At 49.6% G+C, this 140592-nt stretch overlaps 4 protein-coding genes and 1 long non-coding RNA gene across 10 annotated transcripts; 2 read left to right on the forward strand and 3 right to left on the reverse strand.

Moving 5' to 3' along the window:
* Positions 1–1482: 1482 nt before the first annotated feature.
* On the reverse strand, positions 1483–34830 carry NCAPH (non-SMC condensin I complex subunit H). Of its 2 annotated transcripts, none has more exons than XM_049652207.1 (18): positions 34750–34830; positions 30255–30474; positions 30004–30094; positions 29003–29095; positions 28542–28677; positions 27743–27867; positions 20941–21130; positions 19186–19277; positions 18268–18473; positions 14429–14577; positions 13971–14077; positions 12982–13104; positions 10058–10168; positions 8684–8860; positions 7906–8019; positions 5633–5724; positions 5220–5295; positions 1483–2009 (listed from the first exon to the last, which is right to left on the reverse strand). In XM_049652207.1, the coding sequence occupies exons 1-18, from the start codon at positions 34766–34768 to the stop codon at positions 1950–1952; spliced, it is 2181 nt and encodes a 726-aa protein (XP_049508164.1). In that variant the 5' UTR covers positions 34769–34830; the 3' UTR covers positions 1483–1949. The 2 variants fall into 2 exon arrangements, with proteins under 2 accessions (XP_049508164.1, XP_049508163.1); XM_049652206.1 differs by having other exon boundaries at positions 8678–8860.
* Positions 34831–38543: 3713 nt separating this feature from the next.
* ITPRIPL1 (ITPRIP like 1) lies at positions 38544–43148 on the reverse strand. Of its 4 annotated transcripts, XM_049652209.1 has the most exons (3): positions 42130–42264; positions 40330–41805; positions 38544–39166 (listed from the first exon to the last, which is right to left on the reverse strand). In XM_049652209.1, exons 2-3 carry the CDS (start codon positions 41789–41791, stop codon positions 39042–39044), a joined length of 1587 nt encoding a protein of 528 aa, XP_049508166.1. In that variant the 5' UTR covers positions 41792–41805; positions 42130–42264; the 3' UTR covers positions 38544–39041. The 4 variants fall into 4 exon arrangements, with proteins under 4 accessions (XP_049508166.1, XP_049508168.1, XP_049508167.1 ...); XM_049652211.1 differs by lacking the exons at positions 38544–39166; positions 42130–42264 and adding an exon at positions 42918–43148 and having other exon boundaries at positions 40109–41805; XM_049652210.1 differs by lacking the exons at positions 38544–39166; positions 42130–42264 and adding an exon at positions 42649–42738 and having other exon boundaries at positions 40109–41805.
* LOC125937490 (uncharacterized) lies at positions 42699–62095 on the forward strand. The gene is made up of 2 exons (XR_007462399.1): positions 42699–42778; positions 61840–62095. It is a non-coding gene; the product is annotated as an uncharacterized LOC125937490 (long non-coding RNA).
* Positions 62096–77006: 14911 nt separating this feature from the next.
* On the reverse strand, positions 77007–82957 carry NEURL3 (neuralized E3 ubiquitin protein ligase 3). The gene is made up of 4 exons (XM_049652226.1): positions 82818–82957; positions 79609–80094; positions 78608–78676; positions 77007–77959 (listed from the first exon to the last, which is right to left on the reverse strand). The coding sequence occupies exons 1-4, from the start codon at positions 82843–82845 to the stop codon at positions 77739–77741; spliced, it is 804 nt and encodes a 267-aa protein (XP_049508183.1). The 5' UTR covers positions 82846–82957; the 3' UTR covers positions 77007–77738.
* A 32676-nt stretch (positions 82958–115633) lies between these two features.
* ARID5A (AT-rich interaction domain 5A) lies at positions 115634–129491 on the forward strand. 2 transcript variants are annotated; one of them, XM_049652227.1, is made up of 7 exons: positions 115634–115739; positions 124294–124409; positions 125900–126038; positions 126382–126434; positions 126916–127013; positions 127309–127468; positions 127890–129491. In XM_049652227.1, the coding sequence occupies exons 1-7, from the start codon at positions 115736–115738 to the stop codon at positions 129126–129128; spliced, it is 1809 nt and encodes a 602-aa protein (XP_049508184.1). In that variant the 5' UTR covers positions 115634–115735; the 3' UTR covers positions 129129–129491. The 2 variants fall into 2 exon arrangements, with proteins under 2 accessions (XP_049508184.1, XP_049508185.1); XM_049652228.1 differs by lacking the exons at positions 115634–115739; positions 125900–126038 and having other exon boundaries at positions 124320–124409.
* Positions 129492–140592: the final 11101 nt, after the last annotated feature.

A 140592-nucleotide genomic window follows, 5' to 3' on the forward strand; every position in this document is an offset into this window, starting at 1 on the left:
CCGCAAGATCATGACCTGAGCCAAAGTAGGACGCTGAGCCACCCAGGCACCCCATGTCATAAATCATTTTTATTAAAAAAAAATTTTTTTTAACATTTATTTTTGAGACAGAGAGAGACAGAGCATGAATGGGGGAGGGGCAGAGAGAGAGGGAGACACAGAATCGGAAGCAGGCTCCAGGCTCTGAGCCATCAGCCCAGAGCCCGACACAGGGCTCGAACTCATGGACCGCGCGATCGTGACCTGAGCTGAAGTCGGACGCTCAACCAACTGAGCCACCCAGGCGCCCCTTTAAAAAATTTTTTTTTTTAACATTTATTTATTTTTGAGACAGAGAGAGACAGAGCATGAATGGGGGAGGGGCAGAGAGAGAGGGTAAATCATTTTTATCAAAAAGAATAAAATGTGATCAACTCAGCACTGTTGGAAGAATCCGAGGCAGCTTGGTGACTGGAGCCCAGAGGAGCACTTTGCTTCTCTAGTCAGCTATGAGCAGTGCATGTGGTACACCTGATGTGCAGATGAACAAACACAGGCTCTTCCTTGCTTTACTGAACAGAATCATCCCTGGGAAACAGGACTAGAGAGGAGTGTACGGGCTTGGCTGGTTGCGCTCCCAGGAGTAAGAGCAGAGCAGGAGAGGCAGCGCTCACCTGGCAGGGGAAAGGCGTGGGGGGCTTCAGCCCCAGCAGGACAGGGATCCTCACTCAGCATCACCGCCTTTTCCTCTAACGCACGTTCACAAGTCTACCCTCTCAATGTGGCAGAACAGGTAACATTCTTTGGACACGATCGGGGAAGCACGTTCTGGGGTGTGTTTTGTGTGGTTTTTGGCTTAGAAATAAGTTCTTTATTATCAAGAGCTATTGCCAGTCAAATACCTCACTGCTTCTGATCTAACATCCAAGATCTCTATTTACCCAGTGAGTGGTGACAGGGTGCTCTGATAGACGGAGGACCTGCCAAGGAGAGAATTACTTGGATCAATGTCTACAGGCAGAGCCTGTGATCTGAGCAGCATATAGTGCCAGTGGCTAAGAACAGACTCTTAAGAAGCACATTAGTTCAAGATCAGTCTCTGACAGCTGTCTGCCCTTAGGCAGGTTCCTTTACCTTCAAGTACCTATTTCTCCTCTGTAAGATGTGAGTGATGAAACTATGTTCCTCACAGAGGTGCTAAGAAGGCTGAGTGAAGTAATCCACAGGAGGTAGCCGCTTAAACAAAGGTTAGCAATTTTTACCACCATCACCCTCCAGCAGAATTCATAGGCCCAATGGACCCAATCTGGAAATCTGAACCTCCAGCCAGTGGTTTCTTTCTCCTCTACTGTTACAAGACCAATCAATCTTCTCAGCCCTTAAGTGTTTCCTGCCTTTACTGACACACAGGTACCTCATCAAGCTAACAAGACTGCAACCCTCTTAAGGGAAAGCACCAGCTCTAAAACTTATCCAGAAGATAGTCAAATATTTTGTCAAGCATATGATTCAGAATGATTTTATTTAAGCAGACATAACATATATACATTTGTAAGTGCACAGACGATGTATTTTATGTACATGGCTTAGACAGCTGTTTAAAGACAACCAGTGCCTACTGGGAAATAATTTTCTACAAAAGTGTGGAAAAAACCAAAGATCAACTGAGGAGGCAAAAACTAGACATGAATTCAAAACATGGATATAGGTTTTCATAATCAAGAGCAGTGCCCTCACCATCTCCTCCCTGTGGTCACCACAGGGCAGGAAACTTTAATCAAAGAGCTTCAGGGTGCTGGTTCCCAGACCGTGAGGAAGAGAAGGGAAGAGCAACAGATAAAAAACCCGGCACTTTGGTAGTGGGCTACAGCCTGGCCACAGGCCTGCCGCACTTGCAGCACCCAGAGTGGGGACGTCCTGGTCACCGAAGAAGCGATGAGCCCCTTTCTGCCAACTCTTCTCGGGCAAACTCAATCCCCTTGCCTCACAAGAATGTCGGAAAGGTCCTCAGTTCCTTCCAGCTTTAGATTCTGAAGGAAGATCAAACACATGAACAGATTCTAATCTAGGTACAAGGGTGGTGACTACAAAGAATGAACTTAGTCCCATGATTGTAAGAAAATTATGTTATAGCAAATATCATTTGCATAATAAAGCTAATTGCAAATCCTTGCCAACTGCAGGGGGAAAAAAGGCAAAAAGAAAGACTTCCTGGTGCTGGTTGCTGCAACAACCTCTCTCTGTAACGGGCCCAAGAGCTAAGCTATTTGCTCTGGAAGGAACGAAAAGTGGATGGGAAGCCACCAGGAGACACAACACATGCTTGTTAACCCTGTCCATGTGCGGCCTTGTCCAGGCCCTCCCCCTCCCTGCCCCATAACCTCATCCCTGAGGACGGCCGTGACAGCCCCCTCGCTCCATCTGCTCAGGCCTTTCCCTACCTCTCAGCTCTTCCCCCACCTAACACTCCCACTCTCCCACCCCATGAATTCCCCACCAATCCCAGGCACTTGTTTCCTTTAGGACCAAACAATTGCCAGAGGCCTGTCTTTCCTAAGCTCACCACAAGCATACCTCCCCTCACTTGGCACTGGAGGCAGGCACGATGTGCTGGCACTCAGCAACCACACCACCCTTTCTGGTACACCTTCCTGTACTGCTAACGATGGAAAGCTGAAATCATACCCCCCTGAAGTGTGACTTCTACGACTCAGGTTCCAGAAGCGGTTCAGGTTTGGCTAATCAGTCACACCATATTGGCACTCAGGCCCACAGAGGTAGAGGAGACCCTGCGTCCACCACTGCACCCCACGCCCCGTCGCACTTCTCAGGGGAGCTCATTCCCAGAGTGGCTGATGAAGAGTCCAGATGGGAGTGAAAGACGGGGAGAAAGAAGGCCACAAGAGAGTCATGTTCTGGTATTAAGCGTTGTGAAATTTCTCTTGGTGGTTCTAAACTGAGTTACCACACACCCCTGCAGACTATCATGGTAACTGACAGGGTCAATGTTACAGTCAAATCTTCTCAAACAGCCCAAAGCCAAGACCCAGCAATGGCCTCCCTCAGCGCTTAGCCCAAGGGTTTCTGGTCTGGTGCCATCTCCCCATCCTTTAAATGCTGAGCGCTCTGGGCCCCTAAAGACACACTGGATCACAGCACAACAACCCTGGCCCTGCTGTTGGGGGAAGCAGCGCAGTGCTGGAGCCAGAGCATTATGTGCCTCAGTGAGGCCACAGAATCACCGATGCTTTTTAGCAGGGTTTCCTCGGACCGGTCTATTTCGGAACCAGATGTAGACCATACAGCCGCTCTCTCACAGGGAAGAGGCAGGCTTCCGCAGAGACACACAGCCCAGGGCAACACCGATTCTCAGACTGGTGCAATTGAGTGAAATCAGTAACATTCTCAATTTGGACTCAAGATGAGGGTTTCTGAGCTTTGGGGGCACCCTGTGCTTTAGGAGCCTGTATGTGCTAGGAGAACACACCCAGAGGGAGAGTTCACCAGCACCTACGTCCGTAAAGATGGTGTGAGGTTCCAGGCCTCCCCCAGAACAGCTTTACAGTCACACTTCTGAATGTCAGACAGATGGATGGCTTGTGTGCCCTCCTCTTCAGATGGGGAATCCTCCTCAGAGCCATTTGTGGATTTCTTGTCAGGATGATAATATCTTTTTGTTTTTTTTTTTTCCTCCTAGTTATTCTTTCTTCATGTAGTTTGCTTCTGACATTGGATAAGTTGGAACATGTCAAGAATCACACGGAGCCATTCTCACTGCCATCTCCCACAACCACGGATGGGGCTGTGTGTCCCCTAGCCTTGTCTTCAGGACTTCTGAACAGGGCACATGATCTCTCCAGTCAGCCACTGCTGCTTACTACCTTTCACCCTGCAGCCATGTGAGTTCAATGTTCCTGGGTCAACAATCAACCACGGTGGCTCTAATGTATAAGCTCTTCCCGTCAGAAGCTAAGCTGGGTTGCTCTGTTCACGCCTCAGTAGTGAACGCCCGGGCCCAACAGTCAGCACCGTAGGTGCACACGCGCAACACCTGTCCTGGCTCACTGGCTCTTCCACATCTCTTCCCTGCCCAGCCTCAAAACCAGCTTCTGCCAAATGGACACTTTCTTCTTCTTCAGTGAGGTCATGAGCTTCGAAAGAGAAAAAGTGGTCCCTGACTCCCAGTGGGAGGTCCACGTGGATAGGCTGAAGGCTATCCTACACGGGTCATCCTGCAAGGGAACCTCTCGCCTTCGGGCCCAGCAGTCAGTCCAAGCAAGCCCAGAGCTGCGAAACAGCCGATCATTGCGTCATTTTAATTACGAGGCCAGAGGTCAGGCACTGGCACACAGGAAATCCTGGGTGCTTCTGCAACACCCCATTTTTGCTGGCATTCCAGTGCAATCTTATCGATCCTCTCAAACCACTCTTCAGTGTTCAGACAGGCGCCACACTCTCGGCTCTGGGGCAGGGTTCCGGTCTTGGAGGAGGTTAGAATCCACAGCTGTGGTGCACGATAGCAGCGAGACATGCCCAGCCCTAGTGATGCTCTACTTCAAGAGCCAAAGTCTACGTGAGGGACCGGCTGCCTAAGGACACAAAAGGATACAAAGGGTACAAAGCCTCACGCAGTGCCACTTGTTGGGGCTTGTTGCTGGCTGCCTCACCGGGCTGCCTCCTGGGTAGTTGCCACCACACTCTTGGGAAGATGGGTCCCTGCCCGCTCTTCTGGTGAATGTGCCACGACTGCTCAGTTCTGCTGGCTGGCGTGGCACACTGCGGAGCCTGGCATTGTTGGTGGTGCAGCCCTGCTGGCCATGGCCTCCATGTTCACTATCCTCTCCCTGCATCAATTTTCCTTTCATCCTCACCTGGCCCTCCATCCTCCACCACATCTCCATGTGTCTTGACTTTGGCACCAGCAGGATTTGCCCTTTAAAGCCTCCGACACCCAAAAATACAAAAGCACTTTATGCTTTAAAGTTGGGAACTGACAGATCACAATTCAGCACCTAAAAATTTCCCCAGTTGGGTCCTCCTCATTATTTTCATTGCTAATCACACCCAGTGGCCTTTTTCTAAGTCACTTCTAAGTGCATGGTTAATCCTCTGGGTTGAAAGTACTGCGTGAGTCACTGTATTTAAGATGTCCTATGAGGTTGCCCGTGAGAGATCTAATTAAGAGCTCAAACAGGTTGCGATGAACACAGAATACTCCCACGCTTACCAGATTTACCTACCTTTTCATTGGCTAAATGTAGGAGACAGGCAAAGGCCAGAGGTATAGAGAGGTTCTGAGCCATGAGGGGAGGCAAGCTATAAAACAAAGAGGCAAGTATTTAGCTGGGTCACTGCAGTTCTAGGAACAAAGGCTCTTTCATCAAGTATGAATACACATGTCCAGTGAACAAACTAAGCAGAAACAAAGAAATATTTCAGATGCATCTTATAAGCAGGTTCTTCTAGTTTCTCATTTGGAAATAAAATATCACTTGTCCCATTCCAGTCAATGGTGCAGAAAAATGCCTTTTTAAAAGTTGGTCTCTATTAACTCATTTCACAATGCAAAGAAGACATGGAAAAACTGCCCCAAGTATTAAAAGAGCAGAGCGTGTGCAGAGGGTCTGTCAGCCCTGCGGTCACTGGCACGCACCTCTTCTGCAGATCCTTTGTGAGCCTGCTGAGCATCTTCTCATCAGCCACCTTTCCCATGTCCCCTTCTTTTCCAGTTTCACTGTGGTTTGTCTAACAGAAGAAGGATATTGACAACTCCGATATGTAGGACCAGTTCACTTTCGAGAAAGCAACATAAACCTAAAGATTGTATCTCCAAAAAGTCTACATCTGAATGAAACCACATTTTCTAAGTTACATCTTAAAGAAAAGGGACCCATAAGGGGACTCCATTCCTTAGCCCTGCACCAGGACACTGACTACCAAGTGATGGTAAATGTTGATGTCAATGCCAGTGTAATCCCAGTAAAGGAAAAATTGCAAAAAGTCTTCTAGTTTTCTCTGAGGAAAAAAATACAAAACAACAAAAGCCATGATCATTTATAGTTTCAACTGGCCTAACGCAGCCAAGGGCAGCACAGAATCCATAATCCATACGGCAAGCAGTTATCAAAGGATGTCATGTCTCGTATTTGTGTTACAATAATTCAGAATGTGTACATGGTGGGTGGGATGGGGAGGCAGGACAGGATGGGTGACAGTATACATAAAACAGTGATAGTTATCAGAAGTAGGTGTTCACTATACTATTCTCTCTCTACTAATATGTTTGAGTATTTTCGTGATAAAAGACTTTTTAAAAAAGGATAAATTCTTAGTTAACCATAATCCCTGGAGTAGAGGGTATTCTAAGTTGTTTAAATTCAAAGTTTGGGGTGCCTGAGTGGCGCAGTCAGTTGAGTGTCCAACTCAATTTTGGCTCAGGTCATGATCCCAGGGTTGTGGGATCAAGCCCCACATCGGGCTCTGTGCTGAGCATGGAGCCTGCTTAAGATATTCCCTCCCTCCCTCCCTCTCTCTCTCCTTCTCCCTCCTACCCCCCACCCCCCCTCCCTGGTCGCGTGCTGTCTCTCTAAAAATAAAATAAATCTTTAGGGGTGTCTGGGTAGCTCAATCAGTTAAGCATCCGACTTTGGCTCAGGTCATGATCTCTGTGAGTTCCAGCCCCGCAGCAGGCTCTGTGCTGACAGTTCACAGCCTGGAGCCTGCTTCTGTGTGTGTCTCTCTCCCTGCCCCTTCCCAGCTTGTGCTCTGTCTTCCTCTTTCAAAAATAAATAAACGCTTAAAAACAAACAAACAAACCTTTAAAAAATAAATAAATCTTCAAAATAAATATATAAATAAATAAACTCAAAGTTTACGTAGAACCCCTTTCCTACTTTTTTTATTTTTAATTTTTTAAGATGTTTTATTATTTATTTTTGAGAGAGAGACAGAGACAGAGTGTGAGCGGACACACTCTGAGAGAGAAAGAGGGAGACACAGAATCTAAAGCAGGCTCTGGTCACTGAGCTGTCATCACAGAGCCTGACGCGGGGCTCAAACTCATAAGCTGTGAGATCATAACCTGAGCCAAAGTCGGACACTTAACTGACTGAGCTACCCAGGCACCCCACCCCTTTTCTACTTTGTAAAAAGCGCATTTCCCTTACATTTGCATCCTATTCAGTTTTAGGCATATGATTGGAGCCTTAGCTGATATGTAGGACTACACAACTCAGGGTCCTCAGTCAAAGCATGATTTTCACTTCTCAGCCAACAGGAGAAGGTATAGGAGAACGGGTTGGGTTTGGAAAGCTCAGAACATTGCCTGAGCATTAGCGGTCCAATAGAGAGGATGGAAGGATTCTGGTTAACTGAAAGTTCCATTTAGTTGGAAAGAGTCAGTCAAGGTTTCACCTTGTTCTGAAGGAGAAAGAGACAATTTGACAAAATTGTTTTTTACTATTTTCCTACTTTGATTATATTTCCCAAATCAAGAAGTATTAGATCAAAGGGCTTAAACATTTTATGGCACCTGAGATGTTAGAATTTGCTTTCCAAAAGGGTCATTTATCAACTTAAATTGCACCAGCAGTGAGTAAATGCTCCAAGCTTTTCCTCAACTCTGTACTGAAAAAATTGTTTAACTGCTAAAGTTGCTATTTTAAAGGAGCCTAAAATGCTTTCATCTGTATTTTTTGATTACCAGCAAGGCTGAATAATGTCACGTGCACTAGTTTACCATCTGCATCGCCTTTCGTGTGACTTGCGTGTTCATATACTTGGTTCATTTCTCTTTCGGAGGTGTGAAGTTTCTTTGTATTTCTGAATGAATGCTTTCTGAATTCACGCCACTGATCTTAGAGCCTTAACCATGAGCTATTCCCCTCCCACATGCCGGGCACCTAGAGAGTAAGCAGAACATGTTACCTCCGCGTCTGCATGCTTGGAGAACTCTGTCAGCAAACTCCACATGCTTTGCTTCAACTTCTTCATGTCCATCTTTTTGGCAGTCTTGGCATAATGGATTTCAACTTTATTTACCTGCAATAGATATATAACCAAGTAAAACTAAGTAAAATAAAAAAAAACATTTACCATCAACCCCTTGTAAAATCAAAAGTCTGGAGTTCAAATAAAGAATCTAGTTTGGTTTAATCCAAGGAGTTCTAGAACTTCCTTTGGATATACCAAAATAGAGTCCCTTCCTTTAATCTAATTTCTTGTTGATCAAGTATAATTTACATTAAGACTAACCTGGAATCCCAGTGTAAGAGACATAGGTCAATCAAATATATATGAAATCACCAAGCCTGTCACTTGGTACGGGACAGATGCTTAATGCATGATAATTTAATACAAATTGAATCTGGCCAAGATTTTCCAGAGACAAATAGCTAGCCTCACGCAATCAGCACAGAAACCGATTTTCCCTGCCTGTAGCCTTCATTCACATACTTTACCACTTTGCCCCTAGTTATATGGTTTATCACAATCTCTGGAGAGATGACTAATTCTACACATACTTAATTAGCATCAGCTCATTCCCAACACAGCCCTACTTAAGAGTCAGCCACTTAAAGAGCAACGACTTAAAATAGAGGGGGAAAAAAAAAAAAAATCAAGCCCAGACCAATATGACTCTCATATAGGAGGCAAATTAAATAGATCTCAGGCAAACAATATAATTCTCGGCTTTCACCTCTACCTTCTGAGGTTCAGCTACCAGATTCGACTCCCCATAAGTGGTGATGTCCAATCCTTGGACTTCAGGGATATCATCATCCTCTTGTGTTGTTTTAGGTGGATGGCAAGATGTAAGGTCAAAGGTCCCAACTGGTCCCACAAATAAATCATCCGACTCTTCATAATCACTGTCAGCAGCCTGGGAAAGAAAACAGTTCTTCAAGTTTGGCAGAAGCTGTCTGAGAGGCTTAGAAGTATCCTTGAAAAAGACTGTATTTACACATCAAGAGCAGAGCACCTGAGAATTCATTGTGTGAGTCAACCCTACGATGGACTTCTAGGTGCCTCTACTTATCTTCCTGTTATACATAAACCCTAAGAGGAAAGCTAGCTGTTAACTAAGACCTCTAGAGCAAGTTAAAAGGAATTCAATAATCACAACTGCCAGTATCACCTTTGGCTTCAGGCCAACTTAAGATTTCATTTTATAGAAAGCATTCTTGAAACACTGGAGATCTGACCCACATCCCTCACCCAATGTGAGCACAAGAGTCACCAGGGATCTCCAGCCGGCCACAGGATTCCTGTCCGGGAGCCATGAAAAATTCATTTTTGGACCAAGGCCAGCAGGGATGGATCAGATCTCTGGGCTGGGACCCAGGACTTGTTTTTAGCAGTGATTCTTTTTTAGGGTGATTCTTAAACACCCGGAAAGTTTGAGAAGCACTCAAGAGGTCTGGATTTTCACTAAAATGTAACAACGCAATTCTCCATGTAAGATGGTAAGGTGAACAAACTATTCTGCAGTTCTTGTCCCTCTCCCTACAGGGACACAGATGAGGCCTAATATTTTCCCCCTTTCTGTTATTTACATTTGCTATCTCATTAGTGGACTCACAGTAGGAATACTGAGATTATTTAGCCTAAACCTAGATCTAAATTTAGGGAGTAGCTTGTATAAGTTTGCAATGTAAGAACCAAAATCAGAGCTAGAAGCCTAGTCTCCTGAATCTTACCCCATAGACTTTTTGCCTATCAGATCACACCATCTTCACATGTCTATGTGCTCTGTCTCCCTAGCCGAAATACTAGCTCCTCAGAGCAGGAAGAGTATTTTCTTTTGAAATCTCAAAATAACCAAGATAAGTGCTTTGCACAGGCTAAAGATATTGACTGGTTTATTGGAGTATGATCATTCGCTTTCCACATGTAGGACTGGCGGCAAAGCAGGCCAAGGTTTTGGCTGTTTCCTCACCTTTGCTCATTCCCTGATGCCTGGGGCAGGGCAGGCAGCCACAAACTCCTCACCTGATTTAGAATTTCCTGCAGCTTTCCACCATATAGGAAAGAAGGCTCTTCCGCTTAGAAGAGAGGACAGAGCTCTTCTCTCCTTTACCTGTAATCCAGGGCAAAAGTTGGAGGTGTCGTTAGGGTTGTTGTAATCATAGTCTCCAATTTCTTCATAATGTTCAGTTCCTGCCCTTTGGCCTTGGGCCATCTTAAGTAACTAGAATGAAGGAAAGAATAACAGTAGAAAGCAATTTCTAGGAAAGCATCTCTAAACTAAGATGGACAATAACCTTAGTTCTTATGATCAATCTCCTAGAATTATAGAATTTTAGGGGTGTCTGGGTGGCTTAGCCGGTTAAGCGTCTGACTTCAGCTCAGGTCATGATCTCACGGTTCGTGAGTTTGAGCCCCACGTCGGGCTCTGTGCTGACAGCCCAGAGCCTGGATGGAACTTGCTTCAGGTTCTGTGTCTCCCTCTCTCTCTGCCCCTTCCCTGTTCACACTCTGTCTCTCTCTATCTCTCAACAATAAAAATGTTAAAAAAGGGGCTCCTGGGTGGTTCAGTCGGTTAAGTGGCCGACTTCGGCTCAGGTCATGATCTCGCGGTCCGTGAGTTCGAGCCCCGCGTCGGGCTCTGTGCTGACAGCTCAGAGCCTGGAGCCTGTTTCGGATTCTGTGTCTCCCTCTCTCTGCCCCTCCCCTGTTCATGCTCTGTCTCTGTCTCAAAAATAAATAAACGTTAAAAAAAAAAAATTAAAAAATATGTTAAAAAAAATAGAATTATAGAATTTTAGAGTTCTAAGGGCCCTGAAAAGTCATCTTAATTCTGACTTCAACTGCACAGCTCCGTTCTAGACCAAGCCCTGGGGTAGCAGGGCTTGGAGACTCCATCCAACCCAAATAAACCAGAGAGCTAGTGTGCAATTACGTCTGTGCACAACTTTATTGGAAAGGGTTTCTTCATTAAAAACAAAACTGCCTAAAGCTATATGAAACGAAGTCAACTTGGTTGCCGCTCGAGCAATTCTGAGAAAACCCATTCACAATTTTAATTCACAGGCAGCCTGTCTCATTTCTGGGACAATCATAAGAAGAAACATTCAGCTTTTTTCCTTGTTGTTACACACAGGGTCCTTGTTCTGTCTTCCAGAGCCTCAGAGAACAAGTCTGCCTCCTCCTTTGGGAATGCCTGTGACCACAGCCCTTCAGATATTTGCTGATCTTTAGACCAGTGATTTTTGCCTGAGGGGTTTCTTTGGGGAGAAGGACATGAGGCTGAAGGTATGTAGTTTACAAAGCATACTGAATATTTTAATACAACTCTATACCCAAAAGCAGCCAAAAAAAACCCTTCACAATGTTTTTATAATACAAATCCAAAAATAATATTCAACAATAGGTATTTATTGTCTACTTTCTTCCACTGTTCCTCCTATAACACTATTTCTAAATCCCTCTCCATTTAGGATACTCTCCTCGAGGCACACTCTAAATTGTCCATAGTCTACAAAAAGTGTTTCAGGAAGGGAACATGACAGCGGTTGCTATTAGAATCCCCTTGCAAGATATTAAACTGGATGGGTGGTTGATCTGTATAGTCTCTAACCAAATAGTGCTTATTAATCCAGCATCTAATTTCCAGGGTTTCCAGAGCTTAACAGTCATTTTCCCAGTGTAACTCTGCTGGGAAGGTCAGGGATCTCCAGCTCCTACTGCCTGGCTGCCATACCACACACAGTGAATTTGTTCCTATGGACAATCAGAAGCAAAAGTTCTTTCTCTATAAGAGACAATCATAAAACAAAAAACAAAAACAAAAAACCACCCCCTGGAATGCAATGTCTCAATGACTTTGTTCTACCACCTTAACATCTGAATACGTAAATTCCCACCGAAGGCCACAATCTTCAAATGTTCACAATAAGGGCTTGAGGGAAAAGGGGGTGGCTTGTGGCCACAGAGAGCAGCTCCAGGCTGGGCAAGGTTTGAGAAGTGTCCTACCATCCTGCTCTTCCGCCACAGGGTTCCATTTTCTGATCAGAACGAGGGTACTAGCATCTTACCAATACTGACCATAGCCATACTTTCTCGTACTGCGGTTTTGTATCTCTTTCTGCACTTTTAAGAGTATTTCTATTAAGTAAACAGTGTTGATTAAAAAGGAAAGTAAATTACTGTTGGTTTATAAAAACACAATGTGAGATATCAGTGATTTGGGGGAGCTGTATACATATCATTACAGTCTTGTACAGAAACAGGCAAAATAAGGAAGAGGAAACTGAAGACGGTTTGTGTATATGACGCCACAAGACTAGAACCACCAGGAATGCAAATGAACGGGGGTCTAGATAAATGAAAGCTAGCTTGAACCACTGACTGGTTACCCTGGCAACAGTGACATGCGCTTGCTACCAGCATCACCAGAAGAACCACAGGCAGATGAAGCAAGCGGCGACTAGGTACAGCACCAAGTGGTCTGGAGTGCTCATCTTAACAGAGGAGCCAGGAAGGTTGCGCAGCACTGGAGAACTCCCTGAGGACTGCACAGTCAGACACCGGCACCTACATCACCCCTCATGTCACAGTCTACACCCCGTCCACACCCTGACCATGAGGAAGGCCACTTGGGCGGGGAACAGCATCTGCCTAGTGAATCCACCACCTCAACGAGAAAGTAGAGAATCAAGCAATAACTAACATCTTGTAAGAACCTCAACAAAAGATTGTTTATCGCCCTAGCATTTCAGCGTGTAGGGCTCAGTGTCCATCCGGAGGTCTAACCAACTGATGTATTTCAAATCTTTGGTGTGCATCTATCCCATAAGCTTTCCCTTTAGCTCTGCTATACCCACTGTGTCTTCCAGTAACTGCCCTGGGCTAACACACATCTCTCCTCTCGCTCTCTCCTTTTCCTTAAAGGCACTGTCTGACAGTCACACTACCCATCATTCGATACCTCTGATGCTATCAGCAGGTTAGACAACAGCAGCAGCCTGAACGAACCAAGGAACAGTCTTATCCTGGTCTTACCCTGGTTCCTGGTTTGAGATGCAGCTGGACAAGATTATCAGTCTCATAGAGGAAATCCGTAGGAAGAGTGGTAGCTCTCCAATTCTGATTCTCCAAAGTGGATTTGGTCAGAATAGTAGCAGCCTATTAAAAAAAAAAAAGTTTTTAGGCATCTTTAATAAGAATGTTCTAAACATACATATATATATATATATATATGTATATATATATATATATATATTTTTTTTTTTTTTTTAAGGAGCTTGGAAAGGATTTGGGCAGCACTAGTCTACTGTCAGAATTCCCAGTTCCATGTGAAAGAGTGATTTTGCTAGACATTATTCCTATTCTAAACCTGATTCTATCTGCCACTGAGTTCGGGTTTTTTTCTCAATTCCTCTAGAGACTGAGGGAGAATGAAACCATCTATTTACTCTAAAACTTATATTTGTAATTAATTGTTTAAAAAATCACATCTGTGGGGCATCTGGGTGGCTGTTGGTTAAGCGTCCAACTCTTGATTTCGGCTCAAGTCAGGATGTCGCCATTTTGAGTTTGAGTCCTGCATTGGGCTTCATGATGACAGCACAGAGTCTGCTTGGGATTCTCTCTCTCCTTCTCTCTCTCTCTCTCTGCTCTTCTCTTGCTCACATACACTCGTGCTCTCTCCCTCTCTCAAAATAATAAATAAACTTAAAACAAAAATCACATCTAGGGGTGCCTGGGTGGCTCAGTTGGTTGAGTGTCTGACTTCAGCTCAGGCCATGATCTCACAGCCCATGAGTTCAAGCCCCACGTCGGGCTCTGTGCTGACAGCTCAGAGCTGGAGCCTGCTCTGGATTCTGTGTCTCCCTCTCTCTCTGCTCCTAACCCACTCGCATTCTGTTTCTGTCTCTCTCAAAATAAATAAATACTAAAAAAAAAAAAAAAAAAAAAATCACATCTGAAAAGAAAGAAGAGTAAAAAGAGTAATTTAAGAAAGCACATATGCTAATAAATCTAGCACAAACCTTTGTTTTTCGAAAATATATGTCAAAGTCAATATCATCATCAAAGTCAATTTCAAAATCTTTCTTTGTATTCTTCTTTTTGTTTTCTGATTTGGAGGCAGCATCATCTGCAGAAATGAACACAGACATCAATACCGTTCACCTCTGTGGACAATATTTACCCATTCTGCAGGATCCTTATCAATGGCAAAATACCATTTTTATCTGAACAACATAATGGCATTAGGAAAGGCAAACCACATACCTATTTCATCAACTGGTAATTTGTGGTCTTGCTAACAAAACACAATAAAAAATATGCTAATTAATCCCTTCCATTCAAAGATAGAATGCAAAACATAAAACGCTGGCAAGCCCTTCAGAGTTCTAGAGTCCTGCCTTGTAAGCTTGTGGTCATTCCCACACATGCTGGATGGTCACTGACACTACGTGTTCAAGTTCCATCTAGAAGTACATACGTTTGAGTCGGGGTCTAAAGCGCCAGTGATCCGGGCCAGCCCACATCGACATGGTACGGGGACTAAAATAGGAATATTCTCCAGGTTTCATGGACAGAAGGGGGCACATGGTCCTAATGTCTCCATCCCCAAGGGGAATCATTTCTTCCCTGTAACACACATGAAATCACATTTTTACATGTACAACCACATACATGTCAATATATATAACACAATCATGCATTTACACGTAAAGCAGCATGTGAGGCAACTGAAGACTACCTACTCAGCTTTCACAGATGGGCAGGATTTCTAAGAGTTAGTTCAATATAAATACTTCATCGTTAAAAATCCTTTAGTTCTTACTTAGTCAAAGCGCTTTTGCTTCTCTTAATTTTATAACAATATGATCATAGCTATACAAAGAGGTTTTAAAGTGCTTCATAAAATGCAAGTTTACCCACTTGAGAGACAAGAAAAGTGGCAGAGAGAAAGTTGGACTGCACAGTTAATAAAATGCCAGAGCTGGGAGTTGGACACAATTCTCTGAATCAGCTTCAAGATCTTTCCATATGGAAGATTTCCCACCACACAAGATGATAATCGCTCTCTCATTCTTTCTTCACCATCCTTCCAAAAGTGAGGGCTCCAATAACACTAGTGTAATGTCTACCAAAAGTGAAACAGATATTATTCTAATTTGTCCCCCAAATGATCGGGGTGGGGAGGGGCACTTGTAATCCGTTAAGCCATCTTAGCTTTGTTCTTTGCTGTGTGTGAAGTCTAACTGGCCAGTCCAGCATGGCAGTTTTCGGTTGATTTTTCAACCTTTCTACAAAGTACTAGTATGTGCGAGGTAGCTTTCTCCTAAAGGCCCCTGACACATCAGAAAGTATGTTAGTGCTGCTATACTGCCCTCTAAAGGTAAAGGTAACAAGGGAACTTCAGGCACCAAGGGGTTTTTCATCCATACTGTGCGATCCATACACACAAATCCTCTTTACATCAAACCTTATGGAATAAGGTTAAAAAGTTTTAACAGGGGACTTCACCTGTATCTACAGAATATTTATTTAAGAACTAGGAAACTGGATTTGTATAATTATTGTGCAATTAAAACTTAATTTTAAAAATAAGAATATGCTCAAAAAAATTCACATTTCCAGTCTGTAGAACGCCCATGTTACTGATAACAACTGTACTACACTGTGAGCTCCGGAGGGAGAAAGACGATGCCTTCAGTAGAATCTCTGCTCAATTCTCACAGATACTGTTCTGTTTTGGCAGTCATGCTGGGAATTTATTGGGAACTTATAGGCAAAGCTGTAAAGAGCTTGGCCCCCATCCCCTGAGAATCTGTGGGCCAGGGCAGGGCTAAGGCCCTTGAGGCTTGAACTCTAGCCATTTTATCTTACGATACACAATACTATGTGGCAGGCACCCTACTGGTCCTAAGTACCTGACTCAACAACCAACCTACTTCATGGTGTATCCAGTTTTCAAGGCCTACCCCCCACCCCCATCAAGCTTCTCTAATCCCCTCTGGGGGAACTATTTCTTTTACCTGCTCCCCCACCGCAGGGCTCCTCCTTCAATTCAGCACCAGTTCAGCACATCACACTTTAACCTGCAGGGTAAAGGTCTCCTCCCAGTTGGCTTCTAGCACATCACCCGGCACTTAGCAAAATGCTTCATTCTTACATGCATGGAGCAGGCTGTGGTGGGCCCTGGAGTATAGACTAGGTCTGTAACCACAGCAAGCACCTGTACACAGAGAGATTGGCTAGAGCACACGTGGCCCACTGCTGCAGGAAGAGGGAATGCGCCCAAGATGCTGCTGGACATACAACACTTCTGTCAGGCCCGGCCTCGTTAACAGATGATGTGCACAGTTGTCCAAGTGTTGCCATCCAGGGACCAATAACATGGGGCATCCTACAGAACACTGGAATTTATAATTCAGCACTGCCATAACCCACCTTGAGCTAGAGAAGCCCTTAAAGACCTTTTAGTCCAGTACAGTGTTGTCATCACGGGTGCACAGTACAATCACCCAGGAAAAGTTTGGGAAATGTGACGAAGAGCCTGGCTTCAGGGACTCTCAGTGAAATGCTCTGGGGGGGAGCCTACTATCCAAAGTTCATTACATGCAGCCAGAATTGGCCAAAGGTGCTGAGTGATACCCAGCTCCATCCCAGTATTTAACTTCTCTGAGCCTGTTCCCCCATCTGTGAAGTGGGGATAACAGGACTTAATGATAAGGTTGTTGTAAGGCTTAAGAAATGACCTTTTCTGCACTACGTAAATTATGGGAGGCAATGCAGGTAAGGCACCTGGCATGGGTCTGGCACAAAGCCAGAATAATATAGCACTCATGAGCTCAGACATTATTATCTAGTCCAAACCCTTCATTTTATGGATGAGAACACAAGACCCTAAAAGGTGATGCCACTTGCCTCTGCCCCACATCTCACATCTATCAATGACAGAGTCAAGTCTGTGCAGTTTAAATATTTACTGAGCTCTCGGGAAAGAACAGCACCAGGCCAAGGATAGGGATTTCAAGATGGACAAAACCTTAGGCTAGAACCTAAGCCCCCTGGCCCTAATGCACTCAGTAGGATGGACTCTACGATTTCATTCTGTTTGAAACTGGAGAGAAATGGAGACATTTATTCAAAATAACAAAATGGAAGTAACTAAAGCCCTTTGTTACCATCAATTCCTCAGATGCCAGGAAAAGTAACAGTTGTTCTCTGACATTTGAAAATGATATTAAAAGAGCTAATCCCACCAACCTGCCTACCATTTCTCACTTTGTAGAAGACAGGATGGGAACGGGGACAAGACTGCAAGTATACTAACAGTACAAACCAGGAGAAGAAAGGACGGTGCCAAAGGTCTTAGATAGTAGTTTTGCCTTGAGGTGCTAAATGTTTAGCCCATCACTATCTACTCCGATTTGAAGAGACATTATCAATCAAATCATTTTCCACATAAGCAGACAAATTATACGGGACAACTTCTAAGGTTTCACCCCATAGCACACCAGCTTAGCTGTCCCCAGTCACAGGCACACAAAACTGCTGTAGGCACAGGGACTGTTCGTTTGTAGTCTTATGGAATCTCCCACACCCAAGCCTATTCATGACCTTTAGAGGCCCTTGGTACTACGTGATTATGATGCTTCCAAGCCATATTCAAAATTAAAACAATACTAATCTCTTCAGTACGTATAAAAAGGCCCAGAAAGCTCTGATTTTCTTCTATGCCTACTAGAGTAATAAAAAATTTAAATTACTACAGGCTAATTCCTCCTGCCCAATATGCTCAGTTTTATTTGCTTATTTAGTTTCCCCTGCTTTGCTTATTCCTGGTCTGCCTATCTGGTAACTGAACACTGCCCAGCCCCCCTTCTTTGCTTGACCCTGAAGAGGCAGGGGCCACTGTTTCTGTAAGCAGCACATAAGCCTGTTTGTGTCTATAACTGACATGCAGTGATGTAGCCAAAAGCCAGACTATGCGTCATGTGTAGAAAGAAAGCACACTCTGTGCTACCAAAACACGTAACAAGAGCCACCACTGAAGTAGCTCCTGTATCCCGGGTACTTTTTTCCAGCACTTTACATATTTTAGTTCTATCCTTACAAACTCCCACAGTGTCAATTTTATAACCACTAAGTTGCTGAGCCAAATTCACAGGCAGGTGTGATTCCGTGAGTCAGAACGGCTCAGCCTGTGTGGACTACATGGCCAGCACGCCAGCCTAGCCAGTCTCAGAGATGAAATTCGACTGTCTCAACAGGGAAAGAACAAATGGAAAACTCCGCTGGGAACATCTGTGGCCCTAAGAGCCTTACGGGCAGCTATGAGTGTGGCAGGGTTCCTTCCAGCTCCTGAACTCAGCGTTGTCCCCAGCCATGCTGTGTTCAGGCTCATCGTTCGCATCAAAGTCGTCCTCCATGGGCCCATCAGGAAAATCCCCGAAGCCATCCTCCTCTACCTCGGCGTTGATGTCAAACACCTGTTCGTTTTTCTTGAACTTGTCTACCAGGGCAGACACGGACTGGAGAGGACAAAGAGAGGGTTCTCTAGTACTCCCCATTCCCACGGCCACCCCAGCCACCGCTGGAGGAACAGACTCCTTTCTCATCCCAAAATTCGAGTTTCCAGCCTCTCCTCCCACCTCCCCAGAGCCAACGTTCTCATGATAGTAAAGCGCTGAGGAAGTTTATATTGTGCAGCACAGGATGAAGCTGTATTGTCATCAGGCACATTTTGTAAAACATGAAACAGGAATCTGTATCCATTAACTACATGTTTAGAGAAAACTGTTTTCCATGGAGACCATTTATTCTGGAAGTGGTAGTATGTAGGCTAAAGGGGGCCATACTAAAAATATACAGAGGAAAGCTCTACACATGACAATTTCTCAGGAAACTCTGTGCCAAGGGACTCAACCCTGAAGAGCAGGAAATTCCTTGAGCCTGACAGCAGCCTGAGACCAGAGGACTGGAATTAACCATGTTAGAGGGTAAAGCTAATTAAAAAAATGCACACCCAGGAATGACAGGGCTGCCTCACCCTCCATTCCTAGCCCCCAGGTTTTAGTCCTTACAGAAGTGCCAAGGGAAATATTTTCTATACTCTTGGCCAAATAAAAATGATGCCACAGTTTTGGTTCTCACTGGGCAGGACTTGTCTTGGGCCATCTCACTGAAACCATGAGCAGTTGGACAAATGCCCAGAGCCCTTAGAAGTCTAAAAGTTGAACTCACCTCATTATGTGCCTCGCTGTCCCATTTAGTGAACTGGAACCCGGCCAGGGAAGGGCAGATCTGGCAATCTTCCACACACTGTTGCAAGGGCGCTGGAGAGAACAGAAGATGGCAAAGAGGGACGATGGCAAAGAATGTGGATGGAGCACACTCCTCCCTGCTCAGAACGACCAGAGCAGCACGATGGAGATGGGAGGCTCAGTTGCGTCTTGTTCTGTGGCAGAGGCTGGCTGGAGGCCAAGCTCCAGGTCACAGACTTCTGTCCAGTGAGAGGGTGGTACTCCAAAGACATACCCACACTGGAAGCAGGCTCCACATTGGCATTCCAAGAGTTACTGAAACATTAGGGCAGAAACCTGAAGCACAGACATTTGACTCTGAAATGGACTCTGTGCCCCTATGCTATAGCTGGGAAATCAAAAACCCTTCCAAAAAGTGTACCAACTGGGGGTACCTGGGTGGCTCAGTCAGTTGAGTGTCCGACTTCAGCACAGGCCATGACCTTGCAGCTCGGGAGTTTGAGCTCTACATTGGGCTCTTTGCTGTCAGCACAGAGTCCACTTCCGATCTTCTGTCTCCCTCGCTCGCTCTGCCCCACCCCTGCTTGTGCTCACTCTCTCTCTCTCTCTCTCTCAAAAAAAAAAAAAAAATAAACAAAAAAAAAAAGTGTACTAACTGTGCAACCAATCATGCAATGCTACTTATTTTAGTCCCAAACTAAACTAGTTACCTCACAAGATTAAAGTCCCAGTTGGGAGCATAAACTTGGAAATAGATCATGAGCACAAAACAGCTGTACTTAGAAAACTTTAGACGAGAATCGGGGCGCCTGGGTGGCTCAGTCGGTTAGGTGTCTGACTCTTGATTTTGGCTCAGGTCATGATCTCACAGTTCATGAGATCAAGCCCTGCATCAGGCTCCATGCTGGGCGTGCAGCCTGCTTAAGTTTCTCTCCCTCTGCCCCTCCCCTGCTCACACATGTGCACGTGTGCACTCTCTCTCAAAGCAAAAAACAAAAAAAAGAAAAAAAACTTTATACAAGAATAGAAAGGATGAAAATGGGCACCGTAACATCTGTGTGGCCCTGGGGGCAGGGGGGTGGGGGGGAGGACCAATTTCATGCAACACATAAAAAAGACTGCACACAAGTGTAGCTACTACATTCCCGCACCTGCCATCCCCCCCCCCCGCCCCCCCGGCTGTCACAATTTCTCAGATGATTCAGAGGGGTATGGACGGTAGGATGGGAGGGGGGATAAAACCCTTTCCAAGCCAGTATAAGGAGTTAACAAAAGGACAGGTCCATTCTCAGACCACCACAGTGGAGTCTGAAAATAATTCACAATGCCCTCTTCTCCTCAGGACCCCCTGAATTGGTAACAAAAGAACAAGGCCTCCCTGGCTCACCAAACGCCTATTTTAAAGCTCCTTTCCCAAGTCCAAACTGTGACAGGCCAGGCTTAGCCCAGGGCTCTAAAACGTGACTGTGCGAGCTGGCTGCTGACAGGGGCACACGAGGGATGCAACACATATAGACCAGGTGGGCATCAGCTACTTACTACTCTTATTAGACTCCATGCTGCAGAGAGGAAGAGAAGTTAGTTTCTCCCAAAAGGATGCCCAATTTGGCATTCCAGAGGCACCTTCTGGTAATTTAGCCAAGCAACATAATGACAGGCTTATTACACTCCAGGGCTGTACGGAAACTTTTCTGATGACTGAAATGCTCTGGTGAGACGCACTATGTGTACTCACCCTTTAAATCTGTCATTTCTACCCAACCTAAATCTGGCAACTCCAGGGGTTCTTCAGTGGAGAGAGTCTGGACATCGGAAGGAAACAGCAGCTCACTTCTGTAGTCATGGCAGTGGAGGGTCGAGAGAAATACCCCCGCTGTGCTGCACTCATCGAATGAGGCTGCTGTCTTCTGAAACATGGGATCGATCTGAACGTAAAAACAGAGGGAACCGAAGAATTATGGAATGCAGCCAAAGCAAATATAAAATCTCATTCACTGGACCCTGCTTATACACAACTGCATATGCTGGATTGAAGTATCTCTGCACATGATCCAAACAGGTCGAGGGCTTTCTGATAGGTAGAATCTCATCCTAGCAGATACCAATTGAAAAGGAAGCCTGTGTGTGGTCAGATGAATAAATGCATAGTGCTCAAGTACACGGTAAATGGGAACAAGCTTCTACTGTGTCAATCTGTTTATAATCTACACAGACAGTATCCCTCTGCTGGTCTCTTTCCATAAGTCACTGTTTTCAAATAGCTATCTCTAGTAGAATGCTATCACAACAAATTCTGTGGACTTAGAAAACCTGTATGAGGGATCTGTTCACAAGATCCCATTATTACTCTGAACAGAAATATTTTCACAGATTTGAAGGAACACACTAAGAGATTGAGGGGAAAGACAGGCAGAGTCAGCAGGACTAAATGGATGGGTAAAACATGGAATAGGCTGTAAAAAGGCTCTCAAGGTTGGGATAAGGAGTAGGAGTGGCACAGCCACATGACACCAATCCCAAAGGCAGAACAGGGCACAGAGCACGAGAACAAGGACAGAGCAAGGCACACGCACGTGTGGCAAGAGGGCAGAAGTCACCTGATTGTACAGGTGGCCCTGCGACAGGAAACAGGTTGGGTAATGGATTCACAGGTTTTATGTCTCCGGATGTAGCTACTACGGAGAGAAGAGGCCTCAGGTGGGATGACAGATGTGGCTCTCTGGCTCTTTCCTGGCCCCCTTACCTCTGAGCCTGGCCCCACCAGAACCAAGACTCTCCTCTCGCCTTCCCAATAAACCTGTCTCACCATCCTCCTAGCCCGAGTATCACATATATCACCTCCACGTTCTTCCTGCCTCCCTACCGCTCACCCAGTCACACAGCCTGGCAAGTTTTCCTCCCCGCACATCTCTACCATCTATCCCTTCCTTCTTCACCCCTATTGCCACCAATACAACCCACGCCTAAGTTAACCCTTGCCTCTGGTCTTTCTCATTTCCCATTCCAAAAATACTAGTGTTGCTATTCCCATTCCCTTCCTAAAATGCTACCCAGACCATTGGCTTCCCACCTGGAGCCCCACACCTTTTGAGGTCCTGTGTGGGTAGTTAATGAAACTCAGCATTTCAAAGAGTCAATGCAGAAACTGTAAATGCTAAAATAAAACTGAAAAACACTAGTGTTCCTCACTTTTGTCTAGAATTACATCATGCTAGTGTAGGAACAATGGTCTTGACTAACACCTTTGAGTAATTTGAGGGGAAAATGAATTATTGCTAACTGCATAGTTTGGGTAGATAAAGCTTTTGTCTTTTATTTATGTATTTATTTATTTTTTAAGTAATCCCTACATCCACCATGGGGCTGAAACTCACAGCCCCAAGATCAAGAGTCACATGCTCTAAAGACTGAGATAGCCAGGCACCTTGGGTAGATCAACCTTTTGAAACAAGGGTCCACAGCAAGGAAAAGAGAGAGTAAAAAGAGACCTTGGTAGACAACGAACTGCATGGTAAAGCCTAGGTGGTTTCAGCTGTGTGAGTAAATACTAGACAAACTCTAGTTTGGCTCTAGACAAACTTATAAACCACCCAGCTGCCTAGCTGCCTAGAATCACCTTCCTGGCAATCTCCATCTGAAAATACCTACCTTTCCTTTAAGGCCCAGTTTCAAATTTCACCTCTTCCATCAATTCTGACCTCCACCCACTCTGATTTCCTATACTATGTGCCTTGAACTTCCTTTCATTGTATCTATTTGTGCTCTCCTGGTTTAAAGAACTGGAGCATAATCAGGTTGGAATCTCTCATGACAGCAAACATTTTGCACACAGAGAGCTGTGTCCAAAACAGATCAGCTCATACACAAATAAGAGTTCTCAACTGGTCTAGACACACCCACAGAACATTTGCTTTCTCATCTCCATGCCATCTCCAAGAGAATGTGGGTTCAAGAAACAGTTGAAACTTCAAATTTTAGGTTTGTGACAATCTCTCCCTCTTGTTTATCTTCCAAATTGGGCTTTGGGCCATTACGGCAGATTACAGAGCAAAAAAATACTTTCTAGGATGGGGTACTTGGTGTTTCTTCAAGACCAATGATGGGGCTCCTGAGTGGCTCAGTCGGTTAGTCATCCAACTCAGCCTGGGTCATAATCGCACAGTTTGTGAGTTCGAGCCCCGCATTGGGCTCTCTCCTCACAGCACAGAACCAGCTTCACATTCTTTCTCTCTCCTCTCTTTGCCTGTCCCCACCCTCAAAATAAATAAACTTAAAAAACAACAACAACAACAAAAAACCCAACACCAAAAGACGAATGATTTCACTTGGCCTAGATGTAGCTGACCACCACAGGCTTAGAGGGAGCAGCACTGCTTGCTCTCTCATTCTCTCTTTAGAACAACGGGAAAGGGTAGTTAGTGCAAGCTTCCTCAGGCTCCCTGGAACTGGGTCTACCTGGTCAGAAAAAAGATGATTGGAAACAGAATTTTCTGTAAGAGCTGAAGTTGGATGTAAGAAAGGGGAAAATGGAGAACTGGGGAGGGGACGGGAAGGTGGGAAAGAATTATATGGCTTCTCTTCAGATGTATGCAACATACTACTATGGATAAAAAGCAGTTTGCTAGGAACAGATTCACTACCACAAAACCCGTATGTGGATGGGACTAATGTCACCTGTTCTTACAATTTAACAGAGTGAGATTCAGAGTCTTTTCCCAAACCACACAGCTAAGACAGTGGAACTAGGATCTGAACTTTACATCACCTGCCTAGAAATCTGGCACTACCCAAGGTCAACGCTGACACATCGATAAATACAACTCTCTCTCCCCAAAGCACCCGCCACCCTTGTTTTTCCCCCTCCCTCTTTGGCCTTGGCCTCAGTGGATCCACCTTCCTCAGGCCCCATCCTGCCAATTCACACACAGTCCTCACACTAGCACAGGCTAGAGCCTCCAGGCAAGTCCAGAGAAGAACTGCCCCACCACTCAGAATAAGACTGGCAAGGCTCCTCTCTCCTAGCCCCCGCATGCTCAGCCTCTACCACTACCATCTGCCATGAGGCCACCAGGACTAATTTCATTATTACCCTCTATTTAGTTTATTTATTAGTTACGTATAAAAGACCCAGGACCCCCCAGGATTCTACATTTCCCAGGCTCTAAACCCTATACAGCTCCGACATCCCCTTTTTGGGCCCCACCCCCCTCTCTTAACAATTGATAATTTCTGCCAGGGCCCTCTAGACTCGGTCAGTCATCACCGAAATTCCCTACATTCCCCCACTTCTTTCTTCACCTACCAGCTGTAACTCATTCATTTTCAATGGGGGTGATATCATTCTAAAGGAAGTGAAAACGGGTTCTGGGAGAGGGTGAAAAAAAATCTCAGAAGTTATAATAACTTGCGGTTCTAAGCCTCAAACTTACCTGACAAAATCTTATTCCTTTATAATTCATTTCAGGGCAGGGGTAGGAAGACAATATCTAAAAAGGCTCTGGAGGAGGAAGAGAATGACAAAACGCTAAGGGGCACTGCTCGAATGAAACCTGCTGTCTGCCCAAGGACACTGCTTCCCTGCAGGCTCACCAGTGCGGCTGCTTCCTCTTCCGCAGCTCTCCAACCGACCGCTGGCCTAGATGTGGGATAGGTGAAGTTCCTTGTTCCTCATCGCTGCTTCCAGATTACTCTCCTTCCCAAGTCCTAAAACCCTCAGCTTTGAACGTAATATAAGGTCAGACCTCACCACCCTCTGCCCATATGTTTTTCAGTCGCCTTCCAATCCCCAGGTCTACCCAATTCTTGGGAGACCTTAATATGCACTCTTGGCTCATTACTATTCTCCAATTTTACTGCTGTCATAGTTTTTGGTGGTTTCAATATCCATCTATCCATCCATCCAGCACTGTGGCCTCTCAGTTCCTTGATATCCTCTCCTTCAATGGTCTTGAGCTTCATCCTGAAAATCCCAGGACTTCCAGAGATCCCAGCATGAACCCCACACCTCCTGTCTTTTACTCCCTCTCTTCTTCTCTGAAGTGAATCCTGACCATGACTGCAGCCTCTCTGTTGCTCAACTCTAAGTGCCCCTGACAGTCACCTCACATCTTTCCAGCCAACACCTTCTTGTCTCTAACACCAAGAAGTCTTTGACCCACCAGGCCCTACAACCACTGATCATACGGCTTTATGCTTTCCCTCTTTTCCCCACCAAAGTTCCATAAACACTGATCGTAACCACCCCCTCACACACGATCTTCACTCCAGTGCTCCTTTCTAGCTGTGTCACACTGATTCAGCCGAACACAATCCTGTATTAAATCCAGCTTTCCGCCCACTTCACGCTCGCACCCACACAGCTAACCACTGTCGGAGAAACACACAAAGTCACGTTGACTGAACCTACTTTATATTCGTCTGCCACGGCCTTCAAGTCAACCATGAGTATTGTCTGGCAAGCAAACTCTACTTCCCCAGTCCACTTGCTCACCCACCCTCCTACCTTTTTCTCTCCTCAAACCTTTACCTTTCCTCTTCCACACAGTCAGTTGATGGTCTGGCTTCCTATTTTCAATGGGGGGGGGAGTGGGGGGGTGCTGGTGGGACACAACCAGAAGGGACTACCTGGAACGCTCCCACACGTGCACACTTGCATGCCATCTCTCACCAGCCATGGGTGCTCCTTAGCCAAATCCTGTCGACACTGTCCATTCCCTTCCCTTCTCACGAGCTCAAAGACTCTACTTGAGCAAGTCTCCTCCATTCTCCACTAGACTGTTCCCATCAACAAGTAAACATGCTGTTAATTCTCCCATTAAAAAAGCAAAAACCAGGAAAACCCTCCAGACCTTACTTTCTTCTCCACTTGCCACCCATTACTCTGTTCCAAATTATAGCAAAACTCTTCAAAAGAACAGCCTATAGTGTCTTCATTCCTCTCTTGCCATTTGTTTGCCCCCATTTATTAAGAAAAATTTCAAGCCTACAAGAATGTTGAAATAGTAACAAGAACCTCTGTGTAACTTTTATGTAGATTCCCCATTGGGTAACATTTTGCATATCTGCTTTCTCTCCTTGCCACCCCCACCGAACCTTTTCGGAAGTAGATATTGTGACACTTTACCTCTCTGCCAGTTATTAAGGTAGTGCTTCTCAGACCCAAACCAACTTCGTATTGTCCGCTCTGTGATGCTAGCTCTAGGACCACATTTAGGCTTTGCCAGCAGCTCCCTGTTCGGCTCCACCAGTAGGGGACACTAGAGGGAGCTTGCAAGGCTACAGGAAGGGACTTGCTTCTTTCTGTAGGCTTCCTGTTGCTGTCACCCAGCAGGACTTCTTCACCCCAGATGCACTAGCTGAGTTCAATTTGCACTTTTACTCACACTCACAGAACCAGCCTCACTGTGTGCCCCTCACAGACACCAGCACCAACCAGAATGCCTTCCTCAGAGGTCTGGGTCCTGGGTCCCACAAGCCCCTCTTCCAAACTCAGGGACACTGAGCCAAGCAGCACCCCTTCCTTGGTCTGAGTTTCAGCTCCATAGGCCCTTCCTTCTCCAAGAACACCAGTGGCCCCAGGTTGCCACTTTGGTAGAGCTGATCACTCCCTCCTCCCTGACACTTTCTCATTTGGGTGCCACACCCTCCTGGTCTTCCTCCTACCTACTGAATGTTTCTTCTTTGGCTCTTTGAATTCTTAAGATTGGGGTATCCCAGGGCTCAGTCCTTTTTCTACATATGCTCATTCTGGTGATCAATTCCAGTCTCTTGACCTTAACTGCCATTTACAAATGTCATGGAGGTAGGAGAATGTAATCTAGTCCACTGTTGGTGGCATAGTAGATTGGTACGACCCAATGGAAATTCTATGACTCAGAATTTTCTTACAGATACATCCTCAGAAGAGCACAAATATGTACAAGAATGTTCACTGAGATACTGTTTTTAATAGCAAAATTTTAAAAAAGCTTGTACCAACACCTTTGCTTTAAATTAACTATGCTAAAGATAAATGAAGCCTCTGGCTGCCTTTAAGCAGATTCCTTAGGATTTGCCAGATCGTAAGGCTGTTTACAGCAAGGACTCTGGAGCGAGGCCACTTAGTTTCAAATCCCAGCTTGCTTACTAGCTGTATCATTTTGGGCAAGTTACTTAACGCCCTGTACCTCAAGCGAGGTAACACAGCTCAGCTCACAGGCTTTGGGCAGGATAGGGTGCCCAGTAAATGCACAGTAAAAGTTAGCCATCATTATCTTTGCTGCATGTACTAGGAAAGAAAATTAATGGTATGATCGATTAGAGTCCTTGGTAATTTGCCATCTCTTTTGACTCAATCATTCTGAAATATTGTGGGGAAAGCAGGGACTTATACCTGTCAGTCTTCACTATAAAGCTAAGGGATGATAATGCAGATGCCAATTATATATTTTACTCCCTTGAGGCCTAAGCAAACGCATACCGGGCAGGCTTGGCTCTGCCGAGTTTCAGCCACTGAGGCTCCGAATTAGTCAGAGACCACACTGCACACAGTTCCTCACCTCACACTTCCGATCTGCTTCAGAGACATTGAGGTTGCTTATATTCTGTTCGATGGTTTTGTAGGAGTGCTTCTTCTTTGGCTTTTGAGCCTTTTTGGTTGTTCCTGTCTCAGTAGCACTTCCATCTGAAAGAAGAAATAAGACTAGTTACTGCAAGGATTGCTCTGGAGCACGTAACTAAACTAATTAACTCATGTTCTTCAAACCTCTAAAGAGCAATCATAATTGGAATGTGCCATTCTCTCAAAGCAAAAGGCTCATCTAATCCGCAGCTTCAGGGACGCCTGGGTGGTTCAGTCAGTTAAGCGTCTGACTTGGGCTCAGGTCATGATCTCGTGGCTCGTGAGTTTGAGTCCCATGTCAGGCTCCATGCTGACAGCTCAGAGCCTGGAGCCCGCTTCGAATTCTCTCTCCCTCTCTCTCTCTCTCTACCCCTCCCCTGCTCATGCTCTGCCTCTCTCTCAAAAACTAATCCACAGCTTCGGGAGAAACCTTAAGTATTTGGCTTCTAATACAAGCCAATTTCTAAAGCCCCCCCAAATCAGAAGCTCCCCCACTTGGTGATGTTTACTCAATCTTGCCTAAATAAAAGCCAAAAGTTTTAGTAAGGTTCTTCTCTTTTTTGAAGAAAAACAACTCTAGGGCTTAAGGATCTTCTCATACACAATTCTGAAAATGTTCATGTCTTCAGTCGAATGAGATTATTGATTTCCTACGACTTCATTCCAACATATTACTCAAATCACTACCTGCTACACCCTTAAGCCAGCCCCTTAAATCCAGATCTGAACCCACATACCTGCATCATGGTTCTCTACCTCTGGAGATGGCGCATCTTTGCCCAGCCCCCCGAGGACTCTGTATACATCGGCATGGACAGCGTCCACCCGCACAGCGTAGATCTTGGTGCTGGCATCCAGAGTGCCAGCGGCCACCTAGTCAAACAAGCAGAGCTATACTCACTGGAGGCATAAAAAGGAACTGCCGAACAAGCAAAAACACAGCAAGCTTTGTAAAATATTTACTTGCTCTTAAGAAAAAAATGACAAAGATTCCCCTAAGACTGACAGGGAATAAACAAAATATAACACAAAGAGATCTCTAGTTCATCAGTTTAGGAAAGAAAGTAAAGAAGCTAATAAAATGTCTTATACAAGGAAGGTTCTCATGTATTTGCAGAATTCAAGTACAGGGTTGTGCTAAATATCAGAAATAATCATCATTAATTCACATCCAAGAGAAGGTGAACATCCTTCTTACTTTAAAGTTGGTCGGTTCGGTGTCTTTCTGTTTAAGAATCTCTGACATGAAATCAATCAAGTGCAAACCAAAAGCATTCTTGGTAGTAATTTTCTGAAAACAGAAGAACGTAGAAAGGTTTGTTATTTATAGCCTAGGCTCATGTAAATAATGCTACCCTAATAGAGGAAGCTACGCTTTTACAAAGTAACAGCCCACATCTCACCACAGGTATCAATTCCCACAAACACTTGATGACAGGGCTAAATCCATACACGTATCTCCCCATTCTCAAGGCCCAGAGGGTGACAGCACACTTCCTGAGTTTTCACTGTACGCAGACCCTGTTCTAAGCACTGCACACAAAGGGACTCGGTCACCCTCAGAACAACTCTAGGAGGCAGGTACTAGTCACATTCTCATTTTACAGCGGACAATGCAGCAGAGTGCTTAGGCGACTTGCCGATACTATACAGCTCGTGAATGGCAGGGGCTGGATTCCAACAGAGGCTAGCTCTAGAACTCACACTATTAACCCCTAAGCAATGCTGCCTCTCTAGATACACTGCAGGTGGCGGGCGACCTTATCAAAAAGAGCATCGAAGGCCCATAAGAAACAGTAAAAGCATGCAGAAAAATATTAGCATTAAGAAGAGTCGCTGGACAATGAAAGCACATAATTATCATCAATTGCGCGTTCTCCACAGAATCAAGGATAGATTTCCCTTGTGATCAGGTTGCAGTATCTTCACTGATAATCCAGCAGATACTCACATTTTTCTTTTTTTTTAATAATTTTTTTAAAATTTATTTTGAGAAAGAGACAGCACGAGTGGGGGGAGGGGCAGAGAGAGAGAGAGAGAGAGAGAGAGAGAGAGGGAGAATCCCAAGCAGGCTCCGTGCTGCCAGAGCAGAGTTTGACATGGGGCTCAAACTCATGAACCAGCAAGATCATGACCTGAGCCGAAACCAAGAGCCGGACACTCGACCAACTAAGCCACCCAGGCGCCCCAGATACTCACATTTTCAGTGGATAGTTTGATACAGGTGGAGTAATGTTCTGTAATCTGTGTATTTGTAAATTTAGGAATCGTGGCTGAAACGTCAATATTCCTACACGAAAAACAAAAACAACAAACTCTGGCAAGGATCCATGATGCCCTAACCTTTCAAAATCCGGATCCAGAATCCCACATGGTATCGTGGAGATGCCAGACCCACGTGACCCGCGTCAGGACAGCCACCCAATGGAGGCAGCCCCGAATGCACTCACCTGCTCGATGGGGAGGCTAGCAAATGAGGCGAGTCTGCGCTGAACTGCAGGTCCAGGACTCGGGAGCGCCTCCGCTGCAGTCGCTCCTTTTCGTCGTCATTCTGAGGAAAGTCTTCAAGGACGGGGGTGCCAGGAGTATTGAGAGGGGCCTTCCGAGGCAGGGGCATCGAGAACACCCGTTCTGAAGGTGAGGAGGTACTGTGGGGGTGCCCACGGATTTCTGAAGAAAAAGGTATTCACTGTGGCTGACGGTGAAGGAGCCAAACACTTGCTCAACAAACCTTCCACGGAACATTTCCTATTCTAAAGTGGGCTTGGGGCCTCTCCTGGGGTGGAAGTTCACTGCACATTTGCCACCAAGATCTTTTCCAACTCGAATATTCCATGGCTAGAACCTCTATAGTTTACGTTTTTCTTGGTGTGACGGCCTTCTGATGCTTCCTTGACAAATTAATGAGGTCTGAAAGGAGGTCAAATTCGAGAAGGGCTGAGAATCAGTGGATTTAACCACCTGGAGGTTTTATTGGTGACCTCGACAATAGCCGTTTTCCTAGGGTAGCAGCGGGAGGAGAAAGTCAAACAGGCATAGATTCCAGGGAAGATAGGAGAAGAGAAACTGGGAGACAGTAAATGGAGACAGGTTTTCAAGGACTTACGTTGTAATAAGGAAGGACTAAAATGGGAGGGAAGCAGTTGAAAGGGAAGTGAGGTTGAGAAATTAATTTTAAGATGGGAAAACTCCAGCTTAGTAGAGAGAATGAAGCAAAGAAATTGTATTAGTTTCCTATTGCTGCTATTAACAAATTACTACAAACTTAGTGGTTTAAACCAACACAAACGTATTCTCTTGCGGTCCTGGAGTCAGAGTCTAAAATCAAGGTGTTAGCAGGGCTGTGTTCTTTCTGGACGCTTCAGGGAAGAATCTCCTTCCCTGTCTTTTTCAACTTTTAGAGGCTGCCTACATTCGTCCCATCACTCCAACCTCTTGTTTCTGTCATCACATTGCCTTCTGACTGTGAACCTCCTGCATCCCTCTTATGAGGACCACTGAGATTGCACTGGGCCCATCCAGATTATCTGGGATAATCTCCCCATCTCAAGACCCCTAACCTAATCATATCTGCAAAGTCCTTTTCAAATTATAATCTTGTATTAGTGTGTGTGTGTGTGTGTGTATATTTATTTATTTAGTAGCCTCTACAACCAACATGGGGCTCCAATTCACAGCCCCAAATTCAAGAGTTGTATGCTTTTCCAACTGAGCCAGGCAGGTGCCCCAGCAAAGTCCGTTTTACCACATAAGGATACCATATTCAAAGGTTCCAGGTATCTTTGTGGGGGGGGGGGGGCACTATTCACAGCGATCATGCAGAATAAAGGGTAAAAGTCACTGAACAATGCATTCAAGGAACAATGCATTCAAGGAAGTAAGAGCATTGCTTTTCTTACAGAAAGCCCATCCACAGCAAGAGAAAGGAAGCCAGACAACACAGAGATACAGGTAAGGGAGCAAGCACAACGGTGCATTTGTGGATGTTCCTTTTGGACTGTTTTAATTTTCTTAGTAAAATAAGAAGCACATAAAAACCAAAACGCAGTAGCTAAGGGTGAGGGCCAGGGAGGAGGTACTGGAGATTTCAGGAGAGAAAGGAAGGTATGGAATAGCCATCTAGGAGAAGGAGAGTGGATGAACAAGGGAATACAGCATGACTGCTGGGCAGCTTTAGGGTCCCCTTGAGACCATCACGTGAGCAGGGGCAAGGGGAGAGTAGGCAGAGTTGGAATTAATCAGGGTTGTGATTTTATGAAGAAAGTATACAGAGGCTGGAAGAGGGCAAAAGGCTAGAAGGGGTTAGAAGCATATGAAACAGAGTGATTATACTGATTGACCAGGGAATGTAAGCTAACGAAGGAGGGGAACAAGGACATGAGAGACATGAGGGACAGACAATGAAAAGTAATGAATATAGGGGCTCCTGGGTGACTCAGTCAATTAAGCGTCCAACTTCAGCTCAGGTCATGATCTCATGGTTCGTGGGTTTGAGCCCCGCATCGGGCTCTGTGCTGCCAGCTCGGAGCCTGGAGCCTGGAGCCTGCTTTCGATTCTGTGTCTCTCTCTCTCTCTCTCTCTCTCTCTCTCTCTGCCCCTCCCCTGCTCATGCTCTGTCTCTCTCTGTCTCAAAAAATAAAAAATAAAAAAAAAAAAAAGTGATACACAATTAACACTAAGTGTTGCCCATGTAAGGGGAAGGGAAAATAAGGGGCAAAGGGGGGGGGGGGGGGGGCGTGCTAGGTGGCTCAGTCAGTTAAGCGTCCCACTCTTTAAATTTTTTTTTTTCAACGTTTTTTATTTATTTTTGGGACAGAGAGAGACAGAGCACGAACGGGGGAGGGGCAGAGAGAGAGGGAGACACAGAATCGGAAACAGGCTCCAGGCTCCGAGCCATCAGCCCAGAGCCTGACGCGGGGCTCGAACTCACGGACCGCGAGAAAGCGTCCCACTCTTGATTTCAGCTCAGGTCATTATCTCACAGTTTCGTGAGTTACAGCCCTGAGTAAGGCTCTGTGCTGACAGCACAGAGACTGCTTGGGATTCTCCCTCTCTCTCTGCCCTTCCCCGGCTCACACTCTGTCTCTCCCAAAAGAAATAAACTTAAAAATAAAAACATTAATTGGGGCGCCTGGGTAGGCTCAGTTGGTTAAAGTGTCTGACTTCAGCTCAGGTCATGATCTCAACTGTTCGTGAGTTCAAGCCCCACATGGGGCTCTCTGCTGTCAGTGCGGAGCCCCTTCACATCCTCTCTCTCTCTCTCAAAAAAAAACATTAATTTTTTCAAAAGTGGTGCATAGGGATAAAAGGGAATAAATAAAATACAAGAACTTCACATGTTCCCCTGATAGCTTCCCACAGGCTGAAGAGTATGTTTGACATTAACTCTGAGGTGAGGTCAAAACAAACAAAAGGAACAGAAAGAAAAAATAGAAAAGGAAGGAGGCAAGAGACATATTTAGGGAATGAATCAAGAGGACTTGTTACTATCTGGATGAGGGCACTTCCAGAGAAGAAGGGGAGTTGGACCTTGAGACAAAAGACTTTAACAGAAATAGGAAGCACTGAAGGAGGAACCTAAGAGGGAAACTCAAGATGGGGATCAGAGGCACGCTTCAATTCTTGGAATACTCCTCAGATTTCTCTCGTTCAGATGATTACTGAGCTCAAAGACACTTTCTACATCTACTTCCTTACCTCCCATTCGTTTTTCAAACCTCTATGTCTGGCTACCACCCCCACCACTTTATGAAAACTATCTTGTTACCATCACCTACAACTTCTGGCTACTTTTCAGGCTTCATCTCTCTGTAGAGTTTCGGCAGCATGTGAAACAGATGAAAAGCCTTCAAGTGCTTCTTGAAACACTCCTGGTTTCTGTGTCACCGCTCTCTTCTGACGGTTTTTCAAGCTCCCCCTTCTCTATCTAGCTTCTAAATGCTGGTCCTGAGTGTCTTTTCTTACAGGGTCTTCCTAGCGTTCTCACCTGTTCCCATGGTTTTATGATCTATATGATGATGATGTCCAAATTTGTTCCTGAGTCTGCGGGCCACTTCCCTGAGTGGCCCATATCACTCCCCGGAGTGTCCAACTCTTATCCCAATGTTTACTGACCCATTCAACAGTCTCTCACATGAGTCATTTACCACGTCCAAAACGTAACTCTAAATTTCCAAACCTTTTACCAAGACCTGCAAAGGCCCTGCCTACCTCAAGGGCCTCACTCACTGTTCAGGCACAATGTTGCTAGTCCTAGCGGAAGCCAGGCTCTTTCCTCCTTGCCCTTTTATCGCACCTGCTTCTTCTCCCTAGAACCCGTTCCCCAGTCTCTGCTCTAAGACCTTCCTTGCATCCTCAAATGAAAGGGGCCCCTCCCCTTACTCTGCTATTCTCAATCACAGCACTCAGCCTCATGCGCAATTCTTTCGTTTGTTAACTGGCTCCCCAACTAGAATACAAGCTCCAAGAGGTTGGGATGTTATCTGTTTTGTTCTTTACTGTATCTCTGCACCTGACAGAGCGTTTGGCCCAAAGGGAGCGCTCAACGCTTACTGAATGAATGCAAAAATACATGCACGCGTGCGAAGCGTACGGCAGGCCCAGGAAAACCACCGTTTCAACGGAGACACACCGCGCACGGCATAGAAGCCTACAGGAAGGGTCGCCCCACACCCAGCGACCGTAAGGAGGAGTGGGGATCGGCCCAAGCGCTCCGGACGCCGACTGAAGCCGTGTCCTGATTGGCGGGGCACACCCCTCCCCCACTCTTCCTTCCCGCCTCTTCCTCTCGGCGCCTGCCTCTCCCTCCACCAGCAGAGCCCAAGACCAACAACTAGGCCGAGAATATCCGCACCTCCCGCTCAGTCCGCCCGCCGACCCTGCCCGCCCGGAGCACCGCTTCACGCCGACCCCTTCCAGCGGCACCCCGCACCCGCTCAACCTCACCTGGGCAGGGAGGCCCCATCTCGCTCTCCCTGTCTGGAGCTGGTTTTAAATCGCGCGCCGAGACGCTTTAACGGCGTAACGGCCGCGGTGACGTTTGCCGTGGGCGGGGCCAGAAGCGGGCCTGCGCAGGCCGCCTCATCCTCCGCCCGCAAAGGGGGTGTGCCGGGCTGTGCACTAGTGTGCTGCTTGGAATGGCTGGTTTCCTGCTCGGTTCCTGTGAGCGCACTGTAGAGGGTCCATGGACTCCCTGAAATAGCATGAAAACTCCCTCTTTTCGAGCTTAGGCGCGGAACTGGGCACTAGCCCACTAGCTGGGCTCCAGCGTGGAGCAGGACGGGCGAAGACACTGCTTTCACGCAATTCACTTTCTAACGATGGGGGCAGATTACTAGGAAACAAGGTTAATTTCTCATAGTGACCTGTATTATGAGGGCAGCAAAACACTAAGGAGGTAGAAAGCGATGGATGGGGTATGGGACAGAGGTGAGAAGGAGCCAACAACACGATGGACGGATCGGGCAGGCGGACAGGTGCGAAATGTTGTATATACAGTTTTGAATGAAGGCCATCATTTTTACTCACATTCTTGTGAAAAGCTTAATGGATATCTACACCTCCCCCTCCCCCCCCCCCCCCCCCCCCACACTCCTACCCCTGCCACACTAAAGAAAAGGTTAAGGTCAGAAATGAGATGGGTATAATTGGCACCTATCCATTCTTCATGTGATCCCAAGAATCGTATTATGGGAGGAAAGGCCAGGGCAATTTCCCCAAATATCTCTAGAATATCCTATAATTTCTTTTTTGTTTTTTATTTATTTTGAGAGAGAGAAGGAGAATCCCAAGCAGGATCTGCACTGTCAACACGGAGCCGGACCTGGGGCTTAATCCCATGAGCTCTGAGGTCATGACCTGAGCCAAAATCAAGAGCCTAACTGGCCGAGCCACTCAGGCACCACCCTGCCCCCATTATTTCTTACAACACACATCTGGCATTTTATGCAGTGTTTCCCCCTCAAGGGTGTTATTGGTATTCAGGGTGAAACAATTCTTGACACGTGGGACTCTGTAGGACTGTTCAGCAACCTCCACACCATTTGTCCGCTGAATGCCATCAGTGCCCCTCCGCCATTAAAAGTACTACCCTTTGTTGCAAACCTCTTCATAAGCCTATTTGCTTTTGCACAAATAGTGACCACCTTCAAATCTTTAGCGCAAGGCAGTGTGGAATAGAAGAATGCAGGTTTACAGTGTCTTTCAGCGAATGATTCTACCAGCCACCCAGGGACCCAAATCAGCACCCAGGAGCCATCCTGGATGCCTTACTCTCTATACACAATCTATTGTTGAACTCTTTTTACTTCCTAAAAAGCTCTTCAGCCCTGCGTCTCTTTTTCATCCATATTACCTTCTTGCTGGTCTGCAGCAGCCCCACACCTGCTCGGACACCCTCCTCATTGCACCCAGGGTGGTTGTTGCTAAGTACCTGTTGCTAAGTACCGACCTGTCACTTCCCAAAGTCTCAAACCATTCAAAAGTTCCATTGCTCTGGGAACTTCTAAAGTGGTCTAGAAGGCCCTACAGGGTCTGGTCCCTGCAGCCTCTCCAGCTTCATCTTGCACCTTGCCTCCGCTTACTTCCTGCCCTCCAGACACTTGGGCCTTCCATCAGACTCTCCCTCATCATGCCCATTCCCACAAGGCCTCTGCACATGCCATGTGCACATGTCCTCCACATAGGATCTCAACCCCATCTTCACCCAGTTGGCACCTGTCAAGTTTCAGCTCACATCACTTCCTCAGGGAAGCCTTCCTTGATACGCTCAAGTGTCCTTACCGGAAGTTTTAGTGGAATTTGTCACCTTTGAAATTTCACATCCGCTGGTGTGACTATTTCATGTCTGTCTCCTCCACAGGTTGTCAGTTCCATGAGGATGAAGCCATTGTTTTCCCAGGGCCCGGTGCTAGCCCCGGACACAGCAAGTGCTTGAATATGTATTGAATGTGTGAAGTTGGAAGACAGGCTTAAATCCTCGGTTGGGCATGTGAACCTCTCTGGGCCTCATTTTCTTCTCTGTTTATAAAACAGTGAAGATAATACCCCTTCACTGGACTGCTTGGGGCTCCCTGTGCTGGGAGGGAGAGCCAGCTCCGCCCCCTGCAGGCGGGTCATTCACCTCCAGATCTGAATGCCGTCTTTGTTTCTCGAGGGGTTAGTTGGGTGGAGGGTGCCAAAAGATTGAATGATTTATCAGTGGTATCAGTGGTATGCAAAACTCAATTGCTCTGCACACACCCCAAGTAGTGCCTCCCGCCCCCACTCCTGGTCTGCCAGAAAAGCAGTACTGGGGCCATTCCCCTTCCCCATTTCACTCCTTACCAAGATCTACTTCCCCGAAATGAATGGCAAAAACCTTTAGGTGAGGAACGATACCGTTATCGGTTGGCGACCTGAACAATCTTTCGGCTTCAAATTTGCCCTGACCTTCCATCCTGCAGCTGGCTTGTATCATAATATAGTTCATGATATAAACAAGTCACTGGGACTCAACAGGCATGTAGTGCAAATGGCTTTACGTTCATTTTGGCCTCTGAGCAAATGCCTTTAATTTTTGTACGTGATACGAAACTCCTGACCTAAAGACTGGGCTAAGGACCAACAATTTCTGTCTTCTAGAATTTCTAAACAACACACCACCCTTTATCTTAATGTAGTGCTTTTAGCTTTTCAAAGCATGTTAACTCCTACATCTTGATATTCCCAAGACCATGCTGGAAGGTTGCTAGGACATGCACTTTCCTCCGGGCTCTGCCTTTTACTAGCTATGTGACCTTGAGGAAGTTGTGTACCATTTCTTTTTCTTTTTTAAATTTATTTTGAGAGAGACAGAGACAGCGCGAGTTGGGGAGGGACAGAGAGAGAATCCCAAGCAAGCTCCCCACTCTCAGCACAGAGCCCAACGCAGAGTTCAAACCCAGGAACTGTGAGATCATGACCTGAACCGAAACCAAGAGTCGGACGCTTAACCGACTGAGCCACCCAGGCGCCCCAGTGTGTACCATTTCTGTGCCTCAGTTTCCTCATAGGTAAAATGGAAGGGATAAAGCCCTCACTTCATGGCGTTATAGTGTGAGAACTAAATGAGTTACCTCACTTAGAGGTAACTTAGCATTAAGAACAGTGCCTGGACCATTGGCAATGCTCAATGAACGTTAAGTATAACCATTACTAGAACTCCTGTTGTATCCTGGGTGCCGGCCAGGAATTGTTTTAGAATAAAGCTCAGCTTCCTAAATTATCTAGAGAAGTTTCCCCTTTCATTGTAAGAGTATTCCCAGAGCACAACAGCTCTGTTCTTTCCATTACTACTTGTTTTTTCTATACTCGTTCTTAACACCCTCTGCCCCACCCAAGCTTCGCTGACTGTTCCCTTTGTTGTCTTCTGTTCGCTCCTGTTTTCTTACCTCTTACTAGACTGGAAACCACAGAGCTCTAGAACATCATACTACCTTTCAACTTGACAGATTTGTGCCTCCTACAGCTTCTGCATGTTGTTTGCAGTCTTTTAAATTGGCTGATATTTTGGTTTGGGCACCATGAAAATGAATAACATTCTGAATTATTCTTTCCTGGCTACTGTCCATGCCACTGGGAAACCTCAGGGCAGACTGGTTCAAGGTGCATTGAGAAATAGCAGAATGTACTGGATGAAGCTATCAGGAGAACATGAACATGTTGGGAACAGGCATGTGAGAATACTGGTCTTCTGTGTGTGTTATTATGTAGATTCCAACTGACACACAAAATAACTTCCTTTATTGATTCAGAACTAAAACATCAACAAATTGTTTTCTAAACAAAAAGAATATGGATGTTTCTAAAACATCAAAATCCCAACGAGCATGGAACCAACCATCACTGCATCTTAGCTTGAAAGCAGTACCTGGCACGTATCAGCAGATAACACGGGAGCACAGCCATTAATGTGCGGTAGGAGCCTCAAATATTGACTCGCATCAGCTTCTGGGACATAAATTTGTAGTTTAATTTTGCCGTGGGAGGGGTGTGGATACAGCAAAAGCCCACCAGGCCAGCATCTAAACCCCCCTGTGATCGAGTTAAATGTGCGGCCAGGTTCTCCTCCCCAGATCTTCCTGGCATGCAGGGAAGGAACAGCATTGTTATTTCCAAAACAACCACACCCACAACTACAGTCACTTTTCTTAAGCCTCCTCATCAGGATGCCCAGGTTTTTGAAAGACGGGAAAAATCCACCAATCGTATCTTCAGAATCACGACTTTGTTGGAGCTGGACTGCTCCACAGTCCCTTCCTGTCCGACCCTGGCAACGGGCCTGGATTGTGATGATCCTGCTTTGCAAAACCGCAAACATAGTTCAAAAAACTCCCTTTGTCATCTTTGAAAAGAGAATACAAAGGCATTAACAGACTGAGAAAAAGCACGGCTACACATGGGGGTTAAACCTTTTCATTTGACAAAACAAATGGCTCCCTTTAGAAACACTAATTGTTCATCTCAGAGCCACCCGCCCCCCACCCCGCCAAAAAAAAAAGACTGTCCTCTGTAAGGGTTTTATAACATTGGTTCCAGGCTTGAGAAGCTTGTTAGATGCTGGCTATGTCATTAATTTTAGTAAATACACTAAATTTACTAAATTTACACAATTATGAAATAGATCACCATTGACTTAATATTTGTGAATCAGTGCTAATGAATTCTTTGGGTAGTAGTGGGAGTTTTCTTTCAGATTCATAAAAACAGCTGTATTATATTCTACTTCATATATGAAAATAGGGCTAAATTAAGAAAAGGAAAACAAACATCTTGGTTATATCTTCAAATAGAGAAGGTCTGAAAAATTAGATCCTAACACACAAGCAATTGCCTTCACAGGTATTTAGGATAAAATGATGCGCTATTAGCTTGGATGTGAATTAAACTAACAGTTCAACCAGGAAACCAGGTTGCAAGGAATGTTGCTGGGAGTCATTCACAAAAAGGAATAAGCTGTGACGGAGGTATTCTCTGGTTCTCTTTCACTTCCAGTGTTGATACAAAACACAACTTCACAGGCCGCCTCTGGATTTCAACTCTAGCTGCAAGATCCTCCTATAACACCCGTTTCCCTGGGCCCTCTTTGGGTCATGCTAAAAGGCAGGAGAAGAAAACCTCAGAAGACACACTGTAGATCAGACCCTACAGGTTGGACCCCATCCTTATGAGCACTTCGGGTACCCTGTAAAGTGTCTTCATCTATCATAGCCCCCCCACTGGCAAGGTAAACATCACACATACCACTGACGTGTCCTGAAAAATAAACTCTTTGGCAGCCTGAGGATTCAGAAATACCTTCTCCCCTTTTTTAATGGCCTTTACATTAATGTGCCCCAGCCAATGGGGCACAGGGCAGCGTTTTCACTTGGGTCAGAAGGTTGTGGAATTCTTCCACTGCCTGTGAGTGTGCCATGGGGTTTAGCACCAGGTGTTGGAAGAGATTGACAGGCTCAGCATTCCGAAATGTCTTAGGGATCGGGATGGTCAGGGGCAGGAAGGCGTTACCAATGAGGAAATGATGGAGGGACCGTTGCTGGAGGCCACGGCCCAAGAACCAGAGGATGTCCTGGAGCCGCTGGGAGAGCATGCTGTGCTGCCAGTCTGTTAGGGGCAGCCGCAGCAACAGGTGCATGAGGGCCGTTTTGAAGTGGTAAGAGGTGAGGATAGGACGAGATGCTCCCTGGGGTAAGCTCTGAAGGTCCCGGAGACTTAAAATGATCTGGAGGCACTTGAGGTGGCAGGTGTTCTCCGGAGCAAAACGCCCTACCAGCTTCAGGAACAAGTGTTCACAGGCTGCAAAGGACTCAGGCCAGTCCACACTGGTGAGCTGTTCCTGGTCAGGAGCCTGACTCACCAAGTAGACCAACGTGTCTTCCCGTTGCACCCCCAGAACCAAGTGGATCGAGAGAAAGCGGCCTGAGCGGTAGTCCAGCCTGAGCTTGCAGGAGGTGGTAGACGGTGGGAGGCTGAGCTTAAAGTCATACTTGTGGGCCACAAGGGCCCAGGCATTGCCCATCATGTTCCGGAACCACTGTACTGTCTTGCACACGTCCAGGTGGGAGCCAGTGCAGAGAGCCACCTTGATGGTGCTGCTACACTTGCTTAGGAGAGCCGAGTGATCCCTGTGGTGGTGCACCAGGCACAGCACGTCCCCCAGAATCTTCTCACGTTTGCACACACATTCCGACTCCACCAGCACAGAGCCACAGCGGCGGCCTAGGGTCGGATCCCTCATCTCCAGCACAAACATAGTGCCCTGTGGAGGGACAATGGGCACCAGGATATCAAATTTCTGAGTCTCGTGAAGGGTTCCCCATTTCTCAAAGGCAGCCCCGATGCCCAGGCAGTCCTCCAGCTGTGGGTGAGCCTCCCGGCGGCTGAGCACCCGACAGGCCTCAATGAGGTCATCCACAAAGCTCTCTACGAATTCGCAGGTGCAGGACAGATCACGGGTGACATTCTGGACGTAGTGTTTGTAAAAGGATTCCAGGGCCTCCCTCGAGGGGAAGTCAGTAAGCCAGTTATAGGAGGTGACGGGCACAACACGGACTTCCTCCTCCTCCTCATCGCTGCTGGAATCAAAGGCCGGCTCATGCTGCATGTTCTGTCGCAGGAGCTCAAAGACGAGAAAAAGGCAGAAGAGGCCAGCATTCCACAGGTTTCCCAGCAGCCAGCCCAGTGGGCCCTCCTGGCCATCAGCCTGGAATGGCCACCCCATGTCTTGCTTCCCCAACACTAACTGGTCACTGGATGTGTCTCCTCTCCAGAAGTTCTCTGCCTTCTGCTTCTGCTCAGCTGCCCGCTTTCTCTCTTCAAACTCTAGCTCCAACTGGCGCATCTCCTCGCTCATCCGCTTCTCCAGCTGCCGACTTCTGGCTAGTGTGTCCAGGTCCATCCGGTCGCTGACCATCAAGGGGTGGTGAACAACATACATCACTGCCAGGAACAGAAGGCTTATCACAGCCATGGAGGCCTCTGCATCTGGAGAAGTTAGGAGGGTGGGAGTCAGTGGTGATCTTCGGGATTCATCTGCTCTCCAGTGCGTACTCCCCAGAGCCCTGGAACCCCAAATCCTGGAAGGTACTCAGGACAAACAGAAAGCTCACAGAGCTGGGCATGGACAGAGCAAGGGTCTGCCCAGGAGGTGGTCTGGGAGAAATGGGGTCAGCAAGATGTGCCACTCAGTCTTTCTGCTTTCCTTCCACATGGTGTGGGTGGTATTTAGGCTTCCAGAGTATGGACCCAGGACTGTTTTCATTCCTGTGTAGAATAGGGAGGGGGACCCTTGTGGTAGGGTGGCCTCACCCGACTCATCAGTCCACCGTGGGCACCAGGAAGGCACTGTGCCCTGCTGATCCCAGAGGGCCTTCCACTGGCAGAAAGTACTGATCTTCCTGGGCAACACCTTTCCAAATCTTGCCAGGCAGCCAACCCCAGGCCCCCAGCTGTAGCATCCCACTTCTGTGACTTCACAATCCTCATTCTGCTCACCCTGTGTCATCAGACCACTCAGCCTCTCCTCCCTCGTGCCCAGTGGGGCAACTGCCAGTGGGCACCAGGGAGGCACCGTCCTGCCATCCTCCTCTCCACTGATTCCTGCTGTGCTCTCTCTCTGAGGTCCTAAGGCTTATTATGCTGTATGCCCCTTCTTGGATGGGCCAGACGCAGAGGCAGGGAAGGCTCCACCTCTCAGCCCAGGAAAGTTCATGAAGAACCAGCTGCCCAAAGCCACTTGACAGTCAGCAGTCATCGGATCCTCTGCCTCCCCACCCACCACGAGGCCGGAAGCTTCTTGCATTCACCCCCACAAATTACTGGGCTTACCGAGATTACGAGATTACGAAGGACTATGCCGTGTGGGCGCTGAAGCCAGGTGGAGGGACTCTCCTCCCTTTGGAACTTGGCCTTGCTTAGTCTCACTGCCCGCTCCAGGAGCTCTGTTAAAATTTACAAGGTACGGGGCTGGGCTGTGGTTCAAAGCAGGGTGCCCCCTCCCATTCATAACTTCCCCAAATTCCACGCCCAGAGATCCCTATTCCCATCCGCCTACCCTTCTGGGGGTTTCTCCCAGGACTTGGGGCCAGGTTACTCACCGTCGGTGTTAGCGGGAACACGGTCTTAAAGAGACAGTGCGGCCTGACCGCCCCCGCCTTTTTCCCGGCGGGGTGGGAGCTCCGTGTGCCTCGCCGGGGCCGCCCGGGGGAGTAGCCCCTCTCTCCTCTCCCGGGGAACGCACCATCTTGTCCGAGGGCCCGATTGCCAGTGCGCGGCCCGCCTGGGAGACCCCACCGCGCCGGGCGCCGCTCCGTGGGCGCCGCTCCGTGGGCGCGGGCCCCCGCACCGCGGATCCCGCCGTCCAGGCTCCGCCCCTCCCAAGCTCCTCCTACCCCAACCCCACCTCCCAGCGCGCAGCGGGAGCGCCGCCCTGGGGCCCCGGTGGCCCTGATCGCGTACGCGCGCCTTCTGTCCGCCGCTCCGACTCCCGCGGGGTCGTGTGCAGAGCGGAGGGGTTGTGGTCTCGGACTCACAGCCGAGGGGCGCGCACGCCCCTGGGGGTGGTGCCAGGGGCAACTGCAGTGCCGGTTGCCGGCTTCACGCAGCTCAATTCGCCGAGGATATACTTACTGGGAATTTGGAACGCACCGTACATATACAGCGAAGAGGATCGTGGCATGACTAGGAATTGACGGGTGGGGGGGACAGTGCGCGTCATTCCCTCTTCGGGCTCGTCCCGCGCAAAACGGCACAGGAGCTGAGGTGTGTCGACAAGGTCCGTAAGGTGCCTCTCACCCCCAGCCCACGCCCAGGCTCAGGTGTCTTTCCCCACCTCCTTTCTCCTGTGGAGGTGGTTGTCATTAAAGGACCAGACAGAACGCAAAGACCTGGCTTGAGGCCTTACTTGTCACTCACTACGTAGGAGTAAGAATCCTAAACCTCCGGGGTAGCTCTGTTGATGAGATGGCGTATAAAGGAAAACTTCATGAAGTGTGGAAACTGGACAAGATTTATAATACACTGAGATATCCCAACAGAAGGGATTTCCCAGAGAGGCTGAAGAACCCCCAGCCTTCCTGTCCTGCGTCAGCTAACCAAGGAGAAAAGGAAGTGATATCTTTCCATGCTTATTAACCAAAGTCCTTCTTCCGGAAGACAGTCAAGTTTCAGGCCTCCTTATCCAGTGGCAATGTAGAGGTGGCCCCAAACAACTTGGACAGTGCTTCCAAAAACACTTATTTCCCTGTGGAGGAGGAAAGACTGTCTTCTGGCTGACCATGACTGAAGTTCCAAAGTTAATTTTTCTAAACTTGAGGGCTACTACCAGTAAGCATTAGTGCTATCAGGCAGTGACAATGAAATTTTCTATTATTTTTTTATGACAACGTTGGGATGAAAAAAATACATTTCAGGGTGTGCGAAACAATGGTGGTTAAAGCCACATGTTTAAAAATGTGTCATGATCGGGGCGCCTGGGTGGCGCAGTCGGTTAAGCGTCCGACTTCAGCCAGGTCACGATCTCGCGGTCGGTGAGTTCGAGCCCCGCGTCGGGCTCTGGGCTGATGGCTCAGAGCCTGGAGCCTGTTTCCGATTCTGTGTCTCCCTCTCTCTCTGCCCCTCCCCAGTTCATGCTCTGTCTCTCTCTGTCCCAAAAATAAAATAAAAAATGTTTTGAAAAAAAAAAAAATAAAAATGTGTCATGATCAAATAAGGGTTTGTTTCAAAAGTGATTGTCATGTCAGAAGACATTTGCTCGCTTGCGCTCATGAAGTTGGTTGCTATAGCAGACAAACTCCAAGCTGGAAAAATATTCATCCGTGTAAATATCACACTTAAAGCAGCAAGAAGCCCTCTAGCAGTGAACATTTCTTGGCCTGTTTTTGGTGACTTTTCTTCTTCAGCATAATGTGAAGTGATTGCTGGCTTAGTGGGATTAAAAGAAAATCGAGTCACTTGGACACCTTGGCATTGATGCTAATTGGTGATTGTACACAAATGACATGAGGAAACTGGCAGTGGCCACTCATTTTAACAATTGAATTCCACTGTGGTGGGATTGACCCTTGTCAAGGAAGGAAACATGGTAGTTTCCCCCCCAAATAGTTTTATTTTTATCATTGGAAAATAAGACCTAGAACGTAAGTACCTTCATAACCTATGTACGATTCTGCCTCTTGGCCTGCAAAACCTAAAGTGTGTTTGAGACTATTAGTGTTTTGGGGGGCACCTGGCTGGCTCAGTTGGAGAAGTATGTGACTCTTGATCTCAGGGTCATGAGTTCGAGCCCCACATTGGGTGCAGGGATAACTTAAATAAACAAAAGTAAAAATAAAGACTATTAGTGTTTTGGTGAGAAGAGTTGCTCAAAGAATTGAGGATGTGGGTAGAAACATCAATAATCAGTTTAGGGGCTCCTGGGTCGTTCAGTCAGTTAAGCATCCAACTCGTGATCTCAGCTCAGGTCTTGATCCCAGGGTCATGAGTTTGAGCCCCGTGTTGGGCTCTGTGCTGGGCATGAAGCCTACTTTAAAAAAAAAAGAAAAAGAAATCAATTTAAAAACAGGTCATATGATTCTGAGTGATTTTTCTTTGGCTTGATGAATCGGCAAATGTTACTAATACTGCTCAGTTATTGCTGTTTTTTGTTGTTGTTTGTTTGTTTGTTTGTTTTTGAGAGAGAGAGAGAGAATCCCAGCAGGGGCAGTCCCAAGATGGGCAGAGAGAGAAGTGGGGCTTAGCTGAAACGGGGCTCATGTTTTACCTGAAGGCAGACTCGTGTTCACCAGATGCAGGGCTTGAACTCACAAACCATGAGATCATGACTTGAACGGAAGTCAGATGCTCAACAGCTGAGGCACCCAGGCGCCTGAGTTGCTGCTGTTTATTCAGGAAGTTGATGCAGAGTTTGCAATTACTGAAGAATTAGACTTTATGAATAGTCTGCATGGGACAACTACAGGCAGGAATATTTCTTTAAAAAAATTTTTTTTAATCTCTATTTATTTTTGAGAGAGAGAGAGAGGAGAGACAGACTGCGACTGGGGGAGGAATGGAGAAAGAGGGAGACACAGGATCTGAAGCAGGCTCCAGGCTCTGAGCTGTCAGCACAGAGCCCAATGCGGGGCTTGAACTCATGAACTGTGAGATCATGACCTGAGCTGAAGTTGGATGCTTAACCAACTGAGCCACCCAGGTGCCCCAAGAATATTTCAAAGAAGCTGAGAAAACACTAATTCAGTACAACCTGACGTGGAATCTGTTAATATATGTTACAACCGATGGTAATAAAAAAACACGGAACAGAGAAAGGCTTAGATAGGCAAATTTACAAAGCTTGCGAAAATGTCAGGTGTTTCAAGCCTATGGTTATTTGTCATATTACTCATTGGCAGGTACTTTGTGGAAAATATTTGAATCTGTCATGTATTTGTGAACCACTAGTGTCAATGGTAAACTTTGTTCATTCTCATGGACTTAAAAATCGTCAGTTCTGGGAAGTTCCATCAGAAATAGATACTGAGTATCTTGACTTGCCCTACCATCATTATCAGTTTACAATCTTTTCGAGCTTGGGGATGAGATTAAAATTTTTCTAAACAAGGGGCACCTGGGTGGCTCAGTCGGCTTAAGCATCCGACTTTGGCTCAGGTCATGATCTCACAGTTGGTGGGTTCAAGCCCTGCATCAGGCTCTGCGCTGACAGTGCAGAGCCTGCTTAGGATTCTCTTTCTCCCTCTCTCTCTGCCTCTGCCCCTCCCCTGCTCATGTTTCTCTCTCTCTCTCTCTCTCTCTCTCTCTCTCTCTCAAAATAAACTTAAAAAAATGTAAAACACATTTTTTTTCTAAACAAGAACTGCCCTCAGCTAGTCTTATCAAACACTGAACGACTTTGGAAATCAGCTTTTTGTTGTAGATTTGAGACTGTTTCTTAATGAAGTCAACATAAATTTACAAGTCAAAATGGCATTTACATATGAAATTTATTCTCAGACCAAATCATTTTAACAAACAGTCACAAGTAATACCAAGCTGCTTTTTACACTTCCAGCGCTGTCAAAAGATTAAACAAGAAGCAAGATGCCCATTCCTACCTAAATTTATAGCAGATATATTTTCTGAGCTCAAACTACAGTTCCAGCAGAGTTAGTCAGACATCAGTGCAAGTGGAAAGAATACTTCTATATTTCAAAATCCATTTAACTTTGCAATTGAGGATCTTCCACATAATATTCAATTAGAAGTCATTAATCTGGGGGGCACCTGGGTGGCTTAGTTGGTTAAGCTTCCAACTTCAGCTCAGGTCATGATCTTGCCATTCGTGAGTTCAACCCCGCCTCCGGCTCTGTGCTGACAGCTCAGAGCCTGGAGCCTGCTTCAGATTCTGTGTCTCCCTCTCTCTCTGCTCTTCACCCACTCACATCACACACTGTCTCTCTCTCTCTCAAAAATAAGTAAACATTAAAAAAAATTTTTTTAAAGAAGTGATTAACTGGGGGGTGCCTGGGTGGCTCAGTGGTTAAGTGTCTGATTCTTGATCTTGGCTCAGGTCATGATCTCACAGTTCATGAGACTGAGCCCCGGATCCAGCTTTGCACTAACAGTGTGGAGACTGCTTGGGATTCTCACTCTCCCTCCTTCCCTCTTTCTCTCTTCCCTACCCCACTCATGCTCTCTCTCTCTCTCTCAAAATAAATAAACATTTAAGAAAAAGAATTGATTAATCTGTAGTGTAATGACATACTAAAAAGGCAAGTAAGAATCTAATATAAGAATGAATACTTTCAATTTAATATGAATACATTCATATTAATTCATAATATGAATATGTTTAATATGAATATGTTCAAATTAATGTTTAATATGTTGTGGATTAATATATCAATTTTTGTTAGTAACTATTGAAAAACATTTTCAAAGAGGCAATATGTAATATCTCATTACATATCAGCATTAACAGATGAACATTTGCAATCAATGTGGATGATAGGAAACATACACTTTGAGCCCTAATTAAGTGCCATGTTATTTCCAAAAAATAAAGGAATTCCATTCTTTTCGTTAGTAGCCCCATATTACAAAAAAAATGCACTTGATTATTATTGTACTTTGAATTTTGTCAATAGAATTTTGTGGCAATGTATTTTCTCTCTTGTTATGTAAACGCCTACATAACATCCTTGATTCTGCCTCTTGGCTGGCAAACACTAAAACGTTTACTATCTAGATGGCCATTTACAGAAAAAGTCAACTGTCCTTTACTCTTTTTTTTAATGTTTATTGATTCATTTTGAGAGACAGCACGCGAGCAGAGTGCAAGCAGGGAAGGGGCAGAGAGGGAGAGAGAGAATCCCAAGCAGGCTCCATGCTGTCAGCACAGAGCCAAATATGGGGCTCAAACCCACTACCGTGAGATCATAACCTGAGCTGAAACCAAGAGTTGTATGCTCTACCGACTGAGCCACCCAGGTACCCCTGTCCTTTGCTTTTAAGTAGCAAAACGTGCACATTTCCCCAAAAATTCATTTTTAAAGTTTTGTCTTTTTGTAAAAATGACACGTTCATTGTAAACATGCATATTCTATAGGAGGAATAGGAAAAGAAGCTACCCTCATCCCACACTACTCAGAGATAAGTGTTACAGATTTGGGGAGTACCTTCTAGGCACGATTTGTGCCAGTATTTCCAAAAATTTGCCCCTTGGAACACTAGTGGCTCAAGTTGACCCTCATCAAAAAGATTTGTATGATGTTTCTTAGTATCATTTTAAAAACTCATAAACACAAAAAAAAATTGTGAAAAATTTGGAAAATACAGAAAAGTTAAAAAAAAAAAACATTAAAATAAAATCACCCTGAGCCTGGGTGGCTCACTCGGTTAAGCATCTGACTTTGGCTCAGGTCACGATCTCAAGGTCAGTGAGTTCCAGCCCTGCATAGGGCTCTGTGCTGACAGCTCAGAGCCTGGAGCCTGCTTCAGATTCTTTGTCTCCCTCTCTCTCTGCCCCATCCCCGCTTGTGCTCTGTCTCTCTCTGGCTCTCAAAAATGAATAAATGTTAAAAAAAAAATTTTTTTTTTTAATCACCCTTCATCCTTTGGTATCAGTTAGGATCCCCAGCAGGATTTGATTGCATACTTATGCTGGGTAATTGAGGAGGGTTTAATCAGGGAACAAGAGTTTCAGGGTTTGGGGAAAACTGCAAGGGATGATTATGGTTCCTGGAGCCAGTCCAACAGGGAGCCTCTCTCTGGGTAAGGGTGAGGCGGAGGGGGAGTGATTTGTTACCAAAACTTAAGAGGGTAACTATGTGGAGAGGATGTCTGATAAGAAAATGTGGTCTTCAGTTGAGAGGACGAAGTCAACCCTGTGGGGCACCACAGGAAGAGAGCTGAGTTCTCTCAAAACTCATTTCCTGGGGCACCTGGGTGGCTCAGTCGGTTGAGCGTCCGACTTCGGCTCAGGTCATGATCTCACGGTCTGTGAGTTCGAGCCCCGCGTCAGGCTCTGTGCTGACAGCTCAGAGCCTGGAGCCTGTTTCGGATTCTGTGTCTCCCTCTCTCTCTGCCCCTCCCCCCTGTTCACGCTCTGTCTCTCTCTGTCTCAAAAATAAATAAACGTTAAAAAAAAAATTAAAAAAAAAACAAACTCATTTCCTGCTGATGCCTCCCGTTGGCCAAAACCAATTGAACAAGGGAATAAGGGAGCCTTTTGATTCCATCCTTCTGGGTCAGTGCATGCCCTGGGGCACAGAGCAGGAATGAGAAAGAGGGGGGTCTGCAGGAGCAAAGAGAGAATATACACAATGTCACAGTCAAAGGTACCCAAACCCAACGAGCACCAGTCTGTGAGCTCAAACTCAGAGATGAAGCTGCCTTAGCTACATACAAACACATTTGAATCCCACATTTAGATCCACTGCGCTGTTCTCTAAAAAGAAACAGGATTCCTTGGAGGGTGATGACACATGTCAAGACATCCAAAAAGTCAGGTGAGCCTATAACATCTTGCTGAGGTTAGAAAATGAGAAGCCCAGGGGCGCCTGGGTGGCTCAGTCGATTAAGCATCTGACTTTGGCTCAGGTCATGATCTCACGGTTTGTGAGTTCGAGCCCCACGTCGGGCTCTGTGCTGACAGCTCAGAGCCTGGAACCTGCTTCTGATTCTGTGTCTCCCTCTCTCTCTGTCCCTCCCCTGCTCATGCTCTGTCTCTGTCTCAGAAATAAATAAATATTAAAAAAAAAGAAAATGAGAAGCCCACTCAGACCTGTCTCAGGTGATGTTAGAAAAGGTATGAAGAGGCCACACAGAGAGAACTTCCACTGCTAGTGTGAATGGCAGATGACACATGAAAAAATGTTAATTATTGGCATAACTTGAGCCATGGATCTGTGAAAATACTTTTTAAGTGATATAAAGTTTTTGGAAAAGATTGTTGTGATGCACCCATGTGTTTTCAATATTTTTACCAAAATTAAATCACTATATAAGTCTTAGACTCATGTTTTGGTCATTACACAATAAACCTAAAAATTTAGGAATATGCTGTATGTATAAAAAATAGAATGTGTAAGTCCACATTAAAGTGGGAAATAGACAAGGGGCGCCTGGGTGGCTCAGTCAGTTGAGCATCTGACTTTGGCCCAGGTCATGATCTCACATTCATGGGTCTGAGCCTAGCAACGTGCTCTGTGCTGACAGCTCGGAGCCTAGAGCCTGCTTCAGATTCTGTGTCTCCCTCTCTCTCTGCCCTTCCCCTACTCATTCTCTGTCTCTCTCTCTCTCTCTCTCTTAAAAATAAACATTAAAAAACATTTTTTTTTATAAAGTGGGAAATAGACCATTGTCTGGTAAGTGAACAAAAAAGCAGCTTACAAAAGCATGCTGTGGTTTAATCCCTTGCGTGTGTATTACATGCCTAAGAAAAAGTTTCAAAGGGTGGATTCCAAAATAACTTACAGTGATCCTCTGAGGATGGAGAAATTGATTACAAGTGACTTTTACCTCTCTCTATGCCTTTTTTGAGCTATATAACAACGAACAGGTAGTATTTTCACATTGTAAAAATACCGTTCAGACAGTGCCCAGTTAATGAATGAATGGGATCTGTGCTCAAAGATCTGGCGTGTCTTAGTTGAATAGAGCTCAACTTGCAGTTTCTAAAGAAGCAGGGGCTCCCACGCTGAGGTGTTTAACCCAGGATCCGATTTGTGCTCGGGCGGCGTCCTCGCGGTTCCGGAGACCCGGCAAGGGGCTTCCTCGCCCGGTCAATTCACTGGGCGCCACGAGCGCCCTCTCCGAAACCGGGACAGCGCCGCAGCCACCGTAACTGTCCCCGCAGCCGCCAAGGCGCAGCCATGCTCCCGCCGCCTTTCCGCCCTCTCCAGGCTCTCAGCCCCACCCCCTGCCCCATCCAATCCCCCGCGACACATTGGTTAGAGCGAGCGACTTTGGGGGTCACAATGGTTGCCATTGTGGCGCGGGCGCATGGTTGCCAGACCCTGGAGAGCCTATGAAAGAGGATCTGGGCCAGCACTTCGCTCCATATCACATGCAGATGGGTGATAAGTGGGTAGATGCCGTAGATGGAGAGAAGGTATATTAGTTTCCTGGGGCTGCCACACATTTTTGGTGGCTTAATACAATAATACAATAAAAAAAAATGATCCACTCTGGGGCACCTGGGTGGCTCAGTCGGTTACAACTTTGGCTCAGGTCATGATCTCACCGTTCCTGAGTCTGAGCCCCACACTGGGCTCAGCCCTGACAGCCAGCCAAGCCTGCTTGGGATTCTGCCTCCCTCTCTCCCTGCCCATCCCCTCTTGCTCTCACTCTTTTTCAAACATAAATGAACATCGGGAAAAAAAAAAAATTATCCACTCACAGTTCTGGAGGCCAGAAGTCCAAACTGAAGGCACTGGCGGGGCCATGCTTCCTCTGAAGGGTCTAGAGAAGAAGCCTTCCTTGCCTTCGGGGTTTCTTACTTTGTAGTGGGATCATTCTGATCTGCAACTCCATCTTTATATCTCCTTCTGTGTGCCCTTCTCTGTCTCCTACAAGGAGGCTGTCTTTGGATATAGGCACCAACCTAATGCAGTATGGTCTCATTTTTATCTTTACCTTAATCACACCTGCAAAGACCCTATTTTCAAATAAGGTCTCATTCCTAGGTTCCGGGTGGACGTGAATCTTCTGGGCGGTGGGGACACTATTTAACTCAGTACAGACATGTACTATCTGTATAGGTCTACACAGATAGATGGATTAAAAGGCAGACCCTGGATTGGGGGTGGTATGAGAGGCTGAATTGTGTCCCCCTAAAACTCTATGTTGAAGACCTAACCCTCAGTATCTCAGAATGCAACTCTATTTGGAAATAGGATCCTTGCAGATCGACGATCATGTTAAGATGAGGTCATCAGGGTAGGTCCTAATCCAGTATGACTGGTGTCTTTATAAAAAGGGAACCACCTCACACCCTTAGGATGGCTACCATAAGAAGCAAGAGAGAGAGAGAGAGAGAATTATAAGTGTTGGTGAGGATGTGGAGAAACTGGAACCCCTCTACACTGTTGGCAAGAATGTAAAAGGGTGCAACCACCGTGGAAAACAATGGAAGTTCCTCAAAAAAATTACAAATAGAACAACCAGATGATCCAGCAATTCCACTTCCGGGTCGGTACCCCAAAGAAGTGAAAGCAAGGTCTTGAAGGGATATTTGTATACCCATGTTCATTATAGCATTGTTCTCAATAGCCAAAGGGCAGAAGCAAACTATGTGTCCATTTGGAACAGTCATACAAAATTATCTTGACCCAGAGTGGAGGGCTGAGAGATCCATGGGCAAGCCCTGGCTCTGCCACCTGCTTGTTCTGTAACGTGGGCAAGTCACTTCCTGTCACTCTGGTCCTGGGCTCCTGATGTGTAAACACTGGGCCTGAATGGACCTCTTCCAGCTGGCATAGCTTTCATCTATTGAAAACAATGGCCCCAGTGTACCAGCCAGGCAAGAGCATGCCTTTCGTGCCTCAGACTCATTCAGCCTCAAGAACTGCGGGGGCCAGTTCCCCCAGGGTGGCCCGGGGACACTGATGTCAGATCTGTGATGTCAGCACCACACACTGGCTAAAAGGACCCATGCCCCCAGTCTCTCTCAAGTTGTAACCAAATGGTTGCCTGAAAAGACACCAGAGGCTGAGATGAGGGTCCCTTCTCTGCTTTCCTACATATGATGCAATCAACCTTGTGCCTGGCACCCACCAAGCAGGCCTTGCCCTCACCCTATCTGCCTCCCAGAGCACATGCGTTCCTCCTCACTCAGCCAACCCAGAGTCCCTGAGGCTCCTAGCTAGGCTGGAACTGGCCTCAATTTGGCCTCCCAGAGTACGGCCTCCTCCTGCTCTGTCTTCTCTTGTTCTCAAGGATGGCCCCGCTTGTCAGAGCCCTGCTCTCCCTGGTTCCCAATCTGCCATTCTGCCCTGGACTGTGGACTGATGCCTGACTTGGTCCTGAATGTTAACACATGGCATTTGCAAGGACATTCCCTTACACCTAGGCACTAGCTAGATTCTAATTTCTCTCTACAAAGGGTATCTGCAAAAAAAATTTTTTTCCCATCTTGGGTTATTTACTTGAAAAAAAAATATATATATCTGGTTGGTGACATTTTCTCAGACTCTAAAATTGTAACACACATGTTATAGTAATTATATGAATCTTTATGGGACCACAGGAAGTGAATACTAAGGTTGGGCTGTCCTGGCAAATCCAGGTGAATGGTCAACGGGACTATGATCTCAACAGTGGAATTCCTTGCTGATCCCCAAACCCTGGACTTTGCCCCATTCCCTATTCACTTACTTCCCAAAAACTCCCTCTCCTGTCTTCTGGGTCTAAGTGTCTCCTCGGTGAGTGTCTCCCATCACCCAGCCCTCGAAACAAGCAGGCGTCACATTTTAGGGAATGAATCGATGGCTTTGGACAACCACTCTCCCCAATCCAGTCAGTGTCCCTTTCTTGTCTTTTTTACCCCATCAGACACTCCACTCCAGCGAGGCCTTTGGCTTCTGTCCTCAAAGTGCATTGTTATAGCACTCCTTGCTATGAAGGAGACACAAATTATCTGAGTTGGGAAAGAAGGAGGAGAGGGGGAAGAGGGACATAGAAAGGTTAGAGGCTAGGGTGAGTCCTGATGGAGGGGCCCATCATTGCTCTACCTAAAACCCCCAGAGGGGGCCAAAGGGGAAAAAATCATTTCCCCCCTACCCTTCTAAGTTCTCTGTGCGGGACCTTGTAATAAGACAGATTAACAAGAGAAAGAATTACATAATTGTATTAACATGCATACTTCATGTATGCATTAGGAGACACCTAGGAAAAAATGAGTAACTCTCCAAGATGGCTTAGAACTCAGGCTTAGGGGCACCTGGGTGGCTCAGTCAGTTGAGCATCCAACTCTTGATTTCAGTTCGGGTCATGATCTTATAGTTCATGGGATCGAGCCCCACATCAGGCTCTGCAAGCTCTCTCTCTCTCACTCTCTGCTCCTCCCCCACTCACTCACTCTCTTAAAAATAAACATTAAAAAAAGAACAACAACTCAGGCTTAAATACCACTTATCAGACAAAAGAAAGAAGGGTGTGGCAGAGGCCAGTTATGGGAGATGACCAGGAAGAGTACAGAAAACAAGAGTGAGGTTTGTTCTACATTTAAGTGCCTTCTTCATTAGTAAGAGTTTATGTTAATTAAAAGCAATTTTTAAAATTTTTATTCATTTTTGAGAGGGGAGAGGGGCAGAGAAAGGGGGGGGGGGACACAGAATCTGAAGCAGGCTCTGGGCTCCAAGCTGTCAGCACAGAGGCCAACGTGGGGCTCGAACCCATGAACCGTGAGATCATGACCTGAGCTGAAGTCGGACACTTAACTGACTGAGCCACCCAGCCTCCTCAAGAGTATATTTTAAAGTCATTCTTCTCTTCCTGGTTCAGAGAGGGAGACGCCTTTATAAGTGGAGTTTTCTTTTATAAATATAGATTTCTCTTACAAAAGGGAAACTTCGACTCTATTTTCAGAGCTTCTCCTTTGCCTGCTATTTCTCAAAAATTATCAGCTCAAAATTTTCCTAATGCCAAAGATATCCTAACGTATATTTTTGGGTGGTACTTTCTGGTCTTCTATGGAGTGAAGGGGATCCTGATAGTTTGAACATAAGAGAGCTGGAGAGGGGCTGCACAAGATCTCTGCTGTGTGTAAAGAGACCTGGGGACTGCTCCAGCAAGCTTCCACGGGCCCTCAAAGGAGTGGAAGTGGCAGAGGGCATGCAAGAAGGTAGACCTCTGGAGCCCAGAGCTGTACCCGGGACCTGCATGAGCCAGCAGATGGGAGCAGAGGGCCAAGGAGTGAGTTTCTTCCAAGAACTTGGGTGCAGCCTTGGAGAAAGGGGTTGTGGGAAGTATAATAAAAAACAAAATCTTCTTCCAACCCAGAACACCTCTCCACAAAGGTATTAGGACAAAAAAAACCCAGTTTTGTTATTAAATAAGCATTAAATCAGTGAAGGAAATCAGAATGTCACCCCAAAACATACTTTTAACATAAAAATTACATTGAGCTGAAAGCAATTAAGAAGTAAAAAATGCAGTAAAATCTCTCTCTACACTTCCCCCTTTCTGACTAAAGGCAGGACATAAACTCCCCCCTTACTGAGGACAGACTTATCAGCCCAGAGACAGCACCAGAGGAATCTGCAAGCACTCCTCACTTCATGAGTTTCCTCCCGCACATTTACCTTCCTTCAGTTTGCTGCCCTTGGAAGCTTAAAAATGCTCTCCTTTGGGGGCGATTGGGTGGCTTAGCTGGTTAAGCATCTGACTCTTGATTTCAGCTCAAGTCATGATCTCACAGTTCATGAAATCAAGCCCCATGTCGGGCTCTGCACTGACAGTGGAGATCCTGCTGGGTATTCTCTCTCTCTCTCTGCTTCTCTCTGTCTCTGAAAACAAAACAAAAACCTGCTTTCCTTTGTCCTGTCATTTCTCCACAAATTGATTGTTCTTTATTGAAGGTGCTTCATAAGCTAGAGTTCTAAGCCGCCACTTCGAGTTACTCTTTGTGTAGGTTTCTTCAACTATACAAATTAAGAAACTTTTTGTTTTGTTAGCATCCCATTTGAAAAATCCAAGATGGGTAGAAGTAAAATTTTGCCTGCCCTACCCCAGAATGTGTGCTACCTCCCTTGACGTTTGAATTTTTTTTTTAAAGTAGGCTCCATGCCCAGGGTAGGGCTTGAACTAGACAACTGCCCCGCACCCCCACCCCCCAATCAAGGATGCCAGTGAGGTGTCCCAATGTTTGCATTTCATAAAGATAGCTCCCAGGCCCCTGATGAAACATTCCTGAGCTGTGAGACTGGCCAGAGTACTAGTGGCTTGGTCATTATAAAGATTTACGTACAGGGGTGCCTGGGTGGCTCATTCAGTTAAATGTCCACCTTTGGCTCAGGTCATGATCTTGTGGTTCATGAGTTCAAGCCCAGCATCAGGCTCTCTGCTGTCAGCACAGAGCCCGCTTCAGATCCTCTGTCCACACCCCCCCCCAACCCTGCTCTCTGCCCCTCCCCTGCTCATGTTCTCTCTCTCAAAAATAAACATTAAAAAAAAATTTATGTACACTGAAGAGGACAGAGAAAGACATTCTGAAAAGAAAGGGAGTGGGAGAAGTCTCTCATCAACAAGGAGAATTAAGCCTCTTATTTGTAATTTGTGTCTGGCCTTATGGGGTCCTGACTGAGCCGACCGACACTTGCCTGGGCTTGTCCTGAATTGACCAGGGTAATTTCTGCCACATAATGGGATGGAAACTTAAGCCAGGAATTCAATGTAAGTGGAGACATTTTTTTAAAGTGGATTTTATTTTTGCACCTCTGAATTCCTGCTGTACACCGTTTAAAGCATTTGAAGCTAAATGAGGTTTAATTCTCACAAAAGTACACGGCTTCTGACTGGGAAGAGGTATGGGAGCTACCTCTCAGGGAGATAAGTAGACACCTGCCTTTGCTCTGACACCTGGGCAGAGGACACGGCCCAGCAAGTGGCAGTCACATTCCTGTCCCTGCAAACACCCGCCAGTCACACCTTGGGCAGGAGCCCTGCCTAATACCTTGGCTCCCACTGCTTCTTGGCTAAAGTCCAGGTGCCCACCCTGACTCAGGCCCCGGCGATGTATCCTAGTCCATCCTGACCCCTGGGCCACTCTGAGTTCCTTTTGGTTCCTTGAGAGCACCAGGCTGTTCCCTGTGGTGAAATCCTGCTTACCCACCAGGTGCAGCTGGAAGGACATGGCCTCTGGGGGCCTTCTGTGACTCTCCCAGGACTGGGTTAGGTGCCCCCATCATGTGCCATCCCTTCCATCACCCCCTGAGAGAAGCTCTTTCTGTCCATCTCTGCTGCCTAACAAAATGGGCACCAATTAGAGCTGAACGAATGGATGGTGGGCAGGTGGGTGGCCAGGGCCTCTCTCACCCAGGGCAGCCCACACCTGGTTGTCTCTCATGCCCAGTAGCGTGCAGTGAGGTCTACCTGATGAGAAGGAGGGGCTAGGCAGGGTCCGGGAGCTGATCTGTGTATGTTGTATCCAGCACACTCTGCTTGGCTTCCTGGGCCAGTGCATTCTGTCAGATGCAGAGCTGCTTCTTGGCTCATGTGGGGAAAAGGATGGATGGACAGACAAAAGGACAGAGGGACAAGTTGGGGGGGGTATGCATCAGGGCCACAACCTCCATCCCGGGGGCTCCCTGTATCTTTCCGCTCTTTTCATCTGCCCTGGCAGGGATGGCCAGGCCAGGCCAGTGACTGGAAGGGTGACTAGGAGAGTGCTTGACTCACCCTGGACCTATCCAGCATGACAGAGCCCAGAACCTGGGCACAATTAAAAAAAAAAAAATTTTTTAACATTTATTCATTTTCGAGAGGCAGAGCACAAACGGGGGAGGGGCAGAGAGAGAGGGAGACGCAGAATCCGAAGCAGGCTCCAGGCTCCGAGCTGTCAGCACACAGCCCGACACAGGGCTCGAACCCACGGACTGTGGGATCGTGACCTGAGCCAAAGTCGGACGCTCCACTGACTGAGCCACCCAGGCTACCCCTGGGCACAATTTTAGAGCCACGGGGGAGAGGCAGGATGGCCTGTGGGAACCAAACACGGCACCCGGCCACACAGCCCTTAGAGCTATGTGTGCACACATGTGCACACATGCACTTGATATGTCCGTGAGCATGTACACCTGGTCCTTCCTCCCCCCCACCCCCACCCCCCTTCGCTGCCTTCGCTCTGCTCACACCTGGTGCCCATCTAATTTTGTAGCTGGCGGCATGTATATCTGGGTCCAGCTATGTGTCTCCAAGCATGCGTGTGGACGGACACATGAGTCTGAGGGGCAGGAACCAGGCAGAGTCCCACTCTCAGGCCAGCCTGCGTAAGGGTAGATGTTTGCCTGACCCCAGCATGTCTCCATCTGCAACTGATCCTCACAGAGTACAGACAGCTCAGCTGTTGATGGTTACAGAAATGTCAGATCAGCTTTAGGCTGGGTTTTGAAGAGAGATATGGCCCTGGAAAGAGCCAAATTCAGTTTGCTTAATAGTAAACTGAAACACGAACAGGGTCTTCTAGGTAAAGACTGGACCATTAGGACCTGAGTCTTTGACAGAGGTCTCATGTGTTGTCAGCACCTGCGCTCCCTCCATTAATTACTTGTGGAGACACTGTTGTATTAGGCAGGACTTACTGTAGGCAACTTGAGTTCGTCTCAGTAGGTGAAGGGGTAAGTAAGGCAGGGCTTACTCCATTAATTTTGACTAAAATGGTCCCTTTTGGATAGAATTAGCACTCTATAGGGAAGGAGAAACTTTTCCTTTTACACCTTAGGTTCTGTACCCAAGTCCTGCAAATTAAACTAACAAAAGACAGATTAGTAGGAGAAAAGGTATATAAGTTTTATTGTATGTGCATGGGGGCTTCACAGAAAAGAAGTGAAAAACCCAAAGAAGCTGTTAGATTCTGGCACTTGATATACTATTTTAAAAAAGGGATAAGTTATGGAAAAGAGACAAGACAAAGGAAAGGGGGGATGGCTCCTAGGGGCTGCAAATTGTGGGGAGGTGACTAGGAAATAATTGTGGGCAGATCAGGGTTGTTTAGGAAGATCTGTTCTGCAGACTCCTCTCTGCAATCTCCAGTCTTGTTATGGGAGAGGGAACACTTTTACAAATGGAAATTTACGTTCTGCGTTTTGGCAGAAAGGGTTAGAGCAGAGAGTTCTTTTTTTTTTTTTAATGTTTATTTATTTTTGAGACAGAGAGAGACAGAGCATGAGCAGGGAAGGGGCAGAGAGAGAGGGAGACACAGAATCTGAAGCAGGCTGCAGGCTCTGAGCTGTCAGCACAGAGCCCGATGCAGGGCTCGAACTCACGAACTGTGAGATCATGACCTGAGCTGAAGTCGGACGCTCAACCTACTGAGCCACCCAGGAGCCCCTAGAGTGGAGAGTTCTACCTGTGTCCACTGTTTCTCAATTGCCTTCAGCTCTAAATAATCCTTATGCCAAACTGGCATATTTTGGGGTGGCATATTCTGGACCCCTTCAACCGCATTAGCTGAACAGAGCATCGCAAACCTACATACTTTTGGCACTTTGTTTTTATATGGTATAGAGAAGCTAAGTACATTCAGGTCTGTTAATAAGCATGAAAAACTACTATAAGCAAACACGTTTCTGTTCATAAAATTTGCTACTCATACAGAATGCTGGCATGTGAGAATTCACTACTGTCTACTATTTTCTCTGTAAAAGAAAGGCTACAAACAGTTAAAAATCATAACTAGTATATATAGTTAAAACTACTAGAAATAATAAGGATGAAGAAAAACGACCGCGCATGAAGAGTATGCAAGAAAAGTAGGATATATTTATCGATAAGGAAAGGTATGAAGTTTGAAGGATGTGTTTTTGTTCTGGGAAAAAGAGAGGTATTTTATTTTAAAATAGAATGACTGGTTGCTCCAGAATGAAAAGAGGAAAATGTAGAAAAATAGACAAACACTTGAATGAATATAGGAAAACTGTAAAAGGTTTGCAGAAAATAGACCTTATCTCATGTAGTCAAGCTGAATAAGACTTGAATGGATTTGTTTCAAGGTCTTAAAAAAAAAAAAAAAAAGAGCTTTAACCACAAAAATACACTGGTGCAAATACATTTGGTTTTCTCTCTGTTAGAATGACGATGTTTCCTTAGAATATCATTCTGCTCTTAAGAGATTGTAAAAGCTTTCTTCTGAACCTTTTGAGTCATCTGCCTAGGACACCAAGATCTTAATCAGAATAATTTCAGGTGCTTTACGCTAACCTTTATCATATCTTTGACTGTTTAAGAGAACCAAGACTTCCCACATTGAAAAGGGCTAACGTGTTTTACATTTTTGACAATTTCATCTTCCCCAAATCAAGTCCTAAATGAAGTTTGTTTGACCTCAGACTAACTTTGGAATTTCCTAGAGAGTTCCTGGAAAATCTCAAAGGCTCTGTTCTTTCACTTTGTAGACAAACAGATGTTCGAGTAATTAGGTTTCTTTGATTTGTTAAATTGCATAAAAGGGCGTTGTCAAATAGAAGTTTTAACCTTCCTAGATTTGCTTGGGTAAATATTATTAATGTAAATATTTTGGAAATTGTATAACATTTACAAAAATTTTTCAATACCTTTGCTAACCATGGTATGGCCTAATATAATGCCATTAGTCCAAATCCTGGTTATTTTTGTTATGTGTCACAAATGCAATGGCATGTTCTTATCAAATGAACTCTCATGATCTTTAGAAGTCAACAGGTTCATTGAACTCCTAACCCAGGATCAAATGGAACAAGAATTGATTACATGGGGGGCACCTGGGTAGCTCAGTCAGTTAAGCATCTCTTTTTTTTTCCTTAAGGTTATTTATTTATTTATTTTGAGAGAGAAGAAAGGGAGAAGGGGAAGCCCAAGCAGGGCTCTGTGCTGTCAGGGCGGAGCCCGATCTCACGAGCTATCAGATCATGACCTGAGCCGGATGCTTAACCATCTGAGCCACTCAGGTGCCCCAAACATTTGACTTTTGATCTTAGCTCAGGTCTTGATCTCAGGGTCATGAGTTCAAGCCCCAAACTGGGCTCCTCGCTGGGTGTGAAGGCTACTTAAAAAAAAAAATAAATTGATTAAATGGAACTGAGTTAACAGATTAAAGGATGATTATGGCTATTTTTTAGAACACTGCTAATGCTTTAATGTTCTCTTTTCCAGACATAAGGAATCCCTTTCACTTAAACTGTCTATAACTTACAATAGTTAAGTAGATTATACTTTTGTAAGATAAAGCACTTACCTTTTCTCCCTCTCTGATCCCTTGAGAATTTGGAAACTCTTATTGAATATTCTTATTTCTATGGCAATATAATTACTTGAATAAGTTCAATAAGAACCTGTTCTTGTAACAGGACATAATTGGTTAGATTTGGATAACATTAGTTAAATATCCAAGGTTTTGAGTGAATGTCATATTTCAGAATGATGCAGAGAATCAGATAGGTAGGACCATACGGTTCTAAGAAACCAGGTTTAACTTTATAGAGCCAATGCTTACAAGGTGTTCTGGGAAAAATCATCCTGATACCTGGCTTACAGGGTTCCCAGTCTTCTCCCATTCCCCTGACTTGGCATCACTGAAAGCTAAACCTGCCTTCTTCCAGAAGCCTGCAAGCTAAAGGTGGGGAATTTGACATAAACATCAAAGAAATCACCATCGTGCTTGCTGCTGAGAAACTTCACCAGATCACCCCGTACCATCACCAAAGACATTCAGACTGAAGATCAGGGAATTTCTTGGATTGCCAGTCCTGTCCTCAAGCCCAACATCTGGAAAATCTCAACTGGCAGATCTCTGGACTCAGAAACTGGGTTTCCAACCATTAACTTTTTTTCCTTTTATTTTTATAGAAATTCCTCTCAGTAAATGCCTGAATGCACACCCCATCCAGCACATACCCTCTACCCCTAACTCCAAATAGATGGTACAGCCGATCCTTAATGAGCAAAAGGCAACCAAGTGAGGACACGGACTTCTTTTCAGAGGAAAGAAGAATGTCACTCCTTTCCTTGGACGAGAGGGGGATTGATAAAGAGTCTCTCTCTGACCAAATTTGAATCAGGCTCCTCTGAGCTCTTTCCAACAAGGCCTTGACTTTTGGACTTCCGTGTTCATCTTTGCATTGTCTAATTTCATAAGCACTCTCCTAAGTCCGTTTAGCCAGAATCTCCAGCTTCCGTGTCTGGTCGATCTCAATAGCTGATCAGGTTTCTCAGCCTCCACCACCCCCAGATGATGTCTGATTATCTTGGCCTGCTGCCTTCAGCAAGAGTCCTGTTAGGTAGGTTAGCCAGGATCCCACTGACCCCTGCTGTTTCCTCTTAGTTATTTTCCATCCCCTGATCCCTACCCCGCTCCTTGGCTATAAATTCCCCCTTGCCCATGCTGCATTCAGAGTTGAATCCATTCCGTCTCCCCCAGTGCAAGACCCCATTACAGTGGTCCTGATACCCATTGCCCTGGTCCCCCCCTTGAGTAAAGTTGGCCTTACTGTTCTTTAACAAGTGTCATGAAGAATCTTCTCTTTAGCACACTCCTCCTTCCCTCTGAGGGAGAGAGCCTAGCCCCTATGGCTCTTCCTCCTCCATTCCTGGGAAGGACCTAGGTGCCCCTGCCTGAGGAATATGCTCCTGATCATCTCCTACTCAGGGTTCCCCTGTCTGCTATCTTATTCCCAGTGTGGGTCCCTAGGGCTCCTTCTAGAGACATGCCAGTGTTTGGGCTCTGGCCCCAGGACATTGTGGCTCTCTGTGCCCTGGCCACATTTCTTTAGGCCCTGGGCCCCTCAGTCGGCTGTCCCCACGTGCTACATGCAGCCCTTGCCAGAGGCTGCTGTCTAGCACTGGCTGAGAGCCTGGCAGGACTGAGCACGCCAGAGCCCAGGGGCTCAGAGACACTGGCCTGGCCTGACAGATGTCCATACTCTCAAGTCCTATCTCCTGTCCCTGAGTCCCTTTGGGCGAGTTAGAGCCGGCTGCTAGGTCCAGGTCATTGCTTGGTGTCTCCTGGGGCACTTGCCCTGGGGGCTTCTCCTATTTGCCCTGAGACTGCTTCCCTGGGAGTGGTCCCAGGCCTTCTGGAGGGTGGGAGTCATAGGTATGCCCTCCCCTCACTGACAGCAGTGAAGGCAGACCAGGGGCCATGTGTATACTTTTGTTGGTCATCCCGTCTGCCTGTGGGAGGGGCGTGTAGGCAGGGAGACAGGCTCCCTGGGGCAGGTGAGGGGCATCTGACTTCACATCTCCTGGTCTTTGCCCTCATGGACAAGTGGCCCGGAATGGGGATACGGTTGGCACTGCTCATAGAGTCTGACCAGGCCTGGGGCAGAAAGCGGGAGGCTCATGCTTGTGACCTTTCTCACCCTGCAGGGTTGATGGACACTGACCAACTGATCTCCACAGAAAGATCAGTGCCTCTGCAGCCTCTTGATGTTGCAGGACCACTCTGGGTACATTCTCATGACCTCATGGCCATCAAGAGGCCCAGCTAACAGGGACAGATGGCCACCTCACCTACTGTAGGAAGTCGGCGGCCTGGCAGCCCATGACAGAATGGCTTCTGGCCTCTGTCTGCCAAGTGATGGCCGCCCAGGTCAAGCCCTGAGGTCAGCAAAGGGACACCAGGGCTGCCCTCCACACCACCCTCAGCAGGTTGGCCAACACTCTACAAAAGTCGCTGGCTTTCCCTCCCGCCCCGGCAGATGGGCTCAGTATTCACTTTCCTCCGTCTTGGTGACCAAAGGCCCCCTACTGGCATCTTGTTCAAGAAGTGTCCTAGCTTTTGAGATGCTCTGTTCCTGGTGCAGGCCCACCCCAGATGTGCAGGGACACTCCAAGTTCCTTGTCTGGCTGGAAGGCTAAGGGAAAAAAACGGGAATCTGTTCTCTTTGGGGGACGTGCTTGTGGCCTCGGCACCTGCTGAGTGTTCAGAACGTTCCCTTTGTTACCCTTCATTAATCCTTCCCTCAGTCCTCCCCAGTGCCAGACAACAGGGAAGGAAACCTATTCCAACTCTAAGCCAGAGGCCTTAAATTCCAATGCAGGGAAAACAGCTAAGCATTAGTGAATGTCACAGCCTCAGGGAATACACTTGGACCTCTTGTTTTCTCACCTTGGATAGACACAAGGATATCTGGCTCTCTTGGCCCTGGGCTCTTCCTTCATGTTGTGCAAGGACAGAAAGCATGGCCTCCTGCCCCATGGCTGGCTCCTGGGAAGAACATCCAAGGTGTTTGCTCAGAGGCTGCAAACTAGCAACCCCCCAGATTCTGGCCTACGGGCATGGTTTAATAGGTCTGCACTAGCCCAAGCAGTAAATAAGTTTGCCATTAAAAAACTGGAAGGTTTCCCATATAAACCTGGATTTTCAACTCTTAAAAAAAAAACAAAAAACAAAAAAAACTTGGCAACATTGGGCCTTGATTCTGGCAACAAGTGTGTGGAGCTGAGTCATGACTGCTCCCCGTCTCCCCATGGTCCCCACCAAGCCTGGCTACCTACTTGGCATCACTGCCATCCTCGGATGCATCGCCCACCTGGTCCTTGTGGTATCTGAGTTTGCTGCGGCATCTGGGGCCCAGGATAGGGCAACGGCATCCAAGGTCCTTGCGGAGGCATCCCCCTAGCGGGGGCTCTAGAGCCCCATGGCTGCTCGGTCAGGCGGCCCAGCACCGATGCCCTGCTCTGGCCACAAGGTGGCAGTGCAGCGCGTGGAAAGCATGCTGGCTTGCGGCACGAGACCAAGTGTTCTCCACCTCTGTCCCCGGCCAGGGGCTGCCCTGGTCAGGCCTAGATTGCAGCTTCCCCTCAGGTGAGGAATCCATTGCTGGATTTTTAAAAAAAAAACAGCTCCGAGGTACTTAATATGCGACTCACTGCATATATTCAAATTGTACCATTTGCCAAATTTTGATACACATACACACCTGTGAAACTTACTGCAATCACGATCCTAAACGCAGCCATTACTGCCCGAAGTTTCCTCCTGCTCCTCCTCATCCCTCACAGGCTCATTTGAAGTTTATAGAAATTTGGGTCTGTCTGCTTTCACTCACCATAATTATTTTGAGATGCATCCATGTTGCTTTTATAATAGCCCATTCGATGTTACTGCAGTAACACTCTGACTTCCTACAGTAGGTGAGGTGGCCCTCTGTCACTGCCAGTGTTACTGCCTCCCGTGCATGGAGACACTGTCTTTGTCTACCTGTTCATTTGTTGGTGGGCTTTTTTATTCTCAGTGTGGGGCAATGACAAACAAACCTGCTACGAACATTCACGTGCAAGTCGTTGTGGGGGCACCTGCTCTCCTTCTCTCGAGTAAAGAGCCGGGAGCGGAACGGCAGGGCCTTACGGTAGGTGTACATCTGACTTTTAAAGAAAACGCCAGGGGCGCCTGGGTGGCTCAGTCGGTTGAGCGTCCGACTTCGGCTCAGGTCACGATCTCGCGGTCCGTGAGTTCGAGCGCCGCGTCGGGCTCTGGGCTGACAGCTCGGAGCCTGGAGCCTGCTTCCGATTCTGCGTCTCCCCTCTCTCTCTGACCCTCCCCTGTTCATGCTCATGCTCTGTCTCTCTCTGTCTCATAAATTAAACATTAAAAAAAAATAAAAAAGAAAACGCCAAGCTGGTTCTGGTTCAAGGTGATGATGTAGGAAGATCCTGAACTCGTCTTCCAGGGACACACTGAATCTACAGCTACACATGGAACAGTTTCCTCTGAAAGAAACCCCAATCTAGATGAGTAATTCCTATATATCAGAAGAATGAGGGGCACGTGGCTTAGTCAGATAACTCTTGATATCAGGATTGTGAGTTCAAGCCCCACACTGGGTGTAGAGATTTTTTTTTTTTTAATGTTTATTTCTTAGAGAGAGAGAGAGAGAGAGAGAGAGACAGTTTGAGAGGGGGAGGGAAGGGGGGGCGGGGACACAGAATCGGAAGCAGGTTCCAGGCTCTGAGCTGTCAGCACAGAGCCTGATGCGGGGCTCAAACTCACAGACTGTGAGATCATGCCCTGAGCTGAAGTCGGACGCTTAATGGACTGAGCCACCCAGGTGCCCCTAGAGATTACTTAAAAAAAAAAATAAATAAATAAAATCTGTTTTAAAAAATGAGAAAAAACACTTATGGGTAGGAGACACTGAGACATAGATCTCGCTATAAACCTCACCCCCCAGGGTAACAACCCATAAGCAGGAGGGAACTCTAAACCCACAGTTCCCTGAGGAGTGAAGGATTTGAGCCCCACATCTGGCACCCCAACTTTTAAGACCTACACCTGAGAGATGAGCCTCCAAAACCATCTAGCTTTGAAAGCCAATGGGGTTTACGTCCCTGAGACCCACAAGGCCTTGGCAAACAAGCACCAGTTCTTGGGGAGGGGGGATCGTGTGGACTCACCTGGCTGCCCTCGGGGCCAGCAGAGACACAGCCAACTGAAAAGGGACCAGTCTTCCTGTGAAAAAGGCCTCCAGCTTTGGCCTGAGGGGCAGGCATCTAACTTAACACACGTCTAGGGCCTACTGAATTAAGCCCCAAGATGGAGGCCAGCAGGGGTCATCTGTGTGGTCCGCCCTCTCCCTCACTCCAGGTCAGCAGGGTCTCTAGAAAAGGAGCTAGAACCCTAGTCTGGCACCCTGGTTTTCCCGGTTACCACCCTTGCCCGCCTATCTCTGGTGGCCAGCAGGGCTTGTGCTCCCAGGTCCCCCAGGGCCGTCACCAACAGAGTAGGAGTTCTTACCCAGCCACTACCCACAACACAAGGCAGGGAGGTACAGCCTGAGGCGTCCGTCCCCACATGAAAGAGGCCTATTAGCTTATCTTCACAGCTGCAGCCGAGGGGCAGGCTTTTAATTAAACACTCATCTAAGGGCCTCTGGTAATTTCTCTCCAGAAACCTCAGAGGGCAGGTGCTAGCTTTGTGCTCTCGCTCTGCCTCGCTCCGCTCCACACGTGGCCAGTGTCTCCCCAAAAGGAGCTTGCGAACAAATCTTCTGCCCCAGTTTTTGTGGCTGCTGCTCAGGAGACACCCTTTGATCCCCTGGCTCTGGTGGCCAGCACGGCTTCCATTCACGGGTCCCCTAAGACTATAACAAATGGTCTTCACCTGGGAATTTGAGAAGATAGGCGCACCCCCGTGTTCATAGCAGCATTGCTTACAATAGGCAAGACACAGAAACAACCTAAGTACCCATCAATGGATGAATGGATAGAGAAATGTGGTGTATGTATACAATGGAATATTATTCAGCCATAAGAAAGAAAGACATCCTGCCATTTGTAAGGACCTGGATGGAACTTGAGGGCATAATGCTAAGTGAACACGAGGCTGTGAGCACAGTACGCACTCACGGAATCACAGAAAGCACACGCCTCCCTTGAGCCTCTGGGGAAAGTTCTTAAGCAGTACCTGGGAGGCTCGTGAGTACCGCACTGACCCACGGGTGTTCCTGGTGACATCGCCAGGAGACAGGCCCTGGGCTGTCATGTTCTAGGAGGAGCTTGCTGAGGAGGAGTGCCACCATGAAAGGACCAACCGTTGTCTGACCCTGTGGTTAAGGCAGGGCGGCAGAGGGAACCCAGTGTAAGAAAGGAAAATGCCATGCCCTGTCTGCCTCTTACCCAGGGGCTCATACTTCTCCCTTAGACTGCTTTAGGACCTCTGCCTTGACTCCCACCAGGAGCTGAGGCATTGGCGGTGGCTGCTTACCAGGGACACCAAAGGGAGCCAAGAATGAGAGGAGATGGGGTTTCACTTCTGCCCAAGCCTCCTGCTCAGCTCCCTTGAGTGGCAAATGCACTCCTCTCGGGGGCAAGCACCCACCCTTGGAGGTACGCACTGAAATGCTGGTGGCTGTGGGAGAGAACAGTCTCTCTGTGAAGGAGGAGGCTGTGCTGCTATCTGCCACCTTCCCCGCCCCGCCCTGCCCTTAACTGCGCAGACAGGGCGTTGGTCACACATTTAGTTTACCTGGGGCAGGTTTCTACGTGCAGGTTTGTAGCGTCAGGGAGGACCCCAGAGGTTCCCGGTAACATTGCATATCTTTAGCTATTGGTGAATTTGGAGCTGTGACAACAAACAGAAAAGGAAGTGACACTTTTTTTTTAATGTTTATTTATTTTTGAGAGAGAGAGAGAGCGCGCGCGCACATGCACACACACACACACACACCACACACACACACACACACACGAGCGGAGAAGAAGCAGAGAGAGAGGGAGACACAGAATCTGAAGCTGGCTCCAGGCTCTGAGCTGTTAACAGACTGAGCCATCCAGAGGCCCCGGAAGGAACACTTTCTTATCCACTTGATGAGATTATTTTTACTTAGATTTCAAAGCAGGTGAGGACACTATGAAAATAGACAATTAGAGGTCTCACTCACTTGTGGACATAGACAGTAAGTCCTAACAATAAGTCCTTGGATAAAAGATAATAATCTGTTATCCAAGATTCTGAAATCTAAAAAGCTCTGAAACCAAAAGATTTTCCGTAAGTCATTTGGAGGCAGAACCTGAAGTGAAGTCCTTATTTATCCCACTTAATATTCACAAGTTTGTGGCAGGAGTTTTATCATGTTTGGTTACAAAGTCCTTTCCCTGGATTTGGTGGTATTCAATACATGGTGCATTCACTATTTTCCCTTTCTCAAATCCAAAAATTTCCAAATTCCAAAACACATCTTTACAAATTTTCAGAGTAGGAACTATGGATCTATATTAGCAATCTGAATCTTATCTAGAAATCCTATGCAGAAAAAGCTTGGTTTGTGAGCATAATTCATCCTGGAAACATGCTTGTAATCCAAAGCAACTGCATATTAAAGTCAATTGCTTCCTAAGAAATAATGGCAGATGATTCATTCCACAACCCCAAAGTATTCATATAAAAATGATTATAATACCGCAATATAATACAAAATAATAAAGAAAATATAAAAAAAAAAACAACAACCTGCCACTTACCTTTGAAAGCTTTTGTGGCTGGGAGACAAAAGAGAGGAGGGTTTTCGTGTAGGACAACTTTCACTAACACTAACAGAGTCACTGGTATCTCTTGGCTAATGGAATCTGTTTCTGCATGGGGGCCATTGTATACGCTTGCACGGATGTTGACGACAATACGGTATGAATACTCTCTTGTCATATACTGTATTTAATGTGACTGGCAATAAGGCAGCAGAGGAAAGGGTCTATATCTGCAGGCAGCCTGACCTAGAATGAAGCATGGCATTACTAAGCTTACTCTTGGATGGAAAAGCAAAGGACTGTCCAGAGGTGCTTTGAAGTGACAAAAAATACACTGTTGCCAGCTGTGGGCACCTTCCAATGTTCTGAAAAATCACTGCTTTCTGCCAAACACCGTGGCCTGAGACCAAGCATCCCAGCATGGGAGACAATCATCCACAATCCCGCAGAGAGAGAGACAGAGCGAGAGTGAGAGCGAGAGTGAGAGCGAGAGCGAGCGAGAGAGAGAGAGAGAGAGAGAGAGGGAAACCATTGGCTCAGTTGTGATCATGTGATGTTCGACATTACATACTGCTTGTATTGCTAGACATCACTCATTTAACAGGTTAAAATTTGTTGGAAATGTTTGCTTGTCTTGCAGAACACTCGCTGAACAAGTTACTTGTAATCCAAGGTTTTACTGTAAATATATATTGCTATGTTCACCGTGTCCTGTGCAGGAGGCATTATCTCTACCCCCTTTATGAGATGAGGAAACTGTGGTGCAAAGAAGTGAGGTTTTCACCTGTTTTGTCATCTGTGAAAAGGAGCTGCTGATAGGTCCTCCTTTAGACTGTTGGTGTGAGTGGCAAATATGTAAGTTCCTGTGAAGTGCTTAGAGCCGTTAGTGGGCTGGGGTTGATTTGAAGCATGCTTTTGCAACGTGCTTTTTCCAATCAACATTGTATTTTGGAGATCTGTCTGGGTGACGCTCATAGCCCTCGCTCATCCGTTGTGTGAGCACTTTGATTTCAACCGTTCTCCTGTTGATGGACACTGTGGCAGTTGGGTCCTTCCAGAAGCAGATGCCAAGAGACAATTACACATACAAGGCATTTATGGGGGGGGAGGGGGGTTACGTCCTGTGGAGGATAAAGGGGGACAAATGCAGAAAGGGGTGAGAGCGTTCAGATGTGATGCAGGCCTGACACCTGTGGAGGGAGAAGGGAAGGAAGGAAGGTTGGAGGGGAAGAGCTGGGTCTGTGGGACAGCCCCCAGGAAGATTGGCTGGGCTGATGAGGCAATCATTGAGCGAACGGCACCATCACAGGAACCTCCACGCTACAGGGGTGGGCCTACCCTAGAGCTCTGCCATGTTAGTCAAAGGCCGGGAGCAGCCATGGGAAGCTGGGCTCTTGGTCCCTCACGGTCCCCATAGCAGAGGTCTGGGCAGGGTTTTTCTGTGGCAGCCATAGGCATTTGGGTCGTTTCACATTTATCCCAATGGGTTTTACCTATGGTGGTGACTGGGCCCACCCTGCTGAGGTGACTACATCCACTGGGTGCTGTCAGAATCAGATTTGTGGGCCTCATAACTCACTGAGGTGAAAAGGCTAGCCTCAGGCCTCTCCAGGGTCAGCCCCCAATTCATCCCCCTAAGAGGCCACACACTGTCTTGACATGTCTTTGTGGCTGGGAGAACACCTACTTGCTACACAGGTATGGGACCCTTGGGTCCCCTTCCTCACAAACATCAAAAAAGGATTCTACCTTAGGGTAACCCAAGGGTCTTTGTCCCCTTCCAGCCAAGGGTCGTGTCTTCTTCAGTGTCCATTTGGGGAAGGAAAAGGACAGTGTATTTTTTCCAGTATAGTATTTAGGTTCTTTCTTTTAGGAAGCTCGGGGCTCTTGGGGTAGTCCACCCCAGGACCACACACACTTTGAGGGGACAAGTGAAGAACTGAATGTATTTGATCCTCTTTTCGGCCAGCAGGACCCAGGAGGAGCACAGGGAGTGGGGAGAGCTCCTGGAGAGGAAGCCAGAAAGATGGTTTGGACACAATGTCTAGGCCTCAGGTTTCCTAGCTGTAAAATGGAAATATTGCCATCTACTGTGACCCACCTACTTCATGCAGACCAGAGGATCCCAGAGTCATCTAGGACTAGTCATCTAGTCACCTACCTCCTCCGCCTTCAAAGGAAGGCATGGGGGGGGGGGGGGAGTAGGACAGCTGGCAGACAGGACACTGATCTGGTGCAGGTCCACAGTGGGATGGACCCTGCCACTAGGCTCGGGAATTTTCCTCTGCCACCCTCCCCAGCCTTTGCTTGTGGACTTCTTCCAAGTGGAATTTCCTGAATAGCTTATCAGCAGGCAGGAGACCTCTGCACGCAGAGCAGGGGGTGGGGGATCCAGGGGGATTAAGTAGGCCGTGTGTGTGTGTGTGTGTGTGTGTGTGTGTGTGTGTGTGGTGTGTGTGTGTGTGTGTGTGTGTGTGTGTGTGTTGGACAGGGGACACAATGGACTTGGTCCCTAGGGGAGGGCTTGTTATTCCCCAGACTGAAGTCACACATTCCTTATCTGGAGTCAGGAGCCTTATCTGGAAGTCACCTGAACAAGGGAATTTTTCTCCAGTCTCCAGGAAAGCCCCATTGAAGCCCCATCGCAGGTCCCTGCACCCAGCCCAAGCTGGCTTTGTGTTTATCGCAAACATTGATAATCCTCGGTTTGCACTTTCACTTTCCTTTCACTCTATATATTATCCTCGTGATGATGATTCATTATATACTCACTCTCTTTGCTTTGATCCAGTAGCGTCCTATCACTAAAAACTATAAATCTCGAACTTCCAGGAAAGTGAAACTTAGAAGCAGGCTGTTTCTCTCCTAAGTTTGTTTGTTTGTTTATAGAACTTGAGCAGGAGAGAGAAGAAGAGGGAGAGAGAAAGAGAGTCCCAAGCAGACTCCAAGCTCAGTGTAAAGGCCAACGTGGGGCTTGATCCCGTGACCAAAATCAAGCCAAAATCAAGAGTCGGATGCTCAACCAACTGAGCCACCCAGGTACCCCTCTCCTAAGTACCTTATAAGCAGAGCATTTTTGGCTGTGGTGGGACAGGCCCAGTGACCTGTGGCCTCTACAGATTAGCTTCCCTGGGGTCGGCTCGGGCAGCAAGGGCTGCCCTCAGCCACCCGCGGCCATCGGAGCACTCCATGGTCAGTTCCAGCCACCTTCCCCTTCCGGCTCCCTCTGCTTTGGCCAGTGTGACCTCCTCATTGTTCCTCTGACACAGCCTGCACTTTTCCACCTTGCCATGAGCTGTGCTCACTATGTGGACTACCTGAATTTCTCCTCCTGTCCCCAAATAGCCATTTGCCCTGTAAGTACAGTTCAAGTGTCATTTCCTCTTTGAAGCGTTTCCTGCTCCCAGGATTGCCTTCCTCTTCTTCTCCCACTTGCATTTCATTATGCATCTGTTTCAGTGTCTATTTGGGTGTGGGGTGGGGGTTTTTTGGGGTTTTTTTGGCATCACTTAAAGAAAATTTTTTTCAATGTTTATTTTTTTGAGAGACGGAGAGTAAGTGGACAGGGGCAGAGAGAGAGACACACACAGAATCCAAAGCAGGCTCCAGGCTCTGAGCAGTCACCCCAGGGCCCGACGTGGGGCTTGAATCATAAACTGTGAGATCATGACCTGAGCTGAAGTCAGACGCTTAACCCACTGAGCCACCCAGGTGCCCCAGTTTTTTTGCAACATTTTTACGCTGAGGTATAATCCACATTCCATGCTATCCACACTCTAAAGTGTGCAGCTCAGCTCAGTGGTTGTTAGTATATTCACAAAGGAGTGCAACCACCAGTATAATCAATTTTAGACCATTTTCCTCACCCCAAAGAGAAACCTTGTACCCCTTAGCTGTCACTCCCCATTCCTCCCTGTCCCCAGCCATGGCACCTGCTAATTTACTTTCTGTCTTTGTGGATTTGCCTCTTCTGTCGCACAATATGTGGCCTTTATGAATGGCTTCCTGCTCTTCGTATGCTTTCAAGATTCATCCATGTTGTAGCATGCATCAGCATTTTATCTCTCTCTTTTTTTTTAAGTTTATTTCTTTTGAGAGAGAGAGAGAAAGCACAGGTGGGGTACAAGCAGAGAAAGAGGAGGAGAGACAATCCCAAGCAGGCTCTGCCTTTTCAGCACAGAGCCCACCACAGGGCTTGAACCCACGAACCATGAGAATATAACCTGAGCCAAAGTTGGATGCTTAAGTGGAGGAGGCACCCAGGCGCCCCTTTTTGAACAGATTTATAATAGCTCATGTGAGTCTCTAATACAGGTGGCCAACAGACACATGATAAGATGCTCAACATCACTCATCATAAGGGGAATGCAAATCAAACCTATCATGAGATATCACCTCACACTCGTCAGAATGGCTAAAATCAAAACCATAAGAAACAAGTGTTGGCAAGGATGTGGAGAAACAGGAACTCTTGTGCAGTGTTGGAGGGGGGAGTGCAAACTGGCATAGCCACTGCCATTGTGGGGCAGTAATGAAGATTCCTCAAAAAATTAAAAAGAGAACTACAGGGGCGCCTGGGTGGCTCAGTCGGTTAAGCGGCCGACTTCGGCTCAGGTCATGATCTCACGATCCGTGAGTTCGAGCCCCGCGTTGGGCTCTGTGCTGACTACTCAGAGCCTGGAGCCTGTTTCAGATTCTGTGTCTCCCTCTCTCTCTGACCCTCCCCCGTTCATGCTCTGTCTCTCTCTGTCTCAAAAATAAATAAACGTTAAAAAAAAATTAAAAAAAAAAAAGAACTACACTACAATCCAGCAATCACACTACTGAATATTTAACCAAGGAATACAAAAACACTGAATTCAAAAGGATATAGGCAACCCTATGTTTATTGCAGCAATATTTATAATAGGCAAATTATGGAAGCAGCCCAAGAGTCCATTGATAGATGACCGGATAAAGAAGATGTGGTTTACATATACAATGGAATATTGTTCAGCCATAAAAAAGAATGAAGTCTTCCCATTTGCAATGACACAGATGGAGCTGGAGAGTATAATGCTAAGGGAAAAAAGGCAGGGAAAGACGAATACTATATGATTTCACTCATATGTGGAATTTAATCAACAAAGGAAAAACGAGGGCGACAAAGACAAAGCGAGAAACAGACTCTTAACTACAGAGAACAAACAAACTGGTTACCAGAGGAGAGGTGGGTAGGGGGATGGCTGAAACAGGCGAAGGGGTGAAGAGCACATTTATCATGATGAGCACTGAGTAATGTATAGAATTGGTGAATCACTATATTGTACATCTGAAACGAATATAACACTGTGTGTTAACTAAAAAAAAAAAAAAAAAAAAAGAAGAAGAAAAAAAAGACAAAGAAAAGTTAAACTAAGAAAAATAAATAAAATCTTTGTCTAGGAAGTTCAACATCTAGCCTTCTTCAGGGGCAGTTTCTAGTGACTGATTTTTTTCCTGTGTATGGGCCATACTTTCCTGTTTCTTTTCAGGTTATATATATATAGATAGAGAGAGAGATTTATTTTTCCTTTTGAAAACCAGATCCTCCTAGGGGTGCCTGGGTGGCTCAGTCGGTTAAGCGTCTGACTTCGGCTCAGGTCATGATCTCACGGTCCGTGAGTTCGAGCCCCGTGTCGGGCTCTGTGCTGACAGCTCAGAGCCTGGAGCCTGTTTCGGATTCTGTGTCTCCCTCTTTCTCTGACCCTCCCTGTTCATGCTCTCTCTCTGTCTCAAAAACAAATAAATGTTAAAAAAAAAAATTTTTTTTTTAATTTATTTTGAAAACCAGATCCTCTAGATAATATCATCTGGCAACTCTGAATATGACACCACCACCACCACCACCCCTGCCGGGGTTCGTTGCTACTGTTGTTTGTGTATCCATTTGTTTAGTGACTTTCTGGGACGAGTTCTGTAAGGTCTACTTTTTTTTATTTTTTATTTTTTTTAATGTGTATTTATTTTTGAGACAGAATGAAACAGAGCATGAGTTGGGGTGGGGCAGAGCGAGAGGGAGACACAGAATCTGAAGCAGGCTCCTGGCTCTGAGCTGTCAGCACAGAGCCTGACGCGGGGGCTTGAACCCACCAACCGTGAGATCGTGACCCGAGCCGAAGCCGGACGCTTAACCGACTGAGCCACCCCGGTGCTCCTGTAAGGTCTATATTCCTTGTAGCATGCAGCCACTGATGTCTCCACTCAGTTAGCTTAATAGTCAGCTAATGACTGGACAGAGATTCCCTTAAATGCCTTGAGCTATAAATCTTCCGCTCTTTGCCAAGGAGCTCTGTGGGTTGAGGCATGCCTTCAATGCTCAGGCAATTTACAACTCTGTCTTACTGTTTACTTTCTGCTTGCACAGCACCTCAAGGGAAGCCAGAAGTGAGAGACTGGGGCCCTCTCAGGCCTTTCCAGACCATGCACGCAGTCGTTCAGATCCCCAGAAATATACCAGAGTTTTTCAAAGTCCCCTGTGAACATCTATCTTCTCAGGTCTTCCTTTTAAATTTTTGGCCGGGCTCATGTTTGCCCCAACTGGTATCTCAGTCTTAGGTAGCTGTGATGTTAAGCAACTGAAGCTGATTATATTTGACAAATGCCCTGGGAATAGGGGTTTTCCTGAGTAGAGAGCTCCAAGTTGGATTAAGTAATGACAACACCCCATAAATCAAGCTTTTCCAATGAATTGCCATTCAGGTCAAATAGTGATGATGTTTGGGTGATAGAACTTTCTGAGATGTTCCTAACCCAATCTGTCCCCTTAAGAGCTTCCAGGCTGCTGGTTTTTAAGGCTGCTATGGAGCTGGGACTAGAGGCATGGCAGTAGGCCAAGTCAATACCCCACAAACCCCACTGTTCTTACCAAACCTGAGCAGTTTCTCTTGGATAAACCCCTCGTCAGACTGTTGTTAGGCTTTGGTGAATAGCTAGAGTTCTAGAAAAAGTTGATTTTTTACAATCTTGCCAATATTTTTGTTGCTTTTATGGAGGAATGGATTTACAGAACTCCTTACTCCACCATTGCAGAAGTCTCCCTGCTCCGGTTACAGATCCGTTCTAAGACCAGGCTTGTTTAGGGGTTAACTACGAAGAAGGTATTCCCTGGAAACACGATTAAAGTAATGCCCCTGCCTTGGAGATGTCTGGGTTTAACAACAAAAGGACACTTAAAAAGACGAAAAAAGGATCTGCAGGAATTATTCCAAAATAACCGGGGTGACATGGGGGCCCTTGGTAAAACTCAGTAAGCTGTCAGGACTCACACCCGGATCCCTGACGCCTCGCCCACTGACCTCTTGGCTGCTTCTCCTGGGAGATGCCTTTTCCAGGAGAAGGGAGATGCTGTATTTTGAGTATTTCATCTAAGGTACAAGTTTCATACTCACTATTCTCACACACACCAGCAAACACAATGATCTTATTTCCACTTTACAGATGAAGGAACTGAGGCTCGCAGAAATCAAGGCCCATGACCAAAATTAGACCACTCACGAGTGGTGGAGAGGGGATCCGACTCCAGAGTGTGAGCTACACCATTCTCACCAAACCCAACGCACTGACCCACTGGCTGGCAATGGTGTGGGTAGGGAGGCGGTTGATGAAGCATCATTACAAGTCTGAGCACAATAGTCGGAACTGCCTTTTTAGTCCTCTCTCTCGGGAGATACCTCCCCACTGGTCACGGTACAAGAACAGCAGCAAAGTATCAGGTATGGCTTGCCCCCGCCACAAGCACCTGCTGAGGTGGGCTCTTGGGTCAACTCCTCCCTTCGTTCAGGAGTCAGAACCTCCTGGAAGTCCCCCCAAAATCAAGGGTGGCAGGGGCAAAGCCCGGCTGTGACTTCAGGCCTGGGAGTGTAGGACCGTCCCCTTCACGTGCTCAGCAGAATAAAGTCCACAGACCTGAATGCCCAAGTCCCACCCAGTCCACCGCAAGCCTAGGGTGTATCCGGAGAGGACAGAGGGTTCCCCAATGCCCTAGCATCCCGACAGGCCACAGCTCCATCCACTCCCCCTGACTGTGGCAAAGAGGACATATTCATTGCAAATCATTCCCAAAAGACAAACTTTATTTTGACACCTCAGAATTTGGCAAGGACAAAGGCATAGCAATGACAGTATAGTCTCATGTGCGGAAATCTCTTCAGAAACGCGATCTCACTGGAACCTCACAATCACCCTGCAAGGCAGGCAAGCAGGTCTCTCCTATCCACTTTATGGAGGATTTGTCAGAGATCACCCAGCTTCCACACAGGACTGTAAACATTCCACCCAGATGCCTCTGTGTGTCTGGTCCAGGCTCCTCAATACCCAGGGGTGGGCTGGGATTTCACCAGATACATGCAGTTACCTTAACTTCCCCAGCTATGAAACTAGGGATCAGGCTGTCTCATCTCTATATAAAGGCCATTCTCATGGATGTGACCTACGTGTACCACGATTGCTAGGTCTGTGGTGGCTGGACCAGGTGGCCAGCCAAAAGCCTTGGCAAGCCCTGGGCACAAATGAACTTGGAGCCAAGCAGGGGGGGACCAGAAGCCTGCTGGCCCACTGCTGAGCCACTTTCTACAGGAACCCCACGAGGAAGGGAGTTCTGGTGTGGGCAGAAAAAGGGGCTCCTCCTTGCTCCACGGACCCCAACCTGTTGGGGAGGGGGAAAGAGCCTCCCTGCCCCCATCTCTTGTTGATGACCAGCTTTTCTGACTCTTCTCCAGAATGGAGGTGGGGCTGCACCTCCTCCCTCTGGCTCAGAGCTAGATTCAATTTGCTACCTGCATCAGGAGGCCCTCCCCAGTCCTCAGAATGGGAGGGCCCCACGCTGGGACCACCGCCTTGATCTCCCAGCGACATACAGGGCATTTGGCCAAGTCCCTGAAGACCCGCAAGGCACAGTAGCTGCAGAAGCGTGTGTGGCCGCAGGGAACCAGGCAGGTGTTGGCAGCGTGGTGGAAACAGATGGCACATTCCTCTCCTGCTGTGGCTGGGAAAGGGGACAACACGAGTTGGGGCATGTGGGGGCAAAGCGCGGGCAGCCTACTCATGCTATAACCACAGGACAGAGAACCACGCAGGCCTATTTTGACTATTAATGAGAAAATGCTCACAACATAACCAAATGAAAAGAAATGGGAAGAAAACCATACTGCACATACATATATATCATAAAATTCCAACTTGGAAAAAAAAGGAAAACAGCACAATTCCTCATAGATATATGACTACAAAATAGTAGGAGGAAATCCCCCTAAGAGGCAGTGGTGATTTGTTTTTTTTACTTCCTTATTTATCCTCTAATATTTATTTTCTTTCTGTTTGGCAAAACTTTTATTACGAACATGGACTGCTTTTTCAAGCAGGGACAAAACAACGTCATTTGTTCACGAATGTGCTCTTGTAACTTGAAAAGTTAGCCAATGTTCTAGAAGGCAAAGCTATTAAATTGCTTTTAGGTTTCTAGCAGGCAGAGCCAAATCTTTTGGCCTAAAGCCCGTGGGAGACTTCGTGGGACTCGGAAGGATTTTAGCCAGTTCCCAGAGCTGGGGCCTCCCTGGGGTGGGGGTGGGGGCCTCTGGTGCTAGAGTCCTGGGGAGCCTGTCCCTGGCTCGCTGGGCTTGGGGAAGCCACTCACCTTCCGGCTGCAGAGACTCATCGATGAGGGCCCGTGGCACGGTTGAGGGGAAGGCACTGGCTGTGGGATCTGAGGGAGAGAGGGAAACTCAGGACCCAGGAAAGCAAAGCCCAGGTGCTTCCACCCTACCAGGCCCTTGAAAGAGTCCCACCTGCTTGCTTGCAGTGCTGGAGCTCCCCGCTGATCTTATGGCCCCAGCCACCCCTTCCCCAGTTCACCCCAGCAGAGAATTTGTGAAGCTGTCAACGCTTTTTCCTAAAACCACCCTTCCTTTAAACATCTCCCCTTTGCCCTGGTGCCGCCGCCTGACTGGAGACCCTCAGTGTTACCCACCTTCATAAACCCGGATGTGCATTAAAATCCCCCAGGAGGTGGGGAAAACAGGTGCTTGGCTCTACACCAGACCTACCCAATCAGGCGTCCCAGGGGCGAGACTTCAGCCACTGTGACAAGGGATTTTATAAACGGTAGGGGTGGGGGAAGAGGAAATGGACTGCTTGTGTAGGCCGGGGGACAACCAGCACAGGAATGCCAGTATTTCTTTCTATAGATGTTTCCTGTATCCACTCTCCCTCAAGTCCACTCTCCTTTCAGGTGGCTAGAGGGATGGTTACGGTTTCCCCACTCATTGACTGGACGGCTCAGTCTGCCCCCACAGGCAGTCTTCCTGTGCATCTCTAACCGCTTACACTTCTGTTCCCTTTGCTTGCCACGCTTGACTCCCCTGAACTCCTACTAAGGCAGCAAAACCCAGCCCCCGACCTCTCCTTTTGTGAAACAGCCCTTTGACAGATGTTTGGAGTGCTAGTCATAGCATTCCCTAGGGACAAGGCTGCCCTCCCTTTGACTGGGGTCTTGTCCATCTGGCGTCTCCCGTGCCAGTGACGTAAAACTGACCGTATAGGAAAAGATGAAAGGCTCCCCCCACGGCTCTGGATGGGGACGCAGTACCACCCGAGCCACCCGAGGGGCGGTGCCCGGTTCCTCGCGGATTGTCTCACCCAGTAGCTTGATGGCCTTGGTGGTCCCGTACACGTCCATCACGGCCCAGAGGGGGGCGCCCATGAGCACGCCCTTGCGCAGCAGCAGCCGGGGGCCCGAGTTGACCCTGACGAAGAGCCGGCCCCTGCGGTTCACCCAGAAGCAGACCACGTCCCCCGCCAGCGCGCAGCCCTCGGGCAGCATGGCCGCCCATGTCGGGCTCTGCAGCTCCAGGTCCGGGCACACGAAGGGTGGCAGGCTGGGCGCGGACACCCGCGCGGGGTCCAGGCGCGTGAAGCCCACGCGGAGCCCGCCGCACCAGCCGCCCTCGTGCCACACCACGCGGACCGCCACCCGCTCCCCGGGAAGCACCGGCCGCTGGCTGAACACGATGCCGTCGTGGAACGTGGCGTTCCTGCGCGCAGTGCACCGCTGGGCGTCTAGACGCACCTGCGCGCCCTTGGCCTCAGGGTGGAAGCGCAGTGTCTCCTGGGGCGCCTTGGTGTCTGCGGAGATGGGGGGGTGGGGGGGGGATGGTGACGTCAGTGTGGTCTGGATCCGGACTCATTTGCTCCCCAGAGCTATCTCCGCCCCCCACCCCCGCATCTCCCCGGGGCCATTGCCCCTGCCCTCATCCAGGGAGCCCCCAGAGACCTGATTAGAGCCTGGTGAGGAGCACACTTTGCATGTCTGGGATCTGAATTCCCACTGTGAATTCCCCCCCTCAGTTCCCCTCCCGGAGGGATGTTGTAAAATCACGCCTACATGTACCGGCTCTAAATACCTAGTCACAGTTATTGGCATTAACTAGAAAGAGCAGGTGTTAGAAATAGTATACATAATATGATCCAGGTTTTGTTCGACACATATGTTTAACACACACACATATATTCTCCCTGTATCTAGAAACAACCTGAGAGGAGATGGGTCTGCTAATGGTGCTCAGCTCTGGCAGATGGGTCCTGGTATTGCAGCTGTTTTCCTCTCTGTTTGTCTGACTTTATGATTGTCCCACAGAAAACCTGCATCATTTGTGAAGGCCATGGCCCCCAGTGAGGGTGACTTCCTTTTCCTAGGAGAGAAAGGGGTCCAACAGCTCCCCCACAGAGCCAGGTGGGGAGGCACAGGCTAGAGAGGGAGTCCCAGGTTGTGGCGGGGGCGGGGTGTCAGAATGGTGGGCTGGGCCAGCCAAGGCCCAGGGCTGAGCTTTGAAATCCGGGGACTTCCCGACCCCACTCCACTTGGCAGTCGGGAGGGGAAGTTCCCTACTGGGCAGCCTTTCCTCTCAAGCCTCAGGCCTGAGCCTGGAGGAAGCTGGTGAGCTTCCTGAGCCAGAACTGCTCTCCTCCCTTACCCCCCTCTTGTCCTGTTCTTTCTTGGTTAGAGGAGGGAAGCTGAAAATAGCGAATTCAATCAGCAGGAGCCTGGGTGGCTCAGTCGGTTGAGCATCGGCTCAGGGCATGATCTCACAGTTTGTGAGTTTGAGCCCCACATTCGGCTCTGTGCTGATCGCTCGGATCCTGGAGCCTGCTTCAGATTCTCTGTCTCCCTCTCTCGCTGCCCCTCCTCTGCTTATGCTCTGTCTCTGTCTCTCTCTCAAAAATAAATAAACACTAAAAAAAAAAAAAAAAAAAAAGGGAATTCAATCCAGACTTGAGCCTGAACGTAACCCAAAAGAGCAAGACCCCTCCCCTCCCAGATCTCATCAGCTTCTCCAGCTCTGCTCCTCTGATTACTCACAAGCCTGCAAGATTCCAACGGGTCACAAGGTGCAACACTCAATCTGGTCAGGCACAAGGGACACCCTTGAGGTCATAGACAATCTGTTCCCGATGGATTCAGGCCAGAGGCAAGCATATCGTAGTTCCATGGTTCCCCTCACTGAGGCATTAGGAACAAGCACTCACTCTGGCCTTGGGGACCTCTGAACCTGCTCACAGGGTCCTGCTATCCAAGCTCACCCCTCCCTCACCCACATCCCCTGCATGTCACCCCTTCCTGGAATACCCTAATCTCTCCCTCCCTTCCTGATAGTCTGCCCAGATGCCTTTCCCTGGAGGCTATGCACAAGCAAAGGGGAGTCCCCAAGTAGGCACGGACGGTGGGTGACCAGGAGTCAGAGCCGAGGGCCCTGACATCGGATGGACTTGTCTTTGGGCCTACTGCAGAGTCACTGCAGGAGCTCTGAGGAGGGCAGCCATGTCTGATACCCAGATTCTAGTCCCCGCTCTGTTGGTCACCTATGCAGGTCACTGCCCCACTGGGTATAGGTCTCCTTATCCACCAATGGGATCGACATGCATGGTCAGCCGAGACCTGCGGTCTCCAGGTACCTGCCTGGAGATCCTGAGTATGAGGAGCTGACTGCCCCCCTGGGTAGGCATCGTGACTTTTGCATGCCTCCCCTCCCCCCACCGCCCCCACCACACCCCCCAGGTAGATTCAAAGAAAATCTTGGCAGTAAGTCTCTTGGAATCTAAGTAACTGAGGGTCAGCCCCCTGCCCAGCAAGGACCTCCCCAGATCTCTATCACCTTCTTCATCACCACCCCTCCAGTCACCACGCCTCTTGGGTGCCAGGCACCTGTTAACCCTTACAGCTTCTTTCACTCCTCCCACAACCTGCAGGGAAGCACCCAGAGGGAACTGAGTTGGGGTGGTTCTGCACATCTTCACAGCCAGGAGTGGAGGAGCTGGGGCCCCACTCCTGCCCCCCACACTCCTTGCTGCCTCCTTCATGGCACCACCATGACCTGGAATCCAGACACAGTTGCCACAGCAGCAGCAGCAGCAACAGAAGCTTGGCCCCCACCGTCCTTACCACCTCCCTGCCCCCCAAGCTCGGGGCAGTACCTGCTGCTGGTATGTGAGCCTTTGGTGCCCTTAGGGAGCCAAGGGCTGAGACTCCAGGCTCTCTGCCTGGGAGGGAGCAGGGTTCTGAGATGCAGTCTGGATCTCTGGCAGTAAAAGCAGATTCTCTCTCTCCTGCCCCTGCACACCAAGGGAACGCTGTGGTCTCAGGTGAGGCTCTCAGAGAACTACTGTGCCTGGCAACCTTTTGGTCTGTGCTTCTGACAGCCCTATAAGCTGTCAGGCAAGGTGAATCGCCTTGGCCCCAGCCTGCAGATGAAGAAACTGAGGCCCTAGGAAAAACTGACTCGCCCAAGGTTCCACAGCCTCCCCTCTGCCTCTTGCATCCCTTGCAGACCAAACTTAGGGCTCCCACTTACCAGCCTGGGAGGAGAGCTGGGCCCCCATCAGCCTGGGATCCTCGGGCACGGATACCTGGATCTGGAAGGAATTGTCTGGAGAAGGCCAGTAGACAGGTTTCCAAAGGCTCAGCAGGTCCCTTCGTTATGGGTCAGGATCATGTTACATAGTTGATGATTAATTAGATGTTGCTGTCACGGGTTATGATATCCAGGGAATTTCCTGATGATTGCCTCTGGCTCACCACAGAACCGCTGCAGCTGGCTGACCTAAAAGGAAGCAGCGACTGGGGAGGTGGCCCGGGCAGGATTTAGGATAGACTGCTCCCTTACTTCTGACCAGTCGTTCTCCGCCAGGCTGTACATTATCATGGCTTGAGGCACATTTAGAAGTACTCACGCGCAAACTGATCCCAGTGGCACAGGGTGGGGCGCAGCATCAGTAGTTTATAAAAGCACCCTGGATGATTCTAATGTACAGTCAAGGTGGAGATTCACTGCTACAGAGCCCGGCACACACACAAGGTGCTTAATCAATGTTGCTGAAGTGGATTGAATTGAATTGGCTGCATCCCAGGACCTGTGAAGTTGCCCCAGCCCTGGGTCTCAGGCAGAGAGGAGAGGGGTGAGTCAGACCGAACGGGAGAGGTGTTGATTGCTTCCCCAACCTTGCTGGAATCAGAATTCCACTGTCCACAATCCACTACAAAATGCATATAGTCCCACAGGACAGGTCATGCCAGAGGCCTGGCTCCCAGTGTGTTAGCTGTGGCAAAGAAGTCAAAGATCTGGGATCCCTGGCTGGCTCAGTCGGTAGAGCAAGTGACTCCTGATCTCAGGGTGGTGAGTTCAAGCCCCATATTGAGCATGGAGTCTATTTAAAAAAAAAGCAAAAAAAGTCAGAGATCTTCTGCCCCCTCCATTCCTATAGGGAAACTGAGGCTGGTAGAGGGAAAATGGCTTGTTCTCACCTGGTGCTTCTCACATTGCAACAGGCACATGAACCTCCTGGAGATCATATTAAAATGCTGATTGGTTCAGAAGGTCTGGGGCTATGGCTGGAATTTTACTTTTCTAACAAGGTGGTTCTGTGGAACCCACTTTAGGTGGCAAGGCTCTGGGTTAGTTTGGAGACTTATGAGTATCCTGGCCCTCCACCTCCAGGCTAGGACCTTCCCCAAGACCCCAGATCAAGGTCATGATCAGTGACTACCCTGAACTCAGCTATGAGGATAGATATCCCCATGCCTGTCCCAGGAGGAGCTGGGGATGGTGGCTCAGGTGACTGGGCTGGGGAGATTGTGGAAAAGAATGAAAGCAGGGCACCTGGGTGGCTCAGTCGGTTGAGCGTCTGACTTCGGCTCAGGTCATGATCTCACAGCTCGTGAGTTCAAGCCCTGCGTCGGGCTCTGTGCTGACAGCTCAGACCCTGGAGCCTGTTTCAGATTCTGTGTCTCCCTCTCTCTCTGCCCCAACCCACTCGTATTCTGTCTCTGTCTCTCTCAAAAATAAATAAACATTAAAAAAAATTAAAAAAAAAAAAGAAAGAAAAGGATGAAAGGTCTGGAGACCCAGGTTCTGCCTCCTGTGTTTTCTTCCCCTCCCCTGCCCTTCCTGGGCCCTGGTGTCCCCATGTGTAAAGCAGGAAGCCAAGGTGAGCTGGTCTATGGGCCCTTCTAGCACAGACATGCTATGGCTTTAGTCTCTGCAATGGAGAAGTGACAGCGGTCTGGCCCCAGTTCACCTCAGAAGATCTGCCTGGACCCTGGACCTTCTCTTGCATACCACACCCCAGGCCAGGCTCCCTCAGTTTCCCCCTCTAGAAGCAGTGTTCTAAAGGCCAAAGGCAAACTGGTCAATAGCAATCACAGTGAGTCCAAGGTTGGTTCCAGCTGGTCCAGTCTGAGACAAGGGCCCCACACTTTATGGTCCTGCTGGCCCAACCTGAGGGATCCAGGCTTAGGGCATCCCCTTATCTCTTATCAGTGCTGGGGCCCAGAGTTCCCTCCCCTCTCTCAGAGCCCTGGCTCCAGGCGTATCACTGGCTGCCTTGGGTGGTGACCAGACTGCTGGAGCCCAGAAGACCTTGTTGATAAACCACATTCTTACAAAAGATGTGATTATGGAAGCTTATCAGAGAAATCAGGTCCTGAGCCTCAGGCCTGGTGGAAAATTAGCCGGCAAGTCGTAGACCTCAGGGTACCCGATGCCGACAGGCTGAGGTGGTATGGTTCTATCTTCAGGACCGCGGTGGGAGTAGGCCTTTCTGGGAACTGCAATCCCACCTCAGGCCTTGACACCCAGGGCACGGGGGTGCCCAAGCAGCACCTCCATCACCCACGCCCACGTTTGTTCACTTAACGAACACCGCTGTTCTAAGCCCAGTACTGCATTAACTTGATGACCCTCGTGGCAATTTCTCAAAAATACCTATTTATTGTAATCATTCCCATTTTGCAGACTGGGAGAACAAGGCACAAATCGGTGAAGCAAATTGTTTACAACCACAAGGCAGTGCCTCGGCCTTGGCCCTCCGGCTGGAGAGCAGGTGCCTTGACCGCTGTGCTACTGTCACTGAACCAAGCCCATAAAAGCTGACAGAGCTTTTGCGGTGAAGAAAGATAGGCTATTTATTGGTGTGGCACCAGCGGGGAGAAGGGGGGCGGGGAGGGGGGAGGGGAGGGGGAGGGTGGCTGGCGCTCCCAGTCCCGAGCTCCCGATGGCTTACAAGCAGAGGTTTTTAAAGGATGAAAATCCAGGGTAAGGGTGTCAGGATCTTGGATCATGCCAAATGATTAGGGATGAGGTTGGCTATAATATTTCCTCTCTTGATCATCTGGCATCTCCCGGACTAATGGCGGTAAGGCGATGGTTCCGCTTCGGGGGCCTGGAATTGGGACACATTCTCCGCAGATGGCAGACTGTTGTCCTCTCTAGAGCACAAGGGCAGAAATTCTCCATCCTGTGACTGTCACTAAGCTGCAAACGAGTATGGTTGTTTTTTCTTGCCAACATGGCACATTATGTTTGTTATCTCAGGCAGAACGGCATCCCACAGGCTTTTCGGGAGGCAACTTTTTCTTGTTTCTCTGCAGATGTATAAAACAGTAACAGGGCTCTGGTCGGAGGCAGCTAGGAGCCGTGTGTCTGACTCGTGGGGTCTGTGGGGGCTTGCATCAGTGGTTTCACTATGCCCCTTCCATGCCTCCTCACTTACGCCACTGAGCAGCTTTCGGAGCATTTATTGACCCTCTCTGTTCAACTGTGCTGACACACAGTAGGAGCTTTGTGGACTGTTGCTAACGGGTTGCCTGAGTGTGAGGCAGAGGCCGCCTCAAGATGATGGAGACAGCACCCTCCCCTCCCCTCCAGGCCACCTCCACGGCAAGACTGCTGTGTACCTTTGCTCCAAGGGAGTGACTAGCCCTCTGGAGGAGGGCGGCCTCCGGACAGTCATTGAAGCGTCCCCTGGTGGCTGTAGTCAGTACTGCAGGATGTGCTGAGGCCCTCCAAGCTAGGAGGGCCAGGGAGGTCGGAGGGTGGAGCTTCTGAGCCTCTGCGCCTCCTCTCCCGATCCCGAAGCTCCTCAGAGTCCCTCCGTCCCTCCCCAGGCTTCCCTCACTGGCGGTCAACCCTCAGTTTGCCCAGGGACCCATCATTTCAAAGGGCTTTCACAGAAGTCATCTCCTAAATTGCCTCAAGCGCTCTGAGAAGCTGCTGGAAAACTGTTTCAATCCCCACCATACAGCTGAGGAAGCCTAGCACTTGCCCAGGGCTCATGACAACTGTGGTGGAACAGAAACGGAAAGCCAATGGCAGCCCAGCCCCTTGTGTCTCCCACCACGGGCGCCCTGGGACCCCTACCTTACGACCCCTGCCTGTGTTCAGCTGCTCCCCACTGGGCCAAAATCCGGGAGGGCAAGGGGCTGCCATGCCCGGAAACCAGCCCCTGGAAATATCGGGGCTGGGTGCGCAGTAGGTGGTCAGCAAGGATTTGTCAATGCCAAACAGCGCAGCCTGGCAGTTTCTTCTAAAATTGCTGGTCCGCCTACCCAATGACCCAGAGATGCCGCCCGTAGGTGAGTATCCAATGAATGTACTTGGGTGCAGGTGTCCACGAAGACTGGTACATGAATCCTCAGAGCAGCGTGATTCATGGCAGCCCCCGACTAGAAACCCACCAGTAATCTGTCTCAGGGGCTGCTCCCTGGGGAACCCAACCTCCCCCACCCATCACCAGGAGAACGGAAAAATATTACCATGCAGTCATACCATGGAAGACTCGTGGCCACAAAAACGAACAAATTACTGTTATCCACAACATAGTTAAACCTCGCTGATGTGACGCTGACCTCAGAGAAGATCCAGAAAGCCCCCACCACATGCCTCCATTTATATGAAGTTCAAAAACTGGCTAAAGGAATGTATGGTGTTAGGAATCAGGATAGTGCTCACCTTTGGGACTTAATGACTGAGAAGGGGCACAAGGGAGCCTCTGGGGTGCTGGAACTATCTTCTCTCTTGTTTGGGTGATGTGTATACATGTGGAAAAATTCATCCAGGTGGACCCTCAACTTGCATGTTAATTGTACCTTAATTAAATATTGGTTAAATTCCCTTCCAGACCTAAAACTCGTATTCTGAGTGAGCTGATAAATGATGGATTATCCACACTCCCTTGGAAAATCTGCCCGAGGAGCCAGAGTGCTTGGCTAGCACTGCCGCCTGGTGGAGAGAAACGGAACGGACTGTGGGTCTGATAACTGGAGGGAAATGGTTGGGGACCACGCAGGCTCCCACCTGCATCCTTGGGTACTGGTTCTCCTTCCGCCCACTTGATTCCTGCCGATGAGCCATCTAACAACTCTGTTGGGGGGCTACCATATCCTTTGGGTTAATAGCTGGACCCCCACTCTGGGCCTTGGGGGCCAGAAGTCAGGAGACAGAGGCTAGGGTGTGCCGGTAAAGTAGTCAGCCCCTAGTTAGATCTGTGCCATTACTTCCATCCTGCTGCCCTGTCCAGATATTCCTGGGCCCTGATTCTGCCGTGGGCCTCCACTGGCCCTGGGACCCCTGGCTCCTGCCCTACCAGCATCAGAGCACCCTCCATGGTGTTAGTGTGGAGCCTTTCAGCAAGGGGAGCCAGAGGAAGCAGATACTGCTAGGGGGCCTACTGGCTGCTCAGAGGTAAGAGAAAGAGGAAGGGGAGGGGCTTAAGTTTGGTTTCCTGTCTTCCTTCTCCCTGTATCCCCCTCTTCCCACACCCATCTGTCAGAATGTCTGTCCTGGGAATCTGTGGCAGCTGCCTTGAAGATGTTGGGGGGGGGCGGGGGGTGTTCAACAAAAATTTATTGATTACCTCCTACGTGCCAAGCACTGTACTAATTTCTGGGTAAGCAGAGATTGAAGAAAACCCAATTTCTTGTCCCCTGGTCAATTCAAGTAGCCCTGGTACTTAGGTAAGTGCTATAAGAAAACCAAACTGAGGAGGTGCCTGGGTGACTCAGTTGGTTAGGCATCCAACTTCGGCTTAGGTCATGATCTCATGGGTTTGTGAGTTCAAGCCCTCCTTCGGGCTCTGTGCTGATAGCTCAGAGCCTGGAGCCTGCTTCAGATTTTGCGTCTCCCTCTCTCTCTGCCCTCCCCCCCCCTTGTGCTCACTCTCTCACTTTCTTGCTCTCAAAAATAAACATTAACAAAAAAATTAAAAAAAAAAAAAAGACCAAACTGAGGACTGGGAAAACCATGGCTACAGTAGGGGGTTGTCATGCCCAGAGAATGGATGAAGGTTTTGTGGAGTAATAGCTATTAAAATCGATACCTACAACATGATTAGGCCTTCAACAGCAAGAAAGGAAAGAAAGGCATCACGGGGAAGGAGGAACCGCATATGCAAAGGCATATAGAAGTGTAATTGGCATACTGCCATCTGGCTGTATCAATCAAGATCAGGATTTACTTGTACATAATAGAATATCCAAAAGAATAGTGGCTTAGAGGAGATCTGTTCATTTCCTTTTCACATAAAATTAGGTGAAAGGAGGCAGTCTAGGGTAACCATGACAGCTCTATGGCTGTAAGGAGCCCAGGTTCTCTCTAGTTTTCTGCTCCACCATTCTAGCACTGGCCTCCATACTCAAGATCACTTTATGGACCAAAAGGGCTGCTGGAGCTCCAGCCAGCACATCAGCATTCCAGGCGGCAGGAAGGAGAAAGACCCAAAAAGGCATTCCTCTCAGCTAAGTTAACTCCCTATAAGCCAATTTACTGCAAGGCGTACATAACATTTTCATTAACATCTCATTGGCCTGAATTTTGTCGTGTGGCCACAACTAGCTGTAAGGGAAGCTGAGAAATGGTGGCTTTATTGGGGGGAGCTGCTAAGAATCAAGGTTCTCTTGTGAACGAAGAAGGAGAAAACACACATTAGGTAGGCAGCAAGCCCTGTCTAGCTCAGTGGTAGAACACTGGTCCTCCAGAGTGTGGACAGAGGAGGCAGCAAGGAACTAGATCACAGGGGCCATTCTTTTTTTTTTTTTTTTTTTTTAATTTTTTTTTAAAGTTTTTTTTTTTTTTTTTGGGCAAAGAGAGACAGAGCATGAACGGGGGAGGGGCAGAGAGAGAGGGAGACACAGAATCGGAAACAGGCTCCAGGCTCCGAGCCATCAGCCCAGAGCCCGACGCGGGGCTCGAACTCACGGACCGCGAGATCGTGACCTGAGCTGAAGTCGGACGCTTAACCGACTGCGCCACCCAGGCGCCCCATCACAGGGGCCATTCTAAGGAGGGCTTGGACTTGACTCTGTAGAAAATAGGGAATTACTGAAGGCTTCTGAGCAGGAGCCTTGGGTCAGGGGGCTTGGAACAATCTGCTTTGGGGAAGGATCCATCAGGCAGAACATAGCAGGGTGAGTGCAGATGCAGTTTCAGGAGTGATGAGCTGGGGCACGAGGAGGAGGCCATGCAGGGCTGAAGAGGGCACAATAGGAGAGCTGAAGTCAAGCCCGGGTGACAGTGGGAGGTGATACCAGGTACCAGGGGAGGGACACACACCTGCTGACAGCAAGCCTGGGAGGAATACAAGTCTGGGAAGAGATCTGAGTCTGAGGCGGCTACAAGACATCAAGTCAGAGGGCTCAATGGCACCTGAGAATCCAAGCAGAAGCTTCGGCTAGAGGACAGGGCTGGGCGTATAGATCTGGGAGTCAGGAGTCACAGTGGGGGGTGAAGTCAGTAGGCAGGGGTGTCCAGCTGTTGAACTAGAGGAATGCGATGGAGCCTCCAGAATTACTCAGGGAAGGAGGACAATGGAGCGGGCAAGTGCATAAGCTCTGGAGCCAGGCAGAGCAGGGTTCGAGTCCTGACTTCACCACTTAACAGCCAGAACCCTCCAGGCCAGCTGATGGCCCTAAGCCTTAACCTTCTCATCTGCAAAAGGGAACAAAGGAGGGCGGCCTCCGGACAGTCATTGAAGCGTCCCCTGGTGGCTGTAGTCAGTACTGCAGGATGTGCTGAGGCCCTCCAAGCTAGGAGGGCCAGGGAGGTCGGAGGGTGGAGCTTCTGAGCCTCTGCGCCTCCTCTCCCGATCCCGAAGCTCCTCAGAGTCCCTCCGTCCCTCCCCAGGCTTCCCTCACTGGCGGTCAACCCTCAGTTTGCCCAGGGACCCATCATTTCAAAAGGCTTTCACAGAAGTCATTTCCTAAGTTGCCTCAAGCGCTCTGAGAAGCTGCTGGAAAACTGTTTCAATCCCCACCATACAGCTGAGGAAGCTTAGCACTTGCCCAGGGCTCATGACAACTGTGGTGGAACAGAAACGGAAAGCCAATGGCAGCCCAGCCCCTTGTGTCTCCCACCACTGGTGCCCTGGGACCCCTACCTTGAGGGCTGATAGGATTCAATGGATAAGTGTTTTGCAAAGGGAACTGCACTCATTAGTAAATACCAGTCCTTACCATAAAAGGGGCAGCCTTCCTCTTATTGGAGGGGACATCAGTGCCTTTCTTGGGGCCATGGGTGTGCCCTGTAGTCTTCCTGCTGGAGGATGGGTCCCCTGGAGCACTTTGTGGGCTCACTGGGGAGTGAATCACGGGCACTGTGCATCTCCAGGGCCCCCGAGGACCTCTGACCCAGTATGGCCAGGGTAGCCCCTGGCTCAGCCAAATCTCTGGGCAAGAACACCAGCAGCCCAAGCTAGTAGATTGGGAGAGGAGTTATGATTTTGCTCGGTGGCAGTCTAGCAGGAGGGTGAGGCCAGCCATAGACTCCACAGAGATTATTTTAAGTAGACCCAGCTCGGTTTTGGAAACTAAGGAAGACAACAGTTGCCGGGGCAGAGGGAAAGAGTCCAGCCAGCCATCAGGAGCGGACAAGTGGCACGTCCTCTGCACGAGCCCAGGCATGCAGGATGGGCAAGCAATATCCAGCCAGGGGGAAAGGCCCAGCTTGGAGTCTGGGAAGACACTCCCACCTCAGCCCAGAAACCTGGCTCATCTACTTTGCATCCAGAAGGACAGTCTAGCCCTTATCCCTAGAATGATCCCCAGACAGAATTTTGGGGAAGCCAGCATGACAGGGACAAGCCCGGGAATAAGGGCTCTCCAGGACATGGAGAGCATCATGGAGAGGGGCATCAGAGACATGGGAGGTGCCAGAACCATGGCATCCCAGAAGCTAAGAATGGGCCAAACAGGAGGAGTGGGAGGTGGCCAGGTACTGCGTGGGATGAGAGCTGGGAAGAGGCCGTTGGGTTTTTCCAGGAGGAGGTCAGTGGTTGGAGGGGTGGTGGCAAAAGCCAGGGGGCAGCTCCTGGGGAAGTGAAGGTCGTGTGAGCGACAGGATCCTATAGGCTGTGAGTATAGCTGCAGGTGACAGAGGTTCGAAATGGCTCAGCACAGAGGTTCATTTCCTTCAAAGTACAAGCTTGGGGGTGGGGGCTCCACTCCGCAAAGCCAGCACGGGCCAGAGCACTCCAACTCTTGCTTACCCTCGCTAGGGTACTGGCGTCCTCTCTGTGGTCCAGAATGCTTGCCCCACAGCATCGTGCCGCCAGCAGGAGGAAGGGGGCCAAGGCAGCACATGGCGTGCCCCCTTCCCTTCAAGGGCACAGCCAGGAGGGTTCCCGGGACCCCTCAATTCACCTGGAATCCCATTGGCCAAAGCTTAGTCACTTGGCCACACCCAGTGACAAGGACTAGGAAATGTCGCCTTTATTCTGGACAGTCCTCTGCTCAGCTAGAAACTGGGGCATGCCGTTGCTATGAGAGAGAAGGAGAGAATGGCTATAGGAGGAAAAACGAGCAGTCACAGGGTGCAGGGGAAGAGGGAGGGGGTGGCAGCCAGAGGGCAGCGGGTGAAGGAAGGAAAGCTTTGAGCATGAAAACGCCAGCACATGGGGGCAGGGCCACGTGTGTGCACCCTGCGGGGGCCTGGCCTGAGTGCCATGACGCCTGTACCCCATTGTGGAGGCGCTGCAGGTGGGTGGGGAGGGGAGCTATTGTTGCTGAGAACTGGCTAGGAAGACAAATCACCGACCTTTCCAGCAGAATTTTTCAAGATTCCCTGGAGGTCCTTCTGGCCCCAAACCAAAGCCAAAATAGCATAGAGAGAAAGAAAATATTTTCTTTCCACTCCTTTGAGCTTTTGGCCATTGTCACTGGGTCCAGTGCCGGGGCTACGGGCACAGTCCTTGGGGGAGGAGTGACCACCCTCCCAGACCCCTCCGCCGTGGCAGAGCCGACACTACGAATATACGGCCAGAGCGGGCTCCAGACTATTCTGTCCCTCTAGGGGCCTCTCCTCTCTCCAGGTGAGCTTTAGGAAGCAGGATAAGAACAGACCCATCGCCTAGGAATGAAGGGGTTAGCAATAGGGGTGTCTCTGTCCTCACTGGGCTGTGCATCTATTGCCTTCTGCTGCCTCTCTCTGCTCCTCATTGTGTGTGGACAATATATGTCAGAGGGAAGGAAGACAGGGTCTTTGAATTCCGTCTCAGTAGGACGAAGCTGTCCGGAGGGTTGATTTCCCCCTGGGTCTTTTGGCAACGGGATGCAGGTGTGTGCTTCGGGCACCATGTTGTGAGTTTACAAACGGTTTGCCCCTGTATGCTTCATTCTGTCCATTTGTGAGGGGACACGTGTCTCATCCTTGGTGTGTGCCTTCACTGGGGACCTCATCAGCTCGATTCTTTCAGTCAGACAGTTGGCAAACATTCCCTGGGGCTTGTGTCAGCTAAGTACCACAGACTAGCTTAGTGTGGTGGCAGCACAGAGTCAGGTCTCTGTCACCCACGGGCTCTGGGACTTGGGCATGTTACAGATGGGGAAACTGAGGCTCAAGGTTGCGTAGCTAGTATAGGTTAAACCAAGATTGATTCTAAAGTTCTTCATTCTTTTACTCATTCTAATGTTATTTATTTTTAAGAGAGATTGGGGGGGGGGGGGGCGGGGAGAGGGAGAGAGGGAAAGCAGGACCCGGGGAAGGGTGGAAAGAGAAAGAGGGAGAGAATCTCAAGCAGGTTCTGCACCACCAGCGCGGAGCCCGATGCGGGGCTCGAACTCACAAAACCGTGAGATCATGCCCTGAGCCGAAACCAAGATTCTGACGCTTAACCGACTGAGCCGCCCAGGCGCCCCCATTCTCTTACTAATTCTAAAACAAAGATAATTGGCTCCTGAGTGAAAGCACTAAAGGCATTTGAAAAGTGTGCAAACGGTACTTACACATAGTTGGCAGCGTATGTTTAAAACCCCATTTCCTTGTTCTCAGGTGTGTTCCGGATAGATGAGGTGGCCAAACCGGGGGGCTTCTGGATAAGTGAGCAGGTGCCTCTCTGGGTGAAATTGCACACGGGCCATGTGTCTGCGGGAGCCACACTGAGAGCAGGGCCCATGAGTGAGCTTCCAGCCCTCTTGCACAGTGGGGTGAGCCCTTCTTAGAGCTGAAATAACAGGCCTGAGCTGAGCCTTCTTTTTTAGGTCCAGGAGACCCCTGCCTCCCCTCAAAGTCTCCGGGAAGAGGTCAGCAGAGGCCCCCATGTTTCTTTAGGCTCCTCTTGGCCCTGTTTCTTCCTTCTGCTGAATTCTCCTTTCCTGTGGGTGTTTTCTTCCCTGCAGGCAGCACACCCCGAGATGGGCTCTTCTTTGGTTTTACGCAACTACCACGGGCACAGGCATTGGTGTAGGCCCCTGCTGCACGAGAGGAGGGAGGATTCACAGCAGCTGAACACAGAGAACAAAGTTAAATGAAGCTTCACCACTATTTTCACGGGTCCCGGGATGTCTCCACCGCCAGGATTTCTTGCTGTTTGTTCTTTAGGAGCCAAGGCCCTTCCCTTATCCCCCCAGGCCCTGTGGTCTTCCGCGTCTCAGAACCAGCTCTCACCTCCTTACCCTCCAACTCCTGTTTATTTCCTATGCAGAGATGTTCAGCTCCCCACCCGCAACCCATGCTGTCTCCAGGCCTCACTTTGCAGGTCCCAAGACTCCCTGAGGTATTCTGCTGGCCATCAAGACCATCGCTTGCAGATTCTGGCAACATCCTGGACTCAACCGACACTGACACCCCTCCCCTTGAAAACACTGAGAAATGTAGAGTAAAATATTAACTGAAAGATAATAGAACCGCAGTGGAACTTTGAAGAAAGGGTGGGGAAACGCCCAGGTGTCTGGTGGACAGAACGAATCTGTAGTCAGAGTTGAACTCTGACCCTGGATACGTGGGCCCTAATGACAGGGGCCAGAAGAATCAATGCCCTCCACGGGTCAAGGGGCGTGGCCTTAAGAAAACATGGAACAGAGACCCCTGTATAAGCTAGAACACCGGAAGGGCTGCCCCTCAGGAAAGATTCGACCCACCAACCTAGAGAACTGACAGTGAATCTCGTCTTGGCTTAGGGATCTGGGAGAAAAGATTCCCAGGAAAAATCAAAACTTAAAACCTGAACTGTTTGTGGAAGTAGCATCTAAATGTATGCTGTCCACGGGGCAAAGAATTCCCAAGTTCTTATGCCATTTAATTTCTTGCGAAAATTTAACACAAAAATATTCCCCGTGGGGCGCCTGGGTGGCTCAGTCAGTTAAACGTCCGGCTCTTGATCTCAGCTCAGGTCTCGTTCTCAGGGTCATGAGTTCGAGTCTTGCATTGGACTCTGAGGGGGGGGGAGGGGGGGCGAAGCCTGCTTAAAAAACAATAAAAAGGGGCACCTGGGTGGCTAGGTTGGTTAAGCATCCAACTCCTGATATTGGCTAGGGTCGTGATCTCGCAGTTGTGGGACTGAGCCCCGTGTCGGGCTCTGTGCTAAGCGTGGAGCCTGCTTGGGATTCTCTCTCTCCCCCTGCTCTCTCTCTCTGTCTCAAAAATAAATAAATAAACTTAAATTTAAAAAAATCTCCTGATGAGCCCTTGAGGCCATTGTAGAAGTAAATACAAAACAGATCTCTGAGGCCCATTTTCCCAACTCAGGACACACGACTCCCACAGAACAAACAGCCTCACTGAAGGCGAGCTCACAAACACCAGGGACAAATCACATGAAGAAACCATCTACTGTGAAGGAGGGTCAGCAAGTATAATAAATAGAAAAGTCATTATCTCCAAGGATTGGGATGATAGAACAAGCTGAAAAAGATATCAAATCAGTATGTTAAACTAATTAAAAATATAAAGGAAGGAATAAAAAGGATAGTGAACGAACAGGATACTTTGAAAAAGAACAGATCGAATGGATGAAATTTTGCTCGAATGGAAAAAAGATACGGACCTTCAGACTGAAAAGGCACACTGGATCCTGGGTAGGATAAATAAAAAGAAATCCACATATAGACACGGCAGAGCACCAAAGATAATCTTAAAAGCAATCAGAGAGGAAACACGGCTTACTTGAAAAGGACCAATAATTACACTGATTGCAGACAACTTATCCACAGTAATAGAGGCCATGAGATAATCCGTGTATAAATCTAAACAGTCATTGATTTTAGCACTGCTAAATGTTTATTGCAGCATTATTTACATTAGCCAAATGATGGCAGCAGCCCAAGTGTCCATCTATAGATGAATGGATAAAGAAGATGTGGTATTTATAGCCAATGGAATATTACTCAGCCATAAAAAGAATTAAATTTCACCTTTTGCAACAACATGGATGGTTCTAGAGGGTGTAACGCTAAGCGAAATAAGTCAGCCAGAGAAAGACAAATACCATATGATTACACTCATGTGTGGAATTTAAGAAACGAAACAAACAAACAAAGGAAAAAAAAAGAGACAAACCAAAAAACAGACTTTTTCCCCCCCAAAAGTAGACTCTTAACTATAGAGAACAAACGGGGGGTTACCAGAGGAGAGGTAGGTAGGGAGACGGGGGAAATAGGTGAAGGGGTTAAGAGCACACTTATCACGATGAGCAGTGAGCAATGTGTAGAATTGTTGAATCACTGTATTGTACACCTGACCCTAAAATAACACTGTATGTTATACTGGAATTAATATTTTTAAAATTAAAAATACAACAAAGGGGCGCCTGGGTGGCTCAGTCGGTTAAGCGGCCGACTTCGGCTCAGGTCATGATCTCGCGGTCCGTGAGTTCGGGCCCCGCGTCAGGCTCTGTGCTGCCAGCTCAGAGCCTGGAGCCTGTTTCGGATTCCGTGTCTCCCTCTCTTTGACCCTCCCCCGTTCATGCTCTGTCTCTCTCTGTCTCAAAAATAAATAAACGTTAAAAAAAAATTTTTTTTAAATACAACAAAAATGTCACTGATTTATACCACCACCACCAATAATAAATAATTTGAGATGTTAAAAATAAGATGAAATAAAATATTAGATAACAATGCATGGAAAATGAGAGGTGGGTAATTGGAGTTGAAGCCTTTTTTTTTTTTAATTTTTAAAAAATGCTTATTTATTTTTGACAGAGAGAGAGAGAGAGAGACAGAGCATGAGCAGGGAGGGGCAGAGAGAAAGGAAGACACAGAATCCCAAGCAGGCTCCGAGCCTTTAGCACGGGGCTGGATGCGGGGCTGGATGCGGGGCTCGAACTCACAGACCACAAGATCATGACCCGAGCGAAAGTCAGACTGAGCCACCCAGGCGCCCCTGGAATTGAAGCTTTTAAGATCCTTGGCATTGTTATGGGAAGAGCATAAAGATACTGATTAATTTCATCCCTTGTTAAGTCAGATTTGCATAATAGAGATGTAAATTGACCACTTAAAAGAATAAAAACCCAGTATGCAATATCCAAACCAGTAGAGGGAAAAGGGGTGAGCATGAAGAAAATTTGAAAATTTGATCAATCTAACAGAAGGTAGCAAAAGGAGAACAGAAGTAAAGCAAGAACATGGTAAATATAAGATAAATAAAAGAACAAGTTATGAAATATATCAATAATAACAAGATATGTAAAAGGACTAAAGTTGCCACTTACATAGCAGAAATTCTTGGACTATATTTTTACAGCTCTAGCTATATGCTGTTTACAGGACATATATCTAAACCATAATGATACAGAAATATTGGAAGTATTTTTGTACTAAGCAGATACGAATCAAAAGAATGATAAATGTAGCAATATTAATAGTAGACAAAAGTCACTAATAGGGAAAAAGGAGTCACTATACAATGATGAAAAGAATAATTCACCAGTAGACCAAATCCTGAACCTGACTACACCTAATGTCTTCAGAACATACACAACAAAATGGGGTACCTGGGTGGCTCAGTTGGTTAAGCAGTTAAGTGCCTCAGGTCATGATATCACGGTTCATGAGCCCCCATCGGGCTCTGTGCTGACAGCTCAGCCTGGAGCCTGCTTTGGATTCTGTGTTTCCCTCTCTCTCTGTCCTTCCCCCACTCACACTCTGTCTCTCTCTCTCTCAAAAATAAATTAAAAAAAAAACCCATTAGAGGGGCACCTGGGTGGCTCAGTCAGTTGAGCGTCCGACTTCGGCTCAGGTCATGATCTCGCGGTCTGTGAGTTCGAGCCCCGCATCGGGCTCTGTGCTGACAGCTCAGAGCCTGGAGCCTGTTTCAGATTCTGTGTCTCCCTCTCTCTGACCCTCCCCTGTTCATACTCTGTCTCTCTCTGTCTCAAAAATAAATAAACGTTAAAAAAAAATTAAAAAAAAAACATTAGAATATACATTACAAAATTACAAGGAAACACTGGCAAAGCCACAATCATAGTGGCAGATTTTATTTTATTTTTTATTATTATTTTTTTTTATGGTGCAATTTAATAAGTTTATATACGTAGCATGGGGACAGGACTCCTGGGCAGAAAGAGCTGTACTTTTTGCTGTGTGAGTCTGGTGGTTATATACTTATTTTTTTTCCTAAATATAATTTATTGTCAAGTTAGCTAACAGTGTTTACAGTATAGTCTTAGCTTCAGGAGTAGATTCCCATGATTCATCACTTACATACAACACCCAGTGCTCATCCCAACAAGTGCCTTCCTCAATGCCCATCACCCATTTTCCCCCCCCCACACCCCCCCCTCCCGCCATCAGCCCTCAGTTTGTTTTCTGCATTTAAGAGTCTTTTATTGGGGGTGCCTGGGTGGCTCAGTTGGCTAAGCGACTGACTTTGGCTCGGGTCATGATCTTGCAGTTGTGGGTTCAAGCCCTGAGTTGGGCTCTGTGTTGACAGCTCAGAGCCCGGAGCCTCCTTCTGAATCTATGACTCTCTTTCTCTCTCTCTCTCTCAAAAATAAATAAACATTGGGGCGCCTGGGTGGCTCAGTCGGTTGAGCATCCGACTTCAGCTCAGGTCACGATCTCACGGTTCGTGAGTTCGAGCCCCGCATCAGGCTCTGGGCTGATGGCTCAGAGCCTGGAGCCTGCTTCCGATTCTGTGTCTCCCTCTCTCTCTGCCCCTCCCCCATTCATGCTCTGTCTCTCTCTGTCTCAAAAATAAATAAACATTAAAAAAAAATTAAAAAAAATAAACATTAAAAAAAACAAAACACAAAACCCTTGGATGTTTGAAATACTAAAAAAAAAAAGAAAGTCTCTTATGGTTTGCCTCCCTCTCTGTTTGAGATTATTTTTTCCCTCACAGTGGCAGATCTTATTTATTTTTTTATTTAAAAAAAGTTTCTTTATTTATTTTGAGAGAGAGAGAGAGAGCAAGCAGGGGAGGGGCAGAGAGCGAGGGAGACAGAATAGTGGCAGATTTTAAACAAAGTGCTATCGACCCCAGGTCTCCCTTGCCCAAATCACAGAAGCTTTAAGATTACAGTCTTTCCTTTAACACAATCTAACTCTAGACATAATTCCTTCACCCGCCAGCATCTGTAAACTGAAGGAAGCGGTACATATTTTCCTCACCCTGCGTGAATAACTGCACACTTACTAGGCAGCAGAAATGTACATAGCCAGATGTTTTTATTCAAATAGTCATTTTTTTTTCCCTCTTGCCACAAATGCGTGGACCTCAAGGGGCAGCAGCTGTCCCAGGATGTCCTTTAAACCTAGAGGAGCCCTTATTTTGGGGAGCCTGGGTGGCTCTGTCGGTTAAGCGTCTGACTTCGGCTCAGGTCATGATCTCACAGTTCATGAGTTTGAGCCCCGTGTCGGGCTCTGTGCTGACAGCTCAGAGCCTGGAGCCTGCTTCAGATTCTGTGTCTCCCTCTCCCTCTGCCCCTCCCCTGCTCATGCTCTGACTCTCTCTGACTTTCAATAATAAATAAACATTAAAAAAAATTTTTAACATAGAGGAGCACCTATTTTGCCCTTAGGGTGGCTGAGCTCCTTAAGACACCGGGTTGCAGGGGTGCCTGGGTGGCTCAGTCGGGTAAGTGCCCGACTCTCGATTTCGACTCAAGTCAGGATCTCATGGTTCTTGAGATGAAGCTACTGGGCTCTGCACTTTAGCGCGGAGCCTGCTTGGGATTCTCTCTCTTCCTCTCTTTCTGCCTTTCTCTCTCTCTCTCAAAATAAACTTTAAAGAAACCCTTCATATTAAAAAAAAAAAAAGACACTAGGCTACAGTAATCTGAGTATTTGTAAATTAAATCCTATTCCCCAGCACATAGATGGTTAGAGGTATATTGCATATTCACATATTATAAATGAGCAAAAGTGGGTACTTTAAAAAAACCTTCAATGTTATCTTATTCGACCTCTGGTTTACAGATAAGCAAATGAGACAGAGCAAAGGAGTTTCCCAGGGCCCTATAGCCAGTGTGGGGACGGAGGGGCGCCAGCACCTGCCTTCTGACTTCAGAATTGCATTGAATTTCATGTCACAAAAACCCAAGGATGGTGGCTTAACCACATGGGGGCTCATCTTGTTCAAAGGACAAGAAGCCCTGGAGTGGGAAGTCCAGTCTGTACAGTTGCTCAAGCAAATCATCAAGGATCCAGCACCCTTTCAGCCTCCTGTTTTGCTTCCTTGGCAAGCAGCTTTCTTCCTTATGGTTTCAAGATAGCTGCCTCACCCCGCTGCACCTTCCAAGCAGGAAGAAAAAGGAAGTGACAAAGAGGAAGGGACAGAGACTAGAACAGGAAAGTCAAACCCTCCTAGAAACCCCCAGCTGACTTCTTACATTTCATTGACCAGCACTAGATCTCGAGGCCACCTCTAGCTGCAAGGGATGCTGGGAATTTATTTACTTATTTAATTTTGCCAACTCCCCCAAAATCAGGGTTCCGCCATGTACTCCATTAACATTTGTTAATTGCCTACTGTTTCTAGGACTATATAGCTCAAGCCCTCACCTCACCTCCAGCTACTCCAGGTACCTCCAGATTAGGACTTTTTCCCTCACTCGCATTGTCCTCACTGCATCATATTGTAGCTATCCTCAACCTGGCCCTGGAAACTAAATTGTCAGCTTTTTGAAATCAGGGACTACAGTCAGTATGAAAATGACCTCTTGGAGGAAAGCACTTGCGAAGTCTGCTGGGCCATACATACACAAAGTGGGATTTTTATTGTCGATATCGATATCAATACGTTTTGCACAATCCCCCCCCCCCCATAGTGGCTCTGTCTTTGCACACGTATGTGTTCAGCACATGGTTCCTCTGTTGTTTAATACACCACGTGGGCATTTCCCCTCCCTCCTCCTCTACCCCTCCAGTTTCTGCTGGGTGTGCAAGAGCTCAAGAATCATGGCCAGACTCTAGGTATCCAGGGATGCCCTCTCCAGTGGAGAAAAGCAGCCCAAGGGGAGTGAGACCCCCCCCCCCCCCCCCCCCAGCACTTCCTCATGTCCACCACAGGCCCCAGTCCCAGCCTGGCAGGCCTCTGTATGAAGCCCGGGGATATGGCAGTGCTATGGGAAGGGTGAGGGTGAAGTGGAGAGGCTACAGGACAGACTAAGCCGAGGGGCGACGGAAGCAGGACCAAGCACAGATGAGGACTAGAGAAGGCCTTTGTCCCCCCAGAAACCAAAGCCTACATTGCCCCCTCCTGGGGCTGGTGGTAAGGCCCCGCCCACCCCTGGGCCCGATGCAATTCTGTCCAGCCGTGAGAAGACAGCAGGATGCAGGTTGTAAGGCTAGTGAGCCACACAAGGCTGATTTTTCACACATTGATCTCACTGTCTTCACATCCGGACTAAGGTGTTTCCATTTTACAGATAAGAAGAGTGAGGCCCAGAGGCTAAGTAGCACGCTAGGGGCCCGCACAGTAAGCGGCAGGACTGGAAGCTGATTTGACTCGGAGCCCTGAAGACGGGCGCTGTGCCTCCAGCTTAAGGCACATCCCTGAGGTGGCAGGTGGCTGAGGCAGTAGGGGTCAGACCAGAGGGAAGAGGCCCTACGAGGTGAGGTGCCTGGTTGCCACCCTCCCGTCTATGGCTCCCTCCTGCCCCTCCACAGCCAGCAAGAGCAATTCTATGGAGCGCTGGCTCCCGTGGGCTCCCCACTCCAGGGCAGGATCTGAACTCCTCCATCTGGGGGCCATCAGAGAAAGCTCCCCAGAATGCAGCAGACTAAGACTGAGACCTGCAGCCCCCCTCTCCCTCCCAATCCCCCTGCGCTTGCTGGGAATCTGGAGCCTGCCCAGCTCTCTCTCTCCAGACCAGGGTGCCCCTCATCCCCAGGCCCTCCTGCCTTCTCGGTGGCCCCAGAGGCTCCCCCTTCCCTGTCTCTTTCCCCGCTGGTCCTCTGGCATGGTGGTTGCTCCTGAGTTGTGTGCAGGAAGGCTGACACGGTGGGGGAGGGGGGCGTGGATAGAATGCCAGGAAGCCTGAGCCCAAGCTCTATCCTTCATCTGCTGACCCCTTCCCAGAGGAGGCGTGACAAATTCAAATGAAGACAGCGTTTAGGCTCCCGACCAAGAGTCCTCGGGTCCTTGCAGGCAGCCCCTGACTGCACAGACTTTTATGAGAAAGCAAATCATAAGAAGACCATCTCCTTGGGAGGACTTCGTTGGGACAGAAACTGCACATTGGTGGCAATTCTGGCCCATCTCCGTGTCAACATAGACAGAATGTACGATGGCATCCGATGCGAAATCCCAGCAAAGAGCCTCAGTCAACGGTGTGGTTCCTCTGATTGCAATGACAACAACACAGATAGTGGCTCCATTTCTAGAGCACACATGGCTCCTCTTTCTAGTGCCTGTCATGACCTAGAGAGGTATTGCTGTATGTATTTTACAGATAAGGAAACTGAGGTTACTGAGGTTAGGTAACTTGACCAAGGTCACATATTTAGAAAGTGGTGGAACTTTTCAAAATACTAAGTTGGGGAAATGCTCGCCATTTGTACAGAAGTTTTCGATAAAGCATAAGAACGCAGGTTTCCAGTTAACCCTCAGTTACCCAGAAAAGTCAATTCCCCAGAATGCCCCTACATATGTGTGCACGTTGTGCCTGCCAGCCCTTGGGTATTTTGATTAACAGAGCTCTTCACAGGGGCGCCTGGGTGGCTCAGTCGTTTAAATGTCCGACTTCGGCTCAGGTCATGATCTCGTGGCTCGTGAGTTCGGGCCCCGCGTCAGGTTCTGTGCTGACAGCTCAGAGCCTGGAGCCTGCTTCGGATTCTCTGTCTCCCTCTCTCTCCTCCCCTCCCTCTCCCTCCCTCTCTTTCTCTCTCAAAAATAAAAAGAAATTAAAAAAAAACAACAAACAGAGCTCTTGATAAACAGGCCAGACCTGTATTCTTGTATCCTTGGTAACTGTATTCTTGTATCCTTGGAGACCCCCCCCAAGAAAAAGCAAAACATACTCCTTTCAGGGCAACCTCAGGGAAGGGTCCGGGTAGGAAGCATCCATCACCAATGGAGGCACAGACATCCATTCGGGTCCCCTCTCCAACCCCTGACTCTCAAGAGCAGCTGACCCAGGGTTGACAGGCTACCTCCCTGTACTCGTTGCAACGCTGAGGGAAAAGCAGGAGACTGGCAGGCACAGAATAGCGCTCAGCCACCAATCTGCAGTGTGGCGTTGAGCAAGTAGCTTCCTTTCTCTGCAGCTTTGTTTTTTTCACTTGTAAAATCAGGAGTCAGCAAACTTTTGTTTAAGGTCTCAGTCACATATATATTTTTTTAGTTTTTTTTTTTTATTTAATTAATCTCTACACCCAACGTGGGGTTCAAACTCACCACCCCTGAGATCAAGAGCCCTGGGCTCTTCCAAATGAGGCGGCCCACATATTCTTTTTTTTTTTTTTTTTTAGGATTTTTTTTTTCTTTTAGTTTATTTATTGATTTTGAGAGAGAGATAGAGACAGTGAATGGGGGAGGGTCAGAGAGAGAAAGGGAGAGAGAGAATCCCAAGCAGGCTCCTTGCTGTCAGCACACAGCCTGATGCAAGGCTCGAACTCATGAACCATGAGATCACAACCTGAGCTGAAACCAAGAGTCGGACCTTTAACCCATTGAGCCACCCAGGAGCTCACACATTGGTTTTGTTTTGTTTTGTTTTGTTTTGTTTTGTTTTGTTTTATACAACCCTTTAGGGGCACTTGGGTGGCACAGTCCGTTGAGCATCTGACTTTTGATTGCGGCTCAGGTCATGATCTCACGGTTCATGAGTTCAAGCCCCACATCGGGCTCTGGGCTGATGGTGTGGAGCCTGCTTGGGATTCTGTCTCTCCTTCTGTCTGCCTCTCCTCCACTTGTGCGCTCTCTCTCTTTTTGCTCCCACCTTTCTCCCAGGAGCCAGGGTCTCCCTTCAGCCCTCAGAGTTAATAGTCACCCCCCTGCTCTAAACCATTTATAATATGAACATATTTCATGTCAGTGTTAGCGGCCACTCCAAGCCCCTAGAGTGGCCCCCTCCTTGGTGCCTTCCCCCTCCTCCGGACCTCCCTGGAACTTAGCAACTACAGGGGGATAATGCCAGGTGTTCTGGCACCAGTGGCCCAGCCCTGCCAGCCCCAACCAGCCCTGCCAAGGGGCGTGTGTGTGTCTGTGCACCTGTGTCCTCCTCACTTGGTCAGCTGACCCCACATGTCCCTGACCTTGGCCATGTTCTGTGCTCGTCCTTGCGTGGGGTGTACATCAGCCAGGCCCTCCATGCCACCGCCGTCTCGTGTCTGTAGGCTCATCTGCTCGAGAGCAGCTGTGTTCCTGGCCCTTCCTGGGAGCTCCCAATGGTCCTGCTTACAGGGCGAATTTTGTGCTGAGGTGGTGAGCTGGGCTGAGGGGGCAGTGCAGCAGGCCCAGGCCAGGTGTTCTCGGTGGCCAGGAAGATGAACCATCAGCATCTCCTTTTCATACCTGTCCTAAGGTCAGAATGAACTTGAATCCAGGAAGGGCCCTGAACTAGAGAGTTTCTGTGACTGCAAAGGCTGGGCAGTTGAGTCGGGGTCCAGAGGGGTCAGAATCCACAAGCTGGATGAAGACAGCCCCCTAGGCCCCACCTGGCCCACCGCACCCTGGCAGTCCAACCTGAAAAAAATGATGAACTACTACATATGAATCAATGTTTCTCTCCCGGTTAATGACAATTCAAAAAAAAAAAAAAATCTTGTTAATTCGGGCCTCACTGTGTCCACCAGGATGCTGGCCAGAGGGCTAGCACTGCTGAGCTAAGGGGCCTGGAAGTGACATTGAGTGTAGGGGGCTGTGTCAAGGATGTTGAACCTACTTGAGTGATTCTTTTCAAATTGGTTTTAAGCTGGTCTCTACGGTGGGAAGACAGGCCTATTGGAAGAGGGGGTAGAGGCCCCCAGGAGTGAAACTTCCAGGGAAAATTCTGAAGAGCTTCATACCTCTATCCTCAGGAGGGTGTAGAGGCATTTGCAAACTGCTGGAGAGGGAACAGCAGAGGGAACAGAGGATGCAAACACACAGAAGCATGAGGGACTTGTTGAATGACCTGAGAAGGATGGGCTCAGGGCAGGGCTTACTGGGGTGGGTAGATGGAGTTCTCCTTCAACTCTGCCAGAGCACCCCAATCATCTGGGCCTCAAAGAGGATCCCCAGAAGGCCCCAGACGCCCAACAGAGCCTGTGGGACTGGAGGAAGCTCCATTTCCCCAACCAGCCCTTTCTGCCCTGAGCCCTTCCTGGCCCCTTTTCTGGGGAAAAGAACTATGTGGGGGCACGGGGCTTTCAGCGAAGCCCGAGGGGCCAGCGAGGCTCGGGCCCCGGAGCTCCCTGCCTGGCAGTAATTTGGGTCCCTGGGAAATATTGGCGGCCTTGGCTAACCGAATTATTCTTTCGGTTTGAACCAGCTCCCCCTTTTGACTCAGATCCGGCTGGGCAAGGAAAGCGCTTTCCGAAACTCCCGCCCCGTCCTGCCAGCCCAGACGGAGAGGGGGCGGGGGGCGCAGCGCAGCGGCTCCGAGTTGGGCTCCCGCCCCGGTTGGGGGCCTGGGGTCCGCCCCGCCCCCACCCCCAGGCCGCGCCCTCTGCCCCCCTCCCCTGCGCCGCCCTACCCCCTACGACTGGCCCCTCCTCCACTGGGCGCCCGCTGGGGCACCGGAGGACTGGGGCGCGAGCCTGGTTCACCAAGCACGTGCTTAAGGCACCAAAATAGAAAAAGAAAATACTTGGAAAGAATTTGATATTTCCAAACGAGCATCGAAATCGCCTTACGGGAAAAGTCAGTCTTGTGGGACTTCTTTACACCAATGTAACCGTTCAGGGTTGTTTTTCTTTCAAATTACGCCACGGGGTGGGCATCCTGATCTTTTTCAGGGTTTAATGTCTACCCCCGCCCCGTCCCCAGGGGCCCTCAGGCCTCGGGGCCTCTCCAGCAGCACCCCATGTCAAATATTTTCAAGTCCGCGGGTCAAATCCCTGGGGCCACAGGGCTGCCCAGCTGTTATTTTGCAGAATTTCTCTCGCGGCTGCCCACTAGCAGTTCTGCTTATTGCTCCTGCCACTGACTCACAAGTGGAGGAGGGGATTTCTGAGCTGTTTCAAAACTTAACCAGAATAGTAGGGGGTTCATGCAGCCCTTGTTTATTTTTTTCAGAAAAGCCCCCAGAGCCAACAAAACATGACACATACAACAGAAGGGAAGGTGGGGTGGGCAGGGGCCTTCCAGGACCAAATGGCCTGCCTGCTTGTTAGAGCTAGACCTGGAGCCCAGGCTTCCTGTCTTTCTTCCCGGACGCCTGGCTCATGCCATGCCTGCTGCTTTGCTCTGGGCTACGGAGAAGAGCTGGCATTTATGGAGACCTTCCTCCTGCCGTGCACGGTTCTAAGCTCTTTATAAGAAATAGCTCATCTAGAAGCTGTCCTGCCGTAGTTGCACTAGAAGGTGCGAGAGCTATTATTGTGCCATCCCCCTTTTACGGATGAGAAAACTGAGCGTGAAGAACTTCATTGACTTATGCAGAAAGATCCTGCACAGCCACAGCAAGCCCCGCGCTCACCAGAGTGCGGCTCCTGGGTGTCTGGAACTTCCCTATCGCAGAGGCCAGTGGGTTAGGAGCTTGGGGACTCTGAGATCCTGTAGGGACGTCCAGGATCCTGGATCCTGAGCGGCATCTAGGGCCCGAGATCTTGCTCACTGTCACCACCGAGGGTCCACCAGCAACAGGGATACCCAGCGTAGGGGCTCTGATCTAAGCCGCCAGCCTGGGGCCAGAAGGATGGAGAGGCCACCAGACCTGCAGAGTTACCCAGCCCTGGAACTCCAGGAAGAAGGGAATGTGTGTGACCTCAAGGCCAAAATATAGAGTATCTGCCCTTAAAAACTAGGAAGTGCTGCCCTGGGGAAGGCCTAGATGGTACGTGGTGATGGGGGAGGGTGGTAGGAGGAGGTGGAAATGGACATCCTGCCCTTTCTCCCTTCCTTCCCCTCCTTCAGCCCCCTTCTGTGGATCTTCATCATGCACCAGCTATGTGCCCACCCTCAATGGCCTCTCACTTGCTCCTCTTCCTTCCCAATTCCCTTTTTCGCCAACGGAGATCTCCTGAGCCAGTGTGGGACCTCAGACAAGTCCCTTCCATCTCTGAACATCAGTCTCTCTGGAGGAGCAGTGGCCTGGGCGCTGTGGCCCTGCCAGCAGCATGGTGCAGGCCAATGGGAAGGACCATTCTTAACCGGGGGATAGAGCCTCAGTGGATGCTGGACAGTCACACAATGACATGGGACTGACCACAAGAGCACCAGTGTGGCAAATGTCACAGCAGAGGTATATGATGGGAGCACTGGGACTCAGAGGGGATGTGGATTCCTGCTTCATGTGGAGCCTTGAAAGATGAGCAGAGGTTCCTGGGTGTGCAAGGCGGGACCTACCGAGCCAGGGAAGGGCCCTCAGACACAGAGGGAACAGCAAGCACAAACACTTGGGGTCAGGAATAGAGCATACAGCACCGGGAATACAGTCCTCTGGCTGTATTGCAAGATTGGTCAGGGAGGGGTGAATGTCAAGCTGCCACCATGCCCAAGAGCTGGATGTACTGCAGGCCCAACACCCAGAGGAGCCACCTACGTGCAGCCTTGTGTCTTCAGCTGTGGCTAGTACCAGTAGTCGGGTCTGGAAGAGCCTGCTGAGGCCAAGGCAGGGAAGGAAGTCAGTTGCAACAGCAAAATCCCACAAGGCCAGCCCCATGGCTGAAGAAACCAAGGTACAGATGGACAGCTAGGGAGAGGCAGGAGGGCTGGACAACCATCTTCCCCTTCCGGAGGCCAAGGTAGGCCAACTTGGTGCCCCAGATGTGGAGAAGGAAGCCCCAGGGGTGTGGGCTCTAGTACAGGTGAGGGTGTACATATGTGTATGTGTTCCTATGTGTGAGCTAGGGGCTCCTCTGCATGCAGGATGCGTGTGCAAATGCACAGGTTTGTACACATGCTCTTGGGTACACAGAAGCAGGAAGGATGTACGGTGGGTGTAGGGAGAATTTGAGCTTCTGGTTGGCAGAGTGGGAAGGAAGGAGGGCCTGAGGTATAGGCAGGACCATTTGGATCTGAGCTCCCCTTTGGTTCTCCCTGCCAGGCACTGCTTCAAACATTGTTGGGATGTCAGGAAGGGAGGACAGGCCTCACCAGTGGCATTTGCAGGGCGGGTAATACTGAGATGATGAATGCAGAGGCCTGGCCTTCAGGCATGGGATTAGATGTGAGGAGAGGCATAGAGAGAGCAGGAAACTTCTAACGGACGTGAGTTCTGGGAACCAATGGGTCCCAGACAACTCCAAGCCTGGAAGCTTTAGTTTTGACGTTAGCAAGGTCCCATGCATTCCTTTGGGAATGCAGGAACTAAAGCAGCCTCTCCCATTCCCCCCTAAAGCCCAGGCTTGAAGTACTCAAGGGGTTGATGGAGACTGCTCAGGTTGGTAATGACGCACTTACCTTGCCCATAATTCCTCCTGGCATCCTGGCTAGACCCTAAGACCCCACCAGAGACTTCAAGACTCTGAAGCTACTACCTGAAAACTCAGAAAACTTGACCAGGTGGGAAGTCTCAGGGCCCAGCCCAGATCACCAAGAACAAGGCTTGGGGGTGGGATGGGGGGAATTCAACCTAGGTCTCCCCTGGGGGGCACAAGGCTGTGCAGAAGGGCCATTGGGGAAGATGCCTGTTGTGCTAAGAGATAGTTGGGATGGGGGGGGGGGTGGTTGGAGGCTATTTAAGTATTTACTTCTTTACTTTCTTCCACAGGCTCAGAAGCACACTGAATTTGCCCTGTCCAGAGGCTGTTTTCACAGAACACCACCAACACAACAGAATGATCATTTGCTGAAGGACTATTTTATTTCCACCCTCATATTAATCTTGCAAGGTAAGTATTGCTAACCCCGTTTACACGTGGGGAAATTGAAGATTAAAGACAGTGAGTAAGTTGTGCTAGCTCACCTGCAAAAGGGGGCAGCGGGATGGCAAAACAGTCTGCCTGGCTTCAGAGCCTGGGCGGTTCCTGTTCCAATAGCCTGGCTGAGACTGAATGCAGTCTCCTGGGAACTTGTGAACGTGTCTGTGCATCCCCTTGTCCTTTGGTTGAAGGAATGAATGAGTGAATGAATGAATAATAAAATACATAGATAATAAAAGGGCCTAACTTAACTGCCAAGAGTGAATGTGTGTAAGGAGCTTAGAGCTGGGCCTGGCCTGCCTCAAACTTTCAGTCACTCTAAGCTTCAATTATCCTATGCTGCCTTGGGGGCCAGCTCGGGAAGCCAGTGGGCAGTCTCTGGGCCCCAGCAGCCTTACCTGGTAAGGATCCAGGTTAGGGCCGCCGTGAGTGGGAGGATACCTGTGTCTGGCTCACAGCTGGCACGGAGTCTGGCACTCACCTCATGGTGTTGGCCCTGGAGGGGTCTCAGACAACAGGCTCTAGATGTGAAGAGGCAGCTTCTTGATCAGCTAGCTCTCCCCAATTCATCATAATCCTGCCCTCAGGACTCCAGAAGCTGCGCTGGTGGTCATCGCCACGCCCACGACTTTGCTGCAAGTTTAAGGGAACTCCCAGGAGATCGGGGACCCCCATTTTCCTCGCTCCGTATCCCCAAGTCAGTCCCAACCCTTCATTCCGACAGTAGGCCTGCAGCTGCCGGGATATGAATTCTGGAATCCGGGAGGAAGCGGGAGGCACTAAAGAAAAGAGAGCTCCTCTGGCCTAGTCCCCCCACCATTCACCTTGCAGGGCTGCCCCAACGAGGGACACCGATTCTTCCGACAGGGGGCAGCTCCAAACTTTCCCCGAAGCCCTTACCAACGTAGTAAACTGAGGCCTGGCGGGACGCGAACCCCCCCCCCCCCCCCCCCTCCCCCCCCTCCCCCCCCCCCCCCCCCCCCCCCCGTCCCCCACCCATAACTGGCTGGCTGCCCGAGCCCAGGGTCCAGCTGTCAAGGCCCTGGCATCCAGCCCCTCCCCGGGGCAGGGCAGAGCAGCAGAGGCGCGCCAGCCGCGCCCCCTCCTGGCTGGGCTCCCGGCCGGGCCTCGGGAGCCTGCCTCTCCCCCTCTGATGTAAACTGATATTTTAATTCTCTTACAAGGAATGGTGTTTAGAGAAATGACTTAACCGGATTACTCATCGTCTATAATGACTTGGCCTGGCTCCGAGGCTATTCCTAGACATGACGCTTGAGGCTTTGATTCTTTCTTTCTCTGCTTGTGCTACTTTTTTTTTTTTTTTTTTTTTAATACCAAGAAATTACAGCCTTGTGCTCGCGGCGGCCCCGCCCCTACACGCCCCACGCACAGCATCCTGGGAGACGTAGTTCTCTCCTAGCCCGTCTGCCGCGCCGCGCCCCAGCTTTCCGCGTCTTGGCCGGGGGCAGGCGTGCGGCGGCGTCCATCCTGGGAACCTGCCTGTGATAGGGAACCCTACAGGAGAAACCCCTGTTGCGCGGCAACTGGGCAAGTCACTTAACCCGCACGTGCCTTGGTTTACTCCTCTGTCACATGGGAGACAGTAGTAAACCATCGTGTTGAAGAGACAACTGAAATCTTATTTTAAGTAAAAGGGCTGGCTGCACAGACCCCAGGTTTTAAGAAGTCTTTGTCCTGTACATATGTACTGACCTCCAGTCTACTTACTACTTTGTATCACAAAGTGACACAAAGAACCAGGCTTCAGTTATTCCCGTCCCTGGGACTTAACCGGGCCCTAGCGCACAGTGGGCCTTTCTTTACTCCTTACTGTTCGCAGATGAGCCTCTGAACTTGTCCAGCACTTACTCTCTGCTCCTCAGCGCCCTCAACTGTCATAAGCGGCTAAATACAGTGTCCACATCACAGGGTCGAGATGATACTAAACGACATAATTGACCTAAGATGCCTGGTATATCGTCTGATAAACATGGTCCAAGGCATTGCACCCTCCTAGGGCCAGGGTGTGGCTCAGTAACCATGTGAAGGAGAAATTCTCTGCAGTCTATGAGGTTGGCAAGGCTACATCTTCTGATCCAAAAGATGAGGCCTTTGTTCTAGTTGTGTCTAGGCCCTCAGGGCCTAGCCCAGTGCTGGCACATAGTAGGACGAACAACAAATGTTGGATAAATGAGACAGTACCCCTACTTTGTAGATGAGGAACCTGAGGATCCAACAGGTCAAGTGACTTGGTCAAGGCCACATAGCTGAGCTGTCTGAGTAGGGATGGAAACCCCAATTTTTTCTCGTCATTCCCCTCCCCCATACACACACAGGGGAATTGGCTTTCACCCTTCAGGCTCAGGAAGGGCAGAATCTCAGGTTTCCACCCAGCTAGGACCGTGGTGGGGTGGAGGAGCTCCCAGCCCAAGGCCTGGCCCAACAAAGGAAGTTGGTCCAGATTCAGCGAGGGCAGGGCTAAGGGGTGGGGGTGGGGTTAGAGGGAACAAGCAGTTGGGTGTAGACAGGGCTTCCAGTGTGGACAGAGCTTGGGGAAGCTAGTTTTCACGTGCCCTGGGGGAAAGTGGCCAAAACTCTTCCAGCTGGAAGTTGGGCCCTTGGCGAACTCAATCTTGGCTGGATCCCTGCCCCAGCACCACACCTCCTCACTCCCTCACCCCCAGCAGGTCCCCAAAGGCTGAAAGCTATTCTTGGCTTTTTCTAAAAGAGGCATTTGAAGCCATGAGCCAATTTTTTCCATTCCTGAGCTTGGGTATCATCTATTTCGGGCGTTTGTTGTTTTCCATGCGTCGCAGTGCCACTGTGAAGCCGGCCTTTCCTGGACAGCTAGCACGAGGGAGCAAGGCAGGAGCAAGGCGGGGCCAGCGGTTAAAAATACTTCCCGCTTCATTTCTCCTTTGAAAACAAAGCCCTGGGGGCCTTGTGCAACTGCTGAGCCTGGGAACCGAGCTTCCCAGGGCAAAAACTGGCTGTGTGTTGTTTCCTGAGTGAGCTGGATGGGCTTGTGTGGGTCCCAGAAGAAGCAACACTGACTTGCTGTGTGATCTTCTGCAACACACTTAACGTCTCTGGGCCTAGTGGCCTCCTTTCTAAAATGAGGCCAGGTGGACACATCTTGAATGGTCTCTCCAGCTCTGTGAGCTCCTAGAGAAGAACCACCCCCAGGGCCAGATTTTCTTCCTAGAACTGGGCCAGCAAGGGGTGCTGGGACACGGAGGTCGCAGTTAGGAGAAGGCAGCTTTTAGCTTTAGCTCAGGCTCTGGGAAGGCTTTGTGAGCTTCTGAGCCCTGAAGTGTTCTAAGGTGGTCCTGAATGTTCTCAGAGGATTCATGTAATCGAAAAAAGATGAAAGGCCATTAAAGAGGGAGTTATTTAAAGATACTGTGGTAGAGCCACACCAAGGCATGCAGCCCAGGAGTTATGAGACAAGCAGGTCTGTGTCCTGACATGGAGGGATCTCCAAAATCTATTGTTGGACAAAAAAGCAAGAACGGAACAATTAGAAATGTATCATTTGGGGTCTCTGGGTGGCTGGTTAAGCAATTGACTGTCGACTTCGGCTCAGGTCATGATCCTACAGTCCTGGGATCTTGGGAACGAGCCCCAAATCAGGCTCTCTGTGGGTTGTGGAGCCTGCTTGGGATTCTCTCTCTCCCTCTGCCTCTCCCCTGCTCGCACACTGTCTCTCTCTCTCTCTCTCTCTCAAAAAAAAAAAAAAGTATTATTTGTTTAAAAACACACATAAAACAAAGCTAAATAATTTTTTATACCATGGATACATATATTTATGAACATGCATAGGGCACGTTCTGGAAGATTTTACCCAATCTGATAATAGTCTTTATCTCTGGGGCAAGGAGGGCACTGAATTTGGAGTGGTGTCAGAGAGTGCTGATTTGTTTGTAATGTTTTCCAGGAAGAATGCATTTACTAGTGGGGTTTATGTGTTTGCTTGTTTGTTTGTTTTTTTAACGTTTATTTATTTTTGAGACAGAGAGAGACAGAGCATGAACAGGGGAGGAGCAGAGAGAGGGAGACACAGAATCTGAAACAGGCTCCAGGCTCTGAGCTGTCAGCACAGAGCCCGACGCGGGGCTCGAACTCACGGACCGTGAGATCATGACCTGAGCCGAAGTTGGACGCTTAACCGACGAGCCACCCAGGCGCCCCGCTTGTTTGTTTTTATTGAGACACACCGAAAGACCCCAAGACATTGAGGGGCGAGGCGACTCCTCTCAGGCTGTCTTAGGCTGGGACCCCATGGACAGAGGGTGAAGGGGCAGAGTGGCTGTGGGCAAGAGGTGGAGGTGTGTGAGATAGAGGCTTGAGCAATGGAGTGTTTATGCTTTTAGGGAGGCAAATGGAGATGTTGTTCCCCTGCAAGATTTATTGGCCATTGTAAATTACGTTCTGTTGCAAACAGTTGCCTCAGGAGGCAATTAAATTTAGATCATATTGTTCTCAGGTTGGCACAGGCAGGTGTTGACTTGCTGAGGCTTTGCACAACAGCCCCTGTCTGTAAGTGTGCGGTGGCCTGGATGGCAGAATAACCCTATTCCCTGGGGGGGATAAGCTGCTACTTTGTAAGGTAGTGAGCTCTTTGTCAGAGGGGCTAATCAATTCAGGAGGGAGGATCTGGCCTAGACTGTGACCCTGAGGGGAGCACGCAGGTTTCTGAACGGAAGCTCAGGCAATCAATCCTGATAGAATGGGTGAAAGTGGGACTAGAAAGGCCATTAAACTTCCTGATGGCATCCCATTGCAGGGTGGGCCACCACAGCCTCAGCTGTCCTGGAGAGTTTGTAAACTGGTAAGTGGGGCACATCAGTACCATCACCATGATAACGACTGTTGTGGGCAGTTACTAAATACTGTCCGTGATGTGTCTGTTACCAAATCTCCAGGTGCTGGCTCTTAAGAACCAACCCACCGTGAGGGAGGGCTCACAGTGTTATCTGTGCTGGACTGAGCCTGCAGGAGATCTTGCCGCCAACCTGCAGCCCTGGTCCATTTGGGTAGGTGGGCAGTAATGGGTACCAAAAAGTTTGGTGGGTGCCTGGGTACGAGGGCTCCTCAACCAGCTGTATTTCAAGTCTACACCTCACTCCTGGATTCCAGGACTCCGTTGAAGCTACTGGTGGGCATCTTGCTGGCCCACTACTTCCTCACCAGCACTGTGTCTTTCCCTTCCGCTCTCTCCTCAGGCTGTTGTCCCTGATTCTGTTAACGGCACTGCTGAGAAATGGCTGAGGTGACTGGTTAAGGAGGCTTGTTCTGGAGCCCCAGTGCCTGGGTTTCGCTCAGCCTCTGCCATTTGCCAGTTGTATCACTTGAGGCGAGTAACCTCCTAGAGCCTCAGTTTTACCCTATAAAATGGGGACAGCGATTTGATGGGAAATATCTAGAGTTGTTGTACTAAAATAATCAACAGAAGAAACTGTGAGTGCCTACTATGTGTTAGGAACAGGGTTCAAGTCCTAGCTAGCCAAATGTTGAAACCTCAGCCTCTTTTTTCAAACTGCCGTAAAATATACATAATATAAAATTTACCATTGTAACCATTTTGAAGTGTGCATTTCAGTTGCGTTAAGGTTATTCAGGTTGTTGTGCATAGATCACCACCATCCTTTGCTCCTTTTTTCATCTTGCAAAACGAAAACTCTGTACTTACTAAACACCAATTCCCCTTTCCTCCCTTCCCCCAGCCCTTGGCAACCACCATTCTACTATTTGTCTCTATGAGTTGGACTCTAAGTACCTCGTATAAGTGGAATATACTGTATTTGTCCTTACGTGACTGGCATATTTCACTGAGCATAATGTCTTCGAGATTCATCCATGTAGCATGTGTCAGAATTTCCTTTCTTTTTAAGGCTGAATGATGATACTCCATTATATGGACACACCACAGTTTATCCATTCATCTGTCCGTGGACACTGGCTTGTTCCCACCTTTTGGCTGTTGTGGATGATGCTGTGAGACGTTGGGCTCTCAAAGGTGAGCCTCAGTTTCCTCTTCTGTGCTGCGCACCTGGCCAAGTTACTCCTCCCTGCGGTGGAAGCTGCCTCGGCGGGCTCAGCAGCTCCTCGGGTGCCCATTCCACTCTAGCCTCACCCTCAGCTCCCCAAGCAGGGGTCATGCTCCCTTGTTGGAATGCTTTGTAGCTGCCAGTCCCTGGCCTTGTGACATCTGCAGACATTGCCCCAAGAGTTTCTGGGACCCCACAGAATTTTGACCAAAGGACTTGCTAGTTTGGTCTGGGGTCCTTGTTTAGCTAACACCAACCGCCTCTACTTCTATGTTGGGCGGGGTGGGAGTTGGAAAATACCCAGGACCCAGTTCAAGTCAAAGTCAGATGCACTTTGCTCAACCCACTCAGCCCCAGGGTCCCGTTGACGAGCAACGAGGAATTTTCCAAGGTTAGTTTTGTCCCTAGAGGCACAGGCAGCAGCGATTCCTGCGTGTCCTGCCTATCTCAGGTACCTCGGTCTCTGAGCCTGGGGAGAGGGAAAGCGCACTACAAGTCCCAGAGGTCCTCGGGCTCAGGGGGCGGCCCCGGCCCCCGCGCGGAAGAATTGGACCCACCAACCGGAGCCCAGAGCGGGGCGGGGGCGGTGCCCGGGAGGGGCGGGGCGGGGCTGTGGGGAGGAGGCAGGCTTGCTGCGCCAAGGGCCAGTTGCGCGGAGAGCGCGGGGTTGGAGAGCCGCGCGTGCGGAGGGCCTCGGGCGGGCGCCGAGGGACCTCTCCGGGCCATGGGTAAGCAGCTCCTTGGCCTGTCCCGGTACGGGGCTGGCGGCCTCGTGGGGAGGGCGAGGTTGCCCTGCCAGGTGCCCTCGGGCCCTCGTGGCCATCCGGGCCCCCAGGAGGGGCGGAGCGGGGCCGGGGGTGGACTCCGGGGCGAAGGCGCGGGCACCCTAGCCCCGCTGGGGCGCCAGCGCCCTCCACCCTACGCGGGAGGGGTGAGGCTGGGTGTCGGCGCTCACTCTTCGAAAAAAGGAGAGACAAAAAGTTTTGGCGGCCAGGGGCTTCCCGGACGTGTATCTCGAAACTCTTTTCGTCGTCTCTTGGCTGAAATTTACCAAGTCCTGTACGGTTCTGTCATCCCACTTCCTGCTGTGGTTTCAATCTCGAGCTGGTCTCAGCTAATTTGTTGTGACAGGCTGTCCGCAGCAGTTTCTCTGCCTCCCAGCCCCCATTTGCCCCCCCCCCCCGCCCCGCCCCGTCACATCCCCGCGGTTCTCAGAACCCGCCGGCGCCGCCGAGAAGAGGCACCGGGGTCCCTGGGCGCGCGCGGGGCGCTTTCCACTGCGGCCGCCGTTTCCTGAAAGTGACTCTGCGCGGGTTTTGAAGAACTTGCTCAATGCACTTTGAAGAATCAACTGTTCCTCTTTCAGCAAAGGGGTGTTCTGATCCTTCGGCGGTTACCGGCTTCCCGCCCCCTACCCTTTCTCTTTCTCTTTTCTCTTCCCTTTTTCTCTTTTCTTCTCTGTTCTCTCTTATTCTTGTCTCCTGTCCACCTTCCTCTGCCCTCCCCCACCCGCCCGGCAGGAAAGAGCTATCTTCCCTCTTTGCTATCGTCCTCTTTCTTGTGTCTTCTCTTTCCTCGGGTCTCCTGAAGGGACTAGGTGGCGGCCCCGGGAGTGATGGGGCGGGGGGGGGGGGGGGAGCGAGAGAGTTGAAGCGCAGGCTGCGACCGTGCAAGGAGAGAGATGTTTGCCTTCGCGCTCAGCCGGAGCTGCGGAGTTTGGTGCATCTCGGTCCCTTCGCAGACTGTCCGGGGGCGCCTTCAGGCGGGGTTCAGCCCCGCCGATGTGGGTGGGGGGTGGCGGGGCTCTCTAAGCGCCGGACTCTGAGGGTTCAGGGTGCCAGGTCCGGGGGCACTGTGCTGGCCGGGTCCAGCGTCCCTTTCTTTTCGGCCGGTCAGCTGTCAGGGAGGGGTCCGCGGGGCCCAGGGGAGGATAACAGGTGCTTCTCGCCCCCCCGCCGGAGCACCACTGTTGAGGGAGTCAGCGTCTCTGTGCCTACATGCCCCCTGGGGCAAAGGAGGGGTAGGAGATAGTGACTAGAGAGTCTAGCGCCCAGACTGGAGTTCCAGACTCCGCCGGAGCCCTGGGGACCCGCCTGGGCCGTGTGGAACATAGAGTGGCAGAGGTAGAAAGGACCTCAGGGGATCAGTCCCTCTTCCTTTGATTTACAGGCAGAGAAACTGAGGCTTAGAGTGAGGTCTGTCAGTGAGAGAGAGGCAGACCTCCCAAGACCTCTCCCCTCCCCCTTGCCCTCCTGTTACCTGATGGTAGACTGGCCAGGGACTGCCCACTCTCCCTCTTAGCCCCCTGGGGTCTCTACCAGGACGGTGGAAATGCTGAAAGGCTATGGAGTGCCCCCTGGCAAGAGTTAGGCAGTCTTCCTCATGTCCTGGCTGTGTCTCTACTCGTGGGTCATGTCTTGGACAAGTCACTGAACCCAGTTTCTCCCTAGGTGGAATGGGAACACAAACTTAAAGTTCATGGGGACCTAGGAGACAGTCCTTACATGGAGCTGTTACTGTTATCAAATACCACCCAGACTTGGAGGGGGGGGGGGGACAGTGGGTATTCAGCCTATCCTGGCATAGGGTCTTTTAGGACATACCAGAGCTGACTAAAGGGGGACAAGAGTCCTAGTGCGGTTAGGAGACGGTAGTCTCACATTTGGAGCCCCCATGCCACCTACCTTTCTATATTTCTCTCAAGACTGTCATCTTGGCCCCAGCTGCTCTCAAACCCCGTTTTCCTGTGCCCCAGCTGAGACACTGAGGCAGGGCTGGGGCAGAAGCTGCACCCTTCGGGGGTCCCTTGTCCGGCTCATGCGTCCTCAGCCCTTGGCAGTCCTCCCTCCCCAAACTGCCCACTGGAGAAAGCTCCGCACCGAGACTTTGCCAGGCAGCCGGCTCCTGGGCCACAGAGTGGACTGGCGGCCTCAAAGGCTGTCTTTGTTTCAGCTCCGGCTCAAACTAAGAGAAACTTAAGCCAACAACCTCAGGCGAGGTGGGGCTAGGCGAGGTGGGGCGGTTTCTGCTGGTTGTTATTGGGCTGCTGTTACCATTATTGTCGTAATTGACGCAATTGATGCAGTGCTCCCAGTGGGTGACTTTTCATGAAAGGAAGTGTTGCTTCCTTCCCATCACACCAAGGGTGAATGGGGCGGGGCAGGGCAAGAGAAAGAGAGAGAAGAGGAGAGGAGAGAGATATAAGCGGTGCGGTCTGGCACTAGGTCTCTGACGGGCTCCATGGCTTTGAATTAGTCACAGCCCAAGCCCCTCTCTGAGGTATCAGGAGCATCTGAGATCACGTGGTCTTACTGCATCCATGTGGTTGTTTATGGAGCACTTGTTCCAGGCCTCACGCTGCTCTGGACAGTGAGATACAGTGGGGAGTGAGCAGCACAGGCAGACCTCGGTGCCACTGAGGGGCGTGTGTACACAACACACACTTGGCTGTGGTTTGTGTCGGAAGCCTTGTTTCTTTGTCCTGCTTAGAACATCGGGCCCTTGGGGGTCTAGCAGTGAAAGGGATACCGTAGTACAGAAGCAGTGGCTGACTTGGTAAAAGATGCAGCTCTGTGGAGCAGAGCCCCTTCCCACTCTTACCTGATTTCAGCTTGTCAGCAGAAGCCAGACTTTTTAGCAGATTAATAGGAGTGGTGTGATGGGAGATTGCTTCTTTCAGGGAGAGAAGCAAGCTTGCACCCTTTGAGCAGATAAGGAGCTTGGCGTCTCCCTGTTTCCATTAAAAAGTCCAGATCTCAGAGCTCAGTTTTGGGACGGTCAGACTGCTCTGGTTCTGAATCCCAGCTTTGCCACTAGTAAGCTGGGTGATTTCAGGCAAGTGATGAACCTCTCGGATCCTCACGTATTGTATCTGTAAAAGGGGGGAGATAGAACCCACTGGGTGGCTGGGAAGATTCAGTGAAGCGGTGTACAAAAATGCCTAGTCCACGGCCCGGCAGAGCACTGAGCTGAGTTGGTGGAGTGTATGATTTGGAAAGGGAGGTAAGGAATTGCTTGAGAACAAGTAGACTCCAGGGAGTGTCCTCTTTTGGAGTTAGTGACTGAAACTAACCTCTTCACTGCTGTGGTTTTAGGAGCTGGGGTTTAAGCTTGGACTTTAACACAAGCCATGGAGTTAAACAGATCAGATTCCCAATACCAGAAGGGCTTTGGGCAGCACGCCACCCCCAAGCACCCTGCCACCCCTGTTCGCTCCCCAGTGAGGCACGGAGTCACAAGGGCCCAAGGGCTCAACTCCTGGCCCAACCAGCAGCCTCCTGTTCTCTTCCCAACAGTGAGAGGAGGAAACAACAGAGACTGTGGAGCCAAGTCCTGCTGTAGATTATCAAAGCTTTTCTCACACTATTATCTAGCTGCCCAAAACACAAGGAGTAAGCTCAACAGAAAGCACACAGGGCCTTTAAGAAGGAACGTCTGAGGACAGCAAAGGGAGACCTGAATCTGGGGAGACATGTGGTCCTGAAAAAAGGAAGGTGCCATATCAGAAAGGTGTTCTCTTTCTTCAAAGTAATTTCTAAGTTTAAATGCAATTCAACCAAAACCCCAGTGTTTTTCTTTTTTTTTTTTTTAAGGGAATGTGACAAATTATCCTGAAGTTCAGATAATTATTTAAAAAGAGTAATGATGGGGGACTTGCCCTCTGGATAGTCAGTTGTTTTACAGTTAAAACAGCATGCATGAGTACTGGCATTCCACAGTGAAGGAAACAGTAGAAAATTCCAGAAACGGTTTCAGGTGTGTTCCTTTCGTTGTTATTTATTTTGAGAGAGAGAGAGAGAGACAGAGCTTGAGCACACAAATCGGGGAGGGGCAGAGAGAGAGGGAGAGGGAATCCCAAGCAGGCTCTGTACTGTCAGCACAGAGCCTGATGTGGGGCTGGATCTCATGAACGGTGAGATCGTGACCTGAGCCAAAATCAAGAGTCCGACCGCTTAACTGACTGAACCACCCTGGCGCCCCTCCTATAAATTCCTTGTAAACCTTTAGATTATGGGGAGAGTAGCATTTCAAATCACTGGGGGAAGGGCATCACTCAGTCAATATTGGGACACGTAACCGTTGTGGGGAAACGTGATTAGATCCCCATCTCATACCTTATAGATTCCAGTTGTGTTCACAGTAAACAATGAAATCATCATCATCATTATTGTCATTATTGCTTCCTGGATGGAAAAAGCCATGTCTGAACGACATTCCTTTGACCAGCAGTGGTTTTCTTCTTGCAAGTTGGATCCACCTTCCCGTTACAGTGGGGCATCTGAGGCTTTGTGGCGATAGCAGGACAGTAACTCAGAGGTTGCTGGGCAGCAGCAGTCACTCAGGAGCAGGTGGGACTCTTCTGCCTCTGCAGGCTGGATGTGGTTGGGAGACTGGGATGGCCGGTCCCCGAGCCTCTTTCCTCCCCTGCAGAGCCGGGAGAGCAGCCCAGCCCTTCCTCAGAGCACTGGAAGGTATGGGAGCTGGGAACCTGGCAGGCAGGGGAACCCGCCTGTCACCTGTGGCAGGGGTTTCACACTTAGTTTTCCTAGCAGAACCCTCTTCCAAATGAAGATGATCTAGAACCCTGGGGTTCCATGACTTGGGGTAGCCAGGGACAGGACAGAGGGCACCCTGGAGAAGGAGGGAGAGGACTGTCCTCTCCCTCAGCTGAGGCTGTGGAAGTGGGGCCCAGAAGGCCCTGCCAGGCAGAGAGCATACTAGCCTGGTTGGGAGGGAGTGGAGGCTGAGTTCATTTGGGGACTCAGCTGGACACAGAGATAAAGAGAGTGTTTCCCTTTGTGGCTCTAGGCAAGAGCTCTAATCCTTTTCCTGTCTGGGGTTAAACGGCTCAGATTGGTGACCTCCTTTCCAGGTAACTTGAGTGCCTGGCTCCAGGAGATTTTCCCCTCAGTGTGGCCCAGGCAGATCTCACCAATTCTGGAACCAAGCAGAAGGGATAGAGGTCCTCTGGCCCAGTGGCTCTCAAATTGGCTGCCCCCTTTAAGATCCCTTGGGGAGCTTTAAACTGATGCCCCTGCAGAACCTTAAATCAGACTGGGGGTGGGGGACACAGTCACCAATGTCTTTAAAATGCTCCCTGGTGATTCTAATGGGTACTGATCCTACCACTTTATTTTTCTGCAGCTGAGGGCAGCCACTTACGAGGGTCACATACCAAGTTTGTAGGAAGGCTCCAGTGAGAAGCCCCAGGATCACCACATGTAGGGACTCAGGGTGGAGAGAGTCCTTTGATGCTGAGAAGCTGAGCAAGCAGGAAAGAAGGCAGAGAGGGTGTGAAGACAGGTGGAGAGGGGCGCCTGGGTGGCTCAGTTGGTTAAGGGCCCGACTTCAGCTCAGGTCACCATCTTGCGGTCTGTGAGTTCGAGCCCTGCATCGGGGCTCCATTGACAGCTTGGAGCCTGGAGCCTACTTCAAATTCTGTGTCTCCCTCTCTCTCTGCCCCTTCCCCATTCGCACTCTGTCTCTGTCTTTCAAAAATGAATAAATGTTAAAAAGAAAAAAGGACAGGGGCGCCTGGGTGGCTCAGTCGGTTGAGTGTCCGACTTCAGCTCAGGTCACAATCTCACGGTCCGTGAGTTTGAGCCCCGCGTCGGGCTCTGGGCTGATGGCTCAAAGCCTGGAGCCTGCTTCCGATTCTGTGTCTCCCTCTCTCTCTGACCCTCCCCCATTCATGCTCTGTCTCTCTGTCTCAAAAAAAAAAAAAAAAAAAAAAAATTAAAAAAAAAGAAAAAAAGAAAAAAGGACAGGTGGAGAGGGCAGGAGGGCAGGGAGAAGAGCTGGGGGAAGCGGCTGTGCCCGTGACCTGGTGGACTTTAGGAATTCAGGGAGAGTGGCCAAAGGACTCCAGGGTCTTTCCCATTTCACAGAAGGGAAGACTGAGGCATAGAGTCACCAAGAACTTGGTTGGAAAGGCATCAGTTGGGGAGGTGGGGGCAGGTCAGTTGTTAACACCTGGTTATTTCTGGATATTGACCATGTCTTGATTGGTCAGAAGCCAGCCTGACAAGAAGGCCTGAGTGCCTTTCTCTTTGACAAGCCTTAGGATTGGTTTCTCTTCCAGGCTTATTTGGACTTCTCATCAAGGCTTTTTAAATGCTGGTGATGACAACAGCAACCACGATGGTGGCAAGGCCAGGCCACTTGGATTGGTGGTCACACAGACCTTACTTTGAACCCTGGTCTCCCAGGGAGGCAAGCAACTTAGCTTCTCTGGCTTCAGTTTCCCCTCTTTAAAAGGAGATCCCTGGGGCACCTGGGTGGCTCAGTCGGTTAAGCGGCCAACTTCAGCTCAGGTCATGATCTCGCGGTCTGTGAGTTCGAGCCCTGCGTCGGGCTCTGTGCTGACAGCTCAGAGCCTGGAGCCTGTTTCGGATTCTGTGTCTCCCTCTCTCTGACCCTCCCCCGTTCATGCTCTGTCTCTCTCTGTCTCAAAAATAAATAAACGTTAAAAAAATTAAAAAAAGAAAATAAAAAAAATAAAAGGAGATCCCTCCTGGAGGCCCCTCCGTGGCTCAGTCAGTTAAGCATCCGACTTCTGCTCAGGTCATGATCTTCGTTCACGAGTTTGAGCCCCGCATTGGGCTCTGTGCCAACAGCCTGGAGCCTGCTTTGGATTCTATGTCTCCCTGTCTCTGCCCTTCCTCTGTTCACACTCTCTCTCTCTCTCAAAAATAAATAAAAACATTAAAAAGAAATTAAAAAAAAAAAAAACTAAATGAGATCCCTCCTGAGGGCACCTGGGTGGCTCAGTCAGTTAAGTGCCTGACTCTTGATTTGGGCTCAGGTCGTGGTCTCACAGTGGTGAGATCGAGCCCCACGTCGGGATTCTCTCTCTCTCCCCCCTTCTCTGCCCCTTCCCCGCTCACGTGTGTGCACGCACACCATCTCTCTGTCTCTCAAAATCAACGTTTTTAAAAAAAATGAGCTCCCTTCTGGGACTAAATAAGAGAACACACGTGGAAGAGCCAGGGACCCGTGCGGTACAAGCGAGTAGTTGCAAGCAGGGTGAAGCTTCCATGAGCGACCACCGAAGGGCACACCATCCCGTGGCCAAAGGTTCTGGCCTCGTGGGCCACGCTGGTGTGGGTTTGTTGTTGTCACGGCGATTCTTTTTCTCTCCAGGACAGAAAGGGGAGCTCGTAGGTGCCCAGTGGTAAGGATTTCCTGAGCTGGAGCAAACCGGGAGAATGGGAGCGTTCATACTAGGTTAACAAAAAGGAAGAGAAGGTTAGAAAGAAGGGGAGATCCAAAGCCCGGGGCTCCTGGTCTGAGGTGCACTGCCAGCTTGTCCGAGGGCTGGAGGCGGTTTCCAGTGTTTTTCGCAGGGACACGGGTGTTGTGCCCTTGCAGCTATCAGCTTGTGGCTGCCCTTGGTAAAGTCGAGTGCCTCCTGCCCTCCATGCATGTTGTTGTGAGACACGCTCCTTCTCACTGAAACCCGGCGCCTACTGTGTGGCTTCACTAACTGTCAGGAAGCCACATGCGCAGTGGGCAGTTCAGTCCAGATGGCTGTGAGTGGCCGAGGGTGCCCAGCAGAGCAAGATGGTTGTGCTAGGCTGGGGGCTGGGAAGGGCGACCCACAAGAAGTGGCTTGTCAGGTGAGACCCTTGCAGGTGACAGGAGCAAGTGGCCTAATGAGGGACAGTTAGCCCTCTGCCAGTGCTCATAGAAAGGTCAGATGTTTCATAAACAGGAGCTTCTAGCCTTCTCGATTATTCCTGGAGGATCCAAGCACCCGCTGTGGTGCTCTTGGGCTCACAAACGTGGGAACCTCTGCAGCTTTCCCAGTTGGGCTGAGGTGCTGTGAAAACGCTCTGGCTGAATGTGGGGCAGGTTTTGGAGACAGGGTTTCCCTGAGCACCATGGCCCGACCTTACTCTCCTCTGACGTGACCCCAGGGTGGTTTAAATTTTCCTTCAAAGGATGTGGGGAGCTGGCTGGAACAGAGGAAGGAACAGCAGCAGGTGTGGGGCTCAGTCGGAGGTGAGCCTGGCAGAGAGGAGGGAGAGCAGAGTTGGCCACCGGGGTGAGCCCACAGGTGTGTGTAAAGGGCCAGCCTGTGTGCAGCCAGGGACCAGGAGGCAGGGGACACTTTGCCGAAGGAAGGGGAGGACTCGCTCCACACCTGGTGGGTTCAGATGGGGGATGGGAGGACCTGCCATCTCTCCCAGAGGACCTCTCCTCACTGCCTGTTGTTCTTGCCTGCGTCTCAAGTGCTCTCTCTCCCCCCTCCCCCACCCCTTCCCCTTCCCCTCTTTGCAGCACCTCCTGTCAAAGGGAAAAGGAAACAGTCAGAGGAGGGTGATCCCCTAGACCCATCTGTGTCCCCTCAACGCGATGGTGAACAGAGCAGGAGCCAGAGCCCCATCCATCTGGAGGTGAGTTGGGCGACCCCTGGGGGCCTCTTCCCTGCCCCTCCCCCCCTCACCTGTGCACAGCCTCCCAGGTGAACTTCGGGACTCCCCAAGCTCTCAGGAGGATGTGTTCCCCACGCTCCAGTCTGCTGAGCCGGGCCCAGCCCTGGGGTTTTGGGCCTGCATCAGGTGTGGGGAGCTGGGAGCCAGGGACAGGAGGATCCTCCCGTGACCCATGGCAGGGGTTTCAGACTTAGTTTTCCTAGCAGAACCCCCTTATCAAATGAAGATCTGCCTGGAGCCCTGATGAATGAAACCGATAAAAGCACTGTTTTAAGATGTAAAACCACGTGTACATCCGTGCATCCCTCCAAGTTTACAGCGTGGGTATTAGAGTCCCTCAGCGAGATCACTAAGGCCATTTCGGTGAGCAGGGTCTGAGAGGGAGCCGTGGGCGACCCAGCGGAGCATTGGCCTGAACGTCCATTCGTCTTGGCCGTTTGCTTTGGTGGCACAGCCTGGAGTAAAAATCCTGATTCACGTAGCAGAGTAGTTGCAAATGGTAACGGTTTTTCACAGCTTGCGCGGAAGAGCTGCCGAGGAAGTGCCTTCATTCTGAGGCCTGCACAAGACCAGCTGCCTTGGTCTCCAGTGCGTCACAGTTTCATAGGTGACGCGTGAGTTTGCGCGCCATTCATGGTCGGAGGTCTTCGTTCAGTGTCAGAAACACTGAAATGGTACTTGAATAGAATGTTTTGGGAATGCACAGCTGTCTGTACTGTTCTAGGCCCTCATGGTTTACATCCTTCTGGTGTTTAGGGCCTCCCCATCCAGGACCTGGGAGCTGTCTGCTCTGCAAGCCTTGAGCCCCAGCTCAACCATACCCCACTGCCCTGAGCCACCAACCAAATGAATACCATCAGCAGACACTGCCCCTCTGGAAGCAGGAACTGAACGTCCTGACAGAAGTGTGTCAGGAACCCAGGATAGGGCTTCACCACCCTAAATTTAGCACGCAGACTGGCAGCTCAGAGAGGCAGGCCACCACAGCAATGGCTCAGTGGACACAGGACCCCGCAGTGCCAGAAAACACCAAGCACCTTTGCTCCTTCGGCTTGGGGACTCTGAGCCTGCCACCAGGAGCTCACAGTCTGGTAGAGGAGCTGAGACACAAATAGAACAAATCCAGAGCAAGATAGAGAAGTGCTCTGTGCCTGGAGAGAGGCCTGGGGAGCTGCAGGGCTGCTCCTATGGCTGTCTCTGGAGCTGGGCCTCTGTGGACCCTGACTTGGGGTCCTGGGTACTAACAGCTGACAACTGCGTCTTTCTGATGCCAAGAGACAGATCACTCCAGCCCAGAGCCATAAGCTGGATGCTGGGAGCCTGCTCCCTCCTACGGGAGCCTGTGGTTGGGGACCACACGCTTCATTCCTCCCCAGCAGCCAGTGGCTCCGCCTGTCCCCGGCCACCCGCCAACTGGGGGCTCATCCCAATGCCTCCTGTTCTTTCCCCAGGACTCCCCCGAGGCAGGCGGGGAGCGGGAGGAGGACCAGGAGCGGGAGGAGGAGCAGGCCTTCCTGGTCAGCCTCTACAAGTTCATGAAGGAGCGACACACGCCCATCGAGAGGGTGCCCCATCTCGGCTTCAAGCAGAGTGCGTCCCTGGGGTGCAGGCAGGGAGGGGGAGCCTGGCAGGGGATCCCATCCAGGTAGGGTGTCAGGGCAGGCACCTCCACTCTGGACACCCCTGGGTGATGCCAGCCCACAGAAGGGGCACCCCCCTCTAGGCACAGGGCTGCAGTGGGTGGGGCCGGATCTCTGTCCTCCTTGGCCACTGGACTGCCAGTGCACAGGGCCTAGTCCACCCATCCATTGCAGTGGCCCTGTCTGGATGTGTGCTGGTTCTGTGCCTGCCTGACAGGTCCACGGGAATGGGCTGCTGGTTGTGCCCTCCCCCTACAGAGGCTGACAGGGGCCTTGCCCTCTCTTTTCTCCAGTTAACCTGTGGAAGATCTACAAAGCAGTGGAGAAGCTGGGGGCCTATGAGATGGTAAGGAGGCACCTCTGGGTCCTTGCCATGCTGCATCTCCCAGGCCTTCCCCACTGCACCCTGTGGGGTCCTGGGGAGGAAGGGCCCTGTCCCCACCTCCAGATAGGAGGCAGAGGCAGGGTCCCAAATCCCGCCCCTTCCCTAGCTCTCCTGCATGCTGTGTGCTCTGGGGGAAGAGGGCCTGCCTTGCCGGCTTGTACTTTGCTGCTCAAAGCAAGTTTTCCTGTCTTCCCATCTGTTCTGTCTTCCTCGTGCTCCCTTTGCCTGGAAAGCTGCTGGGGCCAGCAGCCGGGCAGTGGCCCCTGGGAGGGAGGGCTGGCTAGCGGCCAGGCGAGCTCCTTCCCAGCTCCCTGCCGCCACTGCTGGAGAAGCAGCTGCAAAACTGCAGTCCCTGTCCCTGTCCATTGGGGACCTGGAGCTTCCAGGACTCCACCAGCAGGGGAGGGTGTGCCGGTCGTGCCCTCACGAGGTGCCCTTGCAGGTGACCGGCCGCCGCCTCTGGAAGAACGTGTACGACGAGCTGGGGGGCAGCCCGGGCAGCACCAGCGCGGCCACGTGCACACGCCGCCACTACGAGAGGTACGGCCCCTGGTGAGACCCTGCCTGCAGGACACCTCAGCCCTCACCTCGGGGCGGGGTGGGGCAGGGCGGGGCAGAGCAGGACCTGGGGGCGGGGGGCGGGGGGGGGGGGGGCAGGACGTCCACACCTCCCACTGGACGTACAAGCCTGAGCTGCCTGTGCCGCATTCATCACCACCCAGGCCCAGCTCGGCCACACCGAATGCCTCCTGGGCCAAATGAGGGAGAGAGGTGGGAGGTGTGGCACGTGCCTGCCAGGCTGGCCTCCTGGTGGACACGCTGTGCTCCTGCTCAGGCTGGTGCTCCCATACGTGCGGCACCTGAAGGGGGAGGACGACAAGCCGCTGCCCCCTTCCAAGCCCAGGAAGCAATACAAGATGGCCAAGGAGCCCCGCGGGGATGACGGGGCCCCTGAGAAGCCGAAGAAGGCCAAGGAGGAGAAGCGGTTAGACCAAGTAAGCTCTGAGCCTGCCTGGACCACCAGCTAACCCCAGGCCTCCCTGTCCCCTGGTCCCCTGCCAAACACCTCCCTCTTACCACCCACGTCATGGCCGCAGAGCACCTTGCCCAGGATAGCCAGAACCTACTCTGACGGCAGATCCGTGGGGGGCTCCAGGGTCATGGTTGTGCCAGTTCAAATGAGAGGCCCCATGGGGTCTGAACTCCAGCCCGCACCTCATTCACCAGGCCCTGTGTCCTGATATACCATGCTGTGCCCGTTCAGAGGACAGGAGACTGTTTGAAAATTTTTCACAAAGGTGCTAGAAGAGTGAACAGAGGCTCTTGGGACCCCTCTGTGACTCTGCTCCACAGGGCCCCCAGGTCAGGGTATGTGGCTCACACCCAGCCCTGAGACATGAACTTTTCTCATTCCAGATGATGCCAGGAAAGACCAAGACAGATGCTGCCACGGACCTGGCACAGCTTCCTAGCCAGGAGCCCCCCAGGGATGGCACAGAACAGCCAGGCCCAGCCCTGGGCACCTCTCTGCCCTTCGTGGGTGCCAGCAGCTGCCCTGAGGCCTACAAGCGGCTCCTGTCCAGCTTCTACTGCAAAGGAACACATGGCATCATGTCACCATTGGCCAAAAAGAAGCTCCTGGCCCAGGTGAGCAAGGCGGAGGCCTTGCAGTGCCAGGAGGAGGGCTGTCGCCACGGGGCCAGCAGCCCTAATGGGGACCCCCAGGCATCCCCAGCTGTTCACCTCTCCGAAAGTCCTCAGAGCCCAGGAAAGCCAGCTGAGAACTCCAGGCACCGGCTGACCCCTCAGGAGGGATTACAGGCACCTGGTGGCAGCCTCAGGGAGGAGGCTCTGGCCGGTCCTCGCCTGCCAGCCCCCATCTTCACTGGCTGTTTCCATGCGTACCCCACCGAGGTGCTGAAGCCCGTCAGCCAGCACCCCCGGGACTTCTTCCCCAGCCTTAAAGATGGGGCGCTATTAGGGCCCCCTGGCAAAGAGGAGGGCCTGCTGGTCAAAGAGCCCCAGTTGGTGTGGGGCGGGGATGCCAACCGCCCGTCTGCATTCCATAAAGGCAGCTCGAGAAAGGGCAGCCCCTACCCCAAGCCCAAAGCCTGCTGGGTGTCCCCCATGGCCAAGGTCTCTGCCGAGAGCCCTGCACCCCCACCTACCTTCCCTAGCATCCCAGGCCTGAGCAACAAGCGCAGCCTGGAAGAAGAGGGCTTTGCCCATGGTGGCAAAAAACTGCGGGCAGTGTCTCCCTTTCTGAAGGAGGTGGACGCCAAGGAGTGCGGGGCCAAATCCGTGGGGTCCGGCTTGGCCGTGTCCTGCCTGCTGGGCCCAGCGCTGGGGCCCACCCTCCCCGAGGCCTACAGGGGCACCACGCTGCGTTGCCCGCTGAACTTTGCCGGCACCCCGGACCACTTAAAGGGCCAAGCCACACTCCCCTTCAGCCCCCTGGTCATCCCTACCTTCCCGGCCCACTTCCTAGCCACTACAGCGCCCGCCCCCATGGCCACCGGTCTGATGCACTTCCCCCCGGCATCCTTCGACAGTGCCCTTCGCCACAGACTTTGCCCAGCCTCGTCTGCATGGCACGTGCCACCTGCCACAACCTATGCAGCACCCCACTTCTTCCACCTCAACACCAAGCTTTAGGTCTGAGCCCACGGGGCTGTGCCGTGCCGTGCAGGGTCTGAAGTGGCCTGAGACGGGGAGGCACTGCCGGGGGTCTGGGCTGGAGCCTCTTCCCCAGGAGAGCTTGGCTGTGCCCAGTGCAGGAACGTGCCCCCTGTCTGGGCAGCCTGGCACAGAGAGGGAGGCAGCGGGAAAACTGGGTTTGTCTCGAGGAAGCAGCCCAAGCCTGCAGGGCCATGGGAGAAGACGGTGCTGGGCTGGCAGCTCCCAGCTAGGTCCCCAGAGCAGAAGCCAGGAACATGGTGAAGGGCCAAGGAGCTGGGTAGCAGTTTGAGGTATGCAGGCTGCCCATGGAAAATCCAATAAAAGACCAATGCGGATCCACCCAGCCCTGAGGTGTGCATGGTTTGGACCTTCACAGGGGCAGGTGAGGCTGGGGCGTGTTCGTGGGTGGAGGCGTTGGTGACAGGGCTGGGGGAGCCAAGGAGAGAGACCTACCTTGCATCCACTCAGATCCAAAATGCCTCCACCCCCGCCGAAGAGCAGGGGGTCAAGTCTCCTGTTCATAATTCAGCAGGCTGCAACATTCGTCCTGTGCTTTCTGTCCACTTTCATAGTAGAGTCTCAGGGCAACTGCCTGTCAGGTGGGGGTCTGAGGCTCTGAGAGGGCTGGTGACTTGCCCTGGTTCCCCCAGGTAGTGACTGAGCAGAGCTAGCCACTTGGGTGTGATTCGAGTACTCAGAGCTAAACCACAGGACCCCAAACCATGAACAGCAGGAAGAGCCCTGGGGGCCAAGGGTGTGAGCAGGGAATCTGATTGGTCTGTTCTGGTGGTGGACTTACAGAGCCTGCTGCTCAATCCTCCCAGTGAGCCCCCTCACCTGCCCAGGGGTGGCCCAGGAGGTTCCCGATTTGGGTAGACACCTAGAGGGGGAGGGGAGTGAAGGGGGCAGAATCTTGGCCCGGGCATCTGTGTTCATTAGATATGGTTGTTCTGGGGGCTCAGACCCTGCAGCCTAAACAACCTCCTTGCTAAAGGCTCAGTTTGGGGAGCTGTCTCAGTAGGAGGGAGGGCAGGAGGGCCCCTTTCAGAGGCTTCCCGCTCCTCCCCAGGCTGCCTGGCCTCAGAGGCCGGCACAGTAACCTGCTGAGCTTCACGTGTTCCTGCAAAGGCAGTGCTGCTCCAGAATGCAGGGATGGTAGGGGTGGGGGCCAGGCCCCCAACTTCCAACCTCCAGCCTCAGATTGGTCAACGGGGCCTTTGACCTGCGCGGTTGGAACTTTCCTGCCTTCTGGGATACTCATGACCTCAGGTCATGGGAGGGGCAATCTAGCGTGACGACCCCGCCCCCACCCCCACACTTAGTTAACAGATGTGTAGGCTGAGGCCCCCCCCATGGGTTCTGTTTGCCCAATGCCACCGCTGAGTATGACAGAACCCAGACCGGGGCACACACAGCATTTCTGACACCAGGGGGTGGGCTACCAGGGTGAAGGCATCCCATCCAGCCTTGCCTCCAGCTTCCACCCCTGGAAGCTGCCTGTGGAGGGGGAGCTCAGATGGGCACAGGCCAGAGAGCTGCCCTCCTAGGGATGGGGTAGCCAGAGGGTGGTAGTCACCGCTCCTGGCTCTGCTGGGGGTCCCTCGATTCCCCCTCCCTCCTGGGCGATGGCCAGATACCAGCCTGAGTAGCGGCATGACCTCCAGTCCCAAATCCCCTGTTCCCACATGCTGCCCATCTCTCTAGGCTCCTGGAATCTCTGGTGAACAAAGAGGGGCGGGAGGGCTGAATTCTGCCACCCTCCCTGCGAGTGCCCTGGGTGCTGGGCCACAGGCCACGGGGTCAGATCCCCTAGGTAAGGGAGAGGCGAGGGCCACCTGTTGTGTGCAGGGTCCTGCCTGAGATGGGGCACGGCCACTGAGGTCCTTGTTATCTGCAAAGCCACAGTGCCCTCGTTCTGGCACAGAGGTGGGAGGTGCGCACCAGGCAGAACTTGGGCACAGGATGTTCAGAGCTGTGATGGTGGTGCCCTCTGCAGGCTGTTTGGGGGACTACGCCTTGTGGAGAGGCTGCGACCTGAAGTTGGCTCCTGAGAAGGAGGCTGTGGCCCTTGCTTGGGGGTCAGCAAATACCCAGGGCTCAATGTGGGCATGCTTCCTGGGAAATTTCTGCGCCCTGCATTTCCAGTGTGCCGCTTTACATGATTTTTCTCACTTGCCCCTCATGATTCTGGGGAAGGTACTGTCCTGATTTACAAATGAGGAAACAGCTCCGAGAGCTCTATTAGGTTCAGACGCTGCTGACAGGCAAGCCTGACTCACTGGAAGGACATCCTACACGTGCTTCCTGGGCACAGCCGCCCTACGTGCACAGGTGTGCTCCAGGTCGTGCTGTTTTCATACCCTATTCCTTTGCATTCCTGCTGTGTCCTGACAGCCCTTGCCTCTGCCCTGGGGACCCACAGGCCAGCAGGACTGGCCAGAACCTACCGTTGGGGCATAAGCCATGTCTCAGGATCATTTTAAAGACCGCTTTCAAACTGTCTGTGGCATTCAAGTTGTTGAGGGTGGCAGTGAGGGCTTGCTGGGTGGCGATGAGTGGAGGCAACTCGGGAAGGAACATCCCTTTTCCTGGTGACCGTTGAAGCAGAAGGCCATGTGTCAGGCATTCGACAGACAGTGAGCTTCCATTCCTAGTGGGTTCCAGGCACTGGTTTAGGTGTTGGGATGGACGCATCAGTGGACAAGACACTCAAGCCCCCGCCCTCATGGAGAGGACATTCTATAGGCGAAGAGGGGGCAGAAAATAAGTGAATCAAATACAGAGCATGTCAGGAGGAGTTAAGCCCCAGGGAGAAAAATAGGGCTGGGGAGGGGAGTGTGCAGTTTGTTTTTGCGGTAAAATGTAACTTAGCCTAACATTTACTTTATTCTGCCCATTTTTAAGTGTGCGTTTGAGTGCACAGCGTACAATGTTGGGCTGCCACCACCACCATCCATGTCTAGGTTAAACAGGGCGGCCAGGAGTTCTCAGTGGAAGGTGGCATCTGAGCAGTGGCTGGAGGAGGTGATGGGGGAGCCGTGTGGCTCCTGAGGAGGGCAGAGGGAAGGGGGTGGGGACGAAAGCCCTGGGCAGGAGTGGGCACGTGCATGAGGAACTAGAAGGCCTATGGAGTTGGAAGAGAGTGAGCTGGGGAAGAAACAGGGTTCCACAGGTGGCTGAGGCTGGATGTGTAGAGCCTTCTGGGTTCCAGTGTGAGCCAGAGCAGAGGAGGGTCATGGTCTCCAGCTCTCACAAGAGGCTTGTGGTTTCTGGGTGGGACCAGGTGCTGGGGGGTGGGGGTGGCAGGAGCCCATCTACAGAGACACAGGCAGCAGGCTTGGGCGCAGGTCCCGAGCAATTGGGGGCTGTGCACACCTCTGGTGAGTGCTTTTGTTCTCCTAGGGAGCATGCAGGGAGAGGGGGCAGGATGGAGGTCTGAGGAGGGAGAAGGGCAACTAGAGACCTCCAGGAGAGGGGGCAAAGCTACACAGAGCAGGGTGCGGGGGCTTCTGGAAAGCCCCAAGTTCCCACCCCAAGAGGCTAGTGGCGGGAGTTTCCATGGGACTAGCAGCGGTGAGGTGGTCTCCCTGCCACTTGGGCCAGCTGGATGCAGAGCCGGGACTTGCAGAGGGGGCACTAGGTGCCACGTGAGTGGGAGCTGCACCCGGAGAGCCGGCCGAGCAAGGGCGACCATGATAGGGGGTGGCAGAGAGGAGGCTGGGAGGATGCAGTGAAGGACCCAGGACGGGTGGGACCAAGGGATGGTAGGTCCTGGTGGCTTCAGAGGAAGGATGAGGAGATGAATGTGCTGAGGGAGGGCGAGGAGGCCCGGGTACGGGAAGCTCTGAAATCGGCACAATAGCATAGCAGTGGTTTGGGGCAAGGCCTACCTCTGAGTCTTTGAGGATCAAGAATGGAGGATGGGGAGGAGGGAGTACAGCAAGGACCCTAGACAGGGTCTCCTGGCATGACCTTCAAAGGGGGGAGCACGGGGTCTGGAAGCAGGGCTTTGCTCAGCCACCCTCAGGGGTGTGTGAAGTGTCCCACACTGGAGGCGCAGCAGGGGAGCATCTAGAGGTGGGCACAGGGTTGGCCGGCAGAGGAAGCCCCACAGGTAAGAGATTTCCATTTAAACTCAAGACCAGAGCATGCAGAGAGTGGCCTGAAGATGTGTTTGGTTTGTTTGAACCGATGTGATATAAAAAATGTTTTTGTAACTAGTTGCCAGCGTTTAAAAATCAAGAGATTTCCCATAAAAGTTTGGATATCGGGCTTCTCTTTAAAAATCGGAACCTCTGGCCACATGAGACCACTTCCTGGAGCTCAGTAAGCGCTGCTGCCCCTTGGACAGGGATTCCTGCCCATTCAGTACAGTCTCCCCGACGCCCCTTGTCCTTAACCCCAAGGGACCCAGCTCCAGCCAGGCCGCTTGGTCTCTCCTCTGTTCAAGCCAAAGTCCTGCTGCTGCGCGGCCACTAGGGGGCAGCTTTTGTTCTTTGTTGTCCACAAGATCAGTTTCCTAAGCAAGAGTGTCACTGCTGGGAAACTCAACAGGGCTTCCAGACCAGAGGGCAGAGGAGAGTCTGGTTGTTGCCAAGTCGTCTGTGCAGTGTCCCCTGGTGTACGGGGACAGGGGCAGGCAGTGGTGGGCTGGCCAGCGCATGGGCATGGGTCCCCATCCTGCCCAAATCCTGATGAATCAAAAGCCTTTGCCCCTCCCTGGGCCACATCTGTGTGTCTGTGAAAGGAGTATGGTCACTTCTAGGTTCTGCCTGTGACCCAGAATAAGATGCAGATAGGCTCTAGTGACTGATGAAGGACAGGTGACCTCTCCCCCCGACCCCCCCCAAATCCTGGTCCTGGAGGACCTTCCCAGCTTCTCTGGGTCCCTGGCCACTCCCGGAAAGCCACTTCTCATCTGTGCACAGCAAGTGGCAGCCACTGCCCAGCCTGTTTGTGAGGCCCCCACAGGGAGGGGAGGGGCTGCCGGAGGGAACAGGGAGAAGGGGCTCCAGGCAGGGGTCTTAGAAGGACGGCTGCACCACTACCACCACCCCCGCCAGGCTTCCAGCTGTCTCCAGGGTTCCTGCTTGGCCTTGTCACCCCTCCCTTGAGGGAGCAACGGGGAAAAGATCAAAAAGCTGGAAACCAGAACACGGGCCATGAGATGACTCCCCCACAGATTCAGTGAGGGTTCTTAGGCCCTTTACTTGCAAGCAACAGCAAGGAACTCCCATCCAGGCAGGAAAGAGCCTGCGGGGCTCAGAGACCCCAGGGAGAACAGAACAACCACACACAGGGACCATAGCCATGCATCTCTGGGGCACTGCCATCCGGGAGCTGGGGCCGCCTCCTTCTGGCTCATCTCTTCCCAACGATGCCACGCTGGTAGCTTGAACTAGGCCACAGTGAGAGCGTTCACACCCCCCAGGAACCAGCGTAGGTACAAGTCAGAGCATCCCCTTTCCTTGTCGCTCCGTGCCCCCCCACGCTTGGGGCTCCAGCATTTAACGGCACACGACCACCATCTGGTTCAGCTTCAGTGGCTAGGCCTCCTGGTGGGCCTTAGCTCAAGGATAAGTTTTGAGGAGAGAGGATCTGATCTTATGTCCTGTGCTCACCTGTGTTCCTGAGGCACCAGCCTGTCATTTCAGAAGTGTATCCTCCAGGTAGACCAGAACAGTAGCAGCCACTGGTGATGTCAGGGGAATACACTCCCCCTGGGCTTCCTTTTCCCCGTCTATAATATGGAAGTGAGTAATTTCTACCTTGAGAGTTGTGGGCAGTTAGCGAAAGTGCTTTGCAAACTAAAGTTCTGGATGCATGTGAATCATCACCTCCTTCTCTGCAGTTCTGTCTGGCCCAGCCTGACCACCCCCTGCCTGCCCTGTATCTCAGGGCTTTTTTTTTTTTTTTTTTTAAATAATTCATTGTCAAGTTAGCTAACATACAGTGTATACAGTGTAGTCTTGGCTTCAGGAGTAGATTCCTGTGATTCATCACTTACATACGACACCCAGTGCTCATCCCAACAAATGCCCTCCTCAACGCCCGTCATATCGCTCATCGTCAGGGAAATACAAATCAAAACCACACTGAGATACCACCTCACACCGGTCAGAGCGGCTAAAATGAACAAATCAGGAAACTACGGATGCTGGTGAGGATGTGGAGAAACAAGAATCCTCTTGCACTGTTGGTGGGAATGCAAACTGGCGCAGCCGCTCTGGAAAACAGTGTGGAGGTTCCTCAAAAATTTAAAATAAGAGCTTCCCTATGACTCAGCAATAGCACTACTAGGAATTTATCCAAAGGATACATGAGTGCTGATCATAGGGGCACATGTGCCTCAGGGCTTTTGAAATTTGGGCTTATTGCCAACTGCTCTCCTGCCTGACTTCTGACTTAGAGCCATCCTGACCTTTGTGTCCTGTCTGGGTCTGGGACAAGAATGGTGAATCTGGGGTGCCTGGTTGGCTCAGTCGGTTAAGCATCCAACTCTTGACTTTGGCTCAGGTCATGATCTCAAAGTTCATGTGATTGAGCTCTGAGTGGGGCTCCACACTGACAGCATGGAGCCTGCTTGGGATTCTCTCTCTCACTCTCTCTCTGACCCTCTCCCCACTCAAAATAAATAAACATTGGGAAAAAATGATAAATCTGCTTCACCCCAGGTACCAACTCTCATTGTTCCTGGTTGCCTGCAGTTTTGGGTTGACTCAGTCTGAGAGTGATGCATTGATTAGTAATGTCTGCCAAGGACCTGGGAAGTGGAGGATACTTACCTGCCACAGAGTTGCCATCCCCATCTCTCTCTCTCTCTCTCTCTCTCTCTCTCTCTCTCTCTTTATGCATGATCACGGGCCAACTTAGCGCCACATCTCAACTGCAGGTCCTGTGCTCACGAGCAAGGGTTGTGGGACAGAAGAGCTTGGGCCAGGGATCCTAATCCTAGAAGCCTGGGTTGGACATCACTTGCCTGGGTAGTAATCAGGGAGGCAACTTCTTAGGAGAAATCCAGATAGGTTACTCCCTCCCCTCCCAAAAGAGGTTCCCCCCCCCATCCCCATGAGCTGTGTGGAGAGAGGTAATTGATGATGAACTCCAAGAGTAGAGTAGAACAATTTTAGTGTCATTGTGGAGTGACTGCAGTGCTTTGGAGGTGCGTGGCAGAAATTAGTAGATGATCCATGAAAAGAATTCCAAATTCCAACTCTGGTCGGCTCACCTCTTCCATAAACTTGGCCCATGGCCCTCTGCCCTCAGGTTAAACCCCAAATGTCTCAGTTTAGAAGGCTCTTCCCTCAGTCTCCTGGCTCCATGGTCCTCCCAGCCTCTGTCTGGGTTAAGCCCTGAGCTACTACCTCAGCTCTGGAAGCACAGAAAACATCTACCTGAAAAACTTTTCTCTACTGCTCCCGCTACTCCAGCCTCACCCAGAAGTTTTCCTCCCAGAGCCTTACTGGGTTAGGTACCCATCCCCTGTGCCCCCACAGCACCTAGTACTGCTCACATACTGCCACTGCTGGACCTGTTAGAGTCTGCACCCTCCTGCCACACCATAGGCTCCCTGAGGGAAGTCCGTGTTTCCCCCCCATCACCACCAATCCCCAGTTCTACCTAGCCCATAGGACAGGCGTCCTGGTCCCACCCTATTTTTTAGCCCAATTATTCTCAGAAACACTCCCCTTCAGAGTGTTCCCCAGCTGCCTCTGAGTGGTTCCCAAATGACTTGCTCAGGAGTCATCCCCAGGTTATTTCTAGAGGACTCTTCCTCACTCCATCAGCCTGAAATGCTGGTGGCCCTGGAGAGGAGCAGCTCTTCCCAAGTGACCTCAGCCAATTCCTTGCCTGGCTTTGGAGAAGGGGTAGAACCCATCCTTGACTATTGCTTCAGAAATATGGGCCAAGCCCCTTCTCATCCCCCCTACATACACATACACACATACACACATACACACACACACACACACACACACACACACACACACACACACGACTAGGCAAGAATAGTAGCAAGATTTCATTAAACTTTCAGGAAAAACAGCAGGGAGGCACAACCCATAACTGCTTCCTGAAATTGCTACTCAGATGGTGCCATACCCAGTTCCAAAGTTACCCTTAATAGGAACCTTATGAGGATATCTATCCGGTACTTTTTTTTGAAATTTTTTTAGTGTTTAGTTTTGAGAGAGGCAGAGTGTGAGTGGGGGAGGCACAGAGAAAGAGAGGGAGACACAGAATCTGAAACAGGGTCCAGGCTCTGAGCTGTCAGCACAGAGCCCAACGTAGGGCTAGAACTCAGGAACGGTGAGATCATGACCTAGGCTGAAGTTGGATGCTTAACTGACTGAACCACCCAGGTGCCCCAGCTCTTTTTTTTTTTTTTTTTTAATGTTTATTTTTGAGACAACGCATGCGTGAAAGCGGGGGAGGGGCAGAGAGAGAGAGGGAGACCTAGAATCTGAAACAGGCTCTGAGCTGTCAACACAGAGCCCGATGTGGGGCTTGAACTCTCAAACCGCAAGATCATGACCTGAGCTGAAGTCGGACGCTTAACTGACTAAGCCACCCAGGCTCCCCTATCTATCCATTACTCTTCACATTTCATCATAAGGAATTCACCCATAAAAGATCATCAATTACCACAGCATTTTGCCCACTATAACCATCCCATTTACTTCTAGGCTTGTAATACACACTCCAACCCCTAGAGGCACACTTACCAGCAAAAAAAGGGACTTGGCCACTTTCCACCCACTCACCCCCACCTCCCCTGGGAACCTGCAATACCAGTGAGGTAAGTCTCAACATCTCCCTCCTTGAAAATTCCAGCTCCTGGCCTGGGCCTATATGTCAGGAGCCAGATCTCCAGCCACTCTCTGCAGCCCCAGGCAGCGCCACACCTTGGTCATTAGCCAGACTCACTTCCTGCCTCAGGGAAAGGAGGACGGGTTTGTCGGTCTTCACCCACTTTTGAGGCTCTTCTCTCTAAATCCTCATATCCAGTCCCAGAATCAACCTCTGCTCCTGGACCAGTAGTTAAAACTTTTGAAACTGGGAGGTGCAGGGACTTTGGGTCAGGGATAATGGAATAAAAGAAGCCAGAGAGAGATTTGGAGGCGCTCCTGGCCACACTGAAGCCTTCTGCATTCCTCCACTTTACATTTGCTGGCAGGATTTACCCCCTTCTGTTCACCTTCAGTTCCTTTATTCTATCCCTCGAGGGACTCCACAAGGGAACTGCTATGGTCTGAACGTAGAAAACCTAATGTCCCATGTGATGGGTATTAATAGATGGGGCCTTTGGGAGGCGATTAGGTCATGTGTGCAGAGCCCCTGCAAATGGCATTCGTGCCCTCATAAAAGAGGCCCGAGAAAGTTCCCTTGCTCCTTCCCCTTTGTGAGGGACAGCGAAAAGCCAGCCTAGAAAGCAGACTCTCACCAAACACTGCATTTGCTGGCACCTTAATCTTGGATTTCCCAGCCTCCAGAACTATGAGAAATAAATTTCCATTGTTTATAAGGCACCTAGTTTGTGGTATTTTGTTCGAGTAGCTGAAACAGACTAAGACAAAACCTAGGAGGAAACTGTTGCTGTGTGCATGAACGTGCATACATGTGTGTAAGGTGCATGTGGGTATACATGTAGGGAAGTACACATGTGTGTGTAACTATCATAGCAAATAAAATATTACCCATTTCCCCATGTCCCTTCTCATCACATCCCCATACTTCCCAAACCAGAACTTGGGACATGTGGTTTGACAGAAATTTTCTTTTTTTATAATGTTTGTTTATTTTTGAGGGAGAGTGCACATACACAAGGGAGCATGGGGGAGGAGTGGAGAGAGGGGGAGACAGAATTCTAAGCAGACTCCACACTGTCAGTGCAGAGCCTGATGTGGGGCTTGAACTCACAAACCATGAGATCATGACCCGAGCTGAAATCAAGAGTCTGATGCTTACCCATCTGAGCTACCGAGGCACTCCTAGTTCTAGGAATTTATTATAGAAAATGATTGGAGATATTTGGCAATAAAGAAGAAAGGGCTCGTAAATGACAATCATACCTCTGGTGAGAAGACCGTCTGCATCTGTGGCATTGAAATTATGAATAGGAAGACTATGTAGCAAAATAGAAAAAAATATATGTATGTGCATATTACTATCATCTATTTTATTATTTTTTTAATGTTTATTTATTTATTTTGAGAGAGCATGTACTCTCGAGCAGGAGGGGAGCAGAGAGGGAGACAGAGAATCTCAAGCATGCTCCATGCACAGTGCAGAGTCTGACTTGGGGCTCGATCGCATGATCAACTGACGGAGCCACCCAGGCGCCCCGATTACTGTATTGTTTAAATGAGTATTTAGTGGCACTCTTGGAATGTAGGCAACAGGAATCATTTTGGTGATTTAAGGAATGTCTGAAAAAGGAGACGGTGGCTCACAAACTTGAAGGACTAGAAGACGATCAGGACCTGGAAAGTGTGGGCCGGATCAGTGCATGGAGGCCCATCAGAAACCAACCCTATTAGACCTTGATCTTGGACTTTGTTGATAGCATCTGTGTGGTTGTAATAGACAGCCCATGGTCATCTCCAGAATGGTCCAACAATATCTACTCCCCTTCCAGGGCCAGGCCATATCTAATTGGACTAATGGAGCTGAGTCAGGGTCATGGCTATGCTCCATGGAGACCCTGCATGTCCTGGGGCATCCCAAATCTTTCTTGGAGCCTGAGGGAATTCCCAGAATCCTCCCCACAAATCCCTCTTTGAGTATAAACCGGCCAGAAGCAATTTCTGCTACTTGCCACTTGAACACCACCAGCCATCCAGGTCTCCTTTATGGTGAATGTCCAGGGGCTCTAGCCATGGGTCCCAGCAGCCCCACATCAGTGGAGTTGGGCTGAGCCTTGTCCCCCTGCCGAGTCAGTAATGACCGAGAAGACTCCCCGGGGCTTGTGCTGAGCTGGGCCACCTAACAGCCCTCTGTGGCCAAGACAAGGATATTGGTCTTTGGTGGCCCAAACCGCTTCTCCATCACTTTTGCCAAAGCACACCCCTGAGGGCAAGGAACTTCTGGTACCCTAGTATCCTGGGCTTCCAGTTCACAAGTAAGTGAAGGACTCTATCCAGACAGTAAGTCAGGCCTCTCTGGTTTGTAATAATGGGAGGAAGATGTGCCAGACAGTGGAGAATCTGAACCACTCCAGAGTTTTCAGTAAACATTGCTCAGTGTTCAGCTACATTTGAGAACTGGGAGCAAGAAGAGCCCTGACTATTCTTTTCTAGGAAAAACCTAGTCATGAGTTGTATGCAAACAATGCCTAGAGTTTATAAGGCAGTCCTTGCAGCTTCTTTGCCCCACTGTTGGGCCTTGTCAGACCGGTGCTTGTACAGAAAGCAAAGGAAAGCTAAATCAGACACCATGG

The sequence above is a fragment of the Panthera uncia genome (assembly GCF_023721935.1).
Source record: "Panthera uncia isolate 11264 chromosome A3 unlocalized genomic scaffold, Puncia_PCG_1.0 HiC_scaffold_12, whole genome shotgun sequence".
In the NCBI taxonomy this organism is placed as follows: domain Eukaryota; kingdom Metazoa; phylum Chordata; class Mammalia; order Carnivora; family Felidae; genus Panthera; species Panthera uncia.

Excerpts from the sequence above, each read along its gene's own strand:
- NCAPH (XM_049652206.1), bottom strand. Across the intron at positions 27,868-28,541 it reads GGTAGAGAACCATGATGCAG|ATGGAAGTGCTACTGAGACA; the intron begins GTATGTGGGTTC and ends TTCTTCTTTCAG. Across the intron at positions 5,296-5,632 it reads ACAAAGGATCTGCAGAAGAG|CTTGCCTCCCCTCATGGCTC; the intron begins GTGCGTGCCAGT and ends TTTGTTTTATAG.
- ITPRIPL1 (XM_049652211.1), bottom strand. The coding sequence starts at position 41,791 with ATGGCTGTGATAAGCCTTCTGTTCCTGGCAGTGATGTATGTTGTTCAC.
- NEURL3 (XM_049652226.1), bottom strand. The coding sequence starts at position 82,845 with ATGGGGGCCCAGCTCTCCTCCCAGGCTG. Across the intron at positions 78,677-79,608 it reads CAAGGCCATCAAGCTACTGG|ATCCCACAGCCAGTGCCTTC; the intron begins GTGAGACAATCC and ends TCTCTCCCTCAG. Across the intron at positions 77,960-78,607 it reads TGAGTCTCTGCAGCCGGAAG|CCACAGCAGGAGAGGAATGT; the intron begins GTGAGTGGCTTC and ends CCCCTTTCCCAG.
- ARID5A (XM_049652227.1), top strand. Across the intron at positions 126,435-126,915 it reads AGCTGGGGGCCTATGAGATG|GTGACCGGCCGCCGCCTCTG; the intron begins GTAAGGAGGCAC and ends GTGCCCTTGCAG. Across the intron at positions 127,014-127,308 it reads ACACGCCGCCACTACGAGAG|GCTGGTGCTCCCATACGTGC; the intron begins GTACGGCCCCTG and ends GCTCCTGCTCAG.